The sequence below is a fragment of the Amphiura filiformis genome, chromosome 8, assembly GCF_039555335.1.
Source record: "Amphiura filiformis chromosome 8, Afil_fr2py, whole genome shotgun sequence".
Taxonomy (NCBI): domain Eukaryota; kingdom Metazoa; phylum Echinodermata; class Ophiuroidea; order Amphilepidida; family Amphiuridae; genus Amphiura; species Amphiura filiformis.
In genome coordinates this window covers 6,758,988-6,876,002 of record NC_092635.1, presented here as the reverse complement: position 1 = coordinate 6,876,002, position 117,015 = coordinate 6,758,988, and the positions used below count along the sequence as shown (strand labels likewise).

At 35.3% G+C, this 117,015-nt stretch overlaps 2 protein-coding genes across 2 annotated transcripts; both read right to left on the bottom strand.

Moving 5' to 3' along the window:
- Positions 1 to 4,492: 4,492 nt before the first annotated feature.
- On the bottom strand, positions 4,493 to 10,311 carry LOC140158442 (arrestin domain-containing protein 1-like). Its single transcript, XM_072181533.1, has 5 exons — positions 10,233 to 10,311; positions 8,616 to 8,824; positions 7,535 to 7,708; positions 4,904 to 5,128; positions 4,493 to 4,669 (listed from the first exon to the last, which is right to left on the bottom strand). The coding sequence occupies exons 1-5, from the start codon at positions 10,309 to 10,311 to the stop codon at positions 4,493 to 4,495; spliced, it is 864 nt and encodes a 287-aa protein (XP_072037634.1).
- A 7,365-nt stretch (positions 10,312 to 17,676) lies between these two features.
- On the bottom strand, positions 17,677 to 108,555 carry LOC140158558 (G-protein coupled receptor 161-like). Its single transcript, XM_072181692.1, has 2 exons — positions 107,025 to 108,555; positions 17,677 to 18,531 (listed from the first exon to the last, which is right to left on the bottom strand). Exons 1-2 carry the CDS (start codon positions 107,402 to 107,404, stop codon positions 17,910 to 17,912), a joined length of 1,002 nt encoding a protein of 333 aa, XP_072037793.1. The 5' UTR covers positions 107,405 to 108,555; the 3' UTR covers positions 17,677 to 17,909.
- Between the last annotated feature and the right edge of the window lie 8,460 nt (positions 108,556 to 117,015).

The window sequence follows — 117,015 nt, the reverse complement described above, 5'->3', positions numbered from 1 at the left end:
AGATTGTGCAATATCATCATTTTGACCACCAACAAAATTTGAGCCAACTATATCAATTCTTCTATACTTACAAAAACAAAGCGATTTTCGGAAAATAGTAGTCTAGAGAAACTGTCAATCAATTATTACAATCCTGGGGATTATGTTTACACGTTTTTTAGGACACCACACCTGTAATCCTGCTGAGCTCAATCGGTAAGGCGCTAGACTCCGGTTAGTGACGGTACGAGCTTGAGCCTGCGCAGTATCAATTTATGTTCTCGTAGAAAGGATGAGGTAGCTTACAATTCCCCTGGACAAGGAACTTGCAAATTTACCCGGTTAATTCACAGAGCTGATACCGTCTGTGATGATTTCTGTAGGTTGATTAGGGATTGCGCTGATCTCGGGAATATGCATCTCTGAAATGATATATAGTGCGATTGGGATACCGTGACCATCGACTTTCTGTAAAGTGTGCGGGATTGGCAGCCCTGAGGTTGGGTCACAGAGGAGTGCGAATTCAAAGCATTTATATTATTCATTGTGATCACAGTATTCTTCGACACACTCTTGCATTATATTTAGATGGCCCAAAGTCTATTCATGTCGGACTCAAATTAAAAAGAATTCTATTCCGAATTTTTCAAATACATAAATGATGTGAAGAATAGGGAAGTTTCCTACCATAATTATTGTACATTACATGTAGCCTAGTTTATATCTTGGCAAATGTGTATTCAAATTCTCGGTTGAATACTGATTCTCTAAAGCAGAGATGCGAAGGTAAAAATAAAGATGGTAAGTCTTGGACGTGACGTGACAGGACAAACTGGGAATAATGCTTATGCTTATAAAGTTATGTGGAACATAAAACCATCTTTATTAATATATTTAAAATAAAGATGGTTTTATATTCAACACATTGTGCTTAAAATCTAAACATACGGTCAAGTCCATTGATATCCTCCATTAGCAGTATTTGAAAATGGCAAAAATAATCAAATTACACAATTTTTTTCATAACAAACCCTTTTTGCATCACGAACAACTATTAAAACACGTTTGTTTGTTTTTATTTTTCTCACAATCCACTTTAATGTGACTTAACCCACTAAGCTCATTAACTGCTAACAATACGTTATTGTAACATGTTGGAGATATTAAGTTATTCCAGTTAAAATACATACACCCTTATGGAATACATGACCTTAATCTCTCGTACAGAGGGTGTAGATTTCAAATGGAGCCACCACTTCCTGTGTGGATAGAGCCATGTCTTCTCTGAGGTGTATGGATTGTAAATGGAATAACCTATTGTTTTGTTGATATACTCAAGTACAATTATAAATCATTTACCAAAGATGTTGATGTGTCAAATTATGTTGATTATTCAAAATCGGTAAACTTTCATACCTATGATACTATGTATGATCCTGTTATATGAAACATTCTTGTAAGAACCAATTCCTAGGTGGTGTAACTCAAATGGTGTCTGCTATGTCAATAATATAATGCAAAGAGTATAAACCTACCGTAATATTCGGATTTTAAACCGCACTGCACATAATGCGACCCATCATATCGAAATACGACGATTGCTGGAAATTGACCTTAATAATATTGCAAGTATATTTGAAAGAATACAGAAAACACCTTTAAAAAATCGAAAGGTGAAAAGAAAAAGATCACTGATTGCTGATGGCTACTGATCACCGATTGCTTCTGTTCACTAATTGCTAGCAATGATCACCAATTGCATGTTACTATCCTTTTCCTGCTAAGAAAAAGAGTTACCACGGTTACGTATGCTTACTTCATGGGTACACTTATTTTAATATCACCGCTTGTATCCGTAATGTCATCTCAAACCTCGTCTTAGCTGTAGAAGTACAGGGTATAGAATGTACCTTTTCATTCAATGTTATAAAACCGCCGAATTATTCCTGATACTGTACTCTCATGTTGCATAATCAGGTGTAGGCATGTGGCTTCACAACGGTGTGCAAAGTGGTATACCTCAAAAATTATACCGTAAAACCTCGTCTACAAGCATATAGTGTTTTTGATGAAAGCTTAATTAATACGAGGCATGACAGCCGTAAATATGCCAATACAATAGATTGGTCTTACAATAGTATTTGTTTGTATATGTTTGTATCGGTAATTAATTTGCTCAAAATCCAAAATATTATGATTTTGTCGATGGGTGGCGTCTTGATTAATTTGGCTTTCATCAAAAGCACTCTATATGATTGTAGACGAGGTTTTACGGTAGCTTTGCCATTTCGCATTACCTTCCGCTATCCAACGAATAATTGATTGCATTGTTTTGTTACAATAGTCTTTACAACAAACAACATCAACATCTCAGTACGCGTGCATTATTTTGTACAATTTCTCGAGCAACAAGTGAAACGCATTTATTAACCTTTCATACACTCCTAGATAGTGAGAACCAATCAGAGCAAACGGTAGTAAATTATTAGCCGTGCATAAATATTGTATAATTGCACGGGTGCGCACTCCGCGTAGTCCGAAAGTACTGCGCGTACTACGCGGAGTGCGCGCCCGTGCAATTATACAATATTTATGCACGGTTAGTAATTTACTAATGTGTGCTCTGATTGGCTCTCACTATCTAAGAGTGTATGAATCATGTTTAACTTCTTACGAATGGTTTTTGACATAAAATTGATACTATATTTCAGATATAATTTTCCGTCAACAAACATTGTTAGAAGTTAAATATGATGCATTGAATATACTACGTCGAATAAAAATTAAAACATAGATTGAAAAATGAATATTTGCGACGTGTCATGTCAAAAACATACACATTTGGGCAGGTTATCAATTTTGAGGTTTTTACATAACTTAAATATATTCGTAAAATCGAACATTCTTAAACGAAGATATTGAGTTCGTATTATAAAAATGGAAATTGAGATATCGGCCTTTAAAAATATTATTGACAATGTTGAGAGTAGGAATTACCTTGAAAAATGTCTCAAAAATACCAAGATGCCAGTTATATTCCGGTCTGAAACTATCAGACAATATTTTAAACATTAATAACATCACAAATTCGCAAACTCAAATTGTAAAAAAAATCACCCGGGCAGATTTTTGGCTATTTCCCCATTTACGATCCTGCTCAAAAGTGTCTGCTTTCAATATACCACGTCACATTTGTTTAACGAATATTCTTCGTCAAATATTTGTAGTCTGTATGGCCCTTTATTCCTACCTCGGAATTTTCAGATTGTAATCAATCTTTCATCAGTCTCAATAATTATACTGTCTGAAAATTGCGAGGTAGGAATAACATCTTTGTTTTTGGATCACAAGTTTGACACCTTAGTGATCGTGTTTTTATGTGCATTCCGACTGTAAATGTAATTTTATATAAGTGTGCTGTTATTATAGTTGTTTGTCCTTTGCTATGAATAACAAAAAGCATTCATCAATTTTTAAACATGAGTCTAAGCCTCATTATTGAATTATTAAATTAACACTAAAGCTTTGTTGCCCTTTCAGAAAGGATATCCCTATTCATTCCATGTAGTTAATAATAAATAATATTTTGACACATAAGCCTTGTTTTAACATTATACTCTGGATAATCGTGATCACAAGGTATCACATATAAAATGGAATGAAACTTTACATATTTTCTATCAAAAGAACATTATACGAGTACGCCGTACGGTTTAATATCACAGTAGCGGGCAGCCGGTCCCTGTGTGAGTGGACGAGTTTTCATCAGTCCTGATTCAATCAGAGACACATCTGACGAAAGCTCGACCACTCACACAGGGACCGGCTGCACCGGTAGTGTGATAACCGACGGCAGACTCGTAGAAATACTACAACCTTTTTGGAATTCCAGGCGAGTAAGCCTTAAGTAAAAGCCATTTAAATGGCCGGGCCCAGAACCCAAGATCCAAGGAGGTCCAAGAAGGCCCAACTTTGGGAGGATATTTTTTCAATTAATAATTAAAAAACAAAGAAAATAGGGAGGGGAAGTGAAAAAAAATGGAGCGAATTATTAAAATTTCCTCGAAGTAAACTATATCAATCTAATGATATGTAACTAAAGTGTATGTAGCTGGGATGAAAGGCCGACCATCAATTAAAAATTTTGAGCTTTCATATTGAAGATAGACATTTTTCCCCAAAAAATTGTTTTGGTGTTTTTTGGGAAAAAATCGATATCTTCCATGGGTCATACATTGCCTGCACACACCTGAAACCACTTGTCAACATTTGACACTAATTGCCTCAGGCGAAGGTCACTTTCTAGGAAGCTGGACTGAAGATGGTCATCTGATTCTCCATCTGGGTGATATACTGCAATTGGCTGTATATGAGACATATAATTACCATCAAGCTGTCAAGTAGAATTGAAAAAAAATTAAGGGACATGTAACGTAGTTTCCAATATGGAAATATTGTCCGATGATTCGACTGAGCCAACCTGAGTATAGCTCAATCAAATTCATAAAAAGATTTATTCTCGATGACCAGTTGCTTCTTCAGCTGGTAAGGATTCTTTTGCTTCTGACATTTCAACCTGGTTTGGGAGTTCCTCAAAACTCGGCGGTGCATGTTGACATGGCAGAGCCATATGTAATGGTACATTGCCAATTACTATCGGTATTTTCACGTCCATCACCTTGTTGGAAACCTGCAAAACAAGTGTTTAAACATGGCGCATTAAAAACTCATATTCATGTAATAATCGTAACTGCGATTGTGTATTTTATGCCTTATACCCTTAGTGTAGTGTATGCTTTAATTTTACAACACATTACAGGTTTGGTGCCTCCCTTGGCCTGGGTGGGCAACACATTGGGCATCACCGACCAACCCCCTTGTTGGGCTTAAGAATTAATTAATGAAACACACAATGAAAACTTACCACAACATCATATTCCAGTGTTATTATCTTGCAGCCTACCAATCCTGATGGCGGAGTTGGAGGTACAATGAGCTCAGGCATTGTTATGCTGATCATTTCCGCTTGTTCTGAAGTGGCTTCGCAAGATACTAGTAAACAACAGTGCTCAACAGTGCTCAAAATATTGGCTATTGTCCGTTTGGCACTTTTAATAGTTCGCATACTGCTTCCAACAAACTTCGCAACCTGTCAATACAAAAAAAGGAAGCTGAGGCGTTTTTCAAAAAATTGTCGTTGTCCCTTTGATTTCCACTATAAAGTTAGCTGACCTTTCTAGTGGCACTGGTATATTTGGAACGGTCGCTTAAACATTCAAAGGGGGGCAGCATTATCATGATTAGCATGATTATAATTTATTCGTTATGAATTCGTCGGAGGGACTAATCGAGAATTTTTAGCAAATTAAATTAATGCATGCTTCAGACTAAAGTTTTAGGTGATCTTCATTTCCACAAAAATTTTTTTGAAGATATGCCCTTTTAAAGACAAGTGCCCATTTTTCACTCTGTCCACGGATAGCAAACCTGTATTCGTCAAGGAGGCAACCAGGTAGAGGGCAGAGCAGCACAGTAAACTCACTTCAAAAGAACCAAAGACAAACTAAACAGCCCTTTTTCAGAGAAATGACTTATGTTGTCAATAAAAAGAAACCAGAAACAATAAAGTAAGAAACATAAAATAAACCGAGAAAAACATAAGTAATTGCAAGTATAGCAAAAGAAGTCCCATCCCACATCAATTTCGCCCAAATTAATGACACTTAACAAAATCCATAACCCATAAGCCCACCGGTAAAGCCCATTCCTTAAAATAAAGTTGTTATTTTATAAAATTATCATCGAGGAATGTTTTATATTCATGCATGGTATATGCACTTTTCAATCTTTGAAGTAACCAAACCTCCTCCGTGGACAGAGTGAAAAATGGATACATTTCTTTAAAAGGGCATATCTTCAAAAGTTATGAGCCGATTGAAATAATTGTTTCGGTTTATCAAAGCTAACAGGAAAAGGCTTCTTTACATACCAATATATTCAACTTTTCTGAAATAGGAGAAAAAGAGGGCGCAATGAGGGCCTCTTTTTTTGGGACACCATGTATTTAATTTGATTTAGTTAAATACATGACGGGGCTATAATTTGCAGATAAAAACTGGGTTATTGGTAAATATTATTTACAAGAAACCCGGAACATGTTCAAATTTCACTTTCTTATTAGCCAATATATAAACTGTTGATGATGTTAAATTAATCAATCCTAATGGGACCAAGTTTTAAAAACAGTGAAAATCAACCCACTTTATCGCATTTTAACGATAAAGGTTTTTGTAGATATTGATGCTTTTGTAAACAAGTCAATAAATTGGAAATATTATGCCTAAAACCACAGTAATATTAAGTTAATGATAGAGTGTATCATTTCCAAAGCAAACGTACAAAGTTCTATTTGTTCCAATTCTGCTTTATTGATTTTTCACAAATGACGTGTACGTTTTCCCATGAAAATTACAATCTAAATAAATTAAATAAATAAATATACGTTGCGAACTGAATGGACCATAATAGGTGTTGAAATAAAAAAACAACAAGGATATTTCTTGTTTGATTATAGTTCTGCAGATAATCAGCAAATTAGAGACACAATCAAGCCCAAGGTCACACAAACAACACAATTGGCACATACACTCCTTGTGGGTTTCTGATTAGCAAAAACTCGTTAGCCAAATTAAAGGTCAAGATGGCGGTCATTTTTTAAGATGGCCGCCACTAAATGAAAAAAATTAATGTTACAAGGTATCAAATGACCAGACAAGTACCAAGATTTGCAGTTACCCTCCACTTGAATCTTTAATTACTTTTATTAGGAAAACATTGATTTGAAAATACGTTCTTGTTCCTTTCTTATGTCTTTTTAAAACAACTTTGTCACAAACCGTGGCCGTTTGAAAATATTGTAGATAAATAAATACTGCACATTCACTTCTATATCATACATTTCAAATGTTTGATAATAAATGTTGTCATTTTTTAGAAGGGCCAATGCAATGGTACCAAAATGTCAAACGCCGTTTACTCAGAACAGCGCTTTTGTGTATTCGTCACTCTGCCGAATTCATAACGATAATGATGTTAAGATGTCAATACCAACTGGATAGATTGCATAATATTATTAACTGCATAACAGCAGAGGGCGCTATCACTTGCACGGAAGTGCTCAATAGCATTACTTTAAGACATGCTGAACAGTATTTATTATGAGCACTATATGCTATAGCGTCCACAAGTAATAAGTTCCCCCTAAGATTTGTATAACCCTAATTGTTTTACCCTGTGGACCAATTTATAGCGTCCCCAGGCCGTTTTAAAAGTTGCATCTGAGTCCATAGCAGTCAGGTTTTCTTTTACAAACACATGAATAGGCCTGGCCTACTGTATTGTTTGAGAGTTGACTCCTATGGACTCAGAATGCAACTTTGCCATTCTATAATATGTACACTTTATATACTTTAGACCAACAATTTAGCAGTTATGATGCCCAAAAGTTTCCATAATTCTAGGGTTAAGACCAACCTTAATGCCAATATAAACTTACCTGTCTTAAATTGGCTTCTATTGGGTGTTTTGATCCTTTATTTGTCTCGACTGTGACAATTATACTTTCCCCAGGAACATAACCTGATTTGTCCAATGTCACACGAAAAGTTTTTACCGGCTTGGAAAGTCGACCTAGAACACCGTAGATTACTTTGTCTACAGCGATTGGATTCTGAAATGAAATGTTTAGTTTGATGTTTATTGAACACTGCAAAAATTTGGTGGGTACGTAAAGATGTCAAATTGACTCTATTATTGGTATAAGAACATGACACCTTTTGGTGTTGTGTTCAGTTTGGCACTTAGAATGGCCACCCGAGAACCCGTTTTCAAAACAAAAGGTCATTATACCCAAAATGGGGTGTAAAATTGGCTTTCTAAGGTGTCAAATTAAGTTACATTTACACCCTAATTTTGGTGTATCTTGGGAAATGGGAAAATGAGTATTCACCTCTAGCAGAAAAAGCGATTCTGTAGTCAACAAAAACAGTAAATCCAGTTGAAAAGATTTATAATTTCTAACTTGGTTTGATGTTTTGTATACAGCCTGTCTCAAAACAAATTGTGCTAGTGAAAAGCGCCCTCTTTGGCAATTAGAATATACTGTTGTGACATGATGCTTACATCAACGTCAAGGGCGCAGTCTTAGTTTTCAAATGCCGTTAGTTCTGTTCACCTTGCTTGTTTCAATCTCGAGATCTAGTTAACAACGAAGGGGTAAAATCACAATGGTGCCACCTTTACTAGGGAAGAGGACTGTACATGTAAATTAAAGATAACATCAAGTGTAGAAAAGAATGCATAGATTACACAACAATGCAAAATTGTTTTTACTATTTATACTGTTTTATCATGATATGGGTATAATAATTCTCTTTTCTAATTGACACAGATTAAAAGATAAATACATATTTCACATTCTGTTGTAATGTCACAACAGTATTTTCTAATTGCCACAGATGGCGGTTTCCACTTGCACAATTTCTTTGAGACAGGCTGTTTTTATTTGTCTCCATTTATTGTGACCAATAAATCCTAGCCAGGAATATGCATCCTTATTTAAGCCAATAACAGCATACCTCTAGGTGTTCTTGTGTGTTTAAATCCAATATTGGTGAACTATGGAACTCCCATTCATCTTTGGCGGATTCTTTGATGGTACTTCGGGCAACCGCTTTGATTCGGTGTTTTATTTTACCATAGGGACCTTCAAACGACGGAGGTAGTGTGCTAATGAGTATGTTGAAATCAAAAGGCAGATTATGTTCTCCTGGCTCTAGAGGTGTATCTGCGAGGAAAACATTAACATATCGTAACAAGTAGAATTAATTTTAACAGAACTTTATTCGGCTAAAAATTCCCGGATATGATAACGCTTTTTAACGCTTCAAAGCGTTTCTGTTTATGCTATAAGCATGTTGGAGTCTTGAGGCAGACCGGATGTGGTAGGAAAACGACTGTAAACGAGATTTACGTATATCTTGCGTTAGTACCGGCTGGGAATATAGAGAGAGAGCGCGGTTTGCGCGCCAGTTGCTCCATATTTTATCTAGGTCGAGATAATCATTTATCAAAAAGCAACCTAAAATTGAATTTTAATCTTTCTTGAAGATATCCATGCCTCTGTAATATTAAAATTATTGCCATGTATGGTCAAAAATCGACTTTGAAAATTGGCCTTTTAACGTGTATTTATATGAACGGGACAATTATTTAGTGGTGTGCCCATATTAACCTGCGCGCTTTGCACTGCGAACTTTAAAATTGCCGTATTTTATTGTCGGATGTATAGCGATAAGTCTGTAATTATAATAACTGTATTGCTTTTAATGCGCTATTGGATAATTTATGCTGCATTTGTTTGTGTGGGGTCGGCCGAGAAATGAAACTAGTTGTTTATAGGACGTCATCGATCTTTTGGTTTGTTCCTTAATGACATCTTGTTTCTGTGGTCACCTCTGTGACAGATGAGGGGGAGCTCGAGTGAAAAGGCAAACTTAGTAAAAGACAGAGGCAACGTATTGTTGATAAAAGTTAACTTCAATAGGTAATTACAGAACTAACTGATGGAAACCAATAATTACATTCACTTGTGCAATAATTATGAGCCCTGGGGTGGGTAAAATTGGGGGGATTTTTATGAGCCGAAGGGGGGGAAGCAATTTTGGCAAGCCGAGAGGGGCAAGTGATTTTGGCACACATTCTTGGTGCGCCTTTTAATAATCTAAAAGACTTAGGAAAACCGTACGGAAACGCTTAAATATGCAAATTTGCCTGCTCGCTGCGCTCGCAACATGTATATAGAACATTTAAGGTTTGCAAATTGGGATCCAAAAAATTAGACATATGCAGGGGGGCAAAGATTTTTTGGTGGGCCGAGGTGGGGGGAAGGGATTTTTGGCGGGCCGAGAGGGGGGCAAGCAATTTTTGGCGAGCCGTTTGGAAATTTTACACCCCCCCAGCTCATAATTATTGCACAGCCCCTCAGGCGTTAGGGCAGGGTAATTAACTTTGACGAGCAAACATAAGCCGAAAATGTGTCGAGCAGGAATTCCCTTCACAATCCTGGATCCGCAACTGTTTATAAATATCATAATATTTTTTGGATTTTGGACGTTACTTGATCTGGAGTTTTAGCAATTTTTACCTCAATATCTTTTATGATTAAATTCAAAACACAAAGAACACGACCTTACCCTGTGTTTGGTGAAGAACAGTTTTATGCTTTGCCAATAACTGCATGTTCTTGAAATAAGCAATGCCATTCGAGTCCATCTCTCTCCAATCTGTCCATGCTTTACAAATATATTTAATTTTGATTTCTGCAAAAGAATGTATTTGAAATAGCCTTGAATAATACCATTAGGCCTACAACATTTTTCATGAATCATTTGTAAAAATTCTTGCAAACAAATCCAGTTGATTATTGGGTAACAAGATGTTAGCTGCAATTACTTTTCGTGCTACAGCGTAGGCCTTTCTCAAATTGACTGACGAATTCTCCCAGTCCTCCCCGTCTGCTTCCTGTTGGAGCTTGACGCTGGTGGCACTGTTTTGGGTTTTAGGAACTGATCATAGATGTGCGGCAGGAAGTGATTTCCTTCATCTCGGCTTAGTGTGTTGACCCCTTTTCCCGAATTGATTCTTTTATGTATCTTCTATTTCTCTTTTACTCTCTGTCCTTTATACTCTAGTCTTCCCAGCCAATCACATGAAGGCGGATTTATTAACCTCTCCGGTGATTGAGGCCTTCCTCTGTGCTCTGGTATAAGCCTTAGTTGAGGATTTTCCCACTTCTGTTTTGTAAAAAACACACAAAAACTACAAAAGATACAAAACAGAGCTGCCAGACTTGTTTTCAAGGCAAACCGTATGGAACACACCACTCCTCTGCTGAAGGAGCTTCACTGGGTACCAGTAAATGAGCGAATTACCTACAAGCAACTCACATTCGCTTATAAAAGCAGACATGAAACAACACCACTGTACATACAAAATCTCCTAAAAACTCACACATTTTCTGATGGCATGTTCCTACGATCACATGCTGATGGCAGTCTGCTTGAGTGTAATAGAACTCACACAACATAATTATGGGGATAATGCCTTCTGCAATTCTGTACCAGCTCTCTGGAACCAATTTCCTGTAAAACTTCGTACTTCACCTAGTCTGGCCACTTTTAAATCTAATCTGAAAACCCATTGTTTCCGAACTAAGTTTTTATTTTTTAATTAAGTTGTACATTTTCATTGTAGCCTAAGATGTAACATAAGTTTTACTTTTAAGAACATTGTAAAGCGCTTTGTTCATACTTATGCTAAGACGCTATATAAATTCCGTTTATTGTATTGTATTGTATTGTATTGTATTGTATTGTATTGTATTGTATTGTTCTTTTAACCGCGCACCAAGCACCCTACAAAAAGGAACTATCGCAGTCTGTCACCAGAGGTATGGTCGTCCTCCCCTACAATAGGGGCTTTCGCAGGCCGCCAGGAGGATCTTAATATTGAATCCAAACATGCTTTAAATCACAGGCATTAAGAAAAATCCTGGTCCACCCGAAGGACAAACGCGAGTCATTACAAACGGCCGAATACGTTTATGAAATTCCATGTCGCAATTGTAAACAAACTTAATATTGGTAAAACTTCCAGAGTGTTTGGTACGCGGTTAAGAGAACACAAAACCAAAGCGGAAAAGCCTCAATTAAGGCTTACACCAGAGCACAGAGGAGAGGTTAATACATCCGCCGGTAATACACAATGAAGCGGAGGACAATCATGTGATTGAATTCGGAAAAAGGGGGCCAGCGCACTAAACCGAGATGAAGGAAATCACCAGCAGGAAGCAGACGAGGAGGACTGGGAGAATAGGTCAATCAATGTGAGAAAGTGTGTAGCAGGAAACGTCATTGCAGGTGTGTTTAACATCTTGTTGCATCCTGGAAAGTTTGTTGGAACACCTTGAAATATATACCCCCAATATGGCCTCACCTGTTCATTTTTTCATGCCCCTTACACACATCCAAAACTGATTGGTGGAGAAGGGGGACGGTTTCGCTGTCGGAAAGGGTTCATACTTTACACCAAAGAAAGTATGTGCCCTTTGTAATTTTGAAAAGCAAAGTACAAAATATGGTTCAAGCATGCATCAGTTAATTCACTCTAATTATTTCTGATTATTCCCTTTAATTTGTCTCAATATCATTTGTTTTTGTGCAAAGATTGGTGAATAATATTTAAGTGCATGCTTAAACCATATTTTGTACTTTGTTCTCAAAATTACAAAACAAATACCAGGCTGACGATATACAAGTCATAGGGTACACTATAGGCTTGTAGTATGACAACTCATCTGGTGCCGAATTCTAGGGCTGATATCTGTAGGGCAATACAGGGCAGCCATTCATACTATCATAAGTAACCTTAAAATGATATAGCCTACATGTAGTAAATAGTCCCCCGTAAATAGTATTCGACATAATCAGTTAAATATATTGACCTTTCCGTAAAACCTTCGACTCGCCAATGACCACATGTACATGACCACAGATACATCTTTTGCCGTCTTGCAGTTTGTCAACATCAATGACAATTTTGAATTCCTGGAGGCCCTTCATACTGATGTGTATACCTCTTCAGGTGTTAAGTCCGAAGTTACAAGCAAATGAATGACAAGGTCATCATAATAAGATAATGGCCACCTAATTTTTAAATGTATACATGCCTTATGTATTTGATTTATTCGTTATTTATCCTTTTCTCTTATCTCATAATAAGTGAACAAAGTCCAAGGTGAATATTTGTTAACGATTGGTGTATCTAGATAGTGAGGGGAGATAATCACAGTACAAAGATGTATTATCTATTGCGATCGTCGCATGGAACTTTATTATTGCTTATTATTATTATTATCATTATTATTATTATTATTATTATTATTATTATTATTATTATTATTATTATTATTATTATTATTATTATTATTATTATTATTATTATTATTGTTGGTGGTGATGTTGTTATTGTTGATTGTTGTTGTTATTATTATTATTATTATTATTATTATTATTATTACTGTTATTATTATTATTATTATTGTTATTGTTATTGTTATTGTTATTATTATTATTATTATTATTATTATTATTATTATTATTATTAGTGTTATTATTATTATTATTATTATTATTATTATTATTATTATTATTATTATTATTATTATTATTATTATTATTATTGGTTTATACGTATTTGAATCCGTATTCGACCCCGTACACAGCTTTATGTACAGCGGTTGGGACTTTTTGGATTTGTCATGAAGCCGAATGGCTATATCAATTGTTTCAAAACATAAAAGAATACTGCACATTCACGTCCACATGGATTCGCGTCTATACATTTCCAATGATTGATCACAAATGGTCTCAATATCTAGATGGGCCGATGGAATTGTTCAAATACGAATTACCTAGAACAGCGCTTTTACATACTAGTATTCGTCACTCTGCCGAATTCATAACAGAATACTCCACGTCAAATCAACTATACGTGGTGCCACCAATAGAGGGCCAAACACAGAAAATTAATGTATTCATAAATAAGAAATACACACACTCAGGTAACATGATACGAGTCTATCTATTTATTATTTCCTGCAAACATAAATAATGTTATTGAAAACATCAATTTTTCTTGAAAAGTATGAGAATAAAAATATACAAACACTGTTCTTCAGGTGACACTAATAAAATATTTCATTATGCTGACTTCAGACATGTCAAACATAATGAAAATAATATCGTGAATATATCCACAATTGGTATATTATTTGTCAAATAAAATGTGTGCATTATGATATAATAAAAATGTAGGAATCATAATTACACAACTGTATCCATTTATTTCTTCTTTAACCTGGGACATGCAATCAGTGACCAGCACTGTTCTCCCTTGCTGCCCAGGATACAACACAGATAAGCAACATACATGTATTTAAAAGTATTTAAAAATATACATAAAAGTCATAAAATTAATACCATATAATTTATACACATACTAGCAAGAAGAAATTTAAAAACATTTACAATATGCTGCATAAGTATAAGCCCAAATACCGCAAGGACTCGCCCAGCGGTGCCCTTCCCAGCAAACACAAAAACGTTTTAAAACGTATTAAATAAGTTATATTTTGGCTTTTGGTTTAGGTAAAAACGTTTTAATAACATTAAAATGTCGGGTTATATAAAGGTCATGATAACGTTTTAAAACGTTTTGTATGAAAACACACTGCAACAATTTTTTAATATTTTCAAAAATGTTATTGTAAACTATTTTTGCAAACATTTTTGCCAAATATTTTGTGTCAATACTTAAATAACATTATGTTAAAACATTTGAACCCAGCAAACACAGAAATGTTCTTAAAATGTTTTGTTTTTCAAAACCTTTTCATAACATTTAAATGTCGGGTTATATAAAGGTCATGAAAACGTTTTTAAAACGTTATTGAAAATATTTTGGGCAAACATTTTTCGCAAAATATTTTTCAACCCCAAAATATCATTTTGTTTAGAATGTTTTGTATCAAGTTTTCAAGAATGTTTTTGGAATGTTATTAAAACGTTTTTATACCCATTATATAACCCGACATTTAAACGTTTTCTGTAAAACATTTTTGTTTGCTGAGCAGTAGATTATCAAAAATGTTTTTTAAGGTTATGAAAACGTTTTATACTCTTAATATACCCTTTATATAATCCGACATTTAAACGTTTTCTAACGGCCTTTTCTAACCTTTTGCGAATGATGTCGAAAACTTTTTGTGTTTGCTGGGTTGTCATGATAGAAATCACGCACAACAGAAAAAACCCTCAATAGCTGGTGGGACCTCCACTGGAAGGCACTCCCAGCCGGCACCCAAAATCCTGATTTGTCAAGGTACCCCATGTGCACCACTAGGCGTAACCTTGCAGTAGCAGGAAAATGAGGGGAAGATATCTTTTCAGTCTCAGTGCGCATCTTATTAATAACCAAATTCCCAGCGGTTGATGATCTGAGAGATCTGAGAGTGTAATTACTATAAGCATCAATACACTTGGTGGAAATATTGCACAGATTTGGGAGTGCCAGCCCCCAGACATTTAAAAACATTGAGACAGGTATGATATTTACGACGAGCAGAAAAAGTTTCCCAGTTTAGGGAATCAAAAACAAAATGAGTTAGAATGCGCATTGGGACGCCAATGATTGCTCTACCGAGACGTTTTTGATGACGATCCAACCTGAGTTAGGCCTGCATCTGACCAAATTAGATCACAATAATCAACGGATGTATACAACAACTTCAGAGTGTCAACAGTTTAAAACTTTTGATTAGGTAAAAAAGACCAATATATTTATTTATAAAGTGACATGCAAATTTTATCAATTTGGTGTTCCCAAGTTAACCGCTGGTCAAAATTAATGCCAAGATACTTAAAATGTAGGACACACTGAAGGGGCTGATCATTGATATTAACAGTAAAAGAACCAGAGGGTGCAAGTTTACCTGCAGATCCGAACAGCATTGTTTTGGTTTTAGTAACATTCAATGTTAGCTTATGTTGGTGAAGCCATTTAGCAACACTTTGCATATCAGAATTAAGAACACTGTTTTTTCATCAATGTTTTTACTAGCAAAGAAAATGGCAGTATCATCAGCATTGTTGATATATATTGTAAATAAAAGAGGCCCCATAAAATATATTAATACCATATAATTTATACACATACTAGCTACAAGAAAATAAAATAACATATGATTATTACATTTACACAATGCTGCAAAAAAGAGTAAGAAATTACCCCACCGCAAGGACTCGCCAAGCGGTGCACATTCAAAGTAGGCTCGATTTTTGTTGGTGTTTTTATGTTTTTGTTGATCTTTTTTATTTTTTAAATTTTTTTGGCAAAGGATATTGTGAGCTACCAACATGATCAATTGATATTTTGTTTTAAGGTTAAATGTGTCTTGACCATTGCCTATAAAACGGTGAAAGAATTTAGCGGTAGTAAAGACTGCGTACACTGACGTCTTGCGGGCGTTTTGCCGCTACGGTAGAAACGGCGGCTAATTTGCCATGGCGTCTACCGACGGTATACAACAACACAGGGCGTCAATAGAGGTTGTGCATATGACGTATCATACCGTAAATATGGCGCGCTACTCAAATGCATTCAACAAAAGCATAATTGCAATCTACCGCGACAGTTTGTCACACACGCATAACAAATGCACTACGATCAAATAGGTTGATGACAACATTTGATTGAATGAACTGCACTGCCTGCGCCATGATTACGGTGAAGAACACCGGTTCAAACCCTTTGCTTGGAGCCAATCAATAAAAGCATGAATGGCTTCTGCACCAAACTGGTGTTGTTACTGCCCAAGTGGGTGGATTAAATCCGCTTAAAAATATATGTTGAATTGTATTGTGTTGTAAACTTTCATCATTCTTTTGTCTACGTGTAACACGGGTGATGGAATGCAGTTTAATATCCCCGCCAAGGCCACATCATTTCACATTTTAAGTGGAATAGACATAAGGGGGACCCAGCTATGGCTGCCATTGAAGTGTAGGAATGAGTGACAATGGATTCGTCCATAAGGCGGGACAAATATCTCAACCTAACTTACATGCTACAAAATACAAGTGACTCAAAGTTTGAATGAAATAACTTTAAAAACTACAATACCGTGCATAAAAGTGAACCGGGAACTCATGTTACATAGCTATAATACTTTTACCCGGCACTTGCCGAACTGTTTTTACACACTTTAGTGCATGAACATTATTATTTTATTTTTTCTTAAGAAATGTGAAAATATGATTAGCGGTTAGGACCAATGCATACAAATATAAACCTTCTGCAACCCAGATAGAACTGTTCATCACAATATGGTGTTAAGTGCAATCATATTAATCCAAAAGTCTAATAATATTTTGTCACATCATTACATGGTCTAATTCTTTTGATCCTAACCCTTACATTTTATGTCAGTTAAGTCCAATAAAGATTTTAATCCAATACCTCTTGGATTGTTTTGTTTTTGAACACGGTAAAAGAAAGTCATTTCCCAAACTTCTTAACATGAATTCGGGCGTCGTATACGTTATTTATGAAGGCACTTTATTAAGTGTATTAAAAACCGAAATATCATTTACAATGATCTCTGCCTCGTTAGAGGTAGAAATCGTCCCGTCACTTCGATATCAGGTACTTTTATCGAATGACTGATATTATTTGGAAACGGTCTTTCATCTTCTTCCTCGCCTAGAATAAACAGCCAACAAGACTGAAACAAACTTTTGAATCCTTTCCTGAATTTCGTATTCAAAATGCCATAAACAAACACATTATTTGCACTGTTACAAAGAGCAGTTACAAAAGTGACTCCGTATAGAGTTGATGAAATGGGTTTTCCTGATTGCACAATAAAACACACTACAACATAAGGTGTCCAACACACGATAAAGGCACCCACTAGAATTAACAACGTCGTTGCCGCCTTTGTATCTCGCAAACGTTGTATACGTAGTGTTCGACGCATTGACCGTCGACTTATTCCACGAAAACTTCCTCTAAGGGACATATTTCTACCAGGAAGTCGTTGGCCATCCTGGTTATCTGTTTCTAAACCTTGAAGTTCTGTTGAAGTTTTTCGTAGCTGCGTTTTGGCTGTTTCGTAATCTAAGCAGGTTCCGGGTAAAGTTTGATTATTTTCAATTTCGTCTATTGATAAATGTCTTGAGCCGCGACGAGTCGTTGGCACTTTGGTATCATCTTGAAACAATACATTGGATTCTTGTTTACTGGTTCTTATGTCAAGAAATGGTCTTTCTTTTAATTGAATTTCCCATGAATTTCACAATTATGAATCTTTTAACCTTTGAACCGTTTAAATGCTCCTCCTCTTCAACGTCTTTCTCCTCAATAATTTCATCACGTATCGACTTATCGACGCGACTTGCTGCTGCTGAAGCCGATTTAATCCGTTGAATCGATTCCGCAATTTGTAAATTCCCTCTAAATGTTATTGTTTTTGAACGCTTTTCATGGTTAATTCCAAAATTAGCAGGCACGGAAAAATTGTCCACTTCTACATAAGATCTTTCAGGCACGGATGGATGCCGTGCTTGATTGCTCGGCTTCACCTGTCGTTTAACCTTTCTCGCAACTATAAATATTTTAGAGTAACAAATTAGTATCACTGCAAGTGGAATAAAGTAGCAAAACAGGTTGATTGCGATAGTAAGACCAAGTGTAGCAGTCTTCCAATTCACAGTACAAGCGCCAACATCCCGGACGTAGGAATACTCGGCAAAATTAAATAATGGTAAGGACGCCAACACGGTAGAATGGAACCAGATGTAAACCAGTACCAATCCCGCCCTCAGTGGTGTAATGAGCTGTTGGTAATGAAGTGGCTTCACTATGGCAACGTACCTGTAAAAAGTGAAGAAAAAGATATGTATATTTTAGTTGACAATTTTGAACGGTATTCAAAACAGAGAGACACAGCCTTTGACATTAAAAAAAAATATCACATCCCTTTCTATATTTGGCTGTAAAAGTAATAAAAGTAACAATATTAAATCACGTTGAAGGTGGGTAATATTCGGTGATCAGCGATTTGCACGAAAAATATAAACCGAAGGTAAATTGAATGGGAGAATTGCGATTATGTCGCATAAGGCGAAACATTTATGACTATATTTCGTGGTTATTGCGTATCAATGAGATATTTTTGCCGATATTTGAATTAGACGGGCCCTAGATGGAGCTTGAATCCAGTCCAAAATCGAAACCACAATGGGGTAGAAATATTAAATAAAAAATCCAAAATTGTCTCACCTTGTGAAACTTAAAAACGAATCATACTTACTACATAATATTATATCACAAAACACTAAATTCCTAAATGGTTAACGAAAATCAAAGTATTCTAAACATTATAACTATTTATATCTTTTGAATTTTATTAGTGGTATAGCCTTATTTATACATATCTTGGTGTATATCAGTCATCCAGTAAATAACATAATAAGGTAAAGTTAAATCGAAACATGTTGAAGAAAACTATTACCACTTATATCTTTCGAAATTTAGTAGTATGACACATGTATATATATAAAGATTTCTCTTTATTTATTTCACCATCCAATATTTCTACCTAATGTTTAGGCTCGAAAAAGTCGACTTTTAATCAGACATCTTCCAAATCTAAGAATTTTGTTCTAATTCAAAATTAGATGTTCTTAAACTCAACCAATATATCATTAAACTATCCTCCACTATCAATGTCTAAGGAAATGGTCATGGCCAGTTGAGTGTAATCGATTAGTTAACATTATTATTCTTGTGTGGTGAATTCTAAGTCCGACACCTTATTCTGTAAATTAAAGACTGTCATTAATGCTACAATCACAAGTATTAAGACTGGTGTCCGCAATCTTCACATTTAGTCCATTGCAAGAACTGTAGCTTACATTCATTATGCAAGTGTATCACTATCATAGTTGTGGTCAATGGGTTCTGTGTAAGATGCAATGGCTCTGTTCAAATTTTTCTTATTGCCTAACAATCGTTTTTGTAACTCCTATTGTTAGGTTCCAGACATACGAGGCAGTTTAATTGAAGTATTGGGATGCGTGAAACATCTCAATAGCATTGTGCAAAACAAAATTTACGCACAGGCTTAATATATTTCGTAACCCCGTTTGTTAAATTTTGAATTACGAGTAGACATGTGATGTCGTCACTCAGATGAGCGTAAAATGACGACATCTATCCGAAAATGCTTATAGGATTTACCGGCAAGGTCAATTGTGAACTCGGATTGCTTCATGCTTTTGTTATATGAAACGGAACAAATTGCTAAAAGCTTTCTTAATGCGACAAATTCTCGAGCATGGCTTCAACAATGTGTTTGGCTAATTTTGCACTAGATACGCGTTCATTTTGAGCGGAATAACTAAATAGGTTAGATAACTATTCATTTGGACTATAATGGGAAATTTCAATTGAATGAACACAACCTAATGTGCGTACACTGCGCGATGTACGCTAATATGTGCGACTGTACGTGAGTAACGCGGAATCGAATCCAGCCATGCCAACACACTCGTGATTGGTTAGTATTGTATCCAAAGTAGTGCGTTCGCGTTATAGTTTGAAGTACGCGATATAGGATCGCGGTTGGATCAAGTACAGCTGTTGAAAGCTGTGTTCATTCAATTGAAATTCCCACTAGATAGGGTGTAACCTATTGTAGTTGTGGTAAGGTATTCTAAAGGAATTTTAATTCTAAAGGAAATTAAAATTAAAATGAAAATTTGGTGTATTACACACCCATCGCCCTAATATACATGAAGAAACTACAATATCTAACATAATGTATGCTCTCAGGTAAACTTGGTTGTGCGCGACTGTTTTAGTGGGTCTTAAAATAACATTTGATTATATAATAATAATCAGAAATAAATTCAGAAGCCGGGCTCTCGACTGTTTATTATTATAGTTTTGAGCCAGTAATGGTAATGACCTTATTTTGGTTTTAAAACAAATGGCTAGTCAAGCTCTGCGTATTGTGAACAAAATAGATATAGAATATCAAATCTGATCAAACAAAACTAATACAAACCTCTACATAGTTCACCAAGTCATGTGACAACGAAGCCTGAAGATATTGATCATCATCAAAACATCTTCAATTACATTCATGGTTGGATTTAGGATAGAAATATTTGAGAAATTTTAGTGCCATGGTATCAGAAATGAAGATTGTGTGCGTGCTTTCATCATATTTCACCAAAATAAAACAGAGGGAACAACAGTATCATTTGATCGCAACAATGGCATTCATTTGAAAATGATTTTTAAGAAAATGTATTTTGACATTTGCCCCTACTTTCACAAAGCTATAGCTAATTTAACTCAGCAGATCCGTCACCATGTGTGTGGGGTGGATGAGTGTAGGGGGTGTTGTGGGGCCGATCCCTAAAAAAGGAAAAATAGAAAGAAAGGAGAAAAGAGAAAGCGAGGGAGAGAGATAACAGGAAAGGGAGAGAGGGAGGGAGAGAGAGGGAGAGAGGGGCGGAAGAGAGAGAGAGGAGAGTGATAGATAACTGTGGAAGTGGCTTATAGAATGATCTTCACGAAATTTCATGACTAAAAACTAAACGGCCTATAATGGAATGTATCTTCTAAGTGTCCTGGCGAATTTATGCTCATTTTGTGGGAGCAGGTGAGTAAGTTGAGGCTTTCTGGCTCTCAACCCTCGATATATATGTGATGCGATCAAGCAAAATCGGTTGGAATTCGTAAATATTTAATTTTCAGTTTTTATAATATAGTAAAAAGCATTTACAAAGCTGCATTTTGCAGAAAACCCAATTGAAATGGAACATCCAGTTCCAAAGATATGAGCGATTAAAGAGTTTCCAAAACAAGAGGAAACAAAAGGGAATATTTCCTTTGTTTGGCTATATCTCAAAATCAATATTTACGAGTTCCGACTGATTTTGCTTGATCGCATCACATATAAGTCTCCTAACTCTAACCCTAAACGTAACCCTAGGGTTGTGCGGGGACACCACGTATACAGTTGCTTAAACGGGCTCCCTATTCAGATGTTAACTACGGAAACATAATTCGTATTCCGGATGATAAAGCAATATTCCGTCTTTGATGCCGTATTCAAACCAGTGTGGCGTAGATTTCTTTTTCACATTGGGCATGTTGGGAGGGATGACGTTGGAAAAAATTTCTTGAAGTATAGTTAAGGGATCTAGAATGAGCGTTTATGGCGTTTCGACAGTATTTTTTGTGGGACATGAGAGCACCTCAGACGTATCGAATTGCATTCTGAATACGAAGCATGTCTTTCTGATATCAAATAATTTTCATTTTTGAAATTACGATATAATACAAATTTTATGACAAATTATTAAAATTTGATATTTTCAAATTTTTGATATATAACAGTCCTGAAATAAATTTTATAAATCTAATGATATATTCTAAAGTGTATGTAGTTGGGAGGAAAAGCCGATGATCAATTGAAAATGTTGACCTTTCATATTGAAGATATGGATTTTTCCCCCAAAAGACCTATTTTTTTGGTGTTTTGGGGAAAAAATCCATATCTTCAATACGAAAGGTCAAAATTTTCAATTGATCGTCGGCTTTTCATCCCACCTACATACACTTGAAGTATAAATCATCAGATTTATAAAGTTTACTTTAAGTACTGTTTAATATCAAAAATATCAATTTTAATGATTTGCCATAAAATGTGTATTACATTGCGAATTTCAAAAATCAAAATTATTTGATATCAGAAGGACATTCTTCGTATTCAGAATGCAATTCGATATGTCTGATGTGCTCTAATGTCCCACAATAAATACTGTCCAAACGTTCATACCCTTCCCTTAATCCAGCACCTTTTGAAGATGGAATAAGTTTATGGTACCAAAAATTTTGCCATATTGAAGCTAAACTGATGGATTATGGTGCAAAAGTGGAATTTCGCGCGTAGCACTTTTGGGGATAAAATGGCCAAATATGAGGTTAATTTGCTCAGAAACCCACATACAGGCGTCAACATGGGAGGGGGTGAATGTATGGACCATCCCCCTGGTATAATATTGGGGGGATTTGTTCCCCATCCCCCCCCCCCCGATCTACGTCTATGATTCAAACAATACCGTACTCGTATTTGCCGTATTCAAACAATACATGCCATATCAATACCGTATTGATCGTTTTACACGATCAATCACTGTATTCAAATCGTTTCTCTTGATCTCATTAGCAGAGAGAAAATAGCAGTGCAAACACCTGAAACAACTTTACATACTGACACTATCAATATGGTTGTCTGGGTAATTTGCATGATAAAAAAAGAACATTCCACCAGTATGCAATCGCTATCAGCTAGTCATCAACTCACGAACGCCAATGAATATTCAATCCAATGATGCTACAACTGATAATGCTTTTAATAGATTTTTGCCATGAATAAAAATCATGTCTCTATGGATCTTTTACGTGCAAGAGAGCTGGAACTAAAAATGGGTATATCAAGACTAGTATAATTGAAGACAGAGATAAAAAGAATAGTTTGCGTCTGACGTCACTGTCAATCAAATTCCCTACCATTCTTGATTGGTTAATAGCGCGTAAAAGGAAGGTCGATTTATCTGGTGCCGATCGGAGAAAAGGATTAGCAGAAAATGCCGGCGAAAAATTACGTACTTTTACAAGGCAAAAGGCAACTTTTCTAGGCATTGTTGACATGGTGCATTCGCGAAAGAAAGTTTCCTACTATAAAGACCTAACTTTTGAGATGGTTTGTATGTTTGAAGGTGCAAAATTAACTTAAGACTCCCGGTTTTACCGCCGCGTTCAGCAACCCCTATCATCAGGACACTTGTAAACAAACCGTGCTCGAGTTTGATTGACAGATGACGTCAGACGCAAACTAGTCTTTTTATCTCTGTCTTTCATTATATTACAGCTCCAGATATATACTCCGCCATGTTTAGACGCAGGGTTTGGGATTCCCTGCCGCCATTTTGGTTGGCTGAAAGTTAACAAGTGAGTAACAAATTGATGAATGTTCTCAGTCATCCAGTTGTAGTAACATGAAATTTGGAATTAAATCAAAATACCTAACATAAAATGCTTTATGGTCATGTCATTCCATAAACATTGAGGATGCAACCATTTTAGACAGGGAGGAGCAGTGGCACCGGCGAGGCATTAAAGAGGCTATTTGGGAGAGAGTAGAATCACCATCACTCATGACTCAATATAAAACGTAGAGGACTACCGATACAACCTATCTCCGGCATGGGACAGAGCCATCGAGTCGATCCCTAGCCGTCTGTCACATGACCAGTCCAGCGGGTCATTTGCCTGGCGAAGTATGATGGTATCACACACAGCGTAGCATTGGTAAAAAATAGTTAGTCCAGTATTTTGATTTAAAGTGAGTGTTGATATGGAAAGAGAAACACCACGTGTATCCTCACAGAGTTTGATCGTGTAAGTGAGGAAGAAATCCTCAAGTACTTTACTAAGTCACCTGCCAAGTCTCCTTGACACTGTACCAACATGGTTTATAAAGCAAAATGTTCACTTGTTCATACCTGTACTGATATTGTCAACAGGTCATTAAGTACTTGTATACTTCCCTGACCCATTGAAACATGCCATTATTTCACCCATGATTAAGAAGCAGTCTCCCAAAGCTACATTAAAAACTATTATAGTCCTGCCTGTAACATCCCATATGTCTCGAAGGTTGTTAAAAAAGTGTGCCATTGAGGTTAGCAACTATTTTAAACTGTTGCAATTTGATAGCTCACATCATGTTGCGAATGGTAGTGAGCTTTGGCAAAAATTGCATTGATCATTTCGTAGCGAGTGTGTAGAAGAATTCAAATATTACAGATATACTTTTATAAGTCCTGTGGTTCTTCATATATGTTGTAAAGAGGGCTGAACACTTTTGTAATAAACATCCCAAAAATAGTAACTAAGCCCCCTTAAATAATGACCATTATTCAAAAAATCTGTAAAATGCGTTGGAAGCAGAATTTATTTCTGCACATTTTGACACCTCATTTGCAGCAATTGACTAAATATTGACGTCACAGCGTACATTTAAATCAATGTAACCCAAGATTTGAAAGTTGCAGTAAATTGTATTGATTTTGTATTCAGTGTAATGGAAGGAAATCTGTGTAATGATATCTGAGTCTTTTTGCATTGTAAAAATTTATATGTAAGTGCAACTTTCAAATCTGGACATCACTACATAAAATTGACCGGCGTTTTAATTATTGTTTTCTAGTGGGCTATCGTATCAAATGAGGTGTCAAAATGCGCAGAAATAAATTCTGCTTCCAACGCATTTTACAGATGGCCATTATTTAAGGGGGTAGTTACTTTTTTTGAGATGTTTACATACATAACTCATTATCAAGAATAAATCAAGCAAGTTTTCAACGTATATTATCTGTAGAATCTACCCTTAAGTGACTTTATTTATTTTTCTTATATTTGTAGTTTTATTATCGTTCTTCTTTTTCAGCGCTATAATTCTTTATGTAGCAGCGTTATATATTAAATCGTCTGCAATAAATGTCAAATCAACCACTATCTACTTCAGCCTTGAAACAGGTAGAAAGTGTCATATTGTAGTGCTACATTATAGCGTTAAGCTTAAATTTATAACTAAATCGTTAGTAACGAGCGATGATTCACTAACCAATCAGATTTTCGATGTTATACAAATTGAATAAAACGATCTCGTTTGTCTTAGATGGCGATTACTATATAAATCTGACATTTATCATTTATTGCAGACGATTGGTCTCTCTTTTGTTGTAACGTTGGATTTGATAAAAGATGTGTCCTCAAGGTAAATATAAAGTGGTTGATAAAATTAAATACCCGAAATATAGGACGCGCGCGTGCAGACTGTTTTTAGCCTTATACGAATCCTTATTATAGGGATGAAAGAAATTACACTTCTCATGTGGAAGAAATTGAACTCGGAATACTATAATTATACAGGAAGACAGCTGTTTAATCTTTTTATTTGAAGCAAGAAACATCTGTGAAACTGTGAAAACAATTATTAACCTTGAATTACGTGACAAAAGAACGGTCAATTCTGGTATAGTTTCATGTTTAAATGATGGTCTTCAATCGGTATAGCAAAAATACCAATGGGGGTCTTAACATGTTAACGTATAAAAATTATAATGCAACTCGAGGTTTCAATTTACGTACACGGTACAAGAAGTAACAAAAGTTACAAAAAGCATCCAAGCTAAATCAGAAATGAAAAAAATTATCTTTTTGTATAATACTCATCTGGAAATTGCGTTAAATGTGCTTGAAATGTAATGCAAAGTAAAGGTAGTGAAATATGCGGCCTGCCACATCACTTAAATTTTTTCGATGTTGTTTTATCCTTTTTAACCACAAACTAGTATCCAAATGAATGTATGTGTTTTAAATTCTTTTAGGCCTATGTATTAATTTTCATCATAATTCGAAAGACAAGGCTGTGACATAGAGAAAATAATATTCAAAACCTATAACAAAAACAAAATAATACATATTGCATTGCACTATTGGGTATAAGTGATCCGTTTCGGGAAAAAATGCCATGTTTGTTTAAATATTTGCATGTATGTTTTGTGTGTTTGTATTCACTTCTCGTAAAATCTCTCATGTTTTATTTTATCTTTATTGAATAATTTATTACACCGGTTTTATAGACCTGTCATATATAATGAAGTCAGCATGCATGAAAGTGATAAAATTGATGATATTATTGGTTAACCATTGATGCGTACTTTATACAAGCCCACGCAAGCCACTAAAATCAACGTAAACATGTAAAATGAGATTGTTGTAATATCCGGTTTCATTATTGTCCTATGTTATTCAATTCAAATGTGAAATGCAAATAAATTGATTTAAATGTAATTACATTCTCAGATTTTGAGAATAAAGGTATTGTTTTAACCGCTGTCGTTTTAGAAGAAGAAGAAGAAGAAGAAGAAGAAGATGAAGAAGAGGGAAGAAGAAGAAGAAGATGATGATGATGAAGAGGGAAGAAGAAGAAGAAGAAGATGAAGAAGAAGAAGAAGAAGAAGAAGAAGAAGAAGAAGAAGAAGAAGAAGATGAAGATTAAGAAGAAGAAGAAGATGATGATGAACAGAGAAGAAGAAGAAGAAGAAGAAGATGAAGATTAAGAAGAAGAAGAAGAAGAAGAAGAAGAAGAAGAAGAAGAAGAAGAAGAAGAAGAAGAAGAAGAAGAAGAAGAAGAAGAAGAAGAAGATGATGATGATGATGATGATGATGAAGAGGGAAGAAGAAGAAGAAGAAGAAGATGAAGAAGAAGAAGAAGAAGAAGAAGAAGAAGATGAAGAAGATGAAGAAAGAAGAAGAAGAAGAAGAAGAAGAAGAAGAAGAAGAAGATGAAGAAGAAGAAGAAGAAGAAGAAGATGAAGAAGAAGAAGAAGAAGAAGAAGATGAAGATTAAGAAGAAGAAGAAGATGATGATGAACAGAAGAAGAAGAAGAAGAAGAAGAAGAAGAAGAAGAAGATGAAGATGAAGAAAAAGAAGAAGAAGAAGAAGAAGAAGAAGAAGAAGAAGGTGAAGAAGAAGAAGAAGAAGAAGAAGAAGAAGAAGAAGAAGAAGAAGAAAGAAGAAGAAGAAGAAGAAGAAGAAGAAGAAGAAGAAGAAGAAGAAGAAGAAGAACGTGAACGTGGTTTCCTATTATCTTGCCTAAGCTCTTGACTGACGTTATTACCGATACCTTTAACTGTACCCTTTGTATAAACTTAAAACTTGTAGAAAGCAGTTTTGGTTTTCATTCAGTTACATAATAGTGTGTCCGCAGAATCTGTTGGTGGTTTGAAGTTAACCTTGATCAAAGTATGCAAAAGAATGGTTAAAGGAAAGGGGGGAGCGTGTTGGGGGAAGAGAAACAGAGAGGGAGAAAGAGATTAGAAGAGGAAATGGAAGGAAGGGGGAGGGGGAGCTCGAGAGTGGAGTGGAGCAGGATGTAGCTGTAGGGGAGAGGAGAGTATATAGTGTAGGGGGAGATGTGAGGGTGAGAAGAAGGAGACATTGGGGAGAGGAGGAGTTTGAATAGGGGAAGAGGAGGATATATCATGATGGATCAGGGGATATGAGAGCTCAGGTTAAATGTATGTGTTTTGCTTTCCGGGGACAAGAAACTAATTCATAATGATTGAGGAGCTTCAGATGTTACCGGGATATACCGTAGATGGCGATATTTAAGTTGGGCAAAGATTGTTGATATATATAGGTCCAATGGCAATATAATGGTTGTGCATGACATTCCCAAATCATATCAATATCCGTTGTCCTTGCTCTTGGATTAAAATGAAGTTTTACATTTCTGTTATCAATGTCTTCTGAAATTAATCATTTATCACTTGGCTTACAGAGAGAAAATTGTTGATTTGTTTTCCCTCTCAGAAATAACATAATTACACACATCGTTTATTGGTTTTGAATAAGTTTTACCCCTGCAATGAAAATCAGCGTATTTTAATCTATACCTATGAAATGAAATGAAATGAATGTCAAGAAATAAATAATTTTCAATAACGTAATGCTTTTTAAGACCGGCAGACAGATCGACTGACTTGACAGAACATTTTCACTGAGAGTCATTCACGACGACATAATGTGGATTAAAGCAAAAGAACCCTAGTTAAATTTTAACTGATTTTCCATACATCAAATTGCCGTCACTTTTGCATTTAAACCAATGCATGTAGGGTTGATTGTTTTCAACGAAATAAAGATATAGGCTGGATAGTAGAATTAACCTTACCGAATTAGGTCCGTATTATGTCAGGTTAATCTACACCAGGCACAAAAAACTCGTCAGTTATATTCATCCTTGTTGTTCAATAACTTAATAATTTTGATTATTCTGAAATATACATTTTGTTAATTGGACTTTTCTTTCTCATTTGACACTCTGTTCGTGAACATTGAGCAAGCATTGACCAAGATATGCGCCTCCAAACTCTCAAACCCCAAAATGAAAAGTTGCAATTTTAACGATTCAATTGTGCCTGGTACACAATGTACACTGTGTGCTTTATTGATTGGCCCGTGGTGATTGTGTGCAATACAACGATGCGTTCCCATTGAAAATCGTTGAAAATGCAACTTTTGATTTTGGGGTTTGAGGCTTTGGAGGCGCATATCTTGGTCGATTCTTGTTCGTTTTTCACGAACAGGGTGTCATATGAGAAAGCAAAGTCCAATTAACAAAATGTATATTTCAGAATAATCCAAAATTATCAAGTTATTGAACAGCAAGGATGACTATAACTGACGAGTTTCTTTTTGTGCCTGGTGTATATCATAACTCTTTTTTTTTATAATAATGATAATAATGATATCCGCAATCGCAAGAGCATTTTCGCCGTAGAAATTGTGGTGTACAGGATTAATTAACATAGCGATATGTGAACAATGTTTGAATGTATTGCCCTGCACTAGACGTACGCTGTAACTCTGCATCGCACCATTGATTATCAAAGAATAGGCATAAAGATCTGAATCTTAATTCAAGGGAAAATTCACATTATGCTGAGTCGATGTACGATTAGTGTCTTCAAAAAGTGTAGTGCAGGGCAATACATTCAAAAATTGTTTTCATCTATCACTATGGTAATCAATAACGTTACATCACTACTTTTACAGCGAGTAGATTTATACTGGTACGATTGATGCACATTCATTTTTTTCTAAAACGAACATCTTTTAGTTACTCTTCCTGTCCTAAAGTAAAGTGTTTTCAGAAGAGAAATGTATTTCTGTTCTGTGTCTTCTAATCATCATCACGTTTTTGCTGATACTTTTTTGCTGACAACATGAAATCTGTGTTCATTTGAACTCTGGCAGTTTATAGAACAGGCGGTCATTTATATTGAAATCTCATTTATTTCATTAAAGCTTCATAAATGACATTGGCGATTTTGTCCATCACAGCAGCCGAGTGATTGTTGTGAACATCTGTTGGGAAATAACATCATCACTTAGCTGCGGTGTGTAAAATACCATTGTTTTTACATGAGGAAACTAAATAACTTAACGTATCAAACCGGTTGATTGACACGGCAGCTATTGTAGATTTTAAACACCTTTTCGTGTCAGGTACCGATCTAAGCCCTTGAAAATAGAATTTAAATTTAATCACGTTTACACATAAACTGTGCAGCAAGTCTGATGGACACCAGCAGGTATCGATCTCTGTGGACATGTGTATCCCATCGCATTTGAACTTTAGATGTCAATAAAACTGTTGGAATTATCAATGACTCTACGACACGTGACTTTTTATGGCCGTAATTTGCTGAAATGCACACTCCTTACGAGAATCGAACACGTGTGGAGATAAAATGCATTTTTCTTGATTTAATTAGGGAATAGAGTATCAGTTTATAAATGGTTGCAAATTGCGTTTTTAAACAGGGCTAGATTCCTAGTAAAATGGGATTCCTATTGAAATATTCTTAGTAAAATGAGATTCCTATTGAAATCTCACCGGTGCAGCGTACGTGCCAAACATTACAAATAATACAACCGAATTGCAGTAAGAAGAAAGATACGGAGTACCAAATTTGATGCGTTAAAGACCAGAGAAAATAAGTTATACTAACTAATAACAATAATAATCTCTTGTAAGCCACCATTATAACAACTTTTCACATCTCCTTTTGCACGGATTGTAAAATTTGAAGAAAAAGATCAGGATTGCAAACTTTTGAGTGTGATTGATTTATAATACTCATAATTGAACCCAATTGTTGCCCATACCTTAACATTCCAAGAAGTTGCTTCGATGAAAAATATTCAAGTGATGAATGGGAGATTAAAATCAATGAATACTAATATCAAGATGAAAATATATTACTTTGTAAAAGAACAGATGCATCATTCTGTATGAAATATTGTTATTCAACAATAAAGGAACACTCTGGCAATTACAACATTATGCCTTATATGTTTGAAAACTATAATCAAGCATGAATCACATGGTTTTGTTTAAAACAAACTCATATCAACCATAAAACGAATATAAACAGCCGGCTCTCAACACGCGATATTCAAAATTCCCGCGCCGAAATTACCTTTGGCAATGACGTCATGGTCAAATGTGCTTAATTGTCGTCAGCCGTTCGGTGCCCGGGAAAATTGAATATCGCGTGGTGAGAGACCGCTGTTTTTATTTGTTTTTCTGGTCAATATGAGTTTCTTTTAAATGAAACCACGTGATTAGTGCTTGATAATTATTTTTCTAACATATAAGGCATAATGTTGTGATTGCCGGAGTGTTATTGTGATATAGTGTGATTGCCCTTTAAGTTAGTTTCTTGGTTTTCCGTAATTTTGTCCTGTAGCGTGCCCTGTTAGGTACCGATTACTTTTTCTAAATTACCCTGGTGATGTAATAAATTGTATCAAGCATAATAATTGCTTTGAATACCTGTTAGCAGCATACTACTACTACTACTTTCAGGGCGTAGTTCATTGAACTCCGCGGGCTGCTATTTGAAGTGCTTTTATATTATTACAAAACGGATCGTGGCGATTGCATCGACAAACCTAATAAATAATTCATACCAGGGATTAATCAGTGCAGACATTCATTACTTGCAAACCACCTGGATTCGATATAGGTTTGTGTTGTAAATGAACACATGAATAAGAGTGTCATCCTCTTGGATATTAAGTCCCGTTGATATTATTCTAGTGTATTTTCTAATCGTCTCTGCATATTCGCCGTCGTAGTGTGACGTCAAAATCAATCGTTGCCAGTCAACTGGTTTATGCTCTCTGAGTTCAGAATCATGATCAAAATGATAACAACATAAAGTCAATTTGTTGCTAACAGGTATGCAAACCAAGTCTGAACCAGTTACTAAGGTATGTATGTCGTATTAGGATGGCAATCGATACCATTGATACACTGAATATTTACTGATATACTCTAAGTATATGACGTATAATGTACTCGTGCAAATTCATTCGTCAAGATAATCGCACTTGCCGTGGAGTTGTTGCATTTAGCTCACGGCTCTCGAGCTAAATGCAATAACTCTTAGGCCAAAAAATTTAAAATATTGTTGTGTTGCTCTCAAGTGGGAAAAATGGGAAAGTTTGGTCGGTCGGTCGGTCGGATTTCTTAATTTTTTTAACATTCAGTTTTTAAAAATCACATCAAATATTGAATAATGCTTCTTCAATTAGGGGACATTTGTCAATTTTGACTTCTGAATACTTGTTAGACATGTTAGATAATCACTTTAAGTCTAGCCTTTCAATAAAATATTTAAGTGAAAAACGTTGATTTTTGGAACAAATCTGTAAAAATCATCATTAAAAAAAGTGCTTTTTTTAGGGTCGGTCGATTGAGGGCAACACAACAATTTTTGGCCTTATCTGGACTAATACAATGTACTTAGTTTATTATATCATAACATACACTTCACTATTCCATTCTGTTTCTTTGTGGCGTCAAAATATTCAAAAAATTTATTGTCAGACGACGTTAAAGTTCTTTCAGAGACACCCTGTATAGCGTTATGAGTGTTTTTCTTGCAGATTGGGGAAATGCTCAGCAAACGGTTAGTTCGTAATTGAAAAAAAAAATCATTATTGCTAATAATATTTAAGTAGGGAGATGTTGTTGACCTCTGATGTTGATGACTAATTTCATTTTCTAAAAGTAACGTTACTTGTTCCGTTCCATGAAGAACTGCTCAATTATAATTCTATAATTTTTACACATCGAAAAAGATATGGCCACTCCAACCTGTAAAAATAGGCATGTACTGAACCTTCACAACAGCGTTTGAATTATATATAGAGAGTCGTTATATTGACTGCACGTATAGCTCTGAAGGCTTTATTAACCACCTAAAGCCACAATTTGGGAAACACAGATTAGGAATTAAATGAGAGTATAAACTGACCAGTTGTAGTCCTACTAATGCATGGCATATTGGAAGCCTCGGAGAAAGTTAGCCCATACTTGCAAGACTATCCACACCTTCAAGGTGAAATAAACCTACTCCTGTTACTATTTAGCCATGGTCTGGCATGCTGTCTGCTGTTTTCCTGTGAAACGATTTCCAATTTGTGGGTTTAAACAAGCACAGATTGGCAATTATTTTATAATTCACCGTTGCTTTTAACACTTCAAAATCTAAAATGCACTCGGTGCTTTTCCTACCTTCTTCTCTTCTTGAGACTATAGACGAATCCAATTTCACGCATTCCTACTCCTCAATGGCAGCCATAGCCACGACGGTGACCCAGCTATCTCACCTACAATTTGAAATGATGCGGCCTTTTTTAAACTGCATTCTATCACACGTGTTACACGTAGACAAAAGAATGATGACAGTTTACAACACAAAAGAATCTAACATCGAATTTTAAGCGGGTTTAATCCACCTAATTGGGCACCCACAACACCTGTTTGGTGCATGCGGGGAACCAAATATGGCCGACCAAATCCTGATCATGACTTGGCTCGTTGGATTCGTCTATACATTATTTCGATGGAACTTTTCATAGACACCCTGTAGTAGGTAGAGTAATATAAGTGGTTTCGGAGAAATGCTAAGCAATGTTGATTCGTAATTGAAAAAAATATGAATTTCATTAGTGCTAATAATTTTAAAGAAGGAAGATATGTTGACCTCTAATATATTGATAACTAATTTGATTTTCTAAAAGTATTAAACTCTACTTGTGCCATTTCATGAGAGAACTGCTCTATTATAATTTCTGTTCTATTTTTATTTACAAAAATTACAAACGACGGTTTGGATGATTTCCCACTGGTAAATTTACCTGTGCCAGTATTATCACAAAAAGGATATGATTTAACGAGTCTTAAGAAAAATCTATGGTTAAAAATACTGGTCAATTAACATATTTTTCACAATTTCCGATATAAATGAATGATAATGACACATAACTGGTCAATGATTATAAAGATTATATCGCGAATTTCAAAAATCAAAATTATTTGATATCAGAAGGATATTCATCGTATTCTGAAATCAATTTGATTGGTCTGATCCAGGATCTGTGGTCTGATATGCTCTCTGGTTCCACTTAAATACTGTGCAAACGCTGCTATCCGATCCCTTAAGCACAGACATAATTGCAATTCTACATGTAGTGAGTACTTTATGATTCACCATTGATTTTAATGCTTCAACATCTCAAAATATGTTAGGTGCTTTCCCCACATTTTCCAAACCGTTATTTATACCGATGATTATTCTAACGCTTTCTATCTTTAAATTAGAAATTACATATGTGATGATGTTTTGAATAAGCCCAGACAGACTCTATAGTGATACATCAATGTACTTGAATGGAGCAGATAATTAAGTATGTACCTTTGAATTCTTTGTAAAAATAGTGGACGTTTGTTTAACAGATTTGATTTAAATGAAGAATTTTAACAAGCTAACAAACTTGCTCACTTCTCAAGCGCGTAGAATAAATCTGAACTAACCTTGAATAAAGCAATATAAGCAATATAATATAAATTATATTTATTTTGTCTTATTCGTGGATGGGGGGGGGGGAGAAAAAACTATGTATCTGATAAAAAGTGTGATTTCAAGGTATACGCATTTATGATGATTAATCGTATTGTTCCAGTGAACATAGTGAAGATAAAATAAAGACGTTTTCACACATCTAAGAGGCATACCATTTGATTAGGGGGTTGAAGAAAAAACAATCGCCTACTAGTGAGACATCACATGATGCAGTCATGTCTACAGTAGAATTCATTTCGACCTTTGCAGGACTTAAAACCCATTAAAAGCGATTCAACCAAGATAACACTCATTGAAGCAGCTCAACTGATTAAATCAGATCTTCTCTGGTTGTGCACAAGTGTCTGTTTTCAATGTGCGACATCACAATAAAGCTGGTATTATAGCTTCAGTTGGGTAACCGATTATAAAGGAAACGATAGGAAACAATGGTATGTGTACTTTTGTTCACGAAATGAGACAATGGCGTGCTTTTTGTAAACCAGCATTCTTGAAAATGAGCAACATAATGATTGTTGACTTAACACGGTTTGGAAATAATTTCTTCATATTTTTGGTGTTATCTGTCGTTTACATATCCTTCCTGAAACACTAAAGTGCGACCCTCTCCAAACATCTAAATTAGCTAAAAATTAGGGACATGTTACAAAACTATATTTTCTAGAACCTATTTAGAATAGTTAAAATGTAGCTTATACCCTTTTTTAGTGGCATCCTTCAGAAGTGAGCGGTCCGATACTAATATTTTCGGTCAAATCTCCATTCAATTAACACGGGGAGTTGGCTAGCTATGCCTTGCCCTCACTCATATTTTACAAAAGTGCGACTATTTCTGAACATCTAACCTAGCTGTAATTTTAGGTCATGTTAGAGAAATATATTTGCTAGAAGTTTGGAGAATAGCTAAAATATTGGCTGGTTATTTTTCACACAGTGATGTTAACTAGGCATGTGCCCATTCTTCCAACGTACATCATTTGTAGAGTTCACGCGCCAATGGTGAGAGCACTGTGTATTGTGTATAGGAAAACGGACAGTAACTGCAGTATGACTGAGGAGTACAGCAATATCCCCCATCAGACTAGTATGACTGCAATTTGAGGGAGTTGGCGATCCAAAAGAAGCCTGTCAGTTGTAGAAGCTACAACATGCATCACTGATTCATAAATAAAGATTTAAACTCTCCTCAATATCTCTACTTTAATTTCGTTATAGATAATTGTATATATAATTTAGACCCTTCTAGGAAGGATCTAAGTCAAACCATTAACTGAACTGGTTTTTCAGTATGAGAGGTCATTTGAGTGGCCCAATATAAAAACGGTCTATTACACATTTGGGGGAAAATAGAGGGCGCTGCAGAAAAATGTAAAGGTCACCAAATGTCAAAATCAACGTTTTAAAAGTGAAATTGTTATGTATTATATTGAAAATTCGCACACAAAAGTCTAGTTTTCTCAAAACTTAACTTTGCCATTGCGAATAAGCATCCTAGACAAATTAATCAGTGATGTTATTTTTGCATCAGTGATGTTATTTTTGCGGAGATTAATTTGCAAATTTGTTTAGTGTTTCATTTATATTATGGATTTACAAATTCAAAATATGAAAACCCCTTTTCTTGCAATAATTTCCAAAGGCTTCATTTTTTGTACCGCTGTCTGTCGATGCATGATGTAAATGGATCACAAAACGATCTCGTGTGGCACATTGTATAATACGGAGCTACCACTTAATTTCTTAATTTATGTACTCTTTGAACAGTTGACCGCAATAATAATGTGTTTAGTGTGTTTTCTAACCGGCATTTGTTAATATATTATTTTTTGCATTTCGCCGTAGAAGTAGTGATGTAACAGGATTAATTACCATAGCGATAGGTGAACAATGTTGGAATGTATTGCCCTGCACTAGACGTACGCTGTAACTCTGCATCGCACCATTGATTATTAAAGAATAGGCATAAAGAGCTAAATCTTAATTCAAGGGGAAATTCACATTATATTGAGTCAATGTACGATTATTGTCTTTAAAAAGAGTAGTGTAGGGCAATAGATTCAAAAATTGTTTTCGTCTATCGCTATGTTAATTAATAATGTTACATCACTACTTTTACACCGAATATTTTTATACTGTCACGATTGATGCACATTCATCTTTTTTTTATAAAACGAACATCTTTTAGTTGCTCCTTCTGCCCTAAAGTAAAGTGTTTTCAGAAGGGAAAATGTATTTCTGTTCAGTGTCTTCTATTCATCATCACGTTTTTGCTAATACGTGTTTGCTAGGTAGGCTGGAAGAAAAGAAATTTAACGTAAAACTTGTTTACTTATCATCTCCACTCAAATATAGAAAAGTTTCAAACATACGCATCCTTTAGCACCAATCAAAGAAACAGGATAAAAGGAATCCAAAGAAAGATGAGTATGAGTATGATATGAGTCCCATGTTAAATGTTACCGATCGTGTCCTTTAAAAAAATGGTCTTTAAAAAATGGCAAAGCAGCTGAGGCTGATGGTATAACATCCACCATGCTTAAGCATACTGCAGCCCAGGTTGCATTTCCTCTTTCATTGCTTTTTATTATTTCCCTCTGTGAGGGTAAAATCCCTGATGACTGGAAAAGAGCAAATGTCGTCCCAATACACAAATCTGGTAACATTAGTAGCATTGAAAACTATAGACCGATATCTTTGTGCTCCGTGGTTGGCAAGCTGTTGGAAAGGGTTGTTACAAGGAATGTTGTTGAGTATGTACACGAGCGAGCTCATCTCTCCTCAACAACACGGTTTTATATCCGGTCGCTCTTGTACCACTCTCCTGACTACGGTTTGCCATCACTGGTCCCAAATTCTTGATAAGCGATCACCACCTGATGTTGACGTCATCTTTCTTGACTGGAGTAAGGCCTTTGACAAGGTCAGTCATTCTATTCTTTTAAGGAAGCTTCATCTGTATGGCATTTGTGGTCCGCTTTGGCACTGGATCGCCTCCTTTCTTTTAAATCGTTACCAGTGTGTTCAGTTCAGAGGGGCATCCTCTGAGTGGGTCCCTGTTAAATCGGGGGTCCCACAAGGGTCTGTGCTGGGTCCTCTTTTGTTTAATATCTTTGTTTTAGATCTTCCAAATTTTGTTCAGTCTCCTCTTCCACAATATGCAGATGACATGCTCCTTTATAGGCCTCTATACTCGGAAGATGACGTCAATATCGTTCAAAATGATTTAAATGAAATTGTTAGCTGGTGCAATATTAATAAGATGGCTTTAAACCCAGACAAATGTAAGGTCATGAGGTTATCCAGGAGAAATGTTGCTGGTCGACAGCTCCCATCGTATGTCATTCTTAATAAGCCCATTGATGTAGTCCAAAGTTATAAATACCTTGGGGTTTTAATTTCCTCTAATATGAAATGGGGTGATCATGTCAAGTATGTTACTTCAAGAGCTTCAAGACTCATTGGTTTTATTAGGCGGCTGGTCCGTTGTAACGATCCAGATATTCTCGTCAGATTATTTTCCACCTTATGTAGACCCATCTTGGAATACGGAATACCAGGGTGGCTCCTTACCAAATTGGTCATTTAAAATCACTTGAAAAAACTCAAAAACTTCTGGCTCGTGTTTGTGTTCCTGCTCCGCGGGGGAGCTTAGTTACAATTTCAGATTAGAAATGCTTGGTTTATCTTCTATGCGTAACATATATATAAACCTTGCTTTGTCTTTTGTTTCAAAATGTTTGTATGGGAGGTATGATATCAATCCCTTTATCTCAGTGAATCCCCGCCACAACGAGAATTTAAAATTTAGTCACACCTATGCTCGCACAGATGGTTTTAAATTCACTGTTTTCAACAGATTTCCTGCTTTGTTGATCAACTTCCTCAAGATCTCCGTTATCAACTTCTTTTCAGTTTAAATGGGTTTTTAACAAATTCCAAAGAGCACTTCAAAAATCTCAGCTGGAATTGATTTTTATAGAGTGTTTCTTATGTAATATGTTTAGTTTATTTATTTACCCCACCTAGTTCATGGGGAGAAATCCTGTCTCCTTCGGTGTGATCTCTGTTTTGCTGTGTTGTTTTTGCAGAGTTTTTAGGTTTAGCCACTTTGAAAGTGACTTTTGTTACTCTTGTCTATCTCTGCCAGAGGCTCTGTGTCTTGTTCTCCTGTTTTTGCACACCGAGGGAGTCTTGGATTCCTCATCATGGACTGGAGTCTTGCCTTTTAATAACTCCTATATGAAAAGAACTCCGGTTAATTGCTGGTCAATTGAAAATGTTATATACTTTTAATATGCTGCAATCATTGTATGTGTTTTACTGTATGTTTTTTATCTGGCAAATAAAATGAAATGAAATGAAATGAAATGTTTTCACGATGTAAACTAGACATTTTGTAATGTAAATCTATAACCTCTGCGCATGTTGATTTGTTGACAGTGACAGAGAAAGGTTTCATTAATTGAAATCAGGCCCGTACACAGGATTTAATCTGGCGGGGTATGAATTTTCCACACTGTGGACCCTTTCCCCAAAATAATGCTTACAATCAACAAAAGCCCCCTAAAGAGTTTAATTTCCTTGTGGAGGGAGGAGCTATTTTAGCAGTTTAACATGAAGAAATGGCCCCTTAAGGGCTCCGTAATCCACCTTTGCATAGTATTTTTGTGGGACCTGAGATCACATCAAATTGCATACCGAATTCGAAGATTGTTCTTCTGATATCAAACAATTTGATTGTTTGAAATTCACGATATAATTAGGGGCTGTGCAATAATTATGAGTCCCGGGGGGGGGGGTAAAATTTCCAAACGGCTCGCCAAAATCGCTTGCCCCCCCTCTCGGCCCGCCAAAATCGCTTCCCCCCCTCTCGGCCTGCCAAAATTCTTTGCCACCCCCCCTGCGCATGCCAAATTTTGGGATCCCAATTTACAAACCTTAAATGGTCTAGATACATGTTTGCGAGCGCAGCGAACAGGAAAATTTGCATATTTAAGCGTTTCCGTACTGTTTTCCCAAGCCTTTTTAGAACGTTTTATTTAAATGGCGCCCCCTGAATGCGTGCCAAAAATCGCTTGCCTCCCCCCCCCTTTCAGCTGGCCAAAAATTTCTTGACCCCCCCCCCCCCCCCAATATTACCCTCCCCCAGGGCTAATAATTATTGCACAGCCCCTTACAAACTTAAAGGAAATTATTAAAAATTGATATTTAAATGTTCTAATTTTGACCTTCTTGGGTTCATTAAACTTACTCGAGACCTTTTGGATATAAAATTCTATAAATCACTAACGCAGGCGATCATTTATATTGAAATCTCATTTATTTCATTAAAGCTTCATAAATGACATTGGCGATTTTGTCCATCACAGCAGCAGAGTGATCATTTGTGAACATCTGTTGGGAAATAACATCATCACTTAGTGAATTAAGATCTACTCGTAGCTGCGGTGTGTAAAATACAATTGTTTTTACAGGAGGCAACTAAATATACGGTCCGCAACTTATAAGTTCCCCCCTAATACCTTTTAGAGTAAGTCAAAAAATATATTACAAAATGTAAAAATGTAAAACGATATGTATAGCCCTATTTGTTTTACACATGTGGACCAATTTATAGCGTCACACGTCATTGTGTTCAGTCACAATGGTTAATTGTGTAAGAAAAGAGGTCGTTTTAAAAGTTGCACCTGAGACCATAGCAATCAGGTTTTCTTTAACAAACACATGAATGCAACCTTTAACGCTGTTTAAAACGGTCTCTTTTTTTTACATAATGAACCATTGTGACTGAACGCAATGACGTGTGACGCTATAATTTGGTCCATATGTGTAAAACAAATACAGCTACCCATACTTTTTTACAAGTTTGCATTTTGTTAAATTTTATTTTTCCATCAAATATTTTTCGATTTATTTTAAAAAGTATTTAGAGGGGAACTTATAAGTTGTGGACCCTATAGCTTTACGTATCAAAATCCGGTTGATTAACAAGGCAGGTATTGTAGATTTTGAACACCTTTTCGTGTCAGGTACCGATCTAAGCCCTTGAAAATAGAGTTTAAATTTAATCACGTTTATCATAAACTGTGCAGTAGGTCTGATGGACGTATTAGATCGATCTCTGTGGACATGCGTATCCCATCGCATGTTGAATTTAGATGTCAATAAAACTGTTAAAATTATCAATAACTCTACGACACGTGACTTTTTATGGCCGTAATTTGTTGAAATGCACACTCCTTACGAGAATCGAGCACGTGTGGAGATAAAATGCATTTTTCCTGATTTAATTATGGAATAGAGTATCAGTTTATAAATGGCTGCAAATTGCGCTTTTAAGGGAAGGGGTATGAACGTTTGGACAGTATTTATTGTGAGACATTAGAGCACATCAGACATATCGAATTGCATTCTGAATACGAAGAATGTCCTTCTGATATCAAATAATTTTGATTTTTTGAAATTCGCAATGTAATACACATTTTATGGCAAATCATTAAAATTGATATTTTTGATATTTAACAGTACTTGAAGTAAACTTTATAAATCTGATGATTTATACTTAAAGTGTATGTAGGTTGATGAAAAGCCGACGATCAATTGAAAATTTTGACCTTTCGTATTGAAGATATGGATTGTTTTCCCAAAACACCAACAAAAAAATAGGTCATTTTGGGAAAAAATCCATATCTTCAATATAAAAGGTCAAAATTTTCAATTGATCGTCGGCTTTTCCTCCCAGCTACATACACTTTAAGAATATATCATTAGATTTATAAAATTTATTTCGAGGACTGTTATATATCAAAAATTTGAAAAATATCAAATTTTAATAATTTGTCATAAAATTTGTATTATATCGTGAATTTCAAAAAATGAAAATTATTTGATATCAGAAAGACATGCTTCGTATTCAGAATGTAATTCGATACGTCTGAGGTGCTCTCATGTCCCACAAAAAATACTGTCGAAACGCCATAAACGCTCATTCTAGATCCCTTAAACAGGGCTAGATTGCAAGTAAAATGAGATTCCTATTGAAATATTCCTAGTAAAATGAGATTTCTAGTGAAATCTCACCGGTGCAGCGTACGTGCCAAACATTACAAATAATACAACTAAATTGCAGTAAGAAGAAAGATACGGAGTACCAAATATGATGCGGTAAAGACCAGAGAAATACTAACTAATAACAATAATATTCTCTAGTAAGCCACCACTATAATAACTTTTCACATCTCCTTTTGCACGGGTTGTAAAATTTGAAGAAAAAGTTCGGGAATGCAAACTTTTAAGTCTGATTAATTTATAATACCCATAATTGAACCCGTTGTTGCCCATACCTTAACATTCCAAGAAGTTGCTTTAATGAAAAAATTTCAAGTGATAAATGGGATATTTAATATCAATGAATACTAATATTCAAGATGAAAATATATTTCTTTGGAAAAGAACAGATGAATCATTCTGTATGAAATAATTATTGTTATTCAACAATAAAGGAACACTCCGGCAATCACAACATTATGCCTTATATGTTTGAAAAACAATAACCAAGCATAAATCACATGGTTTTATTTAAAACAAACTCATATCAACCATAGAAACGAATAAAAACAACCGGCTCTCAACACGCGATATTCAAAATTCCCGCGCCGAAATTGCCTGTGGCAATGACGTCATGGTCAATTCTGTTTAATTGTCGTCAGCCTTTCGGTGCCCGGGAAATTTGAATATCGCGTGGTGAGAGCCGGTTGTTTTTATTCGTTTCTATGGTTGATATGAGTTTGTTTTAAATAAAACCATGTGATTTATGCTTGATTATTGTTTTTGATATAGTGCTTGATAATTATTTTTCTAACATATAAGGCATAATGTTGTAATTGCCGGAGTGTTCCTTGTTAGTTTCTTGGTTTTTCCGTAATTTGGTCCTGTAGCGTGCCCTGTTAGGTACCGATTACTCTTTCTATCATACCCTGGTGATGTAATAAATTGTATCAAGCATAATAATTGGTTTGAATACCTGTTAGCAGCATACCACTACTACTACTACTTTCAGTGCGTAGTTCATTGAACTCCGCACAGCGTCATCATCCCTGTATTATCTTCGTGTCAAAAATTGCCGTGATAGTATGGCGAATCCTCTCGTTTTTCAATAGCTACGCATGGCGATTTTGTTCGCGACTCAGGCTAATCATAGTACAACTATCATATGAGATACCGCCAAGTTCTATTCTACACGTTATATGTGACCCGGCAGCACAAATGAGCCGTAAATTCCCTAAATTGTATTGTGAGTTACGGTGTAAAATGTGTAAAAAGGTCATATTCATCGGTAACTTGCTGGCCCGACATCCGTCTCATTTCGATAGTCAAAACTAATCAATAATCCTATTGTTGAAGTGGATAATAAGCTTCTACCTTAGATGGCTATAGAACTTTTAATAGCTCTGGTCTTTGTTTGCTTATATTGCTAAATCCTGTTCAAGTGGTGGGTTACCAGGCATTGTATTTTGTACAGGTATGCATAACCAACAATTAACAATGAGAGAACTTTCTTAAACCTCGTTGACTTGGGGATGATTTGAAATGACCGCCAATTATGACTGTTTGATATTTATTGCCAACAATGTGGAAAAAGAGACACATGTAAAAACGTAAAAAGCTATAATTTTGTCGAAGGAGCAAAGTTTAACAAACCATAACCCCGCTTCTAAATATCGTTTGAAGTCAAATGATATACCATTTTTAAGTTTATGATGTTTATTTTTTAAACACGAAATAAAATAAAATTGACCGGGGGAGGAATTTACGGCTCATTCGCCGTGGACGGTCACATATACGATTTGCGCATGCTCTAGTATCCCATATGGTATTGCTATTACAAGGAAATTCGATTTGTTTTCAGGTAAACCCAGGTTTTGTTTTTAAATACACTAACTTGAAATTAAATACACTAATTAGCGGTCATTGCTGTTTGCTCTGGATACATTTTTACTGCATTTTTTGCGTAACGATTTTTAAATCGTAAGTAACATTTCTTTGTTAAGGGGGGTGACTTCCTCTGGCCTTACTGGCCTTCTGGTCATCCCCTCCATAATTCGTTTGTTTGATATTGCCTTTGTTTTTAAAATTTATACTTGTGTTATTTCATGTGAATTATGGGAAAATAAAATATCTTGTATTATGATATATTTAATTTTGAGAATTACAATTATATAAAGGGACACATTTAGCCCATTCACCTAAAATCTTGTATTATAATATTCGATCACACGTGTATATCACAATGCATATGTAAACTTTCTTTATCTATGTCAATAATAGAATATTGATTTCACCAACGGAGTATGGACCTGTATGAAAAAATATTTATAACATAGGGTGTTGACGCTGTGCTCCGCGGGCTGCTATTTTAAGTGTTTTTATATTTTTACAAAACGGATCGTGGCGATTGCATCGACAAACCTAATAAATAATTCATACCACGGATTAATCAGTCCCGGGGTGCGGACATTCATTACTTGTAAACCACCTGGATTCGATATAGGTTTGTGTTGTAAATGAACACATGAATAAGAGTGTCATCCTCTTGGATATTAAGTCCCGTTGATATTATTCTAGTGTATTTTCTAATCGTCTCTGCACATTCGCCGTCGTAGTGTGACGTCAAAATCAATCGTTGCCAGTCAACTGGTTTATGCTCTCTGAGTTCGGAACCATGATCAAAATGATCACAACAGAAAGTCAATTTGTTGCTAACAGGTATGCAAACCAAGTCTGAACCAGTTAATGTATGTATGTCGTATTAGGATGGCAATCGATACCATTGATACACTGAATATAAACTGATATACTCTAAGTATATGACGTATAATGTACTCGTGCAAATTCATTCGTCAAGATAATCGCATTTGCCGTGGAGTTGTTGCATTTACCTCACGGCTCTCGAGCTAAATGCAATAACTCTTAGGCCAAAAAATTTAAAATATTGTTGTGTTGCGCTCAAGTGGTAAAAATGGGAAAGTTTGGTCGGTCGGTCGGTCGGATTTCTTTATTTTTTTAAACCTTCAGTTTTTAAAAATCCCATCAAATATTGAATAATGCTTCTTCAATTAGGGGACATTTGTCAATTTTGACTTCTAAATACTTGTTAGACATGTTAGATAATCACGTTAAGTCTAGCCTTTCAATAAAATATTAATTTTAAGTGAAAAACATTGATTTTTGGAACAAATCTGTAAAAATCATCATTCAAAAAAAAACTTGCGACCCTGATTTTTCAGGATTTAGGGTCGGTCGATTGAGGGCAACACAACAATGTTTTGGCCTTATCTTGACTAATGCATTGTACTTAGTTCATTATCCTTATCATAACATACACTACACTATTCCATTCTGTTTCTTTGTGGCATCAAAATATTCAAAAATCAAATTGTCAGACGTTAAAGTTCTTTCAGAGACACCCTGTATAGCGTTATGAGTGTTTTTCTTGCAGATTGGGGAAATGCTCAGCAAGGTTGATTCGTAATTGAAAAAAATCATTATTGCTAATAATATTTAAGTAGGGAGATGTTGTTCCATGAGAGAACTGCTCAATTATAATTCTATATTTTTTTACACATCGAAAAAGATACAAGCACTCCAGCCTGTAAAAATAGGCATGTACGCTGAAACTTCACTACAGCGTTTGAATTATAGAGAGAGTCGTTATATATATTGACTGCACGTAGCTCTGAAGCCTATATTAACCACCTAAAGCCACAATTTGGGAAAAACAGATTAGGAATTAAATAAGAGTATAAACTGACCAGAAGATACCAGTTGTAGTCCTACTAATGTATGGCATTTTGGAAGCCTAGGAGAAAGTTAGCCCATATTTGCAAGACTATCCATACCTTCAAGGTGAAATAAACCTACTCATGTTACTATTTAGCCATGATCTGGCCTGCTGTCTGCTGTTTTCCTGGGAAACGATGATTTCCAATTTATGGGTTTAAACATGCCCAGATTGGCAATTATTTTATAATTCACCGTTGCTTTTAACGCTTCAAAATCTAAAATGCACTCGGTGCTTTTCTCTACCTTGTCTTCTCTTCTTGAGACTATAGTATAAATTATTTCGATGGAACATTTCATCCCTGTGATATGTATGTTATTCGGTCAAATGCTCAGCAATGTTGATTCGTAATTGAAAAATAATATGAATTTCATTAGTGCTAATAATTTTAAAGTAGGAGGATATGTTGACCTCTAATATATTGATAACTAATTTGATTTTCTAAAGGCAACTCTGCTTGTTCCGTTTCATGAGACAACTGCTCTATTATCATTTCTGTTCTAGTTTTATTTACTAAAATTACAAAGGACGGTTTGGATGATTTCCCACTGGTAAATTTACATGTGCCAGTATTATCACAAAAAGGATATGATTTAACGAGTCTTAAGATAAATCTATGGTTAAAAATACTGGTCAATTGTCAATTAAGATATTTTGCACAGTATTTTTGTGGGACCTGAGAGCACATCAGACACATCAAATTACATTCTGAATACGAGGAATGTCCTTCTGATATCAAATAATATTAGGTATTTTGCATATCTTCAATACGACAGGTCAAAATTAATAATGGACGGCTTTTCCTCCCAGCTACATACACTTAGTCTACTACATACTACAACTACATATCATTAGATTTATAAAGTTTACTTCGATGACTGTTAAATATCAAAAATATAAATTTTTGATAATTTGCCATAAAATTCATATTATATCGCGAATTTCAAAAATCAAAGTTCTTTGATATCAAAAGGATATTCATCGTATTCAGAATGCAATTTTGGTTTGTCTGGTGTGCTCTCAGATTCCTCTTAAATACTGTGCAAACGCTGCTATCCGAGCCCTTAAGCACAAACATAATTGCAATTCTACATGTAGTGAGTATTTTATGATTCACCATTGATTTTAATGCTTCAAAATACGATATGGTGCTTTCCCCACCTTTTCTTCTCTTCTTGAGGCGATACATGCTTTCGATAGAACCTTTGAAGTTGATACCGTCATTTAAATTAAAAATTACATATGTGATGATGTTTTGAATAAACCCAGACAGACTCTTTTGTGATACATCAATGTACTTGAATGGAACGGATAATGAAGATGCATCTTTGAATTCTTTGTAAAAATAGCGGACGTTTGTTTAACAGATTGGATTTAAATGAAGAATTTTAACAAGCTAACAAACTTGCTCAATTCTCAAGCACGTAGAATTAATCTGAACTAAACTTAGAGTAATTCCGTGAATAAAGCAATTATAAGCAATATAATATAAATTATATTTATTTTGTTTTGTTCGTGGAAGGGAGGAGAAAACCATGTATCTGATAAAAAGTGTGATTTCAAGGTATACGCATTTATGATGATTAATCGTATTGTTCCAGTGAACATAGTGAAGATAAAATAAAGACGTTTTCACACATCTAAGAGGCATACCATTTGATTGGGGGAGGGGGTTGAAGTCAAAAATTTCGCCTGAGACATCACTGATGAGCAAAACAATATCCCCCACCAGACTAGTATGACTGCAATTTGAGGGAGTTGGCGATCCATAAGAAGCGTGTCAGTGATGCTTGTGATCCTCTTTTTATGACATTTGTCAGTAGATATTCACGAAAGAAGCTTATTCCCAAAATTTCAGTTGATTCCGATTTTGCGTTTGCAAGTTATGCATGATTATGTATATTTACACTGCTCCATAGGCGGAACGAAATTCAAATTTCACGATATCTTTGCTAAACAAATTAATCTGCAAGATTATCCCCAAAATACGCGCATGGATGAGGCTGTGGATCACGAAATGCCCTTTTAATATCTCTACTTTAATTTCGTTACAGATAATTGTAGGCCTATATATAATTTAGACCCTTCTAGGAAGGACCTAAGTCAAACCATTAACTGAACTGGTTTTTCAGTATGAGAGATCATTTGAGTGGCCCAATATAAAAACGGCCTATTACACATTTGGGTGAAAATAGAGGGCGCTGCAGAAAAATGTAAAGGTCACCAAAGGTCAAAATCAACGTTTTAAGAAGTGAAATTGTTATGTATTGTATTGAAAAGTCCAGTTTTCTCAAAATCACCCAAATGTGGGATATAAGCCGTTTTTATATTGAACCACTCATTTGATTTGAACTTGTTGCGAATAGGCATCCTCATAGACAAATTGTTCAGTGATGTTATTTTTTCATCAGTGATGGGTTTTTTTGCGTAGATTAATTTGCAAATTTGTTTAGTGTTCAGCGCCTTGAAAGTTTTATTTATATTAATAGAGACATTGCGATTTCCAAACGTAGACATCGGACGTACGTTGATCTATTCAAAATCACTCTCCTGTGTCGAAGCGGGATCACGTATTTAGCTATTTTTGAAGATATTCCACGTGCGAAATCGACGTAGATACATCGTTGAAAATGCACAAAATTTGTCCATTTCACAATATGTTAAAGACAGTCAACGATAATGAACATACGAATGAAAGTCTAATTGTTATTATGATCCTGTAACAAATCATTATAATAAAGGTACAGCGATGTCGAGCTGATCAGTCCAACACAGAGGAGATATGTGACGTGTCATGTCAAAAGGAGACACTTTTGGGCAGGTTATCAATTTTGAGGTTTTACATATCTTAAATATACAGATATTTTGCTCCACAACGCCGTTTTCCCCAATGAAATTGGACATTCCAAAGGGAAGATATTGAGTTAGTAAGTTATGGTATTATAAAATTGGAAATTGAGATATCGGCCTTTAAAAATATTATTGACAATGTTGAGAGTAGGAATTACCTTGAAAAATGTCTCAAAAAATACAAGATGCCAGTTATATTCCGGTCTGAAAATATCAGACAATATTTTTAACATTAATAACATCACAAATTCGCAACAAACCCGAATTGTGAAAAAAAAATCACCCCCGGGCAAATTTTTGGCTATTTCTCCATTTACGATCCTGCCCAAAAGTGTCTCCTTTTGACATGACACGTCACATATTGTTGTGCTACTGCAATAATAATACATACAAAATCTATTTTAGATTACTTCCAACTGGACCAATTCATGCATTTCTGATCACAGGTGTATCAGAATGTGAAAAGTGAGTTTCATAGTACCACGTATATTATATATATATTACTGGACAATAGAGAAATGCGTTGTCAGATTGTTTGTTTAACAGAATTTTATGTAATGATCTTTTAAAAACTGATCATATACGGCAGTATATGATCAATATATGACGTCTTAAAAGATATATTTAAAATAGCGCCCTCTTTTGATATCAGCTGTTGGTCAATGTTACATTAAGGTTACTCTTGCTTGCTTTCTTGCCCTGCGGGGTCCTTATAGCGTGGTCCCACTTGGAGTGTTTAGTCGTCGTTTGGTTGGGAGTCACCAATTTTGTATATTTTCCTTTTTTTCTTCAGACCCTGCTAATTCATAGTTTAAACTTGTTGGATATCCATATTTCGCATGATCGCAGTTAGTGGTTATTTATAGCCCTGCGGGGCAAACTAGTTGGATATTTACATTTCGGTTCTTGTTTTAGCGCCCGACAGGCCTGTGGTTCAAATCCGGATTGGAGAAAACAACTTTTCTCTTTATCTTCTGGCTTGCTCCATATCCCTTATTTCCTTCCCCTTCGCCAAACAGCAGCCAGTAAATTAGGGTTAGAAAAAAACATTAAAGTATATATTGTTTGGGTTTGGTATTTCCAGAAAGCTCATTCCATTTTATATTTTATAGATAAGGAGAATTGCTTTTAACTAATAACGGTTGCTGAAGATGTATGAGCAATGTTATCAACAACGAAATGATATACGTAAATGTCCATTATAAATGTTGAGCACAACCATGCATGTCAGCACAATTAGTGGCAACAGTATTTTGGTTCGAGATACTAGCGCATATCTTTACAAAATCTAGAACTCCATAAATATCATATATTCAATTTACACCCAAAACAAACCATGAATGGTGTCGAATGTATACACATCTTGTACAAACCCTTGATTTCAATGCTGTTTATATTATGGAGTTCTATTTTCACACAAGCTGTGACTTTTTTTCCACATTTAAATTTACATGTTTACTATCCGCGAATTGTTGCATTTGGAAAATTCGTTCAAAATTATATACTTCAAATGTATATTGTGATGTACCTTGAATTTTATCATTTAATTTGTTTACATGATATACAGCAGAGATTCGTCCCGAACTTTGGGTACAACAGAACTTTGTATCAAGAACACAAGAAACTGGTAGTGTCTATGCATTAGAAATAAACACGTTTTTGCTGACTTATTCAATCAGTGTGATTTGTTGTGCATTGAAATAAACTTGGGTATTTACGACCCCTGATGCAGGAATTTGTTGGTGATTGCTGCCCTGTGCAGGGTGGCTAATGACAACCAGCAAAAATATAATTAAAACAAACATTTGTGAAAAGTACAGAAAGAAAAATAGAAACAAAAAATTGAAACAATCACCTTTTTTACGCCTGCGTACACGTCTTGTGAATGTAATGGGTCTCAAACCGAACGTATCAAATTGGCCATTATTCTGAACAGCAAGCTGCAGTCCCATATGTGATGCGATCAAGCAAAATCAGTCGGAACTCGGCAATAATAAATTTTCAGTTTCCTATAGGATTGTAAAAAGTATTTATAAAGCTGGATTTTGCAGAAAATCCCATTGAAATTGAACAACCAGTTCCAAAGATATGAGCAATTAAAGAGTTTCCAAAACAGTAGGAAACAAAAGGAAAAATTTCCTTTGTTTGGCTATATCTCAAAATCAATATTTCCGAGTTCCGACTGATTTGGCTTGATCGCATCACATATCTTCACAACAAGTGTGCGACCATGCATGTACACAACACAAAAGATCATAAGTGATGATCGTGTTAATACATAATCAAAACATTGACTGGAAACATCAAAGGGCGGCGAATGAAAAAAAGAATGCGTGACAGCTTTCTCCTTCTCTACTACCTTCATGATCTGAGATATCTGATATAGATGCTTGAAAAAATCCAAACTTTTGTTGAGGAGTTTATATCTAGTTTTGTTTACTATTGTTTACTTTTAAATCATGTGTTCTTTTCTAAAGCTAGATTTTGTACCGGTGCACTTTACCTGACGCAGCATTCATTGGCTCAGTAGTTTTTGATATATTGGTAACCATGGTAACAATGTCCGCATCGACGATGATTTATTTTCGGTTTCATTTGCAAAGGCTCTCGGGAAATGAACAGGTTGTTTCCAAACCATGTTAAGTCCACAAACACAATGTGTCTGATTTACCTGTGCGATATTGCAATGAGTTGTGATGCTATATGTATAGCAATTTCAGTTAGATGCACCAATACAAAGCAAACAGTGGATGGATGCACAGTAACAATACTGTGTGAAGCTTTTGTTTACAAAATGAGAACAATTAGTCTGCATATTATTTAGCTGCATTGTTGTGGTAAATAATGGCTTGTTGATGGTACAACTCATTATGTCTAACGTATGTCAAACGTATGTCAAACGTTTCAAAGTAATTGTGATTGTATCACACAAGTAAATGAGAAACATTGGGTTGTGGACTTAACATGCATGTTTGAAATCAAGCTCTTCAAATATAGAAAATGTGATTTTTGCTTAATACTGAAGAAGTAGAGCGTAAGCATTATTTTGAAATCCAGCAAAACGATATTTACAAGCTACAATGATATTTTATTATAATTGATTTCTGTAACCTTGACTGCATATCCTATTTCCGAAATCTAAAAAACAGAATATTTATTGAGTCTCTGACAGAAGCAAATGGTGATAAAAGATGTATCTGTTTGAAAAAATCGAAATTACTATCTGAGATTTTGTTTTTGTTGTTAGAATACCTTGTCTTTATTGGCTATTCTCTCCAGTCATGTAAAGAATATAATGTAATACTGGTTTGAGTTATATATTTCAAATTGTGGAAGCTGCATCTCTTTTCATCGTGATTATTGTTTGGCTATTAAGACAAATGATTCATCACAATTTGCAGAATAAACTTATAAGTCCTTTTTGCTATTTCAGTTTTAAAATGCATAGGTTCTGATAACAAAAAGAGTTAATAACGTTTTTGATGTGTTTATTAGTTACCATGGTTGCAAATATAAATCTCTTGAACTTCCCGAATGTCGAATTTCTTATTTTTCTCTTACAGTTGAATATTGAAAATATGTTTTATGGGACTTATGCTTTGAAACAGAAACAATACTTTCGCCTCTGGGTAAATAAATTCTCGCAGATATTTTCATCATTCACAGTCACAATTTGTTATACTCATTTCTAAATATAGTTCTCGTGTCATATAATATTTTATTATTATTATTCCGTTTATGATTGACTTGATCCATCAGTGCAATGTTTGCTTACATGTTCAGGCAGTTATTTCATCACAGAATCTAAAATAGACTTAGTTGATTGTAGTATATTAGTTCTGCCAAAGACATGGTTTGTTTTTGCCACTTATAGCCAGAAGGAACATTCAGATATGTTGATTTTAAAATGTTTGCACAGATGGTTTTATGGAACTTTAAAAAAGTTTGAGAAAAAAGTCATTTGTGCATGTCACGTGAATCATATTTTCTTTTATTCTATAGTGCCTAACAATGCTCACTATTACTGGGATTATAATTGTGAACATATTGGCCGGTTCCGCTACATTTGGTGGCAGCGGTATGATTTATTTGTCATGATGAACTTGGAAGCTCCGGAAATCCGGCGCATAGTAGCCGGTTCCGCTACAATATCGTTTATTTGGATTGGATATCATTTTGAATTTATAAATGCTTCAGAAGACGCAAAATACGGGTAATCGGGCCCGTAGAACAAGGTTGTTGTTTTGTTGTTGTCGCCTAGCCAATATAAGAATGTGATGTATACTATACACAGCAACATTTATCAGAAGTAAATACAGTTAGATTTATCTACCAAGACTTCGAAACTGATGAAATAAATGTTGCCAAATAACAACATATTACAGTAAATTGAAATAAATTGGCACAAATTGTGTCTTTATTGTATAGCAGCTATTGAAATCACTCACCGTTATGTTTACAATACTTTATTAAATTGTAATTGCATAAAATATAATAAATATGTTTCAACTCTTATGAAAAGAAGCCTTCAATTTCATCTGCATTCTGTATTACGCGTTTAATTCGACGAACAAGTACAATGCAGACAAATACATGTACCTGTATATTGCATGATTACATGAGCTATTGAAGTTACACAATAACCAAGACGAAGAGGTTCTAGACATCCGCGCGCACGCATTCATATACTAGTAATAGCTGGATTTGCCAAGTATTATTAAAAACTTTGGTACATTCAGGAGTTATTTTTCGGTAATATCAAGTACATATTTGGATTTGACCAAGAAGAAAAATGAAGACAAATATTTTGCAAACCACGTTGCACAGTTGTCCGAATAATTCTGACAAAAATTCCAACACAATTTTTAAAAAGATATTATATCGTCGCCCCCAAGACATAGTGGCGTATCAGCCTTTTTTGACAAAATGAGTTAAGATCAGTTTCATAATCTATGTATAAAGCTCTACATTCTGACAAACTTTCAAGACATGCATGTCATTAATTAATAAAGTATTATCACTAATTAGGTTTGGCGTATCTCACTCAGTGGAATTATTGTGTACAACATTCCCCTTGTTTTGGGCGACATAGTGGCGTATCAGTGACATACGCCACTATGTCACAAATATGTGACATACACCACAGTTTTGGTATATCGCGGCTGTGTGGCCAATATGGATATGAATTCAACTATTATTCGACATACTGGCGTATCACGTGTCGTATGTCAATTTTGAATGGAGAATGATTTTTCCAAAAATTTGACATACTGGCGTATAAGTTTAATGACTAATTACAATTAATTGGTGAATGACAACAATGTATTTTATACATTAAATGTAACTAAAATATTTATATTTTCATATCCACTCAAGAAAAGGGGACATTTTAATCGAGGCAATGTATGACAAACGGTTAAAAGTTGCAAAAACTTCAGATGCGATTATCTCAAAATGGCCATTTTCGTGATACGACACTATGTCTTGCGGGCGACGATATGTATTGTAAATTATTTACAATACATATTTACGGTCAAATTACTATGGCTCTCGATACCTGAATGCCATATAAAAGAATATTTCTGAAGTTCGCATCTTCATGTTAGAATATGTAGCCGTACACCACGAATGAGCCGTAAAGTCGGCAAATTGTACTCTAAGTTACAGTGTAAAATGTGCACGAAGGTCGTATTCATCGGTACCTCAATTTGGTGCGACATGTATCTCAATTTGATAGCGCCCGTCGACACCTTTTAAACCAATCAATAATCATATTGCTGAACAGGATAATAAGCTTCTACCTATGTCTATAGAATTCTTACATAGCTCTTTGTCTTTGTTTGCTTTGTCTAAACCCTGTTAAAGTGATGTGTTTAAAGCATTGTATTTTGTCGTCTAGCTATGCATAACCAACAATTAACAATGAAGGACATTCCTGAACCTCGTTGAATTGGTGATGATTATGACTGTTTGATATTTATTACCAGCAATGTAGAAAGAGAGACATGTAGAACCGACAAAAGGACCATTTTGTTGAAGGAGCAGAGTTCAACAAACCATAACCCCGCTTCTGGATATCGTTTGAAGTCAAATGATATACCATTTTAAAGCTTATAATATATATTTTCTAAACACGAAATAAAACAAAATTGACCGGAGCTGACTTTACGGCTCATTCGCAGTGTCCGGTCATATATGGTTCAACAGACATCCACAAAAGCTTATCTCCCAAAATTCGGAAATGTGCGAGTTACGCATAATTAAATGTAATGTATTACAGCGCCTCATATGTTGTAATTTACGTCTGTTGAATAATACATATTGGACAATAACGACCGAATCTGCGAGAATGTTTATGAAATGTATGTAATCCCAGGTTTCTGGTTGTAATAAAATCTCAACTCTTTTTTAGTTAAGGTTGGGATCACATAGGTCCACTCTTTCTTTCAAAAATCAAAATAACAATAGCAATTGGATGTTTGAAATAATATGACAAAAAATGTGTTAATAAAACATTGAAAAAAATCAGGTGGTGCCCGGTTTTGATACACTCTGTACTGTGGTTATCTTGGAATTTAATATACATTGTACACTCCTAAAACTATATGGTCATTTTGCACCGCCTAAAAACCGAGGTCAAATTGATGCCAAAGATGTGTTATTTTACAACTCTTTGGACAAAAAATTTTAAAATAACTATGGAGATAAAACAAAGTTATTTTTTACGTTTTTAGAAAACAAAAAAGCTTTAAGATAAGCCCTGGCCTTCAAGCCCCCTTCAAGCTATTATTGGTGAAGATGACATTAGTTACTTCAAGGTCTGAAGAGATAAGACAACCATGACAAATTGGAGACGAACTAGTATAGAATCAAAGATTGATTACCATAAATTATTTACATGTTAAACACGCATCGATATAGCGGTAAATCGCATTTAACGCGTTGGCGTTTTTTCTTCAAATGTGGGTTCCGATAATGCGGAAATAAAAAATGTTTAACCTAAAAATGTCATTATATTGAGAGCATCTTTTGAGGACATTCAATGTGCATCCCCGTTTTAATTTCCTCTTCGGTTGCCTCTCTGCATTAACGAATCCGGTTCTTCGGCTCATATTAATGCTGTTGGCAATTCTGAATGTTGTCAATTAGAAATGTTTTTTACACACACGCACCCCTACCCCCATACGATATACTCTAGGCTTTATATCTTAATAGATACTAAATTCTCTAAAACATACTGTATTGTACTGTTAAAATAACATCAATGCAATATTTATTAACCGTGACTCTGATTCTGTTGCAGATGATACGCGATTCCTTAAATACTGTCTGAAGGGATTCATACTATAAGGAATTCATATGACATACCTATAATCCATATTGCCTCCCTGATCTACATTAGTCAGATAACTTCAAACCATGCATTTCACAATAATGGTCCGTTTTTGTCAGTTTATTGGGGTGTGTGTGTGTGGGAATGGGTTTTTTCTGCTTTTCATTGACGTTCTTTGATCATGTTGATACGAGTGCCGAATAAACACCGAATAGACACTATTGACTAAAAAACCTTGGTTCAGCTATGGGATCAACAATGGATTATGTACGACAATATGGGATGACTTGAACATCAGCCAATAGCTGCAATCCCATGCAGAAAATGCTACAATGCACAAATATGGCCTTGAATTAGGCTGGGAGGAAACTAGTTTCTGATCAAAGGAATCGAATCTAACAACAACAGCATACATCACATGTTAGGCAAGCAGTTTGAATTAGGTTTCGAGTGAGAATACCACGCATTTGTGGGTGCTTTTTTTCAAATATAAATTAAGAAATTGAAAATTGAAAAAAAGTGTTACAACTAGAATTTTCATTAAAATTATTGAGAACCTCTTTTCAGGACATTCATTGTGCATTCCCTTTTATAATTTCTTCTTCCTTTCCCTCGTTGCATTAACGGTTCTTTGGCTGACATTTAAAATTTTGTCATAAAAAAATGCTTTTATTTTTACACACACGTACACTCGTATATTCCATAAAACATACTGCATTGTGGTGTAATAAAAACAATGCAATATTCATTGACCATGACTCTGATTTTGCTTCAAAGATCTGTTGCAGATGATAAGCGATTCCTTAAATACTGTCTAAAGGGATTCATACTAAGGAATTCAAATGACATACTGATAATCCTAATTACTTCCCTGATCTACATTGGTTAGATAGCTTAAAACCAATCATACCACAGTATTGGCCGGTTTATTTATATATTTCTACAAGTGACTGTTTTCTCTGTGACCAGGTGTTTTATTTGATGGGTTTTTTCTTGATTTTCTTGGCGTTCTTTGAAACGAGTGCTGAATAAACATAGAATAGGCACATATTGATCAACAAACTTTGGTTCAGCCATGGAATTGCCAATGGATTATATTATTATGTAATTCACATAGGGTAGCTTGAACAACAGGCAATATCTACAGTCCCAGGAAAGGTTACAAATATGTGCACGTGGCCGTAACACAACTAATTATAAGTATCGTGAACAACAAAACTGAGATGTGAATGTGATGAGCAAATGTGACGTTACCACCTCCTTGGTTACTTGCAGCATACTGCAGTTACTGTCCGTTTTCCTATACACAATACACAGTGCTCTCACCATTGACGCGCGACCTTTACAAATAGTGTATGTTAGAAGTATATTGCATTTGCCTAGTTAACATTACTGTGTGAAAAATAACCGGCCAATATTTAAACTATTCTCCAAACTTCTAGCAAATATATTTCTCTAACATGACCTAAAATTACAGCTAGGTTAGATGTTCAGAAATAGTCGCACTTTCGTAGAATATGAGTGAGGGCAAAGCATAGCTAGCTCATAGCTAGCCAACTCCCCGTGTTAATTGAATGGAGATTTGACCGAAAATATTGAGCTATATTGGTAACGGACCGCTCCGTTCTGAAGGATGCCACAAAAAACGGTACAAGCTACATTTAAACTATTCTTTTGTGTTTTAGGAAGGATATGTAAACGACAGATAACACCAAAAATATGAAGAAATTATTTCCAAACCGTGTTAAGTCAACAATCATTATGTTGCTCATTTTCAAGAATGCTGGTTAACAAAAAGCAGGCCATTGTCTCATTTCGTGAACAAAGGTCTACATACCATTGTTTCCTTGCGTTTCCTTTATAATCTGTTACCCAACTGAAGCTGTATTATAGCACCTCATAGCGATACCGCACATAAAAAACAGACACATGTGCACAACCAGAGAAGATCCGATTTAATCAGTTGAGCTGTTTCAATGAGTGTTATCTTGGTTTAATAGCTTTTAATTGGGTTTAAGTCCTGCAAAGGTCAAGATGAATTCTACTGTAGACATGACTGCATCATGGTCATCCTCATATTATTAAAATGGTCTTCCCTTATCAACAGCAGACAATTAATAACATTTGGCTAAGCTTATCTACTAACGAATATTTTCTTACCACTTCATGCTTACTTTGCACACCTATTATTGCACTTCGTCAGTACACTGACATCGATCATTTTTTTCACTAATTGTTTTCTATCGAGCAATAACCTTTCTACAACATAGATTGCATAAGCACATTGGTGTGGTGTACAGTACGTCAAGGCCGCTACAGACTCCGAGGATTCGACTTAGAATATTTGATATCTACGTTATTTAAGGGCTGGGGTATGAACGTTTGGACAGTATTTATTGTGGGACATTAGAGCACATCAGACATATCGAATTGCATTCTGAATACGAAGAATGTCATTCTGATATCAAATAATTTTGATTTTTGAAATTCGCAATTTAATACACATTTTATGGCAAATCATTAAAATTGATATTTTTGATATTTAACAGTACTTGAAGTAAACTTTATAAATCTGATGATTTATACTTAAAGTGTATGTAGGTGGGATGAAAAGCCGACGATCAATTGAAAATTTTGACCTTTCGTATTGAAGATATGGATTTTTTTCCCAAAACACCAAAAAAAATTAGGTCTTTTTGGGAAAAAAATCCATATCTTCAATATGAAAGGTCAAAATTTTCAATTGACCGTCGGCTTTTCCTCCCTGCTACATACACTTTAAGAATATGTCATTAGATTTATATAATTTACTTCGAGGACTGTTATATATCAAAATTTGACAAATATCAAATTTTTATAATTTGTCATAAAATTTGTATTATATTGTGATTTTCAAAAATGAAAATTATTTGATATCAGAAAGACATGCTTCGTATTCAGAATGCAATTCGATAGGTCTGAGGTGCTCTCATGTCCCACAAAAAATACTGTCGAAACGCAATAAACGCTCATTTTAGATCCCTTAATCTATTGAATTCCCACTCTATTTCTAGTAATTTTTACGTTCTAACGAATGTTTGATGACGTAAAATCGATAATATGTGATGTGATCAAGAAAAATCAGTCGGAACTCCGAAATATTGATTTTGAGATATAGCCAAACAAAGGAAATATTTCCTTTTGTTTCCTGTTGTTTTGGAAACTGTTTAATTGCTCAAATCTTTGGAACTGTTCAATTTCAATAGGGTTTTCTGCAAAATGCAGCTTTGTAAATGCTTTTTACTATCATATAAGAAATTGAAAAGTTAATATTTTTGAGTTCCGACTGATTTTGCTTGATCGCATCACATATGTTGCGTAAAATATCTGGTAGAAATATATTATTGATGTTACGTTATCAAACATTTGTGGAACTTAAACATTACTGGAAATATAATGGGAATAGATTAAATAACGTAGATATATTACATCGAATTGTACATCCACTAAAAAGTATGTTGGGTCATTCACTCTCTGGCCATGTCTACGCAGAGATCACGCTAGAAATGTTGTCTAATAAATAAATTCATTTTTTTTTATTTATCAAATGGGTGTGTAAGAGGTGGGAGGACTTATTGGTGTGCTTCTGGGGTGTTTGCTTAAAACGTTGTTAGCAGAATTCAGCAGCCAGGTATCAGGTGATGACAGAATTTGATTTCACAGTAGCTATAATAGGCACTCACAGTTCACAATTTAGTTCATAATTATGAAGTAATAAAACAGCATATGAAGTAATAAAACAGCTTGAAACATAAGCTTCAAATGTTACCTTTTCAGAGTATGTATTAAAACAAGAAATTATATCTAGCAGATGTGTGGTGAACCCAGAATTTTAGGCGCCATTACAGATGTGAGTATAGATAAATACAATGGACAATACCTAATTTTCAGTCAGTCTTCAAGGCTAGATTCACAAACATATTATTACAAGCATATTAATTTTGTTATGTTTACACGTGTTCCAACTGACATAATTGACATCATCCAAATTTGTTTGGTTGAAGGATATCAGAGGAGTTTTGTGGCCAATCCCCCATAAAGCTCCACAGTTAAGCAGCCAGGATAGTAAGTGGTTTTTGTTTTCATTTTATCTTATTATTTTGGCTAAAAAAACTAAAAACCCTCCGGACACGCAGTTGTTGTTTCTAAATATTTTCAAATATCTAAATTTGACAAAGAATAAAAAAAGAATCGGCAATAGTCTTGAACTGATAGCAGAAATATAGCAGAATATACAAGCCCACGCGGCCACTATCGACAGAAAGTCAACTAGCAAGAGACTTAGTCCGACACATCCCAGCAAACACAAAACGTTTTCGACATCATTCGCAAAAGGTTATTAAAGGTTGTCAGAAAACGTTTAAATGTCGGGTTATATAAAGGGTATATTAAGAGTATAAAACGTTTTCATAACCTTAAAAAACATTTTTGATTATCTACTGCTCAGCAAACAAAAATGTTTTACAGAAAACGTTTAAATGTCGGGTTATATAAAGGGTATAAAAACGTTTTAATAACATTCCAAAAACATTCTTGAAAACTTGATACAAAACATTCTAAACAGCATGTTACTTTGGGGTTGAAAAAATATTTTGCGAAAAATGTTTGCCCAAAATATTTTCAATAACGTTTTAAAAACGTTTTCATGACCTTTATATAACCCGACATTTAAATGTTATTAAAAGGTTTTAAAAAAAACATTTTAAGAACATTTCTGTGTTTGCTGGGTTCAAATATTTTAACATAATGATATTTAAGTGTGGACACAATATTTGGCAAAAATAGTTTACAATAACATTTTTTGAAAACATTTAAAAATATTGTTGTAGTGTGTTTTCATACAAAACGTTTTAAAACGTTATCATGACCTTTACATAACCCGACATTTTAATGTTATTAAAACGTTTTTACCTAAACCAAAAGCCAAAATATAACTTATTTAAAATGTTCTTAAAATGTTTTTTGTGTTTGCTGGGATCATGGCCCTATTGGTTCCTTCCTCACCATAGGGAGAAGGCCAGTGGAAATCGTAGTGACGGAGGTGTGAGTACCTCGGGCTAGCAAGAGACTGTGATGATCAGTATGGTTAATAGCTTTAATACATTAATAAATAAACCTACACACAAATAGCGCATCATCTGGCCAGTTCTTTCATCTAAACTTAATTCTGAGATCGAATACATCAAATAAATGTCAAATGTGTTGAAAGCTAGAAAAGTAACAAAAGATAATAATGGTAATGGGAATTCTCTAAGGGATGTCCGATGTTTGCATCAAGTAAAGTGACCAAGGCATCGCGAGACCTTTTACATTTTGAGTTTCTATGCTGCCACATCTGTTCAACAATTTTCCGTGTGTTTTACTCTATGTTATATTTGTCAATTTGTTTTACTTACAAAATCACGGACTTTCAGATTTGCACAACGGTGTCGACATTTAGATTTTATTTTCCGTAAAAAAGTGGTAGGCCTCTATTACACAGGATAAATATTATTTAATTTATCGAACTTGTTTATGATAATAGAGTAGAGTTATCCACGTTACTCATGTGTGACTTCTAACAAAAAGCGCTGGTTCCCGTAATATTCCTCATTCAAACCAATTCAATGCACTACCTCGGAGTCACTTGTATGACTTTGGCGGGCTATTTTGAAACAGTCATGGTTGCACATGCAGGTGCTTCTTTTGAAAATCCTTAACAAGATATAGCAGTCGCAGATAGGATATGCAGCTTATAGAACACGGATAACCATGATAACCTCTATTGTCTGTGTTTCGAGCGGCAGTAAGCGTAGAGGTTCTAAATTAAGTTACGCCTTGGTGACTAATCCCGTCTAACTATTCGATCTCCCGTCGCAGGAGGGTGGTTTGGGATAGTTGAACGGCCGTAAGCACCAAGGCGCAAGGAATCGCACCCATTGAGATGTGAAAATATGTTCCACAGAAAGTATTGGCCATGAATGGCATATCATCAGAACACTGCAAGAAAGGAAACTTTTTTAATCTAGAATATGGGTGGATTTGCGACCTCTTGAGATATTGCTCAAGCCACACATACAGTCAGTATCAAAAGGATTACTACCCATTTTTAACTGATTGCACAAAGCCATATCTAAGATAAATTAATGATGGACATGCTTGAAATGACCGTTATGTATGTAAAAACTTAAAAATACGATTCTGGTCATTTCAAGAGGATCTATTGTTGCGCATTTTGAATTAGGGCTGTCTTTTCTAAACATTGGAATCTGATGGGTACTTACGTAGGCCACTCATCGTTTTGCAACGAGCAGTATGCATTGGGGTAACTAGCGAAATGGCAACACCTTTACTTTAAAGTTGAAGATGTTTTAGTCTAGTAATAGAATCTTTTGTAAGCATGCATTTACCTAGTGTAATGTAATAACACAAATCAATAATGGCAACCGTTCCAAAAATATTCGCGAGCCGGGGTGTAGTCAAACGTTGTTGATTCAAATGACAAAGCAATGATCGTCCGTCATTACCCCCATGTGACAGAAAAATGAATGGTAAACAAACACTACGAGTAAATTATTTCTTCTTGTTTTGAACGACACACAGCGTCATCATCCCTATATCTTCGTGTCGAAAATTGCCGTGATAGTACGGCGAATCCTCTCGTTTTTCAATAGCTACGCATGGCGATTTTGTTCGAGATAGGCCGAGCGACTCAGGCTAAGCATAGTACGACTATCATATGAGATACCGCCAAGTTCTATTCTACACGTTATATACGATTTGCGCATGCTCTAGTATTACAAGGAAATTCGATTTGTTTTCAGGTAAACCCAGGTTTTGTTTTTAAATACACTAACTTGTTGAAATTAAATACACTAATTAGCGGCCATTGCTGTTTGCTCTGGATACATTTTTACTGCATTTTTGGCGTAACGATTTTTAAATCGTAAGTTAAAATTGTGATATATTTAATTTTGAGAATTACAATTATATAAAGGAACACATTTAGCCAATCCACGATGCATATGTAAACTTTCTTTATCTATGTCAATAATAGAATATTGATTTCACCAACGGAGTATGGACCTGTATGAAAAAATATTTATAACATAGGGTGTTGACGCTGTGCGACATCGAATGTTTAGTCTGTTGAATTTGCTAAGTAAAACATTTGTCATAGAGAAATCAAATGAATACTGTGATAAACAAAGCAATCAAAACCATATAAGCACAATAAAATCAAAAATAGAAATTCGTACACACTTCGTAAATTTAACAATCAAAATAGAGATACTTAATTCTTGTTGTGTACGAAAGCCCGACATTTGCAAAATAAAAGTCCAGTTATGATCATTTTATATGATGTTGTCATTTGAAAAAGATAATTCTAAGGCGTATTATCGGTTGAATAGGAAACAACGAATGGATCTGTTCAGCCAATAAACTGTAACGTATCATTAAATCGAGACGAAACATATGATTTTATTGGTCAATACTCAGTTGACCGTTAATAGAGGCTAAGCTATAAATTCAACTTGACGGTCGATTAACTTTGGTTGACAACAAAATTAAAATTATGACATGATTATCGAAGTAGTAATTAGAGTGGATGAAAATACAGGGTGTCCCAGAAAAAATTACCGGGCGAATGAATTTGAACGTAATTCGAGATATAGACATCAGAATCCAAAAATCTTAACATCAGCATGTACCCCATCTTATTTTGCATCTTATACGTCAATTTTACTGGAATCGCTTGACTGATTGCGAAGAAATGAGCGATTTCATAACGCATTCGTCAATTCACTTCATTCCAAGTTTGAAAGAAAGATCATTCAACACAATGCGCACTATAACTGTCAATGTGCTTCATGTTTTGTTTTGTGAAATCCTGTTCGGTTTTTTAAACAATCTGTTTCTTGCAAAACAGTTAATTAGGTTTTGTTCAGATTTGAAACCTGCACGATATTGAAAATGAAAGCTTGCATGTAAGATGATGTTCGGTAATGTTAATATAAATGTTGCATAAAGAATTATTGCATAAAAGAATTCCAGCTGGCTTAAAAAATATCTCACACACATTGAAGTTTTTGGAATATCTCGTAAAAATTGTAATGCAAAGTTTAAATATTTTAAACTTTAACATTAATGTTGCATGGTATCAAAAATCACACGTACGTAAAACTGTAAGCACTTGGTCATTGTCATTCTTGACTCAAATGTTCTTTGGAAAGATAAAACATATTTGCACAATCTAATGAATTAAAGTTGGAAAGCTTCCAATTACAGAAATCAAAGTTTTCTCGCACAAACTGTTATTCATCTTCAGTGAAAGCATGAATAACATAACACCGTCGGATTCTAAAATAGATAATGTGGGCTGAATTTAATGAGATACACAAACTATAGGAAGCGGTGAGCGAGTATGAAAAAAGCGCCTGTGATCAAACTTGGAACGAACTGCATTGATGCAAGCATTATGTAATCGTTAATTTCTTCTTAACCAGCCAACCGAATCAAACAAAATTTTCATACGTGATGCACAATAAAATAAGGTATGCGTTACATTTTAAATGTTTTGATTCTGATATCTACTTCTTGACTTACGTTCAATTTTATTCACTCGGTAATTTTTTCTGGGACACCCTGTAGATATAATCCAATCCACAGCATTCTGCGATAAAAATAGAGTGACACGTGATTCTAGCATCCTCTTCATATGGTATGTTTCCAGTAAATATCAACAACAAAAAAGATTATACCCGAAATTTCAGTTTATTCTGATTTTGTGTTTGCGAGTTATGCATGATTATGTGTTTTACATAAGCTCAATATAATCCACTGTTTGCAATTAATATTTTTATCAAGCGAATGAATCTGCAAGAAAGATTTTGTACACAAACATTATGTAATCAGAGCTTTCTGATGGTATACAAATATCTTTTGTTTTTAATTATAGAAAAGTGGGTGAGAGGTGAGGCTGTGAATCACGAAAATCCCTTTGAACTCAAATTTACATTTTTAGTTAAAGCTGCTATAAGTGAAATACTCATTTTTATTTATAACTACAATTTTTAACTACATGTACAGACTTTGTAATTTATAAATTTCGGCTTAACCTAAAGCTGATTGTGATGTGTTGTTAAAAGCACGCTACCTCATTGGTCAAAGAACAATCGCTAGTCGCTTAGCGATGGAGTATAAACTAAGCTTAAATCGTTAATCTAAGGCTTAAAAGACATTTTGAGACCGAAAGCATGACTTTGAAAAACAAACCGTTAAAATAAACGTTAAAATATGAACCGATTTAAAGTCCAAAGATAGTATAATATTACAGGGTGTATCAAAATTAAGTATACAGTTTGAAAAATGCCGCTAGATTAAAAAGTATGAGGTCTTTGGTCAAAATTCTTCAGTTGATACCTTAATCAACATCTTGTCCTCCTACAGCTGAAAAATCACTGGCGTGTGACCATTAATAAGGATTTGGTGGCGACTTTTGTGAACCGAGTACAAAAAGCAGTTGCGCGAAGTCAATTGGGTTTAAATGCCCAGTGCTTGATATTGTTTTGCTGCCAAGAGAAACATGCAGGTGTACAGATCATTTGTCTTCATTGTTAGGGTTCCAATCCTGTGCACGAGTGAGTTACACAACACGTGACCTTTGGTAACTCTGGGCAACTATCTCCTTACATATGCTAGGTTTTACTTAACAATGAGAATAGCAACATTAAAATGGATACTCCACAGTACACGCCAGAGCAAAGGGCCTTCCTTGTTGCAGAGTACCAACGTACCCAGAGTCCAGCAGATGTGCTTCGGAGATTTCGTCAGCAGTACCCAAATGCACGACCCCCTTCACGTGGCGCTATTTACAAAAATATTGCGAAGTATCAGATAACTGGAACGATTCGTAATCTGAACAGAGAACATTGTGGACGCCCCCAAACTGAAAGATCTGCTGCTAATATCCTAGCAGTCCGTAACACTTTGCAGGCGGGACAAGCTGGAGGTCAAATTAGCTGCCGTCGAAATGGACTTGGAATACCATCTGCAACCTTTAACAGAATAACTCGTTTAGACTTGCGATTTCATCCCTATCAGATGATAAGGAGACATCAACTTCAGCAAGCAGATCACCAACGTCGCACTGTGTTCTGTAAGTGGCTTCTTCCCCGTCCTCTACGTTTACAGTTATTGACAGTTTTAGTCTTAGTCTTCCACATGGCCACAATTCTTCTGTATGCAGATTTCGGCTCTTCTCAACATGGCGTTCACACCACGTCTAATGAGAGGTCTGTCCTGCCTGAGAATGTCAACATGTGCAATTATGCGTCTCTGAAGTTCTTCAAGGTCTGGAGGAGGACATTCTCAGTTCATCAAGACAGACTATGGAAGCTTGCTAAAAATGAATCAAACTGAATTTTAACTTGCCACTTTCTGAAGGTCAGCTTAACTACGAAAAATTCTATAAATTGTTTGCTGTACCATGTAGAAATTAACCATATAGTTTATATCTAAGTACATTTATAAATTCTTTTTTTTTAAGCGTATAACCTTATAAAACAGTTTGGTAAAGTGCGTTTGGAACTTGTATAGTGCTTAAATTGACACACGAACTTACAATCGATCGATTATTGTTCTCAAAACTTGTTAAAGCAGGATATGTTAATGTTATATCATTAACTTCTATAATTCAATTAATTAGTGAAAGTACTGCGCCCGAGTTTATTTATATATGAAAATGAAAATGTTTTATGCATTACAGTTAATAAAGTTAACTGTCAGCAATCATGTATCTTTTTATGATGAAAAAATGTATTATGCATCGGTAATAAATCAGCTCAATCAATAGCTTTATTTTGATGAAGAGGGAGATATTCATGATAGGTTACATAAGTCGCACACTGGATCAGATTTCCTTTATTTCTAAGTTTCTTCTACGAGTAAGTTATACTGAATCTGCTTTGGTTATTACGTTTTTATCTTCTTCATGTATTATGCATATTTTTATTATATTTTTATTATGTTTTTCCATTGTATCGGTTGGGTTTTGACGACGATTGACGAAGATTATGATGTAAAATAGTGTAATAATTTATTTAGTAATGAAAGGCCTCGTGTGATACGACCTCAAAAACCAGTGATATTTTTCATATTGCATGAACAAACAGGGGATAACTAATAGTATTGTATTGTATTGTATTGCATTGCATTGTATTGTATTGTATTGTATTGTATTGTATTGTATTGTATTGATTTTGACAATGACGTGTATACATTTAAATTAGTTCTAGGTAACTGTGGGTGGATTACTTAATCATTTATTCATGTTTATACTGTAGAAAATGAAATGGATAAAATGCATTTAAGGTTTGCCATCACACACAATAAATGATTGAATTAATCTTCATCAAATGGGTCACTGTTGCTTAGAGACAAACAATTGATGAACAATTAAAAAGACAATACATTAGGCAGAAAGCCCCATGCATTCAGAACGCTTGTCACCCACTGGCTATTGTTATACAAGCCCCACTCAGTCATTTAATCAGACAATGGCAGCGGTATAATTCGGTGTTGAATGAACAAAATATAGAGGATTTGTTTTAGTAAATGTCAGACAAAACCCATAATGCTTGATACTGTATTTTTAAATCCTGCATGGTGTTAAACTTAGGCGTCAAATTTAGTCTTCTAGTGTAAGATTGTCGAGTTTAACATGCTTCAAATCCTGGAAGGTCAGTGAATTTGTTTTCACTAGCTGTCATTTATGTATGTGGAGACTTGTGTTAAAGCATTTCTCTAATTCAGGTTGTGATTATTCAATACAACACAATTAAGGGAACAAGTTAGTAACAACCATGTCCGCGTAATTATTTGAAGAAATCAAAGAGACCTTGGAGTAAAAATTGTAGTTTAATGATTGGCAGACATTGGCTGTAATTTGTGTAATCGATCACAAAACAAACATTTTATATAAATCTTAAATTTAGCTTGAATTTTGTAATAGAGTAGCCCCTTTCGACCTTTTTAGGTCAAGTCTATTTTTACTTTTAACCAGAAATTGCTCAACATTGCTCAAGAACTACATGACCCACAAAAGTATATCTGTGATATTTGAATTCTTCTACACACTCAATTTTGCCAAAGCTCACTACCATTCGCAAGATACTGTGAACTACCAAATCGAACAGTTTAAAATAGTTGCTAAGCTTAAGTAGTGTAAGCAAAAAACATACAAATACTTTGAGAACCTGTACAATATATTTTCATCATCACACAGGAAATCTCCCATACGTTTGGGGTGAATAGTCGTTTATTGAATGTATCTGATGCTGCAAGCATATCATTCAATGTAGTGTCAGGTTTTATTAGGAATAAATCTAGGATATAAAATCCTCGTCTTGTTATCTATCCCGTGGATGTAAATACCTTGGTAAGTATGCGAATGCAATCATTGCTTGAATTATGTGAAAACGTACGTACAACTTAGATCCCATGTTGTACCAAATCAATATACCCAGCATTCAAACAACCACCTACTATTTGTAAAAAATGCAAATGGGAGTTATTTGAAATCCAAAATAGTGCCAACAGTGATCAATGCAATGTCGTGAACATGAAAATGAGTAAATATAACTCTTTACGGAGTATAGTGAAAGGGAAATAGGACTCCATTAAAGAGTGAATGTTCTGTTCACTCTAGAGAGAAATTAACTTATAAAAGCCACGATTCAGTCTGTTTTTATTCTTTTTAAGAACTAAAATAGGTTCATAGGACATAAGAACATCCCCTTGAGATAAATAACAGGTGTTAGACTGTCTTTCATAATACTGAAGAACCTCGTCTACTTTACACTTTCTTACATAAAAGCATTCAGAAGGAGGAAGTAAAGTAGACGAGAATTCAGAAAGTGACAAATCCATGCTGCTATCCAAATCTACTATGATGGACGTGAGTGGAATTGACCTTTTCGGTAAATCCCATAAGCCTTAGCGAGTACACCTAAGAACTCGTCATTTGACGTCACGCCGATCTGCGCCAATGCGCACATCGTTTATCGAACATCGTCACTGCGCATTTCAAGTCGGTGTGACGTCAAATGACGAGTTCTCAGATGTACTCGCAAAGGCTTATGGGGTTTACCGAAAAGATCAATTGGTAAACAAATTATGTCATCACTACATACGAAAGTATCGTTCATTTTTACGAATACCGAACCTTTTTATACAAATGAATAAAATACATTATTGTTTGTGCAATTTCACTTTCCTGTCTTAATTCTTCATGTTCCTTCTAGATAAAAAAAGAGTTTTATAATTTTTCTAAGTCAGCTTTGACATTACAGTTTTATGCAAATGTCCTCTATTTACTGTCGCATTCATGTATATTGTATATGTCCACCTTGCAGACCAGGTCCGGATACAATACTTCAATACTATAAGACACATCGTCCGCGCTACCTAAAGGTGTTAAGGGAGGAAGTAAACATGCGTTTTACCTGAGAATTCAGGAAGTGCCAAGTCCATGCTGCTATCCGGATCTACTCTTTTGGACGTGAACGCGGTGAATAAAATTGGTAATTTCACTGTATAAAATAATCCATTATAGCTTGGACAAATCCGTTATAAACTTCCATGCCTTCATTTTTCAACTCTGTCTTCAAAAATGAGCTTCCCGTTAGATTGATAACCATATTATGTTAGACAGCTTTAAACTTAAACATTAGAGTTTCACACAATTTTCATCTGAATATCGTTCCTGAATGCATGCATATCAATGTGCTCTGATTTTGTTCCGCTGAATCCGAGTTGCTGAAGTTTTGTTTCTTGTACTTTTTGTTTCTCAATTGTTTGTATTGCATTTGTATTGTAAAGTAGTGTCAGGTTTTATTAGGAACAAATCCATCCCGTGTATGTTGTTACCTTAGGTCAATATGAGAACTCAATCATTGCTTGCATTATCATGATTAGTAATATTTTAACATTACTGATAAATATCCTGCAACTCTAGCATGATTTTTGCATGTAGATTAAGTAAGTCCCAGACATCCAAGACTTCGAGGGCCAGACATAAGATAATGATGATCAACCTACAGTTTCCTAGTCAGGGAAATCAGGCAAGGGCTGATTTCAAACTTCATACGGTATAATATAGCTGTCATTATGAACTGAATCGCTCCTCATTTCCGTAAGGCAAACTTAGCACACATCTCTATGGGACCTTTTTTGGTGGCATGAGATCCTTGTTCCATCGATATATAGGACATAAAAAATAGGGGAGGATAATTTTTCATAATACCCCACTTGAAGACTTCTTTACCTAAAAGGTTAATCTTCATCAAATGGGTCACTGTTGCATAGAGACAAACAATAGATGAACAATTAAAAAGACAATACATTAGGCAGAAAGCCCCATGCATTCAAAACGCTTGTCTCCCACTGGTTATTGTTATACAAGCCCCACTCAGCCATTTAATTAGACAATGGCAGCGGTAGAATTCGGTGTTGAAATGAACAAAATTTAGAGGATTTGTTTTAGTAAATGTTAGACAAAACCCATAATGCTTGATACTGTATTTTTAGATCCTGGTGTTAAACTTAGGCGTCAAATTTAGTCTTCTAGTGTAAGATTGTCGATTTTAACATGCTTCAAATCCTGCAAGGTCAGTGAATTTTTTTCACTAGCAGTCATAAAACATTTCTCTAATTCAGGTTGTGATTATTCAATACAACACAATTAAGGGAACAAGTTAGTAACAACCATTTCCGCGTAATTATTTGAAGAAATCAAAGAGCCCTTGGAGTAAAAATTGTAGTTTAATGATTGGCAGACATTGGCTGTAATTTGTGCAATCGATCACAAAACAAACGTTTTATATAAATCTTAAATTTAGCTTGAATTTTGTAATAGAGTAGCCCCTCTCGACCTTTTTTAGGTCAAGTCTATTTTTACTTTTAACCAGGAATTGCTCAACATTGCTCAAGAACTACATGACCCACAAAAGTATATCTGTGATATTTGAATTCTTCTACACACTCAATTTTGCCAAAGCTCACTACCATTCGCAAGATGCTGTGAACTACCAAATCGCAACAGTTTAAAATAGTTGCTAAGCTTAAGTAGTGTTAGCAAAAAACATACAAATACTTTGAGAACCTGTACAATATATGTGATGCGATCAAGCAAAATCAGTCGGAACTCGGAAATATTGATTTTGAGATATAACCAAGCAAATTTTGTTTCCTCTTGTTTTGGAAACTCTTTAATTGCTCATATCTTTGGAACTGGTTGTTCAATTTCAATGAGATTTTCTGCAAAATGCAGCTTTGTAGATGCTTTTTATTATCCTATAAGAAACTGAAAATCTAATATTTCCGAGTTCCGACTGATTTTGCTTGATCGCACCACATATTTTCATCATCACACAGGAAATCTCCCATACGTTTGGGGTGAATAGTCGTCTATTTAATGTATCTGATGCTGCAAGCATATCATCCAAAGTAGTGTCAGGTTTTATCAGGAATAAATCCAGGATATAAAACCCTCGTCTTGTTATCTATCCCGTGGATGTTGTAAATACCTTGGTAAGTATGCGAATGCAATCATTGCTTGAATTATGTGACAACTTAGATCCCATGTTGTACCAATCAATATACCCAGCTTTCAAACAACCACCTACTATTTGTAAAAATTGCAAATGGGCTCTATTTGAAATCCAAAAGAGTGCCAACAGTGATCAATGCAATGTCGTGATCATGAAAATTAGTAAATAAAACTCTTTACGGAATAGTCAAAGGGAAATAGGAACTCCATTAAAGAGAGACTGTTCTGTTCACTCTAGAGAGGAATTAACTTATAAAAGCCCCGATTCAGTCTGTTTTTATTCTTTTTAAGAACTAAAATAGGTTCATAGGACACAAGAACATATCATTCCCTTAAGTAAATAACAGGTGCGGACTGTCTTTCATAATACTGAAGAACATCGTCTGTACACTTTCCTACATAAAAGGAGGAAGTAAAGTAAGTGACAAATCCATGCTGCTATCCAAATCTACTACATGATGGACGTGAGTAGAATTGGTAAAAAAGTTATGTCATCGGAAAGTATCGGACATTTTTACGAGTACCGAACCTTTATTTACAAATGGATGAAATACATTATTGTTTGTGCAATTTCACTTTCCTGTCTTAATTCTTCATGTTCCTTCTAGATAAAAAATAAAGAGTTTAATAATTTTTCTGGCTGGATGATTTTCGTCCGCTGTACCTAAAGGCGTTAAGGGAGGAAGTAAACCTGCGTTTTAGATGATAATTCAGGAAGTGCCAAGTCCATGCTGCTATCCGGGTCTACTCTTTTGGACGTGAACATTGTGAATAAAATTGGTAATTTCACTGTATAAAATAATGCATTATAGCTTGGACAAATCCGTTATAAGCTTCCATGCTTTCATTTTTCAACTCTGTCTTCAAAAATGAGCTTCCTGTTAGATTGCATGGCCAATTTTGTGCCTATTTTTGCATTTTTCTCAAAAATTATAGCACATTGGTGACAAGTAAGATATGTATATTATAGGGAAAGGACTACAACTACTGTACTGAAAATTCAGCAACTCAAAGCAATTAGTTATTGATTTATTGATCAAATATTAGTTATCCCTCATTTTTGACTGTAACTTCACAACTGTTTTCTGTGCTGAAATAAAATTTCCAGTGCAGTAGTTGTAGTCCTTGCCCCTATAATATACATATCTTACTTGTCCCCAATGCGCTATAATTTTTGAGAAAATGCAAAAATAGGCACAAAATTGGGCAGGGTGTAAATACCCCTTAAGCTTTAAGCTTTAGTGTTTCACACAATTCTCATCTATATATCGTTCCTGTATGCTTCCATATCAATGTACTTTGATTTTGTTCTGCTGAATCCGCGTTGATTAAGTTTTGTTTCTTGTACTTTGTGTCTCAATTGTTTGTATTGCATTTATATTGTAAAGTAGTGTCAGGTTTTAGTAGGAACAAATCCATCCCGTGTATGTTGTAACTACCTTAGGTCAATGTGAGAACTCAATCATTGCTTGCATTATCATGATTAGTAATAGTTTAACATTACTGATAAAAAATCCTGCAAGTGTATCACAGGTGGGAGAGATCAAGTAATTTTTAATCATTTTAAGCAGCCAGGCTTTTTCTTCTGTACTGAAACTCTAGTATGAATTTGCATGTAGATTAAGTAAGTCCCAGACATTCTAGACTTCGAGGGCCAGTCATAAGATAATGATGATCAACCTGCAGTTTCCTATTCAGGGAAATCAGGCAAGGGCTGATTTCAAACATCATAATAGCTGTCATTATGAACTGAATCGCTCCTCCTATGAAAACAAAAGACATTTTCGTAAGGCAAACTTAGCACACATCTCTATATGGGACCTTTTTTGGTGGCATGAGATCATCGTTCCATCGATATATAGGACATAAATATTAGGGAGGACTATTTTCATAATACCCCACTTGAATGACAATTCAGGAATACTATCCAAACCTACTCTGATGGACGTGAGTGGAATTGGCAAACATATTATCCCATTATTACTCGTGCAGGTATCAGATATGTGCACGAGGACTTAACTCTTGCTTCTATAGAACAATAAAATGGATAAAATATATTATTATTTGAACAAATTCACTCAGAGTCTTAATTCTTCATGTTCCTTCTAGGGAAATAATATTTCTGGTTGGAGGATTTTATTAATCGGCTTTGACATTATAGTTTCATACGCATATCCTCTTATTGTTTCTACGGAATCTCGTTCCCGTATGTCCACCTTGTTATCAAAGTCCGTGGGTGGAATTATTGAACAGATAAATGAACCGTTGTTATCTACCAATATACGTACAGTAGTTTCTTAAGCTTTTTACTATAATATAATATTGATATAATATGGTACAACTGCCTTAATTCACCATATTTGGCCTCGGGAATAAGATGCATCTATTCAAAAGTCTGCAGTTTGATCCGCTGCTATGACTATTGTTTTATTGAATCTGCTTTGCTCAAGTGTTTGCCTTTTTGTGTGAAGTATGATTTACTTGACTTGGATTTGAATCTTTTCCTTAAGAAGTGCTTTTCAGAGGGCTGAGCTTTCGGTATTATACGAGTGCATTTTCAGAGCAAGTATGAGTTGTTTGTACGGTATCTTCTTTAACAATGATAAGTTTAATAGATCAGTATCATGAAGATCATTTCAAAATACTATTTGCCTTTGAACTACACAGTGAAAAATAATATGTAAACTTACATCATATATTTATGCTGCATAAAAAGGTTTGACGTAAGATTTATGTACAACGATTTGTGTCTCTTTAACACATGTTTTTCTGTCAAGTTATCGTAATGTTTTTCCTTGAATGAAATTCAGGAAATGGCAGTGGATGAAATAAATTCCCTCTTTGTTAAAGAAAATTAAATTTATATATTACATTTTTTATCTTTTAGCACAGGAATTATGCTTTGTTTTCGATTTTGATTTCGATTTGATAAGAATTCGCTCAAATTCGGTCCGATCTTCCATGCCTTTTTTGTTCATCTTTCTCCTCAGAAATGAATACAATGGTAGAAACATCTAATTTTATTTGATGACCTTAGAATTCGAGTCATACATGTCCCTGTAAAGGTGCTTTGTACTTTAGTTGAATGGCATAATATGATTCACATGGCTGTTCATGTATAAAAAATACTATCAAACAACATGTAAAAGATACAAAATAACGTATTGTATCAAATTGATAATTAGAATCTAGTCAACTGGACTTATTATGTATTAATTACCATGCAGCGTAAACGACACGTGTGTATAATTTGAAGGAATATCATTAAGGAAGGAAGTCTACAGCTGATAATTTTTAGACATTAATCCAGAAAGTGGCGAGTATATGTTATTATCTAGTGAGAAATCGAGGACACTTGTAACGTTGTCAGTCAAAACACTACATCCTTGCATTTTAAAATTGCCTGCGGTATGAAATGGCAATAAGTTGCGTGTATAACAAAATTGTTTTTTCAGGCTTAGGTCACTTTATAATTCTTAGCATTTTCTATATGTGACCGTACGCCAAGAATGAGCCGTAAATGTCCTAAATTGTATTCTCAACAGTGTAAAATGTGCAAGAAGGTCGTATTCATTGGTACCTCAAGAATCTCATTTTGATAGCGCTAGTCAAACACCTTTTAAACCAATCAATAATCCTATTGTTGAATAAGATAATACCGAAAAAGTTATACCATTTTGTTGAAGGAGCAAAGTTAAAGAAACCATAACTCCACTTCTGGATATCGTTTGAAGTCAAATGATATACCATTTTAAAGCTTATGATATAGGCCTATATTTTCTAAACACGAAATAAAACAAAATTGATCGAGTTGACTTTACGGCTCATTCGTGGTGTACGTTCACATATTATATTAATATTTTTCCATCATATCAATTTGTAAGCGCTCTTTAGCAAAGTCATAGTTCATTGAATTGACAACCATATGACAAAACAGGCGAAAATAGTAACTTTTTGCACAAGATTTGTAATTTAAAGAGAATTGGCCATTGCTCATTGAAATGAAGCTAGTATATTATATATGTGCTCTTTCATTTAATGAAATAAATTCGGAAAAATATTTTACGGATCCTTTGAGGTTTTGACTATTAAAACCTACATTTTGGTCAAAAATTGTGCTTGGATAGGTCGTTTTCAACAGATTTACCCTACTCGCTTTCCTGTAATCACGGCACTGAAATACGTTATATGTTGACGTAATGAAAAAAAAAGTGTTTTTAGGGGGAGGGGTTAGCTTTCGTTCGATATAATTTTCTGATTGGATGAAGGGAACAGGTTTTGACAAAACCCAATCACAGATGCCTCAGGCAATCAGTTGCCAGCTGGAAGCTCACACAGCTCTTATGATGCTATGCACTCAACCATGTAGTGTAATCAAAGAATGTGTAGAGCCAATTCACTGCTTGCTTGGAAGCTCTTTGACGAAATTGTGTGCTCAGGTGTATCGACGTGGAAACTGTACATAGATCGCCAAACCTATATGTATTGGGCTATTCGAGTTCAAATCCATATACCCCCTATGGAAGACATGACCTTAATCTTTAAGGGAATGTGAATTTCAAATGAGATAACTAAATGGGTGGCTCCATTTGAAACCTACACCCCCTGTGGTGAATATGAAGGTCAAGCTTCCATAGGGGTGTATGGTTTTCAAATAGAATAGCCTATTGAACAAAGCAAGATTATTTGAAGGTTGCAATGTGATTCGGTAAATTGAAAAATATCGTATGGGTTTAAAAATTTGGTTTAAAATGGCAATTTAACATTTACTTGACAATTGATTTGTTTTTCATGTTTTATTTAACTATCCGTGATTCTTTGAGTATCATATACCATACCGTAAAACCTCGTCTACAAGCATATACAGTGTTTTTTTATGAAAGCTAAATTAATTCGAAACAAGCGTAAATATGCCAACACAATAGATTGGTCTTAAAATAATACTTGTATATGTACTTGTACTTTGTATATGCTTGAATCCGTAATTTATTTGCTCAAACTCCATGGCGCCTGGATTCATGTAGCTTTCATCAGAAGCACTTATTATGCTTATAGACACGGTTTTATGGTATTCCACATTTATTAAAGAATGTATTCCTTTTCCATTTGATCTTTTCATGATCATGTTTTACATAATTCAGAATCTAATTTGTGATTTGCATTGGTTTCTGTTAGTTTACTGATTTAAACTCATGGTCACGTCACATTGCGTGATTATATTCTCATCTCATGATTCTCACTTGTAGTTATACCTGTGATATCCTTGAACATTGCATTGCATTTTTTTCATTCAACACTTCGTTGGCTACATCATTGAATTTGAAATAAAGTGCAAAGATACAATGAACTTTGAATATGTGAAAGTAGCGTATATTTCTTGTCACTTTCGCCCAGGATGTCACTGATGTATTATGTTTGAAGTGTTTATATTTTTGTAACGTTAAAATATCTTCCATACGCACCAACAACGTTAAAATAGCTCCCATACGCACCAACAAAGCGTTGTTGGTGCGTATGGGAGATATTTTATTGTAAAACCACACACTACATTGAAATATGAAAATACATTAGATTTCTATAACACCCTGAATTTCAAACTTTCCTATAGAGTATAAACTCTCTTCATCAACATAATTTGATACAATTCGAGACATCGACGATGCTTATTTATTTCTTTACTACACTGTAAAAATGGTGTCTTGGCAAAAGACACTTTATGTGTCATCAATTGGGAGAAATGTATCTATTTAGACACAAAGTCATGTCTCTGTTCAAATGTAACGTCTATTTGCAAAACACTTATTCACAAGTCATGTTTTTATGCAAGACACTTCGGGTTTCTAAGACGTGTCTTTTGTCATCAATTGAGAGACATGTCTGGCTGGAAGACGTGTCTTTGTGTCTTAGATTATGTTTTTATTGGTTCTATTTTCTTTTATTTCTATTGTTCAAGACACGTCTATTGCCAAGACATGTCTTACATATGACGCGAGACACCATTTTTACTGTGTATATTTAAACAGCGTAACCTACTTAAGGGTAGACTAGGTATTGTTGGTCGAAGCAAAAAAAAAACCGATATCATTATCTAAATCAATATACTATTGAAAAATAACACTTTGATGTTTTGCAAAAGTTCATTCTACAAATCAAATACTTTGGAAACTTGTTTGATTTATTGTTGTGAATGAGTTATGTACGTTTTTCAAAAGTATTGTTGTTTTAGCCCGCTATATAACATAACTCATGAACTCATGAACCTACAGAATTATATCTGTGATATTTGGATTCTTCTATACACTCGCTATGAAATGATCAATGCAATTTTTGCCAAAGCTGACTACCATTCGCAAGATGCTGTGAACTAGCAAATCGTAACAGTTTAAAATAGTTGCTAACCTTAACCAATATTATTATGTTGATTTTAGTAGGGCCCTAAAGCATACATGATGAAATAATAAAAGCAATAAAGACACATAAACATCATACATAAATTAGTAAAGATAAAGTATGTGCAGCATATTGTTTGAATACTTATAAAAAGATGAATAGTAAAAATTAAATTGAGCAGATTTTAACAATTATACTGGTACGTAGTCCATGCTATAATAAAGGAGATAACAACAACATATTAAATATTATTAATAATAAGATGCCATTTAGTTATAATCTACAAAGAATATTACAGGACTTATAGATGGAGTACGGTAATGAAAAAATATTCTTGCCATTTCAAGAAGATGCCCAAATAACACATATAACTTTATACAAATGCTTGATTTTTTTTTTTTTTTTTTTTTGAGATTGGGGAACGTAACAACATTCTAATCTCATTTGAAGTTTTAGTTTAAATCTTATTCAATTTAAGACATGTAATAAAATATTATTTTCCTCGCAATACTTTTTTCCAAAGCTGCATTAGCTTTCTAATCTATGAAACTATTATATTACTATGATAGAGCCTATTATCATATAGATGATTGATGGACATTTCGTATCCATCAATTACTCGTTCTCATAAAAGTCATTTAGTCCTAATTTTGATATGTAATTTGTATATCATATTGATTTACTAATCGGGCTTTTACTTACCCAAATGTTCTCGTGAACGGGAATTCACGTAGCGATTAAGATCTATAATATTGTATAATAGAAGCATTTCGACATACAATCACAAAACTACCTCAATCGTATACACTTACGTAGCTTCAATTTTGTGTTTGATTTTGTTTATTGGCAGGTCTATAAATATGGGATGCAATAAAGAAGGGTTACAATAGACAAAGAAAGAAGCAAGATTGAGAAGAGAGAGGGAAAAGGGAAGATATTAAACATGTGTTATATTGAGTGGCTGAAAGATAATTGAAGCGAAATACTCGTATATAATAAAAGTGGAAAATGCAGATTTTAAGATTTATACGAGAGACAGTAAAAGAAGAGATCGATTAAGATGAAGTGCAATCTTGTATAAAAAGGACGACTGTTAAAAGCTTGAGGTCTATAAAGATAAGAAATTTTCACTAAAAGCTTTTAGTATGTTTTTTTTATTTTAAAATGTTCCTCCTTACGCACAATGATAATAAAAAAACGGGATTGATAAATCGGCTCTATAAGGGCACTAATGCATTATGTCCAGCATTAGTGAAAATTCATATTCAGTTATCTATTATTACGTATCCCATAGTTCCTGCTACCATACGTCGAAATCACGTATTGTGCATATTGAGGGCTTACGTGAATAAATGACGAATAATTACGCTATTTGGACATTAACGCTATGAACCATGGGATTAATAACGCTATGAACCATGGGATTAATACCAATGGTCAATAAGAAGAAGAAAATGATAAGTTAAACATTTGGACTTCCGTTATTCGTTAAAATAATTGTTCAAATGTCAAGTGTTATGTGTTGGTGTGTGTCCGGTCTAGTCATAGTTCTACGCATCTTAGAGAGATACTTTACGAGGAGAGTTTGCTCCAAGTGTGCGAACTTCGATTTTATTTAATACTCACTAAAGGGTAATACACAATTCTCTCGATCTTTTGACTTGAGCAAGAATGAGATTATCTCTTATATGTTTAGGCACAACATCTTATTTGGACCTATAGCGCTATCGGTGACCCGATGGCTCTTTCTATCGTGCCCTGAACATTTTGCATTTTTAGTTGAATAAGAAACGATAACACTATGCAAATGTTAATTATTATGCTTGATGCAATTTATGACATCGACTAAAGACGTGGTGCCTTAGTGTTTATAGCATGAATGTCAGAATGCTTTGATACTGTACATGTAAATTAAGAAGGAACAATATAATGTATATAAAGCTTCACTATAATAGATTCTATATTATAGTGGAGCGTTGGGAAAAAGTTGGCATTGGATCTCGTTCATTGTCCAAAATAGGAATTTATCACTCCACACCGTACAAAACTACTGTTCAATGTGGAGTTAATAGGCCCTCGATTGAAAATGTAATGTGTAACAAAATACAGATTATCCCCAATGAATGTAGAATTTGATTTTGTTAATAACACCGACATTTTTAAGTAGTTTTTAACGATACTGTAATTTGAAAACAACACTTTTGCGCCGATGGTGACTGTATCAAAAGTTCGGCTTTTCTGACTCAAGATTTCTATCACTTCAAATTGATTGTGTGTAGAAAATACATGTGTGTCATCAACACAGTAAATTACATCGAGAGAATTCGTAACAAGCTGCAGATATCATTAACATGGAAAATAAGTCCCGAATATTGACCCTTGGGGCACGCCACGAGTCATAATTTTCATTCAGCAAGCCCGTCAGCAAGACTGTGTGCAACATATATGAAGCGGGTTCTTTGTAGATAGATTGAGAAGTTCAGACGAAAATTAGATTTCTTTGTTGAGATTACCCTTGAAAAAAGCTAACGAATGAAAAGCATCAACAACCACCATCAACGCACTAGTGGCTTCTCGATAAACAGCACTTAAACAGCCTTGATTTAGTTTGATGAAGTGATTATTGATGGAGTGCTAAAGCTTGCTTATAGCAGGTGTAATAAATATATCAACTATAATTTGAACTAAGCTAAACATGCTAGCTCATCAGTGGCGTAGCGTCATAGGGCAGGGGGGATCAGACCCGATGCCCCCCCAATGCCCAATGTGATGACCCACGCTACGCCACTGCCATTCATGAAGCCCGGTCCTTGGTGGTGGGAAAAGCCTTTTCGATTCTGTTTTCCCGGTCTGTTCAATCAAACTGCTGGTATTAAACTGTAGATTCTCATTCCTCTGGGTATGTTGAAATTAAGATTTTAATTTAAATCTGGTCAACCAGACATACACAATTGCTGACCAATATCAATTCACCTTTTTTCTGCAGGCATTGTCACATCTGCACTACAGAACCTATTGCTCGGCTATTGCTACACGCCTCGAGCCTCACCAAAAGGTCATCTCATGGCAAATTTGAAGCGCCCATCTCACATCCACAGCTGATTGAGAAACCTGTTATTATTAAAGTTTAAGAATATTGACATCCAATATCTTCGATAAGCCACTAAAACTGTCATGTAGCATATTAAATCAACCGTACAACAGTATCGCGTTTGTTTTTACATTGTTGTTGATGCTGTTGTTTGTCGGTGTTTGTGTTGTTTGTTATCAAAATTGTATAGTTGTTGTTATTGCTGGGTTTATTATTATTATTATTATTATTATCATTATCATTATCATTATCATTATTATCATTATTATTATTATTATCATTATTGATATTATTATTATTAATATTATTATTATTATTATTATTATTATTATTATTATTATTATTATTATTATTATTATTATTATTATTATTATTATTATTATTGCTGTTGTTGTTGTTGTTGTTGTTGTTTTATATTTTATATTTTCATGATTTGGATTGTCAAAACTTAAGCAAAAGAAGAAATTCATTTTAATGACCCAAAATCTGAAACTACCCATTTCTTTGAAATAAACATATATCATGGAAAATAAATGTTGAAAAACCATATTCTTGTTTTTGGTTATCAGATGTTTGCTGTGTTTGCTTGCTTGTGGTTTATTTCATAATATTTTAAAAATTAACCCATTAACATTCCAATATGATTTTGTGTGTGTTTTTCTTGTATTCGAAACTATTTATCGTTCAAAATGCAAATATTTGTTGTTGCCCCAATTAAAAACAGGAAATATATTTTCTGTTCAAAAAACCAAAATCTCTTTTGCTCCCCACAAAGCTACAACCATTTAATCTTCATATCAGCAATTTAAAAAACAAAAAGATATTAAACGTTCAAATATTTTATATAAAAACATTTACACGCTCAAATATGACCTAGAACATGCTTAGTAATTGCTATTAAAAACTATTGTACACCATGTGAACCATAATTTAGAAAATACGAAAATATGTTTCAGACAATAATTGAAATAAAAGGGTTTCCGGATACATGCATAGAGCTTTTACCATATGCTTGAATCCTTCAATTGTCTTTTGTGTCTTACATTTTTTTTATCTCATTTTTTTTAAATCCAAGCAAGATATGCATTGAAATATACCTTGGCTAAATTTGAATTCGTAGTTTACCAGTATTCTTAAAAGGGTGTAGGATTTAAGTGCATTATTAATTCTTTTCAATAAAACGAGGAGGATGAGGACATTCCATTTCACTCCATTATTACGCCACCGATGGAATTTAAGCAGTGTCATGATTAAATTCGGTACAGAATAGTTTTTACTTATGAACTTAAGCTTTAGGAATCGATGAAATAATAAGAAACGCAATTAACAAAGGCACTCTTCTAACTACAAGTTGATTTGTGATTATTTCGGTATTTTTAGAATTAGATAAAGAATTCATTCACAAGGAAATCCAATAAATGTCACTGATGGGTTTGTGCAAATAAATAAATAACAGAGAGCCAAAATATACATGCAGGTATTGTAAAGTATGGATTTTGGATGAAACCAAAAAGCAAAATGAACATACACCATTAACAGAGCGAAACAAAACAAAACATACAAATAAATATTACTACCTGCTAATACACACTGGTACCGGTACTGGTAAATTACACCATGAATAGATTCGAAACACCACCACCCGCAAAACCCTGGGTGTTGAGTTTTCCATCTTGGACAGAATAACCCGGAAGAGACTGCAATATTTTGGCCACGTCCAGAGAATGCTTCCCTCACGCCTTCCAAAGATGGCCTTTGAATGTCTCATCCAGGGAGTCATACCTAGAGGAATACCACCAAAGAGGTGGAGAGACTGCCTGCTAACTGACTGCAAAAGAACCAACCTAAACTCCATTGTAAATGCCAGCCGTACAGCAGATGACAGAGCAGTGTGGCGGGACATTGTGATGCGGATGCCACCACTCAACCCCCAGTTGGAGTGACCGGCATAGGTCAATAGATTCAGATATTTACGATTATTCAGCTTCATATAATTGTGCTTTGAGTCTGATTATATTTTGAGTATCATTAAACAAAGAGGTTGTTTGCACTTTAAAATTAGATTTCATGCTTTCCTTTTTTCCTTCACCATCTTTTCGTGTTTCTCCTTTTCTTTTCATCCCCTTTTTTCCTTTATCATTGGCTTTTATCAGAGAGCACTCTGACACATAACAATAATCAATACGTGCTTTAATATTTGTGTGTTTTTAGGAGCATTTCCAATATTCTTACTTAATGTAATCTACTTAATGATTTGAGGCTTCATTGGCTCAAAATAAAATTCCTCCCTTTGGAAAGCGCAACCCGATTTTGAACTAAAATTTACAATAGGCTAAGGGTATTCCGCTTGAAGGACTCTTTTCAGAGCCACCAAATCTTCAGCAGGAAAGAGTCACCTACTATAAACGACTATAGTGCCACCACAATGGACAGTCTATTATATGATAGAATGTAGACAAGGGCAGACTACCAGTGGCGTGGCTAGTAGTTTTTCAGGGGGAGAGAGCAACTTTCAGCGGAGCCAAATTTGACATAAAGTTTGAAAAATGGGCTCAAACAAAACTGAAATCTTAAATATCAGGGGGGCAAGAGGGGTAAGACCTCTCACAAGGGGCAGCTACCCCCTTGGCTACGCCACCGCAGTTTTGTCCTTCAGGAATCAGAGTTACAGAAGGCGAACGTGTAGAAACCCTTAATGCCATAATGTGTGATTTGCTTCAGTCACAGAGACGCCCTCAATTTTTCTCGAATTTCTACTTTTTGCATGATTGTAATGCCCAGTGGTGTACTAAAATACCACGTGAAAGACTGAAGTGCTTTAATTACAGTAAAATTTAAGTTTTATGTTAAGTTCCGGTTTCATTCAGAGTTCACCAATCGAGTACTTGCTATAACACGTCTTGTGAATGTCAGTTCATGTGTAAATGTTTAATCAGTGACGTATAAATTGTGTGTATATCGCTATTCGTCGAACGTCTTATAATATAAGTGCAAACTGGACTGCTGCGTGATGATCCACGCAATAATACATGTAGAACGATCGGCGAGCTAATACACGCATTGTAGGTGCTGGAATGAAATAGCAATTTTCTTCGTTTTACCTCACTTGTTTGGCTCAAAATTAAGAGGGGACAATGTGATCAGTAAAAACTAACATTTAAATAGAAATCACACATTATTGCTTTAATTTATTGTCATATATTTCCCTTCCATACCCTCTTGTCAGAAATAACTTTTTCGGTTTGTATCAACTTGCTACCTCGAGCGTAATGTGACTTGTTAATCATTGTACAGATAACAGGTGTGTACAATTGAATACATGAATTCAAAACCCACCCAAGTCCATGGGATGTGATTTTGAGGGAAAAAAACCGTGTATCATTTTAATTCCTTCAGTTAGATCTACCTGGTCAATATGGTAAGTTTTACGTGCAAATGAGTGGGTTAAACTGTATTAGGTATGACGATTAACATTTCAGGGACTTCGTGGGGGTTCATTTTAAATGCTGGACTTGGGGTGGTTTTTTGAATCATATACAAAAACAACAATGTTTGAATGAGATTACCACTAGTAAGATAATACAAAATAAAGCACATAGGTATGTATAATGTTGATAAGCATACTGCCATGTAATATAAACCACACACTTTCCTTGATTAAGCCCATTTGTTTTTCAAAAGTCACTCTCCAGCAATGAATGTGTTACAAGTGGACTTTTATACATACTGGATTTCAATCAATGTGTTACAAGACTCAAATCCTGGACTGGGGGGGTTCTTTCATACATGCTATTTTTCACATGCTCAATAGACACAGAGTATGAATTTGAGTTGTTCTTTCATACATATAACAGGCCTATGTATAGCAACAATTTTCCATGCTTAACTCAATTTGGCCAAAGTATGGACTTGGGTGGGTTTTGTATTCATATATTCAATTGCAAATGTTGTGAGTGAGCATGAAATAGCTTTAAAGCTTCCACTATACATGTAAGTCCATATCAATGTAACAGTGTGCACCATATAACATTATAACGTGACACTCAAGGTTATCAAGAAGCTTAACTATAGCGTCATTCGTAATTGCAGATCATCGATATTTTTATCCAATATCATTTAGCTATTGTCATGGTTACCTTCCTAAACTGAGCCAGCAAAAGTGCAATTGCTTTTCATATAGGATTTCATAGCAGGGAGGCCACATTAAAAAAAAAATCTTTGGCCCTCTTTTTAAGATTTTCATGAAACGTTTTTGGTTAACGGTTCTAATGAAGTGGTAACGTTTAGTTATATTGTTTTGCAAATCATGGATCCGTCTCTATAAATTCGAATCAATGAGACACTAGCTTGAACAATTTTACGGGTATTTCGTCACAACTAAAGCCAAAAATAGAAGCAAAACAACAAACTACATTCATTACTTGATCTAGCACGTATCATCCTACACCCTATAGATTTTACAATGTGGGTGTGAAGAAAGGGGAAATGAAAATCTCCATTAAAAACAAAATTAATACTTGTGCGTATTGCCTGTATGTTATTTGGAATCTCGAGGTGACATTCAGTCCATCTTTATTCTGGAAAAACTCTTTCAATATTAAAGGCAACAAGTTAACTTGACCAATTAAATAAAGTGTTATATAACAAAACTCATTTACGTATTTTGGAGAGACTACATGTACACAAAATAATTTCATCATCACACAGGAAATCTCTCTTAAGTTTGAAGTGAATAGTCGTCTATTTAATGTAACTGATACTGCAAGCATATCATTCAAAGTAGTGTCAGGTTTTATTAGGAACAAATCCAGGATATAAAACTCTCGTCTTGTTATCTATCCCGTGGATGTAAATACCTTAGGTCAGTATTAAAGCGCAATCATTGCTTGAATTATGCACAAACGCACGTACGTACAACCTATATTATTATATCTCCTCATGATGTAGCCATGCACAGCATTCAAACAAATAACTACTATTTTGTAAAATGGTGAATTGGGGCTATTTCATTCCAAAAGAGTGCCAATTATGATCAATCTAAAAGCGTGAACTTTTAGTAAATTTAACTCTTTTCAGAGTGAAATTTGCTTTTTAATATGTAAAAAGGAAGTAGCCACTCCACGAAAAGAGTAAATGTTTACTCTTTTAAAATTATGGAGTACGATTCATTCTGTTTCTATATTCTTTTGAAGAATTTCGCAAAACCCGGAATGGGTTCGTACGATATGAGAGCACTATCACTCCCATGAGATGCTAAACATAGAACAGTGGCGGACTGTCCTCCATATAAATACTGAACTTCACCTAAAATCATTTAGAGGAAGGAAGTAAACATGTGTTTTATGAAAATTCAGGAAGTGGCAAGTCTATGCTGTTTGTAAAATCTACTCTGATGGAATTGGAATTGGTAATTTATGCCATTATTACATGTGAAAGCCTATGAACTAATGACTAATTATACCATGTAATTGAATACATGAATACAAAACCTACCCAAGTCCATTGAAAGTGATTTTGAGAAAACTAAAAACAAATGTGTATCATACATGCTGGATATAGGCCATGTTGGAGTTTACATCCTCAATATACCCATGTAGAGGGTGTGTTTGGGTTTAACTTTTATGCATTATGATATAGGCCTATGTATACGCAACAATTTCCCATACTTAACTCAATTTGGCCAAAGTATGGACTCAGGTGGGTTTTGTATTCATTATTCAATTATTTGTATTTCATAAAAAAAGTTATAGAATTTAAGTGCCGTAGACAGTACATTGTACATGTTGTACAGCCAGGGATGTGCATGGAGGTAGATGGTGGTCGTATAGGTTATCGGTCAGAAGGCAGTAAAATCATGAGCATTCATTCTCATTTCTCTTCCATCCCACTCATTGTGGCCCCAAACGTGCAGACACCACAGTGGGTCCATGACGTGCCAGGGTTCGGAGAGTCACGCTAAATAACCAGACGAGCAATATCTGGACATATAAAAGTTGCAGGAATTTTCGTAAAGAGCAGGGGATCAGCCCGGGCATGTTGTCTGTCACACTCAACATTGAAGCCAACTTGCGCTGCCCTTTGCGGCTTGGCAGCATATCGACCGGCGCGCTTTGAGGGATTAGTATCCAGAAAGCGAGGTTAAATGTTGTTTTATTATTATTTTAATTATTACGATTCCGGAAAAGTCCACGTTGCCAACCATACGTACCATACATATTGAAGGATCGAAAGATTAAAATGGATATATAATAGATTTTTGTCTTGTAATAAATTTGTTTATCTCTTTATAATTTATTTGCAACAGTTACATATATGCAATTTTTAATAAATGGTGCTTTTGTGACATTGCTACGATAATTCTCAAATGCTTCATAAAATGATAATAAGATACATCATATAACGTCAATGTCATTACCATACGACGTGTCCGTCAATGTCATTACCATACGACGTGTCCGTCAATGTCATTACCATACGACGTGTCCGTCAATGTCATTACCATACGACGTGTCCGTCAATGTCATTACCATACGACGTGTCCGTCAAGACAAGTGTTTATGATTTATTACACTTGAGAAATTATATTAAATATTGTTTTAGGGAAGTCTGCAGCCGATTCCTTGTTATTTAGTACGAAGTTGATGACACTTGTAGCTTTGGCGGTAAAAACACTAGTCTACATCCTTGAACTTTAAAAATGCCTGAGGTATGAAAGGGCAATAAATTACATGCAAAGATAAGATGTTTTTGCTGACGTTAATCTAAAGTTTATTTACAATAGTTAGAATCTTTTATATTCATATTGGGCTACTCCAGTTTACATTCATACTTACCCCAAAGGGAGTATGAATTTCAAATGGGGGTTATTTGAATGGGTGACGCCATTTGTTGTTACTGAATGGGTGACGCCATTTGTTGTTACTGAATGGGTGACGCCATTTGTTGTTGCTGAATGGGTGACGCCATTTGTTGTTACTGAATGGGTGATGCCATTTGTTGTTACTGAATGGGTGACGCCATTTGTTGTTACTGAATGGGTGACGCCATTTGTTGTTACTGAATGGGTGACGCCATTTGTTGTTGCTGAATGGGTGACGCCATTTGTTGTTACTGAATGGGTGACGCCATTTGTTGCTGAATGGGTGACGCCATTTGTTGTTACTGAATGGGTGACGCCATTTGTTGTTACTCAATGGGTGACGCCATTTGTTGTTACTGAATGAGTGACGCCATTTGTTGTTACTGAATGGGTGACGCCATTTGTTGTTACTGAATGGGTGGCGCCATTTGTTGTTGCTCAATGGGTAACGCCATTTGTTGTTCCTGAAATTACGGTAATTTCTTCCATAGGAGGTGTATGGATTTCAACTGCAATAGCGATCATTTAAATTTAAAGGGGACGATCTAATTCATGAAATTGAAGATGGGTAATTATATTTTACTTGCTATTCGTAATTCTTTGGGTTTGTCTACAGTGTAAATTACTCCTCATTTGCCCAGAATGATCGCATACCTTTTCATTTTTCATAATCAGTCTTTACATCTGAATGAAATGTATTTTGACAAATACTCATATTGTGCATACATTGATTTCTTGTGGTTTACTGGGGCTGGTTTTAACTCAAGGTTGCTTTGTACAGCGTGAAATAGTTTGGTTAATAATTCTCATTTCGTGATTTTTACTGCTTCAATAATATAGAAATGCAACTGATGTACTAGTATATACGTATTTCGTAGACTACCTCATTGAATTTGAAATGACGTGTAATCTCGCTCCAGGCATTAAAACAACACATATACACTACAAAAACTCTCAAAATTTGCAACTAAGTGGTACATAAAAGGAGCTTTGAACATATGAAAATAGCGTCTACTTCTTGTCATTTTCTCCCAAAAACGACATGGATTAAGGGCTGGGGTATGAACGTTTGGACAGTATTTATTTTGGGACATTAGAGCACATCAGACATATCGAATTGCATTCTGAATACGAAGAATGTCATTCTGATATCAAATAATTTTGATTTTTGAAATTCGCAATTTAATACACATTTTATGGCAAATCATTAAAAATTGATATTTTTGATATTTAACAGTACTTGAAGTAAACTTTATAAATCTGATGATTTATACTTAAAGTGTATGTAGGTGGAATGAAAAGCCGACGATCAAATAAAAATTTTGACCTTTCGTATTGAAGATATGGATTTTTTTCCCAAAACACCCAAAAAAAATAGGTCTTTTTGGGAAAAAAATCCATATCTTCAATATGAAAGGTCAAAATTTTCAATTGACCGTCGGCTTTTCCTCCCTGCTACATACACTTTAAGAATATATCATTAGATTTATATAATTTACTTCGAGGACTGTTATATATCAAAATTTGAAAAATATCAAATTTTTATAATTTGTCATAAAATTTGTATTATATTGTGATTTTCAAAAATGTAAATTATTTGATATCAGAAAGACATGCTTCGTATTCAGAATGCAATTCGATAGGTCTGAGGTGCTCTCATGTCCCACAAAAAATACTGTCGAAACGCAATAAACGCTCATTTTAGATCCCTTAACAAAACAATAATCAAAGTGTTTATATTTCTGTGAAACTGATGCGTACATTACAGCCTTTTTATTGCATGGATAGTTGTGTATGGAAATAACATTACATTTATGCCATGCACTTTCACACATTCGATTTTCAAACCTCTCCCCATTTTAAAATAATAAGTGCATACCATTATAATGCCATACCTCATTCTATCTACGTTATTTGGATATATCAATTAATTTAGCATTATTATCAAACATACATTGTGATGTGAAGGCTTTTAGATGGTAAATCCAAGAAAGTTGGAGGCATCGACGATGCTTAATTTGTTGGTTCTTGCAATGGGTAATGATACAACGTTGTACTCTAAATAGACATTTCAATTTCAATAGGCGAATAGATTTCCGTAACTATCGTGCAAATCATGTTACATTTGCCATATTGGGCATATTGGGTAAATATAGTACAAAGAGTTAATCGTTATAGGCCATGGAGCCATTTTAACAGCACCCCTATTTATTTATTTATTTTTAGGGGGGAAGGTCATAAAAAGATTTTACACAGTGGTCAAGTTCAACATTGCTTGAGTTCAACATTGCTCTGACTTGGATAGGCAAATTGCTCCGATTTTGCTGATATTGGTCTCAAATTATTTGTCTTGCTATGAGGAATCAGAAAAAAGAATAGTTTGTCCTATATGTAGGATGTTTCATTATCTTCGTTATACAGCAAAATAGGACAATACCCATTGAATTGTACCGAGTTCTATATTGAGTTACTTTGAACTGTACAGTTATTGTTGTGTTAACTGGATAAGAAAGCGCCCTAGAGAGCTATAACTATTCCTTTTCTAATTTCTTGTATCAAGATGAATAATAATTTGAGACCATTTTCAACCAAATCAGAGCATATTTTATTTTCGCCCCTGCGGATCCGGCATATGGCGTCATAAATGTTACACTTTTGCTCACAACTCCATAACCATACGTATAGATAGGTCAAAGAATACTTTTCTGAATCTTATGGCTAGTGGATGACGATGGTGTGGGTTTTGAGCAAGTTTGAGTAACTTTGAACTTGACTCACTGTGCAAAGTTTAATATAACCTTTTCCCATTTTTCCCCATGTATAGAGCTGATTAATCTAGGCTATGGGGCCATTTTAACAGCATGGGTGCTGTTGAAATGGCTCCATAGCCTAGATTAATCAGCTCTATACAGGCTGGGTCAAAAAGAAGTAAACTCATGTTTGAGGGGCTCTAACTAGAGATCTGTAAAGAATCTGCTATAAATGAAAATTACATTGGAAAGAGCAAACTCTACTCGTCTAAACAAAACAAAGAATTGTTGCCATTGCTCAAAGCAAACTAAAGTTATACTCATTTGAATACAACCACCCATTTTGTAGCTGCACACGGCTGATTGCACTGATTTTCATTAATTTCAATATCGACGAATCAGCAAAGTGCTAGAACAGGATTTATTGTTGAAATGACAACATTTGCTTTTAATTGATATTCAACAAACAAGTCCATGACGGTACTGTAGTTTGTAATGATACCAATTCAAGTCTTTACGAACGACCCGACAGAAGCTTGATTGGGGAAGGCTGGGTAAAGGATTGCGTCTTGTGCTGATCTTTGGGTCTTGCTGTAACGTATGTCTAACTCTAGCAATGTTCACTTGTGATCCAGCAATTCTTGGTCTGCCTGAAACTTCCGGCTGTCTGTCCCATGCACGTTGAGCTTGTTCACATTCTTATATACTGCTCCCTTACATGGAATCCGATTAGCTGTGGAAAATTGGAGACGAAAAAGACGCAGAACTTCAGTGGGAGTCTTAGTATCATGATACTAGAGACATTGCGATTTCCAAACGTAGACATCGGACGTACGTTGATCTATTCAAAACCACTCTCCTGTATCGAAGCGAGGTCACGTATTTAGCTATTTTTGAAGATATTCCACGTGCGAAATCGAGGTAGATACATCGTTGAAAATGCACAAAATTTGTCCATTTCACAATATGATAAAGACAGTCAAAGATAATGAACATACGAAAGAAAGTCTAATTATTATTATGATCCTTTTTGTTTGTAACAAATCATTATAATAAAGGTACAGCGATGTGTTAAAAATGGACTAAATTTAAACGCAATATTCATACGCAGAGATTGCCCATTGAAATGTGTGTGGTACTTTGCGTACAAAAATGACATTGCGATTTCCCATTTTGGATTCCAACGTAGAATAAAACGCAGATGCTACGTTGAAATATGCTAATTTTACCTCATGTCTAAGTCCATGCAACGCGCCCAATGTTCAGGACGAAAAAGTCTCATTTTGAAAGTAAAGTCATGATGTATGGATGTAGTGATCTTTAATCTACCAAAATATATGTTTTTGGGCAACTATAATATTTGGGGAGCACAAAAAACAATTATTAAGTTTAATCAGCATGTAGGTTAAAATTTTAGTCAAAATCAAAAGCGGCCTGTTTGAATCAGGCAGAGACTCAGCTTACTGTTATTTTTTCAATCACTATGCCCTCTATCGACCTAGATTAGATTAGATCAAATATTATAGTCTTCATACCAGCTGAATTGTTCTCCTTCGTGACGAATGAGCACAATCCAGTTTGGAACCGAGACTAGCAATATTTAACACCGTATTAACGTACGTAATAACGTACGTGAAAACGTACGTTCCACGTGCTGCGTTTGGAACATCGCAATATCTCTACTTCGTCGACAGAAACTTGTGTTCCTGTGCGGTAAATTGTGGTGTCATGTTGTCATTTGGCCCGTTTCATTATAATGTAGTGCAATGAGGTAAAATTCATATTGAAAAGAACCCTTTAACATGTATTAAATATTGATCGAAACCACACCTGCCACGTAACTTTATTTGCATTTGAATATAGCGCCTGACCAAGCAATATAATAGGTACTTGGGAAGTGAAACCGTGTGCAGCTACAAAAATGGGTGGTTGTATTCAAATGAGTATAACTTGAGTTTGTTGTGAGCAATTGGAACAATTCTTTTTTATTTAGATATGTAGAGTTTGCTCTTTCCCATTTTTAGCAGATTCCTTACAGATCTTTAGTTACAGCCCCTCAAACATGAGTTTACTTACAGTTTTCAGCCTGTAGGTACTCTGCCAAGTAGGCAACTTTAACATGATTTGCACGAATGTAGTGTATAGGAACTGAAATCTCTTAAACTATAACATTCGGATGGAAACTATGATAGAGAATATTATCATTTTTATATGAAAAATTTCGTACCCATCAATCCTCGGTTTCATAAAAACAAGAGGCAATTTATGCAAGGCATTTATGCAAGTACAAATTACGCGAAAGCACTCATTAAATCAGGAAATTGATGTAACCCATTAGCATGATTAGATGATTACAGATAAGAGAGCCTAGATATTATTCTATATTGTATAACATATTGATTTATATTAATCGGGCGTTTATTTACGCAAATGGAAAAGAGAGGAAGCTAAATTGAGATCAGGGAGGGAAAAGGGGATTGAATAAGAAAGATATTATAGTGAGAGGCTGAGCGAGATAACTGAAAGAGAAATATGTGATGAAATGAGAATACAGATTTTAAGATTTTTACGAGATACAGCCAAAGAAGGGAGCGATTGAAATGGAGTACAATCTTGTAAAAAGGAAGACAGTAAAAACCGGAGGTTTATAAAAATAGAAATATTCACTAAAACCTTTTAGTCATGCTTTTTTAGTATTGTTAAATTTTTACAAATTTTTACAATGTTCCTCCTTACGCACAATGATAATAAAATACGTGCATGATAAATCGGCTATATAAGGGCATTAATGTATTATGTCCAGCATTAGTGAAAAGTCATATTCATTTATCTATTATTACGTATCCCATAGTTCCTGCAACCGTTCGTCGAAATTACGTCTTGTGCATATTGAGAGCTGTCGTGAATAAATGATGAATAATTACGCTATTTGGGCATCAGCGCTATGAACCATGGGATTAATAAAAGTGGTTAATAATAAAAAGAAAATGATAAGTTAAACATTATCCAGACATTTGGACTTCAATTGAAAGAATGGTTGAAAATGTCAAATGCCGCACGTGTTGATATGTGCCTGGGTTATTCGTGGTTCTACGCATCTTAGAGAGGTACTTATCACAGAGATTTTTCCATATAATTATTTACTCTCTAAGTGTTCGAACTTTGATTTCATTTAATACTCGCCGACAAGTATAATACAAAATACTTTCTTGACTTGAGGAAGAATGTGATTATCACCGATATGTTTAATGTTTATAGCGTGAATATTAGAATACTTTACGAAACGATCGTCACAAATCCCATACTAAAATGTAATAATTTATGTACAGTAATACTTTACATGTGTAAGGAACAAAGCTTCACAAGGCAAGAAGTTTTGATTTTGTTAATGTCATCGACATTTCTAGAACAGGCTTTAACGACTCTAACGATATGCTCCTTCAGTGTAATTTTTCGATCGCTTTGAAAACCTAGAACTTTTGCGCTGAGATGAGTATATCAAGAGGAGAGGTGTTTTTTAATTTTCTACTTACTTATGATGTTGTTGTTTTTTGTATTCAGAACGTGCATTCTTCGTTGTTAAGTAATATGTAATTGTAATTTTACGCATTTACAGATTATTTGTAAACTTTCTGCCTACATAAATTCATCATTCCGAAATGTTCCTATCACTTTAAAATGCTTGTGTGAAGAGTGTCATCAGCACAGGAAATAAATAACAACGAGATAGTCCATAATAAGCTGCAGATATCATTAACAAGGAAAATAAGAAGCAGCGGTCCGAATATTGATCCTTGTGATACGCCACAAGTGATATTTTTTTCTTCTCCTTTTGGCAAGCCTGACAGCAAAATCATATACAGCATATATGACACATGAACCGGATTCTGAGAGATTTAGTGCATTCTTGAGATTGCCCTTGATAAAAGGCTAACGAATAAAAAGCATCAACAACCACCATCAAAGAATCGATGTCCTATCAGCATACTTCATAATAAATCATATAGGCCTACTAAAGAGCACATCTGCAGCCTTTATTGAATTGAATGTAGTGACTATAGGGTGTGCGTGTTAAATGGTTTATGGAATGTTGTGGGCCGTAGTGATCAGCGACAACCTGTAAAGTGTGCTGAGGCTTGTGGATCAATGTCTAGGCGTTGTGGCTGTGCGTAGTGCACTATAAATCACTACGCTTTTTTTATTGAGTAAGTAATAAAACTTGTTTAGAGCTGGTTTAGTAAATTGAACTAAACATGCTAACCAACCTTCAAGCCCAGTCCTTCGTGCTTGACTCTGTTCTATCAAACTGCTGACCAATATCATTTTATATTATTTCACCTTTTTGAGCAGACATTTTCACATCTGCACAATAGCAGACATTGCTACATGCCAGATCAAAAAGTCATCTCATGGCAAATTTGAAGCGCCCATCTTGCATCCACTGCTCATTAAGAAACCTGTTATTGTTAAAGTTCAAGAATATTTACATCCAATGTCTTCGATCGATGAGCCACTAAAACAACAAGGCAGTATGTTGGGTCAACCGTACTACTGAATTGAGTTTTGTATTCATTGTTGTTGATGATGTTTTTATTTATTTATTTATTTATTTATTTATTTATTTATTTATTTATTTATTTATTTATTTATTTATTTATTTATTTATTTATTTATTTATTTATTTATTTATTTATTTATTTATTTATTTATTTATTTATTTATTTATTTATTTATAATCCAGCAACAAAAAGGTGCAATGTATGCAAACCGAAAAATACTTCATTATGATATCTCAAAATAACTCATCTCTGAATAAACGCTCTGAACTCATCGCAAACTGTAGGCACAGAAACAAATATAAACTCACCAATTTTAGCATCACCTGAGTAACTTTCAGATGGCAACCCAAGCAGTGATTGAACTGATGCAACTTTTCTTCAAGTAGTGTAATCAATAAGTTTTATTGTTTGTAATCAATATTTGTAATCAATATTTGCTCTCTTGTTATTATGTGTGGACTTGATTATGTGTTTTACACCAGTCTGATGATTGACAGCAAACTGCTGGCATGAAACTGACAGTAGCTGGAATGTAAATTACAACTCTGCCTTTTGGATAATACTATATTTCGCTCTTCATACTCTGAATTGAGCACTGATTGATTGATTGATTGATTGATTGATTGATTGATTGATTGATTGATTGATTGATTGATTGATTGGCTAAAATACATCAAAAATACACAAAGCATGTCATAAAATAAAAATTGTAAAAGATTGTCCCGGTAGGCTAGCCAGGAGGAGTCAGGAGCGCAAACACTATCATCCGGGGGTCTGACCCAATCCAACCCACAAGTGAAATCAAAACATAAATAGTGAACATTTATAAATAACAAATTACACATATGTCATCAATAATGTCATTTTAGGATTTTTTTATCAATTTAGGAGTCCAACTCCAGCTCTTGCATAGTCATTTCAATAAAATGTGTTTTAAGGTGCCTTTTGGATGGCCTCATATTTGTATACAAAATAAATTGATCCTTGATGGACACTGGCAGTGCATTCCAGAGTCGATGAAAATGTACACTAATGGTTTCCGGTATACTTAAAACTATCGAGTGTATTCAAATCATTTTGGAGAATAGTAACATCGGAATCATTGTTAATTGTGCGGGAAATAAACTATCATCAGCATACTGATTAACTTTGGAATTCAAATGCAGATTACGATCATTGGTGTAAATGTTAAAAATAAGTAGGCCCACGTCTGATCCCTGGGGCACACCAGATAAAACCGGAACAAAATCAGACATATGGCCACAAAAAACAATTCTTTGCTTGCGGCTTAAATTAAAAGAAGAGATCCAGTTCAAAAGTGGACCTCTAAATCCATTTGTGCGGTGTAGTTTTTCTAAAAGAACTGCATGAGAGATGGAATCAAAAGCACGACTGTAGTCAACAGTCAAATTAAATCAACTCGCGGAGTCGGGCTTTGTTGTTTGTTGTTTTTGTTTGTTCCTTGTTACTGATATTGTTTGTTTGTCATCAGGATTGTAGTTGTTGTTATTGCTATTTTTATTTTATTTTGTGTGTTCATTATTTTGATTGTAAAACCTTTAAAAGAAGACATTATAATTCATTTTAATGACCTACAATCTCAAATTACCCATTTCTTTTAAATAAACAAATTAATTGTTTCAGTCTTGCAAAATAAATGTTGACAAAATCTATGCTGGTTTTGGTTATTTGATGTTTCCTTTGAGGAAGAATGCATGTTTTTTCTTTCATAATATTCCTTAACATTTCAATATGGTTTTGGTGTTGTTGTTTTTTTTTTTTTTTGTTGTTGTTTTTTCCTTTGAGGAAGAATGCATGTTTTTTCTTTCATAATATTCCTTAACATTTCAATATGGTTTTGGTGTTGTTTTGTTTTTTGCTTTTTGACGTTTTTCTAGTATTTATCGTTAAAAAAACTGCAAAAACATTGTTATTACCCTGATTATTAAAAACAGGAAATATATATTCTGTTCAATGAACAAAATCTGTATTCCAACCACTTAGCTATAACCACTTAAATCACTCAAATATGACCTAGAACATGTTTAATCATAGCAACTATTGTACACCATGTGAATCAATGCAATTGTCTATGATTTGACACAAATCTATATACAAAATGTATTAATTTATTGTCTTGTTTTCTTTTAATTTTCGATGTTGAATTTCATTGTATTTTGTTGTTTTTATTATTAACTCCCAAGCCAAAAAAATATAAAGTTATATTTTAGGCAATAATTGAAATAAAAGGGCCGGGTTTCCGGGTACATCCCCATCTCACCTCCACAGCTGATTGAGAAACCTGTTATGGACGAAGTTCACGAATATTTATATCCAATGTCTTTGATGAGCTACTAAAACAGTTATGTTGTTGATGCTGTTGCTTGTCGTTTTTTGTTCGTAATTGTTTGTCGTTTTATTGGGTTTGTTCATTGTTGTTGATGCTGTTGCTTGTCGTTTTTTGTTCGTAATTGTTTGTCGTTTTAGGGTGCAGCTATGAATTTATGTGCATGATTAATTTTTTTTCAGTAAAAGGAGGCACATGAGGACTTTCCATTTCACTCCATTATTACGTCACTGATCAAAGTTAAACAGCATCATGAATAAATTCATTACAGTTTTTACTTAGGAACTTAAGTACGTAAAAGGAATCGATCAAATTTATCAACAACAAAAAAACGAAAAAAGAAAAAAAAACACAATCATCAAAGACACTCTTTCAACTACAAATTGACAATTGTGAACAATTACACTTATTACAAAATTTCGTTATTTTTAGAATTAGATAAAGAATGCATTCACAAAGAAATCCAATAAATGTCACTGATGGGTTTGTGCAAATTAATAAATAACAAAGAGCCAACATATACATGCAGGGATTGTAAACTGCGGATTTTACCGTGTAAAATAGTTGAAAAGTAGTATTGCAATTATACAAGGAAGAATGAGGATGCCATCAATCAAACAATGAACCGGGTGCTTAATTTGTTTTGGAACTATAATGGGCCGTAATACCATTAATCCTGATGTGCAGGGTTTATGGTTAGGGATAGGGATAGGGTTATGATTTAGGGTTAGCGTTAGGGCTGGGTTTATTATTATTCAGTATTATTATTATTATTATTATTATTATTATTATTATTATTATTATTATTATTATTGTTATTGTTATTGTTATTGTTAATATTATTATTATTATTAGTAGTAGTAGTAGTAGTAGTAGTAGTAGTAGTAGTAGTAGTAGTAGTAGTAGTAGTAGTAGTAGTAGTAGTAGTAGTAGTAGCAACAGCAGCAGCAGCAGCAGCAGCAGTAGTAGTAGTATCATCAATATTATTAGAACAATTGTTTACAATACATATGGTATTATTTATACGAATTGTGACTCATTGTTCCACTGTGCGTTGTTCATTGTCCAGTAAAAGGTAACAGCAGTTAAGTGTTCAATGGCGACGTTGTGACTGAACATAGAATGACATAAAAGCTTCGACTAAAATGTTTGCCCATATCACTGCCTCATTTCAAATATTGAGTTTTAGTTTTGGTTTTGGTTTTGGTCACGTGGTTTCCTTTTGTCCTGCCTAACCACTTGAATCACAAGATATCGAACTCGTTGTTTCTACCTTTTGTTTAAAACTAAACATTTGTGACAGGTAGTTTCGGTTTTGGTTTCAGTTTCTTATAAGTGGTGTGACGAATAAAATTACACGATTTTCGAGTTACCTGATCTAAGTATACAAAAGAAATGTTTAAATTTCGCAGTGCAATATTCACGAGCAGAGAAGTCGAACAAAGCAGTCTACATTTGAAAGCATTGATTTAGTTTGAAAGCATTGACTTGAGACTACGAAATAGCCTAAGCTGATTTCACTGTGAAAATATATAGACCATCGAAATATTTCCACAGACATTACAAAAGACACTTGACAGATTATGACTTCAGCGATATAAACACTATTATACACAACTCTATTTATGTGCATGTCGCATGACGGAAGATTAATATCATAGAAAGCTGGTTTAAACTGACTTTTATTCAATTTATTTATTTGGGAAGAGAGAGAGAGAGAAAGAGATCGACAGGGAAGGGGGTGTGTGTGTGTGTGTGTGTGTGGGGGGGTAAGGGTAAGGAGAAAGAGAAACAGAGGGAAGAGAGCATTGGAAGTGGGAGGGGGAGAGGGGGAGGGGATCAAGAGTGGAGTGGAATAATAGGGAAGAGCCGATATCGAGTGTGGGGAGGGGGGAGGAGGAGGTTATATATAGGTGGCGGAGGAACATAGGTAAGAGGTATGGGTTGTGCTTTCCGGGGAATAATCTAATTCATAATCAAATCATCTACATCATCATGCATCGTTTATATTTCAGACAAATAAACAAAACACCCCCCCACCCCTCAATATATGCACATGATTTCTACATGTAGGCCTAGGCCTCGTATATATCCATCCTTTATGTCTCAACGATGTCTATGCATAACTTATCAAACGAATCTCGGAACTCGGGTGTAATTTTATGGTGTCATGGAAGTGTGCCACCTACGGCAGAGAGCATCAAAAGTCGCCCGCGTTGATAGATATCGATAATGAAAATGTTAGCACAATAGGCTATTATATACGTATGGTTATAGGCCATTATACTTTTGATTATATATACCCTCTTGTGCCCTCCCAGCACAATAGTGTTATGATTGCATACCAGTTCATCTCCACATTTTAATCCCTTGATTTTTGGTTTCTGAACAATAGAGAACCCAAAACTATATATTTGAAATGAGGGAATGTATTAAACAGCACCATACAACGCCACACTCAAGGTCATTTCAAGAAACTTAAATATCGCACCATTTCTAATTGCAGACCATCGATTCTTTTCTCCAATATCTTATTATTGCATTTGGTTACCTAAACTGAGCAAGTCAAAGTGCAATTCCTTCTATATCATTTCAAGGAGGTCACATTGAAAAATTCATCAGCCACACCAAATTATGGTCCCGTCTCTGTCAACTCGGATAATTGCTCAAGCTAGTTTAACTTGAGCAATTTTACGGGCGTTTGATCACAACTAATAGGCTACAGCCAAAAATAGTAAATTACCCTGCTACCCATCATTCCGATCACCTAAATTAACGTTTTCACAGTGTTCAAAACACATGTGGGTATAAAATTCATTATTTGAACTTATGAGGGTCATCGTTATAAACTATAGATTTTAAACTTTGGAGTGTGAAGAAAAAGGAAATGAAAATCTACGTTACAAACAAAATAAATACTTGCGCGTGTTGCGTGTATTTGGAATCCATGGTCATTTGTAGCATGGTTGGCAATATCTGTGATAGTCAGCTGATAATGAGGAAAATGTGCATAATCGTATTCAAGGCTTCATCCTATGCCATCAGTTCGTTCTATCGGACTGATCAGAAAGTGTTTAGATCGTGATGCTGCTGAGCAACTGATACATATATTGGTCACTTCCAGGCTTGATTACTGTAACAGCTTGCTACTTGCATAGCCTGATAAACTTATTTTAAGACTGAAAAAGATCCAGAATGCATCGATTAGAGTTAGTAACCGGAACGAAAAACCGGGCTAACATAGCAGGTGTCCCGAGGAATTTGCATTGGCTTACAATACGGAAACGAACTCTGTTGATCACTAACATGTACAAAGCCCGGGTACAAAGCACTCAATGACGCTGCCCCAAACTATATACGATCTAGCTCACAACATCTGCTTGTAGTTCCAAAGTGTTCCTTCAGGCTTCAGTCTACAAATCCTACACTTGATTTATTGTTGTTAATGAGTTATCATGGTTATATACGTTATAAGGTGATTTGGTTTCAGCCCTATTTGCAACAAAACGCAAGAACCACAGGATGCTAGGGTTATCTGTGACATTTGAAACCTTCTCATATTTGGATCAGATACTACGAACTTTGGTTACTAGTTTACTCTAACGATGCTGATGAATGTATTCAATTATTATGATCCAGTGATTTGTATATTCGACGGGTACATATTCAATGTTAACTTGCATCATCAGAAACCAGTTTTAGGATGTTTTGCAAAAGCATGGTGTATTGTGGTAATGTGTTGATAATCTTCTTTGGGAGGTGTCTTTATAAAAACCAGCTGCCAGCAGTTGTGCGATTGTTTCTGTTCTATTTAGCTTCTCTTTTGATGTTCACTGATGGATGTAGAGCGTAACCTTCACCACGTAATATTCGGAAGGCTATTAGCATAACAAAATAGGTAGTGCCCTAAACCTTCTGAGCATTGAAAGTACTTGCATAATAAAGAGCATGTTATATCTTTCTTGTCAAAATGATATGTCATGAGTAAAAAAACGCTTTTAGATTTTAAGAAAATAGGAAAAAAAACCGGAAACTGAAAAAAAACCCACACACAATATTTTAAGCAGTGCATGTCGATTTCTTTGATCAACGTGGTAACTGTAACACACGTTGCTAGCGTGAAACAACCGTTTACAATACTGTTGCCACGTTGTAATTTGCCGGAAGTTGTCTTATCAGACTCCATAATAAAAAAAGATTATTACTTTTTCAATTATTTCGAGTTTGCAAACACAAATAATCCAAGCCCTCAAAATCAAGATGCGTGAGATTTCCGATCCGTATTTAGACCTCCGACATGATTGTATTACGCATGTTTCTCTTCATTTATTTAATCAATGTCTAATGCTCAAGATGATGAAATTGCTTCGTCGCAATCATATCCTCAAGGTCTTAAACTTTTTAAATAGTTATATTAACTGTAAAATGCCGATATTGAAAGAACGTATAAGTGCTTCAGATTTAATCGCTATTAGTATATTTTAAGTTAAGTTAATTACGCAATTAAAGCCAGAAATGCACTAAATCAATTACCTATTATTATTATTACTAAAATTAATCTTCCATACAGCGAATGTAAATGTCAAATGGGGTTACTGGAATGGGAAAAAATCGAAAATTCTGTGTAATTTTGATAATCTAGCCACTCAATTAAAGAGTGTTTTTATTTTTTTGGAAATTGAACTCTTGTTTTTAATTATTCACCGAGTACGACCAACTGTGGATTAAAAAAGACTTTTTATCCCAAATGAAAATAATATTAAAGGGACCCTCCAGACTGGATGGACCTACCTACATCTGAAATGCACATCAAGCAATAACGGCGTCTTTGTGTTTGGGTTTGTTTGTGATGGTGGTGGTAAGCATTATGAGTAGTGTATTTAAGTGTATTTTTGAGTGGAGACGCTGATCATGGAAAACGCGCATTTTCATCGAATTTGCTGTTAAATTGTATTCTTGTGTGGGTAGGTACAGTAGGTCTATACTGTTAGCTGTTTCATTTGTGGATTCATTATGCTGTCAATTCTCTCAGTCGATGAAGGCTGCTAAAAGCTTGATTCAATGAGATATTCTGTTTATACAGTTTGTGTGTAATGGGTCACCAAATTGTTATGTAAATATTTTGCAATTTTACTTGAAGTGTGTTTCTATAGGTATGTAAATAGACTGCTATACAGACCCATGTTTGAATATATATTCGTATCTAGTGTAACAATGTTCCTGATTATCTATCGTATAACATTGTGGCAGAGTGGTAAATCAGCTCATTCATTAACCATTATCAAAGCGTGTTCGTAATTTATTCATATTCCACAGTAAGGTATAATGGATGAGGGCTGCCATCGGGCTCACAATGGGCTATTCCATTTGAAATATATGCCATACCTCTGTGGTAGATTTAAGAAACATCTTCCACAGACCAGAGAAGATGACCCATACTCCCTCTGTATGGCTTTACGTATATATTCCACAAGTAACCCAATTTAACCATTTAAGGGGGTACTACACCCCTGTGGTAAATTTGTGACTATTTTTGCATTTTTCTCAAAAAATAATAACACACTGGTAACAAAAGTTATGTACAATATTGGGGCAAGGACTCCAATTACTACACTGAAATTTCAGTGACTCAAGACAAGTGGTTCAGTATATATGATAGAAAATGAAGTACATCCTAGCGGTACCTTATTTTTTATCATAAATAACAAACTGCTTGTCTTGGGTCACTGACATTCCAGTGTAGTAATTGGATTCCTTGCCCCTATAATATGCATAACTTTTGTTACCACTGTGTTATTACTCTTTGAATAAGTTCATCAGGACTGATATAATTAAATTAAATATCAGATTATGTTGTTCAAGTCCAAAGATTTACTCACGTTTTAGACGTTTCATCTTCCGTGCGGAAGATTTCATCAGTAATGCGCCGATACAGCCGCTGCACCACCTCTGGTCCTCCTACTCTCATCCCCAGGGTGTGTAGTTGTTTGCAGTAGCTGATCGTATACATGACTCAAAGAATAAGTTCCTTCATCGCGATTGATGACGTTGTCCCCCCGCTTTCTGATCCACATGGCCTCTCTGATCCACCGCGTTTGTTTACATGAGTCTTTATCGACGACTTTGGCCCCTTCCCAATTAATCACATGGTTTTGCTGTGAAACATGGTCTGTAATTGCTGATTTGTTTATTTCTTCCACTGAGTCCTTCCTTACCGCTCGGGTAAATTTTCTTGTCGCTAACTTATCCGATTCCTTTTGGTGCTCTTTCATTCTTACGCTAAACTGCCTGCCGGTTTCCCCAATGTACGATTTGTTACAATTTTGACATGGAATCTCGTAAACACAGTCACAAGTTTTCGCGTCTTCTCTTTTGTCCTTCGGGTGCACAAGGTTGTTTTTCAAAGTGTTATGCGGCTTCATCGCGGTTTGGATGTTGTGCTTTTTGAAAACTCGCTGCAACCTTTCCGATACACCCTGTACATATGGAATCACTACCATTCCATTGCTCTTTTCTGCGGTCTTGTCCTTTTGTTTCTTTTTCGCTTTGCTCTTATCTGTCATCTGTTGTTTGACTTTTTCGATGGCCCAATTGGGGTATCCACAGCGATTCAATGCTTGTTTTACTCTTGCTTCCTCCTGTTGTTTGTCTTCTTCTTCTGTAACAATTGAGTCCTTTCTATCTAACAGTGTTCTAACTACCCCTAGCTTTTGGTGTAGGGGGTGTTGCGATGCAAAGTTTAAGTACTGGTCGGTGTGTGTCTTTTTTCTGTAAACTGTCAATTTGACCGATCCATCCTCTTTCCTGTTTATCAGCGTGTCGAGAAATGGCAATTTCCCCTCCGCTTCTTCTTCGTAGGTAAATTTGATGTTATTTGTCGGGTCTGCGCTATTAAGGTGATCTGTCAGTTCCTGAGTGGTACCCCGGGGTATTATCTCTAAGATGTCGTCAACGTATCTTTTCCATAACTTCGGTTGACAAGCAACAGGTGCGTTCGCAATCGCTCTTTGTTCCAGCCATTCCATGAAAATATTTGCAATAATGGCACTGCAGGGACTTCCCATCGCTGCTCCGAAGTTTTGTTTATATATTTCACCTCTGAATGAAAAGTACGTTGTTGTAAGAACAAACTCGAGAAGTTCAATTATGTCCTTGGTGTTCAATAAGGTCCTTTGTTTCAGCGTAGTGTCACTGTCCAAATGTAACAATCTCCAAAGTCTTATTTATAGGAGTATTTGTGAAGAGTGATACTACGTCGTGCGAATTGAAAATGTCCTCATCGTCTATCTTAACCGTAGCGAGTTCTTCTGCTAGTTCTTTTGAGTTGGTGACGTGGTGTACAGTCTTACCTACCATGGGTGACAAAATCTCAGCCAACGCTTTTGATGTCTGGTATGCGATGGAACCCATGTAATCTACAATGGGTCTGACCGGGTATCCTTCTTTGTGGATCTTTGTGGTGCAGTAAATACGCGGTGTGTTTTCAGCGGTTGGGTAGAGCAATTTGTACTGTCCATCATCTATCTTTTCCTCCTTTTTCAGTCTTTGTAAGATACCCACCAATTTTCGCTTGTAACTACCTGTGGGATCTCCTTTCAACTTTTCATAAGTCTTTTTATCGCTCAACAAGGTATTTACCTTCTCCTCATACTTGTCGGTAGCTGTAATAACCGTGCTCCTACCCTTATCTGCTCCCATAATTAGGATTGACTTGTCCTTTTTCAGTTGTTTTAAAGCTTGTCTTTCATCTTTGCTTATGTTCGATTTTGGAATTTTCGCGGACTTTAACACTCCCGCTACTTCCGCTCTGAGGTTTTGCGCTTCTCCTGATGTTAATTTCCAACTTGCTTTCTCTGTGGCAACGATGAAATCCTCGTTAGGAATCCTGTGTTATTAGTTTTTGAGAAAAATGCAAAAATAGACACAAATTTATCGAGGGGTGTAGTACCCCCTTAAGTAATGAAGATAAGCCAAATCCTCTTTGTTGGAAAAAAACCAATGATATTTTATCAAAAGCCCTAAAAATTGTAAAAGTTGTCGACGTATCGCTTACGATTTGGTATTCACATGGACAAAGCAAAATAAACTGCTACCGATTATCACGGTCTACCCACAGTCCTCAGAACTTTCCAGGGTCTGTGGTTTACCCAACGAATAGAAAATCCTGGGGCTCTTCAGGCGACCAATGAGTTATCTTGGGTCCATCCCCGGGGGATATCGTGATCATCGAGGGGCTCATCAGGTGACCAATGAGCTATCTAGGGCCCATCCCCGGGGGATATCGTGATCATCGAGGGGCTCTTGAGGCGACCAATGAGCTATCTAGGGCACATCCCCGGGGGATATCGTGATCATCGAGGGGCTCTTCAGGCGACCAATGAGCTATCTAGGGCCCATCCCCGGGGGATATCGTGATCATCGAGGGCTCTTGAGGCGACCAATGAGCTATCTAGGGCACATCCCCGGGGGATATCGTGATCATCAAGGGGCTCTTCAGGCGACCAATGAGCTATCTAGGGCCCATCCCCGGGGGATATCGTGATCATCGAGGGGCTCTTCAGGCGACCAATGATCTATCTAGGGCCCATCCCCGGGGGATATCATGATCATCGAGGGGCTCTTCAGGCGACCAATGAGCTATCTTGGGCCCATCCCCGGGGGATATCGTGATCATTGAGGGGCTCTTCAGGCGACCAATGAGCTATCTAGGGCCCGTCCCGAGGGATATCGTGATCAGCGAGAAACCAATCTGTAGCTATATGAGAGGGTCAAATAACAAACACAGTCCATGAGCCAAAAGCCTGTACAACTATTCATCATACTTCGATTTTTATTTTAAATCTTGAAATGGAGACAATATTGCTTCCTAGAGATATATTGGATGGTTCATCCGTTGAGCCTCAATTTTATAAGTGACGCTCCATAGAGACAAACAAAGACAGCGTCTGTTGACATTGAATCTCGACGTTTGAATGAGCGCAAGTAATTCATCGGAAGACGTTTAAGTCAATGTAACACGTTTAGAATTATAAGAGTGTCGATATTGTCAATTTTCAAGTATCTGGATACTTTAACTTGTCGCTCTAATGCTCTGATCAACTGATGATCAGCCGGGAGAAACTTAAACGCTCGAAGCGCGTGCGAATTTGGTAAACATTACTCACTCCATAAATAAGGTTTGATATTCAAATGGGAAGATACATGTAAATTCGGTTGAGCTTTTATTAACCTCTTGGTCCCTGAAAGGTTTGTTATTTACACTATATTGAGCATAATAGTAAGTCCCAAAATCTCAGCTAGTCCACATTCCGGGCCCTTTGTGCTCAAGTGCATATTTATATGCTATTTTGACTGTGGGATCACCACTGGAGACCACAATATCCTTTGCATAATATGGACATAACTATAGCACATTATGAAAATGGTTGTCGTTATACGGTATCGTCTTTAAAAGTTGTTGGCCTGTTTCAATATTTTGAGAGTTACAAAATGTTTACTAAAACAAATGCAGGACAAGAGCAGGGCCCTGTTGGCCAAGATAACAAAGGGGTCTTGTCAATAACTGCTGACTTGCTGACAGCTTAAATCTGCCATCTCAGAACACCTAGTGCGCGTTCTTGATTCGTCTAAGGGATGAAATCGAAACTCGACGGGCGGTTGACTGCCGGTTTCGCCCGGTTCCAGTCGGTTTTCATTGTTTAGAACAGCTTATAACAATAGAAACCGGACGGACCCGGACTGAACCGGCGGTCAACCGCCGGTTGAGTTTTGATTTCATCCCTAAAGTCTTTAAGAGGACAATCTTCTGATGGCAATATCATGATTAAGCCTGAGGTTATCTGGTTATTTGACTTTGTCCAAGTCTTTGTGGGTTGAGGAGTCTGTTTGTATATAAGGAAATACTACAGATGTATGTTAGATTTTCATAATCCTCAACTTATAGAGACTTGGACCAAGTCAAAAAACTTGATATGACGCATGGGTTTAATCGCGAAATCGCAATCAGAAGATCTTCCTCTTGAACAATTCAGACGATCCAAAACTCGGCCAAAGTGGTCTGAGAGATTTATAGTGTAGCTCTCTTCGGCAAGTGTATACAAATATCAAGATAAATCCAACTTACCTATCATAGCTAATGAGTGCAAGAGTCGCAATCGAAGCTGCTGTGAACAGTTCTTCTAAGAATCCACATGCAGTACACCATGACTCTGTGAATCTCCATTGTCCCCATATGGCTACATCGATAATGAAAGGCATCGTAAAAAGGATCACACACAGATCAGCTATAGCTAAGTTGACCAGAAACAATCCGGTAATGTTCCTCAGAGCCTCCGTTCTTACAATAACGGCAATGATGATGGTATTCCCGGCTAATGCAAGAACCATTACAAAGCTGACGCATACAGCCCTAGCTACTAAGGAATCAAAAGGCAAGTCTTCCAAAGTGACATCATTGTTATCTAATGTTTCATTTCCAGCTATAGTTCCAATTACAGTCGCCATCTTCTTGTAATTATAAGGCAACGTTTATTACACTATCCGAAATAAGCATCTTCGCCATTTGCACACAATTTTCACAATAAGCTAATTCACGGTTTTTCTATCGACAACAATTTTTGCTGAGAATGGAGAAAAAACGTCCAGTAAATACCTTTGGGTTTTCGTTTTTGCAGTAGTAGAAAGCCGTTTGAATTTTTCATAAGACGCTAAGGAGGAAATAAAAACAAGATTTTAGCCAAATCAAATCCGATTTTGTATATTTATAGCTGTCTACACGGAATCGTGAATAATGGCTTGCAGTTTGCCACACGAGGGAATTACCTTCGAGAAATAATACGTCGAGGACAATGGCTACATTACGGTCACTTTAAGATACGTCCCAGGAATAGCTTTGCTTTAGTATTAGAAAAAAGACATTTAAAATGTATAGCAAATGTTAAAACAAGTTTGTTTTGTAATATATTTTTAGCTCGAAGATGTATGAATTACAGATGTATGAATTACAAAGTTTGCAGATTCATCAGCAGCAGAGTTCACTTAGAGAGTTTGTAAGTGTCCATCCAGTTATGTCGGTTTGGCTCAAAAACTAAATCTCTTGGCAAACCTTAAATCAGGGGAAATCAGAAAGCACACAATATTTTATAAAGTAAATCAAAATCGAATTCATTATCACTTGCAGTGGTTACAGTGGTGAGTTTCAATAACATGGTTGGCGATAAGTCCCGGCCGTAAGTATGCTTCTCAAATTCATTCACCAATATGAGAAATAAACCAGTACAAAGAAACTAGCAGCATATTTGTTTCTAGATTCAATGTCATATAGTAATAATTGTGATGAGAAAATTCCACATATTTCCGATCTTCAGTTCCCGACTGTTCGGTGTACAATCTTTGGGTACTGCAATCACCGCCAAATGACACTAAATTCCAATGCGTCAAAATAATCTTCCCGCCATTTGAAGGCATCGTCAGCAAACAATCTTTTAGTGTTCTGCATTTGTAACAATATAAACCTGACGACACCGTGCACGATGATAAAAAAAAATCAAATCCACGAGAAACGGTTAGTGAAGACTTTTGAATCCAGCAGCACGTGTCGCACAACTGTCTAAGCAGTCACGTTTCGCTGTTACTAAATTAACAATCCACATGATTGCTACAGACATGAGTGATAGGAGCAGACAATTTGTTTAGAATTTCCAGTGAATATAGTAAGGATGATACTGTTTTGCTTCTGTCGCTGATGGCGTGGTGTAGTCATCAACGGTACGCATCATTTCTGTGAAATATATAGGGCGGTATAGAGAAGTAAATTTCTGCACAAACAATATGATCATGCATGTTCATGTGATTTGTCTATAGCAAACTTCATCAGTTCGCCTATTCACTATATTTCATCAGCTATGTACTGTTGATAAGACACTATTTCATCATCTATCTACTGCTAACTGTTACCTGTAGGGCACTACCTTATTTACTATCTGTTGCTACTGGCACACTGTATAAGGCACTACTTGATTAGCGTGATAACCTATCTACAGCTGACAGGTTACAAATTCATCAGTTGTCTACTGCTGATAGGGTACTACTTTATCAGCTATTTATTGCTGATAGCTCACTACTTCATTAGCCAGGGCACTATTTCATCAGCTATTTACTGCTGATAGCACCTACTTTCATCAGCTATCTACTGTTGATAGGACACTTCATCAACTATATACTGTTGATAGGGCAATACTTCATCAGCATGATATCTACTGGTGACAGGTTACAAATTCATAGGCTGTCTACTGCTGATAGAGTACTAATTCATCAGCTATCTACTGCTGATTACACACTACTTCATCAGATATTTACTGCTGAAAAGACCCTTCTTCATCTACTATCTACTGATAGCACACTACTTTGTCTAACTATCTACTGCTGAAAGCACATTTGATCAGTTATATACTGCTGATAGGACACCACTTTATCTACTGCTAGCTGTTAGGGCCTTACCTTGTACCTTGTTGTCTTACGCTATGGAATTAAGCATGAAAAGTAAGACAGTAGAATCACCCTCGTGTACGTGTGTGGGGGTGTGTGTGTTATAAACAAATTTCATTTTGTTAAGCGTGATTAAAATGTAAAAAAGTAGTTTGAAGTTGGTAACATTGTGTAAAGTTTTCGTTAAAGCTTGTCATGTATAAAAAATTATTTAGGAGTGTATTTTACCTTTGATGGTATAATTGTTTGTGTTATTATTTTATTATTATTTTATTTTAATTTTAGTGTATAATTTTTAGTTTCTAGTGTTTCAATTAACCTATTTATCACAGTTTTTATCTGTAGTTATCATCTGAATTTTATACCATCATCTTCAGTTTTATGCTTAGATTCTTCTGAATAAGTTTCTGCTGTTGTAAATCAACATACATTGCTTGCATACCTAGAAACCTAGAACGAAAACAGAAATCAAAACTGAAAAGATAAAAAAGACCATATGTATGGCCCATCAGAAGTTAATAACAAACTTGTAAATGGAAATATATACAGAGGATCTCAACATCTAGTAGCACATCTTCATGTGTAACCATCACCTTCTATACCTACACCTCACGCGTGAGAGTCCATGGTTTTGGATTTGGCATATGGGCTAACAAAGTTTTAACTCCATCTCTAGTACTCTTTCAGACTTGAACTCGGAGCTTCAATCAGCACTTGTGCAGAACTTGATACAGTTTGTTGCAGAAAACACTAAGTAAACAAAATGCTGAAAGAAGAGATTGATAATCTTTCTTCGGAGCTTGCCTACAGACTCTGTAGTACAGAGATAAGAAGTTTGATGAAGAACGTAAGTTACTTCTAATACAGAACACATCCCTAGTCCGAAAGAATAATGCTAATGTGTCGTGACCAAATCTTTGGAACAAAGGTTTGAAAGTGTTTGTGGCATGCCTGAAGGGTACTCATAACATTTTGTAAGCGCTCTTTTAGCAAAGTCATAGTTCATTGAATTTACAACCTTATGACAAAACAGGCGAAAATAGTAACTTTTTGCACAATATTTGCAATTTTAAGAGAATTAGCCATTGCTCATTCTAGTGACGCTAGTATATGAACAATATTTATGTGCTTTTTCATTTAATGACATAAAATTTGAAAAATATTGTAAGGAACACTTGAGGTTTTGACTTTTAAAACCTTTATTTTGGTCAAAAAATGTGATTAGATAGGTATTTTCCACATTCGCCTTGCTGTAACATTGAATTGCGTTATCTGTTGACCTAGTGACGAAAGGGGTATTTAGGGGAAGTGTTAGCTTTCGTTTGATATAAAAAAATGTGATTGGATGACGGGAACACTTGAGGTTTCGACAAAAACCAAAGAGGCCCATTTTTCAGCTAGAAGCTCCACAGCTCTTACATTGTTATGCACTCAACCGTGTAGTGTAATCAAAGACTGTGCGGAGACAATTTACTGCTTGCTTAAGAGCTCTTGGACGTGTTGAACGAAAATTTGTGCTCAGGTGTATCAAGGTGGAAACTTTGCGCATGATGGTAATATGGGAATCGTTTTGTATAAAAACCTTTCCATATGGAACAAATTTGGCTTGGGCTGCCCTCTTCAAAATACACTAATCCTATTGAGAAGCATATCAAATTACTCACCTAGTCACAAAGAACCCAAAATGTATAGTTTACCCTATCTGCGACCTTTAGTTACGGAGCTATGGGCAGAAACGTGACAAAGGTCAACACACTTTTGTTCGAGGTCAATTTCATAAAAACAGTTAAGATTGTCCAATTTTCATGATTTTTGTTGTCTAAAATCTAAACTGGAATCCAGCTCAAAACCAAATTAAACTACAGCATGAAAATACCACATTACACTGTTCAAAATCAAACACATGATACACCGTGTGAATGACCAGCATGCTGAGTAGCAGCAAACAGCAGCAGTATATTATACAAAATGACCGCGAGTACCACAGCAATACACGTGAACCGCGTCGATGACTCTGAATGTAGGGTAAATTGACACCACGGGTAGAGTCAATTGATTCTGTATATCAGGTCCCGACTCCTTTTGAGAGTCAGTGTCAAATAACTACCACGTCGTGCAAGACTTCGCAGGTAGAGTCAATTAACTCCACGGGTAGAGTCAACTGACTCGCTTGTGACAGTCAGGCGACTCCTTGTGAGAGTCAGTGCTAGTTTACTCCACTTTGAGAGTCATTTGACTTTATCATGGCTATTCATAGTGCACTTACGTCCACGGCGAATTCACCGTGACCTTTCCAGCCAGAGAGATTTAAAATGAAATTTTTAAAATTTTAAAATCAAATCTATAAGATTAATTTTAAATCTAAAATTGATTGGTTCCTAACTACAATCCTTAAGGTTTTATTTTTAAATCCTTGTAATTTAGAGTGTAACAGAAAAGCTTTACTTTGTGTCTTTCCTAGTTCAGGTTCAAACGTTATGCCCGATTTTACTTAATCGCTCAAGTTTGTACTGCGTAAATGAGCTGTCATGCATATCGTCAAAAATCTCAGAACAAAAGCAAAGTTTTTTCATTTTTTTTCTTTCACTTAATTGACATTAGTAAATAAATAATATAATATGTTTATCAAAATCATAAATTAAAATATCATGCACTTCAAATGCCCCCATTGTTTACAATTACCCATCTTAAGAGCACCGACCAGATGGTTCATGATTCAAATCAATTCAGATACGAAATGCCCAAGCTGTTTTAGGACTACTTTGCACAATTGACTATATCTTCACTTGTAGACCAACAATTTTATTCTGAACTTATTCATCAGGTTTATTTATAAAGGTCACTGGTAAGCAAATGTTCTTAAAACAGATCCAAAATAAGTAAATTAGGTACGCACGAGAAATATTTCGAGTCTTTACAGTCAGCCGCCTGCACAACCAATTCTTTAGAAATGCTTAGTCGCGCTAAAAGTCGATCGATACATGTTAAAATCAGCACAATTCAGAGATACACCTTTTGCTATGAAATTAATTTTCTCGGTCAAATATAAAGCAATATATTTTTTTTTCTTCAGTAATGTCAGTTAAAAACTTGGTGCTTGGATATATATTTTTTTTTAATCCTGGTATTAAAATTAAGCATCAAATTGTGTCTTTTAGTGTGATATTTTTGATTTTTATAGGGCTTGAGTTCGCCTGCGAGCTTTTTACGGAATTGATTTTTTAGCGTCTCAACTAATATAGTTTGCTAAAGAAAGATATTTCCCACCTCTGTAACGCACATCGTGGGGGTCTATTATAGTTTTGTCAGAATTTCCGTTTTTATTTTACCTTTTTCCCTTCATGATGCGAAAATGTCAAACTCAGTACTTTTATCTCGTGAGCAACCAGCTGAAATAGTCGATATTTTCATTGTTGTCATCCAGGGCAATTTTCCATTGAAAAGCAAATATTGCCCGACCAGCGATTTAGTAGCCCAAATCCCCAATTTGGTTTTCTGGTAAATGAGGTGAATTTTAAAAATTTGCTACCGTGATAGCCTGCAATTTCAATTTATATGGATTCCATGATTATGAAAACCATTTTGTCTGTCTGTTTGTTTGTTTACCTAGGTTAGTCCGTATTTTCTCTTAAAAGAGACGCACGCTTGAGGTCCATGGGAAAATCCACGGTCCAAACCTAGAAAAATTAGCGTGTTATTATACGGGATTTTAATCTTCTGTCCCTCCTATCTCCAGGTGAATTTTGTATGACCTACCCCCCCCCCCCCCATCGCGGGTTGCCATTTTCATTACACCCTTCAGACTTGTGTTCGGGTTTGTTTTTAATTTGACATGTAGGCGTATACCTAAATGTATAGCTATGCTATATATTATTATGTAATATCATGTACATGTAGGCCTATGGGGTGGGGTGGGTGCACAGGTGTGGAAGTTTATAAAAAACCTATTAAATAACCTTAAGGGAAAAAAAACATTTGTGGCAACAATAAGCCTTGCATTGGAAGTCATATGGTTAAAGTGTGTTGAGTACCACCCCAAAGTTTCCCTACATACACCCCCACTACCTATTTGGGCCCCGCCCCCTAGTGCAAGGAAAAAAGAGGAAAAAGGAGGGAGAAAGAAGAAAAAGAGAGGAGAGAGAGAGGGGAAGAGAGGGAGAAGAGGGGCTGAGAGATGGAGAATCCATACGATATGCAATACCATACGATTATATTCAATAAGCCTGGCAAAAATTGTCTATTTGGGCCCCCGCCCCCCTCCCCCCCAGTGCAGGGAAATTTGGTGGATTTGGGCCACCGCCCATACAGACTTGCCCCCTTGGAAAAAATCCCAGCTACGCCGCTGTGATCAGTTGGAGCGCTATATTAGGCCTGGGAATTTCGTTGCTATATTGAAGTTCTGGCAACACTGTACCCATGCCGGTATTCCTATTAAACCCAGGGATATCGATCCACAATGCTAGTATCAGCCTTAGATTCCAGCGTTGATTTTGAAAAAAATTTCAGGCGGGAGTGAAAAGTGGTGAAATCAAAACGGAAATTCTGACAAAACTATGATATATCGCTCACGGTGATGTGCGTTAGAAAGTTGGGAAAAATCCTTCATTAGCGAACTATATTACTTTGAAAAGCTAAAAGGTTGATCCAAAAAAAGGCTCGCGGACAGAGTTTAAGCCTATCAAAATCGAAAATCTTACACGAAATGACTGAATTTCACGCCTAAGTTTAACACTAGGATTTGAAAAATACAGTATCAAGCGCTACAATTTGACCTGACATTTACTGAAAAATGAAAATGATTGCATTTTATTTGGCCGAGAAAATTAATTTTACATTGAAAAGGTGTAACTCAAAATTTAGCTCATTTCAACACCAAATTCGATCGTTTGTATTGCCTCATTAAATGACTGAGTGAGCCTTGCAGAACAAAGAATCGGTTGTCCAGGCTGCTAACTGTTTACAGTTAGCAGCCTGCACAACCGATGTAAAAATTAATTTTCTCGGCCAAATGAAAAGCAATCATTTTCATTTTTTCAGTAAATGTCAGGAAAAATTGTAGTGCTTGATTTAGTGTAAGATTTTCGATTTTGATAGGCTTAAACTCTGTCCGCGAGCCTTTTTTTGGATCAACCTTTTAGCTTTTCAAAGTAAGATAGTTCGCTAATGAAGGATTTTTCCCAACTTTCTAACGCACATCACCGTGAGCGATATATCATAGTTTTGTCAGAATTTGCGTTTTCATTTCACTATTTTAACTGCCGGCTGACCATTTTCAAAATCAACGAGTGAAATCTAAGGCTAATACTAGCATTGTGGATCGATATCCCTGGGTTTAATAGGAATACCGGCATGGCTACAGTGTTGCTAGAACTTCAATATAGCAAAGAAATTCCCAGGCCTATACGCTCCTACTGATCATGTTTAACCAGAACACTCAATTGGGGATTTGGGCTACCAAATCGCTGGTCGGGCAATTTGCTTTCAATGGAAAATTGACCTGGATAAACAACAAAGGACATATCGACTATTTCTGTTGGTTGCTCTCGAGATAAAAGTACTGAGTTAGACATTTTCGGAGTATAAAGGGAAAAAGGGTAAAATAAAAACGGAAATTCTAACAAAACTATAATATATAGACCCACACGATGTGCTTTACAGAGGTGGGAAATATCTTTCTTTAGCAAACTATATTAGTTTGAGACGCTAAAAATGAATTCCGTAAAAAGCTCGCGTGCGAACTGAAGGCCTATAAAAATCAAAAATATCACACTAAAAGACACAATTTGATGCTTAATTTTAACACCAGGATTTGTAAAAAAATGTATATCCAAGCACCAAGTTTTTAACTGACATTACTGAAGAAAAAAAAATATTGCTTTATATTTGACCGAGAAAATTAATTTCATAGCAAAAAGGTGTATCTCTGAATTGTGCTGATTTTAACATGTATCGATCGACTTTCAGCGCGACTAAGCATTTCTAAAGAATCGGTTGTGCAGGCTGCTAACTGTTTAAGCCAGCAAGTTGTTTTGTTTGCCTCTTGGTCGATGACTTTGTCCTCCTCCCACCCAATTACGTGATTATAAGTTGATGTATGTTCTGCTATGGCCGATTTGTATGTTTCCGAAGTACACTCTCGTGCAACTTAATAGGAAAACCCGGCCGCTTATTGTCTACCAGATTAAAAGAACACAATACTGAATCTGAAAAACCTAGCCAGAAAATCTTCACTAGAGCGCAGAGTGGACATGGCATCTACTTCAGAAACATACAAATCGGCCATAGCAGAACATATAGCAACTAATAATCACGTAATTGGGTGGAATCGAACTATTACCTAATTTACTTATTTTGGATCTGTTTTGAGAACATTTGCTTACCAACAATTTTATTGAAACAAAGCTTATGTAGTAAAAGGGAAAGGTAAAGGAGTCGAACCTGCATTTTTATAGGACGGAGTGCCCATCTCTCTTTCGCTAGCGATTAGGCCAGACTCCAGCGTGAAATGTTGCTATGGGGGATCGCCACACCTCCTCCATAGCGATTCTGTTACCTTCCCAGCATTTAAGAATGCCGGTACCCATTTATACACCTGGGTAGAGAGGAGTAATCGCGATAAAGTGCCTTACTCACGATGGCGTCGCCGAGGCTCGAACCCACAACCTTCCGATTATGAGTTTGAGCCCGTCCTGCTCGGCCACCGTGCTTATGTAGTATCTTGAGAAATTACCTTGACGATCAAAATTTAATACAGTCAATAAGTGACATGCTTGCCTAATACTATTTTCTAAATTCTATAATTTTTGTTACAACTTGTACAAATCGCGCAAAATAGCACGAGACACTTTGGGCAGTCTACTTGTTTGCTATCTGTTACTAGTACACTACTGATACAGGGCACTATTAGCATGATAAACTATTTGCTGCTGGTAGGGCACTACTTCATCAGCTATATACTGCTGATAGCACACTACTTCATCAACTATATACTGCTGATAGCACACTACTTCATCAGCTATCTACTGCTGATAGCACACTAGTTCTACTATCTACTGCTGATTGGGCACTACTTCTAAGGGTCAAAAGATGGCTCGAAGGGTCAATAGATGTCTAAATTATATGATTTTTGTTTCACAATACTACAACAATTGACATAATGTAGCAACAAACAAGGGCATACTTTATTGAAATATCATTATAGCGATTCATAATCTGATGATTTATTGGGGATCAGTAGGGACATTCCCATTGATGTTGGGATACAAAACGCACATTTCAATCAATGCATAAAGTCACGGACGAATAAGTATTATGTTTGATCATACTCTGAACTCACTGGAGGTAAAGTGGGTGAAAGTTGACAAAGGATTGCAAATGGGTGAAAGTTGACGAAGTGCAAAAAAATATCTGATTGCAAAGTTATGATAATTTTGGTGATCAACTTTAACCGTTTTCTATTGTCATTAGGCTACTCTGGTACGCGTATCACTATTTCGTATTTTGTATAAAGCCTTGTGTTAGGTCACCCTAATTTTACAACTCAAGCCTTCTGACAATGTCTGAGTGCCCGTTAAATGTAACAAAACAAAAAAGTTTAATATAATTTGGCGTTTTCATCTTACAAAAAC

Bases quoted from the DNA above. Each gene is read 5' to 3' on its own strand.
- LOC140158442 (XM_072181533.1), bottom strand. From the start codon at position 10,311: ATGGACTCGAATGGCATTGCTTATTTCAAGAACATGCAGTTATTGGCA. The intron at 8,825-10,232 runs GTAAGGTCGTGT...TTTTCCTCGCAG, and splicing joins TGTTCTTCACCAAACACAGG to ATACACCTCTAGAGCCAGGA. The intron at 4,670-4,903 runs GTAAGTTTTCAT...CTTGTTTTGCAG, and splicing joins CACTGGAATATGATGTTGTG to GTTTCCAACAAGGTGATGGA.
- LOC140158558 (XM_072181692.1), bottom strand. From the start codon at position 107,404: ATGGCGACTGTAATTGGAACTATAGCTGGAAATGAAACATTAGATAAC. The intron at 18,532-107,024 runs GTAAGTTGGATT...CACTTTTTACAG, and splicing joins GCACTCATTAGCTATGATAG to GTACGTTGCCATAGTGAAGC.